This window comes from Onychostoma macrolepis, chromosome 08 (genome assembly GCF_012432095.1).
Source record: "Onychostoma macrolepis isolate SWU-2019 chromosome 08, ASM1243209v1, whole genome shotgun sequence".
Lineage (NCBI taxonomy): Eukaryota > Metazoa > Chordata > Actinopteri > Cypriniformes > Cyprinidae > Onychostoma > Onychostoma macrolepis.
This window is the reverse complement of record NC_081162.1, coordinates 24,824,270-24,967,032: the sequence shown is the minus strand read 5'-3', so window position 1 is coordinate 24,967,032 and position 142,763 is coordinate 24,824,270. Positions and strand designations below refer to the sequence as shown.

General features: G+C 35.5%; 7 protein-coding genes across 19 annotated transcripts; 4 read left to right on the top strand and 3 right to left on the bottom strand.

Annotated features, from left to right (window-relative positions):
- The first annotated feature begins 1,294 nt into the window (after window positions 1–1,294).
- Window positions 1,295–9,357, top strand: gpd1a (glycerol-3-phosphate dehydrogenase 1a). Its single transcript, XM_058785564.1, has 8 exons — window positions 1,295–1,441; window positions 2,588–2,765; window positions 3,600–3,740; window positions 3,897–4,035; window positions 4,128–4,240; window positions 6,031–6,267; window positions 8,596–8,702; window positions 8,802–9,357. Exons 1-8 carry the CDS (start codon window positions 1,398–1,400, stop codon window positions 8,896–8,898), a joined length of 1,056 nt encoding a protein of 351 aa, XP_058641547.1. The 5' UTR covers window positions 1,295–1,397; the 3' UTR covers window positions 8,899–9,357.
- Window positions 9,358–9,732: 375 nt separating this feature from the next.
- On the bottom strand, window positions 9,733–20,575 carry si:ch73-233m11.2 (NACHT, LRR and PYD domains-containing protein 12). Of its 3 annotated transcripts, none has more exons than XM_058785563.1 (8): window positions 20,462–20,569; window positions 19,134–19,233; window positions 15,424–15,588; window positions 15,155–15,322; window positions 11,536–11,709; window positions 10,549–10,722; window positions 10,263–10,430; window positions 9,733–9,901 (listed from the first exon to the last, which is right to left on the bottom strand). In XM_058785563.1, the coding sequence occupies exons 3-8, from the start codon at window positions 15,537–15,539 to the stop codon at window positions 9,787–9,789; spliced, it is 915 nt and encodes a 304-aa protein (XP_058641546.1). In that variant the 5' UTR covers window positions 15,540–15,588; window positions 19,134–19,233; window positions 20,462–20,569; the 3' UTR covers window positions 9,733–9,786. The 3 variants fall into 3 exon arrangements, with proteins under 3 accessions (XP_058641546.1, XP_058641543.1, XP_058641545.1); XM_058785560.1 differs by having other exon boundaries at window positions 19,134–19,386; window positions 20,462–20,567; XM_058785562.1 differs by lacking the exon at window positions 19,134–19,233 and having other exon boundaries at window positions 20,462–20,575.
- A 2,581-nt stretch (window positions 20,576–23,156) lies between these two features.
- si:dkey-222n6.2 (keratin, type II cytoskeletal 8) lies at window positions 23,157–29,104 on the bottom strand. Its single transcript, XM_058785559.1, has 8 exons — window positions 28,781–29,104; window positions 27,982–28,190; window positions 26,896–26,956; window positions 26,695–26,790; window positions 26,445–26,609; window positions 26,072–26,197; window positions 25,660–25,880; window positions 23,157–23,307 (listed from the first exon to the last, which is right to left on the bottom strand). Exons 1-8 carry the CDS (start codon window positions 29,042–29,044, stop codon window positions 23,295–23,297), a joined length of 1,155 nt encoding a protein of 384 aa, XP_058641542.1. The 5' UTR covers window positions 29,045–29,104; the 3' UTR covers window positions 23,157–23,294.
- Window positions 29,105–31,084: 1,980 nt separating this feature from the next.
- abtb1 (ankyrin repeat and BTB (POZ) domain containing 1) lies at window positions 31,085–41,891 on the top strand. The gene is made up of 12 exons (XM_058785905.1): window positions 31,085–31,345; window positions 32,744–32,806; window positions 32,903–32,958; window positions 33,907–34,051; window positions 34,131–34,290; window positions 35,376–35,421; window positions 35,511–35,627; window positions 37,090–37,202; window positions 38,074–38,172; window positions 38,397–38,564; window positions 39,612–39,812; window positions 40,736–41,891. The coding sequence occupies exons 1-12, from the start codon at window positions 31,290–31,292 to the stop codon at window positions 40,940–40,942; spliced, it is 1,431 nt and encodes a 476-aa protein (XP_058641888.1). The 5' UTR covers window positions 31,085–31,289; the 3' UTR covers window positions 40,943–41,891.
- Window positions 41,892–51,625: 9,734 nt separating this feature from the next.
- slc6a6a (solute carrier family 6 member 6a) lies at window positions 51,626–72,005 on the top strand. Its single transcript, XM_058783822.1, has 14 exons — window positions 51,626–51,779; window positions 56,327–56,556; window positions 57,133–57,267; window positions 60,758–61,001; window positions 61,088–61,220; window positions 62,532–62,666; window positions 62,769–62,872; window positions 62,959–63,083; window positions 63,781–63,893; window positions 66,242–66,379; window positions 66,464–66,566; window positions 67,843–67,943; window positions 68,030–68,200; window positions 69,170–72,005. The coding sequence occupies exons 2-14, from the start codon at window positions 56,328–56,330 to the stop codon at window positions 69,323–69,325; spliced, it is 1,887 nt and encodes a 628-aa protein (XP_058639805.1). The 5' UTR covers window positions 51,626–51,779; window position 56,327; the 3' UTR covers window positions 69,326–72,005.
- A 1,699-nt stretch (window positions 72,006–73,704) lies between these two features.
- On the bottom strand, window positions 73,705–115,070 carry grip2a (glutamate receptor interacting protein 2a). 10 transcript variants are annotated; one of them, XM_058783812.1, is made up of 26 exons: window positions 114,955–115,070; window positions 113,836–114,128; window positions 106,013–106,090; window positions 103,925–104,060; window positions 96,375–96,520; window positions 95,554–95,640; window positions 94,851–94,926; window positions 94,699–94,767; window positions 92,925–93,070; window positions 91,792–91,939; window positions 89,053–89,207; window positions 85,617–85,739; window positions 84,640–84,810; window positions 83,999–84,185; window positions 82,593–82,738; window positions 82,402–82,482; window positions 82,126–82,189; window positions 81,881–82,026; window positions 81,034–81,178; window positions 80,692–80,831; window positions 80,358–80,549; window positions 78,182–78,332; window positions 76,520–76,640; window positions 75,616–75,783; window positions 75,383–75,529; window positions 73,705–74,741 (listed from the first exon to the last, which is right to left on the bottom strand). In XM_058783812.1, the coding sequence occupies exons 2-26, from the start codon at window positions 113,996–113,998 to the stop codon at window positions 74,550–74,552; spliced, it is 3,378 nt and encodes a 1,125-aa protein (XP_058639795.1). In that variant the 5' UTR covers window positions 113,999–114,128; window positions 114,955–115,070; the 3' UTR covers window positions 73,705–74,549. The 10 variants fall into 10 exon arrangements, with proteins under 10 accessions (XP_058639795.1, XP_058639796.1, XP_058639794.1 ...); XM_058783813.1 differs by lacking the exon at window positions 114,955–115,070 and having other exon boundaries at window positions 106,013–106,087; window positions 113,836–114,626; XM_058783811.1 differs by lacking the exon at window positions 114,955–115,070 and having other exon boundaries at window positions 113,836–114,625.
- A 41-nt stretch (window positions 115,071–115,111) lies between these two features.
- On the top strand, window positions 115,112–125,753 carry ssuh2rs1 (ssu-2 homolog, related sequence 1). 2 transcript variants are annotated; one of them, XM_058783823.1, is made up of 13 exons: window positions 115,112–115,467; window positions 115,561–115,616; window positions 117,380–117,484; window positions 118,218–118,293; window positions 119,229–119,358; window positions 121,073–121,133; window positions 121,260–121,381; window positions 122,652–122,714; window positions 122,940–123,022; window positions 123,324–123,416; window positions 123,692–123,797; window positions 123,886–123,993; window positions 124,209–125,752. In XM_058783823.1, the coding sequence occupies exons 1-13, from the start codon at window positions 115,448–115,450 to the stop codon at window positions 124,347–124,349; spliced, it is 1,164 nt and encodes a 387-aa protein (XP_058639806.1). In that variant the 5' UTR covers window positions 115,112–115,447; the 3' UTR covers window positions 124,350–125,752. The 2 variants fall into 2 exon arrangements, with proteins under 2 accessions (XP_058639806.1, XP_058639807.1); XM_058783824.1 differs by lacking the exons at window positions 115,112–115,467; window positions 115,561–115,616 and adding an exon at window positions 116,595–117,087 and having other exon boundaries at window positions 124,209–125,753.
- Window positions 125,754–142,763: the final 17,010 nt, after the last annotated feature.

The window sequence follows — 142,763 nt, the reverse complement described above, 5'->3', positions numbered from 1 at the left end:
CATGCATTCAGTTTTCAGTATTTCCTACAAAATCAGGATTGTCAAATATCAGCAGTATTAATATGTAAATCAAACTTTTTCAACTGATACATTTCTGTATTATTTTGATGTTTATCATGTGACTGTAATAAAATATGATTTTTTTTTAAATGAATAATCATGCATAAAATGATCTCTTGCTTAACTGCCTGCCTGGAATATTTCTGTGTGCGTGTCTGTACAACTTAAGATGTCATTTTGGGACAAATTGTTGCCTTGGCAACTGAAATAAGTTTAAGTATTAAAATAACTAAAACTGAAACAAATTCAAGCTAATCAACAAAAATTTCAACAAAATTTCTAAAACGTGAACTAAAATTGAAATTAAATATAAAACATATAAAATAAAAGTTAATTCATATTTTGAATTGTTTTGTAAAAACAATTAAAAATATGAATTCATACTAAATCAATAATTCTGAAATAACACAAAGGTTTTAACTCTCCAAAAAATCCATAAGCTCATTTTGAATTGAGGAATTCTTGTCGTTTCTCCCATGGAACTTTGACCTTTGGCCCCTGAGAACTGTTCTGGCATTCAATTTATTCCTTAACAGGGGATTCTATTGTTCAAAGGGCGTTTTGCCATCTTAAGCCACTCAGTTCCTTTGTTAAATTCCTATTCTGATGAATCAGTTGATATTTTACTTCCATGTGTGGCTTAATCTCACAAAAATGTCTCACATTTCAATCAAAAGATAAAGAAAAGAAGAAATTATAGTCTGCATGAAGCATATTTGTAGGACCATTACAATGTATCACAATTCCCGTTCGTGACAGGTTTGCGTGTGTGCTTTATACTTCCCATCTCACTTTATAACTTATTGATTGCTCGTGCTAAAAATAGATTTTAAGCTTTACAATCAGTCCTTAAGCTAGCAGACAAATCCAGTATTGTACTCTAACACTGTGTTGTTTTTGCTGAGTGTCAGGTTGCAGCTTGGCTTTGAGTGTGTGTCATTATGTCCGACTGAGACTAAAGTTTGTGTCAGTGCATAAAACATGATAATGAAAACTGGTCATGTACATACTGTATTACTGATACAACTTATTACTAAAATAATACTATTTTACTATTACTGTAAAATGGTAATATTATATATTTATAATGGTGAAACCTTAGTATTGAATGGAGTTACTCACCCCTGCTCTTTTTAACATAAAAAGTGAATCACATGCTTTTGAGAATCCGTAATCACACCCACCAGTTGATAATAGGCCATCTGAGTGGCCAATCGTGCCCGGGGGCGTGGCTTCACGGACAAAACACTCAAGTGTGCGTTCACTGCGCGGCGCTTTGATTGACAGATCTGAGTGACTGTAATTCTGCGAAGGATCCGGTGAAGAGTCTCAGCGCAATGTCAAGTCCAAAAAGAGTTTGCATCGTCGGCTCTGGGAACTGGTAAAATTATTCGTCTTTTAGAAATGACTGTTTGAGCTGTAGGGATTTAGGATCATATGACAGCATAAGACTACTAGTTCAAACCGTTCAATGAATCACATACTATTAACAAGTTTAAGGTTATGACATTTGAAAGGGCATTACTAGCAGACGTATTAATAGAGATTATACTGATATATAACATTGTAGTTTTTGTTGCACAATGTGAGATCCACTTCAGAAGTTCTGTTCAACTGCCGTGAATGAAGACTATTTATCACTGTTTACATGAGGCATTTGTTACATTGCTGCAATGCAAGACAAGTAGGACACATGTTCCAGTCAGTCACACTGGTTAGGTTCAGTATTTATGTTCCATAAGTTTCAACTAACCAAGGTACAGCCGTCTGGCCACATCTGTGGTTCAGTATTATGTCCATTTCTAATTTTTTTAATCTGACAGCTGCAGAAATGTGTATAATATTACAATGCATGAAAAAGATTCACTGTAGGTTTGTCTAAGACTCTTCCTTAAACTTTTAAGGATTTTAATAATGTACACATTGATAGACATTTATTAAGGTAAATATGATCTGCTGATCATTTTGAGACTTTCACAAGCTTGAAATCTTTGAAATGGGCTACTGTTCCTTTAAAACCACCTATTTATGGTCACACTAAACAAGAAAAGTAGTTATGCAACAACAATACAAGTTTATGTTTATACATCCAGTTAAGAGTCATATTGAATTTTTTATAAACTCTGAACTCTAGAAATGTTTATAGATAAATCTAAATTCAGTGTTTACACACATTACCAACCCAAAATAATTCATTTCCCCAAACAAAAGGGATATTTCTGGGTATTTTGCAGTCACTTCAGTGATCCTTGTTTGGGATCAAACTGACCTAAACTAAAACTGAGACTAGTTAACCCCCACTTTTACTAGAGTAGACTGACCGTCTGATCTCACACAACAGGCTTTGATCACTATATCATCCCTGTCCCTTGGAATGCAAACGTGCCTTTTGGTGCGAGATCCCAGAGGTTGTAATGAGAGTAAAGTCCTTGGTTGCATTTCACCCCACAGTGTTCACTCAAAGTATTCTAATATTGCATGCAACCTTTCACATAATTAACTTTCTCTCTTTCGCTCCTGTCCACAGGGGTTCTGCTATTGCTAAGATAGTTGGCACAAATGCAAGGAATAATTCAAAGTTTGACTCCACGGTTAATATGTGGGTGTTTGAAGAGACGGTGAACGGACGTAAACTCACAGAGGTCATAAACACAGACCACGAGAACGTCAAGTATTTGCCTGGACACAAGCTTCCGGAGAATGTTGTAAGAAACTTACATCTTACACTTGATCATATAATTTATTTTATATAAATAATAAAATGTGTACATTTAATAAATAATGTCTAATAAAATAAAGTAATATATTCTATTATAAAAATAAAACAATAGTTTTACTTATATAATAAAATACTAAATGCATACATATATATGTATATATGAAGTTGTTGTATATAACATATATTATATATTATTTTAATATGATAAAAATCTATAAATAATAATAATAAATAGCTGTTGTAAGAAACTGTTTTAAGTTTCAACCACACAAACAGATATTTCATGTTTTGCCTGGAAAATTGTCATAACAGCAAATAGTTGCTCTTCTATAGAGGAAGTTACGCACAACACAGAAGTCTGGAGAAGAGTGCTGAGCCACTAGATTCTCCCCCAAAACAAAGGAACCCATCCATTTGCACTCAAGCAACTAATAAGAAGCTGACGAAGCTGCATGTGGTTTCTCCATCATTATGACCTGTAGTCCAAATGGTTGAGAGTCAGCCAAATGCTTCGGCCTTACTAGGTTCACTAGAGGACTGGGCTAGAGGCCTAGAAAACCATTGGCAGATGCAACAGAGACACGGTACAGTAACCAAAAGGATTTGTCTGTGAACAAGGTGGTTTTGGCTTGGTGTGGACCCAAACTCAAACTCAGCCAACATGTCAGTCACACAAAACAGAGCACCGTACTGTAGGTGTGACCAATCATATAGTGAATATATCGAGTGCATGCATGTTTCTCCAGGTTTCATCATTCAGTATCAAACAGATCCTTCTCTCTATTCTCCTCTCGTTCTCTCCTCTCTCTCTCGCTCACAGGTGGCGGTGCCAGATCTGCTCGACGCTGCCAAGAGCGCTGATATACTGCTCTTTGTGATTCCACATCAGTTCATCGGCCGTGTCTGTGACACCATGAAGGGCAAAATCAAACCGGACGCGCTGGGAATGTCACTCATCAAGGTCCCGTACACTCGTCAATATATGCACTGTGTGCCGTTTTCTCTCTTACTCATCAGTCTTTCATAGGGGAAATAGAGGAAAGTTGCTTTCTAAGATCACAAGACTGTCAGATTAGACACAGATAGCAAACGATGACTGTGCATGTGGTCGGTTTAGGGGGTGGACGAAGGCCCGGATGGACTGAAGCTGATCTCAGAGGTTATTCGTGAGAAGCTGGGCATCAAGATGAGCGTGTTGATGGGAGCAAATATCGCCAATGAAGTGGCGGATGAGAAATTCTGTGAAACCACCATTGGTGAGGCTGATGAAAAGCTGTGTGAATGTATCAGATTAGTCCGTTTTTGTGTTTCGGGTGATATATGTATTTGTGTGTTTTATGTTTTTAAGGCTGTAGGGATCAAGCTCAAGGGGCATTGCTTAAAGAGCTCATGCAGACGCATCACTTCCGGGTCACGGTCGTACAGGAAGCAGATGTGGTTGAGATCTGTGGTGCTCTGAAGGTTTTGAGCATTCACACTTCTTCATTTTACCCCTCACAAAATAGTCAAAGCTGTGGATATGTAAACAGTTCACATGGGTGATATTCGGTTAAATCTGTTTTTAGCTTGACATTACATGCAGTGTTGCAGTTGTTTTATCAACCGCAGTAATAATACTGGTCTGTCTTAATTTGGCAAGTGCGAGTTGTCAGTTTTACAGTCTATTAACGTTCTCTTTTGCTGTAAATACAGCAGGTGATTGTTTGAAGCATGATGTATAAACACAAAACAATCAAACTGAAAGGTCCAAATTCTTTGACCATTAAATTAGCAGTATTGTTATTATTAACTAAAACTAAAATAAATGGTTGAAATGATATATATGTATATATGGAAATATTGTATTTTTATATTATAAGCATATATAGGTAAGTATATTTATATATATATTAGTAAAAACTAAACCAAATAAAGCTAAATAGAAATATTAAAAAACTAAACAAATTAAAAGCTAATTCAAAATATAAATAAATAACATCATAATATATAAATAATACAAGTAATACTGCCACTAACAAAGTTATGCTTTCAAATGTTGCTTGAAAAGTGTGCTTGTGCCATCTTTCTTTGAATATATTCAATTTAGATTTAGATTTTATTTATAGATTTTCTGTTTTTACTTTAATTTTAGTTTAAATTTGAACAATTTCATTTCATTTTTATTTTTTAAAATGTCTATATATTATTTATTAATTTCTATTATGTATAGTTTTATTTATTTTTTGTTAAGTATTGCAACTTTTATATTGCAATATAAAAATAAGTTTATATTTTAATTTATTTCAGCTGACATTTATTATTTATTTATATTTAACATTTATTTTCGTATTGTTTTAATATTAGATAACAATAATAACTGTTTCAGTTGTTAAAGCTTAAGTGTCCAAATATTTTATTGGGTTTGTTTTTAATGATACTAAATATTAATTATATATATTCTTTTTTCTCTTTTTTCTAAATTATTATTTTGTATTTAAGTGTCATATTTTGCCTTTTAGGGAATTTTTGGTAAATATAAATACATATACATTTATGCATATGAGGTACCAAATCCCTCTCACGGACCTTTTCCTGGACTGTGCCCAGCTGGTGGAATGACCTCCCAATCACAATTCGAACAGCTGAATCTTTATCCATTTTCAAGAAACATCTAAAGACGCATCTTTTTCGCCAGCACCTGACCAACTAATACTAACACTTACCTATTCTATCTATTTAAAAAAAAAACCTAGCTACGTGTACTGTGCTGGGCTAACTGAAACTTGTCATGGCACTTGTATACTGCTGCACTCTCGATGGTCTCATTGCTTCTATTGTTCTCATATTGTACGTCACTGGATAAAAGCGTCTGCTAAATGATTAAATGTAAACTGTAAATGCATTTGGCAGACATTTTGTCCACAGCAACTTGCATTGCATTCAGTGTAGACATTTTTACCAGTTTATGCATTCCCTGGAAATCAGACCCATGACTTTGGTGTCATGCTTGGTTTGCCATGCTCTGCTGTTTGAGCTACAGGAGAAAACACAGCTTCTGAAGTTTGTTTGGTTGCAGAGTTACATGAACAGATTGTTTGTTCATTAATGAATTCTGTCATCATTTACTGACCCTAATGTCAAGCTTCATAGTGCTCTGAAAGAACACAAGCACCATAAAAATATAGTATCATGGGACCTTTCCAAACATCACATTTTGTCGTAATCCAGCTCTGAACATATCAGACATTTAGACCCTCTGTGTCTTCCTACAGAACATAGTGGCAGTGGGAGCAGGTTTCTGTGACGGGTTGGGTTTCGGTGACAATACGAAGGCTGCGGTGATCAGACTGGGTCTCATGGAGATGATCAGCTTTGCTCGGTTGTTCTGCACCGCTGGCTCGGTCTCCCCTGCAACTTTCTTGGAGAGCTGTGGCGTCGCTGATCTCATTACTACATGCTACGGAGGACGAAACCGGAAAGTTGCAGAGGCTTTTGCCAAGACTGGCAAGGTGAGACACCAAAACATAAAGACGATTCACACAGAAATTAAAAATTGTACTTTATGTAATTGCATAAGGATATGTGCAACATATATGACTCAAACTCTGTATTTCAAGTCTTATACAATAGCTTTGTGTCAGACAGTATTTTTAAAGTGGAAATTAGTGTTGTCACGGTACCAAAATTTCAGTATTCGGTACCGATACCAGTGAAAAACAACGGTTCTCGGTACCAATTTCGGTACCACATGCTAATTAAAAAACACTATTTTTAATAAAGTCAAACAAAAATAAAATGTACAAAAATCAATGCCATTCTTTATACTTATTTAAATAGTTTCAAGTTTTTCCACAAGTAATAAAAGTATGAAAAACAGTAAACAGTAAAGTTTCACCCAAATAAGTGAAATTTAAACATTTTTATTTATTTTTTGGTAAATAAAGGGGATTTAATATTAAAATTAAAATATGGAAGAAATATTGTGTGATTATTTCTTTAAAAATAAATATTAATTTTTTTCAACAGTAGTAATAGTATCACATACATTCTACTAAATAATAGTAATATATTTCTGGCACAATGTCTTTAAGATAAACTTTTATTTTGACGGGTTGCCGTGAATACCTTTAAATTTCTGTGTGTAGCTATATGATATGACACTGGTTTTACTCAAATGAAACGGTAAAATGCTCGTGAAGTGACTTTCAGAGCAGTTCTGTAGATGTTTATGTTTTTATGTCCTCATTGAGACGGCAGATGCTGAAATCACCGCAAGCGTCACGCACACTTCAGTGTGTGTAGTAAAAAAAAGACGCGCGTCTCTGCCATTCATTCATTCACACAGAGACCCGCAGAACATGCGGGATTCATATCTGAATCGACTTTTGCAGCTTAATATTTACAGATACTAGTCGATTTGAAATCGACTAGCGATTTGATTTAAGTGTAATGACCTACTTTTGATTAATTCATCCAAACTTTGACAAATTCCGTGGCATTCCTTGTTAAACTGTTATTTGAAATAAAGTAAATGTGAAATTAAATGAAATATTTAAAATATATATATTTTAGCTAGTTGCCAAGACAGCATTTTAATTTAGCTGATGTACTAAAATACCAAGTAAAACTACGAAAAAAAAAAAAGTTTACTAAAAAAAAAAAAGCACAAAAAAAAAAAAAATTACTAAACCTTCAACTAAAATGATTATAAATATTTCAGAATATGAATAAACATTCAATATATTGATAAACTATAATAGAATCTCAATGATATAAAATAACTGTCATAATCATACTTTGACAATTTGACTTTTTTTTTTTTTTCAAATTTTTATTTTGGGGAAAATCAGCAGAATAGATGGATATAATAAAATATTATATAATATATTTAAATATAAAATGAGTCAAACAGAGTTGAGATTACTGTATGCGGAACCATATTCAAATCAGCCTGGTCCAAAAAATTAAAATAAAAAAAGATGCAATGCGTATTGCCAAGTATTGAATATATGAGACCAGCAAATATGTAAAACATTTTATCTTCGCCCAAAAATTTCTTTAAATTCCATTTTCAGTTTAGCAAAAAGGGTACATTTGCACTGCCAAAACAATATGTAGTTCAGTGCATAATGTACGGTGGCCGAGAGAGCTCAACGCGCTGCAAGTAGAAAAAACACCTGCAAATTAAGAAAGAAACTTCCTCAACTTTACAACGCATGCGCTGCAAATGCTCACAACACAACCAAATAAAGAAACGCACTGCAGGCGTTTTTTTTTTTTATATATATATTTGCAAATTAAGAAAACAACTTCGTCAATTTGACAACACACGCACTGCAAATGCTCCCAACACAAACAAAGAAACGCGCTGCACATAAAATTCTTTATTTGGTTGTGTTGTGGGCATTTGCAGCACCTGCTATCAAACTGATGAAGATGTTTTCTTGATTTGCTGGTGCTTTTTCTATTTGCATGTGTTTTCTGAAGTTGCAGCGGGTTGAGCTCTCTCGGCCACCGTAATAATGAGAATAGTGCAAAACAGGTCAAATAACATGCATCGTAACATACAAAACAACAATAGAGCAAATAAAGTAAACCATTTTTCCAGTATATATACACTGTAGTCCAGGCATCCTCAAATCTGGCCCACTCCTGCAGAGTTTAGCTCTAACCCTAATCAAACACACCTGAGCATGCTAATCAGAGTCTTCAAGATCATTAGAAAATCACAGGTAGGTGAGTTTGATCAGGGTTGGAGCTAAACTCTGCAGCAGATTGGCCCTCCAGGGAAAGATTTGAGGAACCCTGCTGTAGTCCTCCAATTCTCTGTGTTTCAGTCTCTTGAAGAGCTTGAAAAGGAAATGTTGAACGGTCAGAAACTACAGGGTCCAGCCACGGCCGCTGAAGTTCACACCATACTTCAAAACAAAGGTGTACTGGACAGGTAAGACTCAAACTTTCATTACAGATCCAAACCTCTCGTGCCCAAGACCAAACATATTAAAAACAATTCAACACATCGGAACGTTTTCTCTTCCCACAGATTTCCTCTTTTTAATGGCGTGTATGGAATCTGTTACGAGGGTCGGCCTGTTACTGAGTTCATCCACTGCCTGCAGAATCATCCAGAACATCAGTGAAAGAAGAACAGAGCTGCAGTACTGAGTATGTGTGAGTGTTTGTGTGTGGTATCGTATGTATGTGAGCCCTGCTGAACAGAACAGCATTGCTCTTGTTATCTAGATCTTAACTAGATAACACTTTCTTAACCAACTTTGTCAAACAGAAGCAGCATACAAATCTACGGTGATTCAGTCTGTGGTGTGAGTGTGTGTTACATTAAGAGTGACCAAAGTCACACGAGGACACTCTCTCAGGTTTTGTCATAGCTGGCTGCTGCTCATTTTTAATGAATCCGTCCTGCAGCTGTGTACTTTCAGCCACTTTATTCTGCAGAAAAGCCTCAAATGTCAGACTAAGCGCTCCTCTTTAAGTGCCACTAAATCTGTTACCATCCATTCAGAGGGAAACAGTTCTCAGTCACACTGAAATGAATGTTCTCAATATGTAATGTGAAATAAAATCACTGTTATCTGTGAGCTCTAGCGGTCTAGTTCTTTCAGACAATCTTTTTGTGAAATAAATAGCATGTTGAGGGCTGTACAGTATGCGTAAGACATGACCGTCTGAATGATTTACAGTGGCCCCAAAAAGTATTTGAACACTTGAGACGCAATTAAAAATGAATGAATGAAATATGAATCTTAAGTAACTGATTTATGCTTCTTGTGGTTTTTTTGTTTTGTTTTTTTTAGAATATGCATTTCCTATATAAATACTACTTTTTATTATACTTGGTTACAGATGCAAAGACATTCATTCTTGTTGGGGCCACTGTATAAAACCGTAAAAAAGCCACTAAAGGAAGTCACTTTGTCTTTTGGTCTAAGGAATTAAATGGAATAGAATACGCATTAATAAAAGCATTTTTATACTTGAAGCATGCATCTATTTTAAAAACAATATTTTTATGCAGATAAATATGCAGGTGATCCAAGTGATGCAGGTGAGATGTGTTTGTCTAATAAACAATATTTGTCCATCAACTCAAAAACATCTTCACTGAAGTCATTATACTTCAGACTGGAAAAAATAAGAGAAAAATAATGTTATCACATGAAGTACATCATGTTGAGATGTGACAAAATCATAAGGTATATTCGGCCAAAATATATGTAGAAAATGTTTTACAGCATAAATTATTTTTTAAAATGTACTTTTTATATTTATTTTTTAATATAAGTATACATTTAGTATGTATATTGGCCATTTTATACATTTTAAAATATATTTAAAAACTTAATTTTATTAAATAGTTTAAAAATACATTTAAACATACTTTATACTGCAAAAAATACATTTATAAATGCATTTAAAAACTACAATATCTGAAAATATATTTTATTTCTGTGTGGGAATGTGTACATTTATGGACTGAACTTACTTTAGCTCGGTCGTTAGCGGACAGTCCTGCATTAATTTGACCAGTCGCGGTACGGAGGAGTCAGTCATGCCATTGTTCTTTAGGATGAGAGTTGATGAGGTGCTACAGGAAGCAACAGATTCACATAACTCCTCGACGCAAGCGTCTGTGAGCGACACCATCTCCAGACTGAAGAAACAAGACGAGACGGGGACAATTCAATCATCAAGTGTGATTTAATGCGTTTCAGTCAATCTCTAATTGTGTTAGTTGCTACTGAGGGCATGAGTATGATGATTTTACTCACTCCAGGTGCTGTAGTTTGCAGTGTTTGTGTCTCAGCGCCTCCCAAATGTGTTTGACTCCAGCATCGCCCACATCGTTCACTGCTACCGAGAGACTGACGAGCTTTGACATGGCAGACACCAAAATACTCCCCAGCGCTCCAAACACCTCCTCGGTCAACTCACATCTGTTCATTCTACACCAAAACACACTCGCTGCTTAGATTTCACATAATCAAGCCCCCAGGAACTTCAACATGGCACTGAAATTTATTTCTTCATAAATGTAATTGTCCCTAGTCTTACTGTGCATGATTCATCACTGCATCTCATTTTAAAGTAGTTTAAATGATTGTTTCCATAACCTTTTATTAAAATGCATTAATGTTCTTGAATCAGAAACAATATTTTCTCTGCAAAACAAATGTTTGCGGTCATCAAGATGTTTTAATGTTTTTGAAAAGTATTATGCTCACCAAGTCTGCATTTATTTGATTATAAATACAGTTGAATATTGTGAAATATTATTACAATTTTAAACAACTGTTTTCTATTTTAATATATTTTTAAATGTAATTTATTCCTGTGATGGTAAAGCTGAATTTTCAGCATCATTACTCCAGTCTTTAGTGTAACACGGTCAGAGCCAACATTTTGATTTGCTGATCAAGAAACATTTCATATTATTTATGCCGAAAACTGTGTGCAAATTTTTTGATGAACAAAGTTAGAAAATAGGGCATTTATTTGAAATAGAAATATTTTGTAACATTCTTTACTGCCATTTTCAAACAAAATAATGCATCCTTACTGAGTAAAATAATGATTTCTTTCAACAACAAAAAAACAACTTAGTTATCCCCAACTTTTAGTGTATTTTCTACTGATCCAACAAGGAAAAATATTAACCATTAATATCATAACCTAACATGCCTCAACTCTCTGCACTTCCCACATGATCAAATCGATCAACAACAATGTGGTTAAAAACAGCTCATTTGCATACATACTCCAGTTTTTCCCGTGTGCATGTAGGAGCCTTAAGTGCTTCACATATCTGCATCGCTCCTGATTGGCCGAGATCATTTATGGACAGATCCAGCTCAGTCAGACAGCAGGTTTCTGATTGGAGGGCAGCTGCCAGAGAAGAGCAGCAGGAGCCAGTCAACTCACAGCTAGACATACTGCGATTAAAAAAAAAACAAATCAGTCATACAAGATTCCATATCCAATACTGTACACAAAATTTTGTAGTTAATTTTGCAACCATATTGTTTTATATATATTATATATATAAATAACGCACATATACATATTACACACACACTACCTGTCAAAAGTTTTAGAACAGTAAGAATTTTAATGTTTTTTTTTTTTTTTAAGTCTCGTCTACTCATCAAGTCTGCATTTATTTGATCCGAAGTACAGCAAAAAAAAAAAATTAAACCATTTAAAATAACTGTTTTCTATTTGAATATATTTTCAAATGTAATTTATTCCTGTGATTTCAAAACTGAATTTTTAGCATCATTACTCCAGTCACATAATCCTTCGGAAATCATTCTAATCCCATGTTTATGTTAAATGTTAAAAGCCCAGTTTCCTCTATTATAGAGGCCTCTGGACCCTCATTGCACACAGAGGAGTTGACTCTTGTTTTTAATTCTATATGTCTGGAAATTATTAATGATGTTGCTCCAATCAGACTAAAAAAGTCTAAGTCCTTGTCTCAGCCATGGTTTAATAATGAAACACGAGCTCTCAGACAAGCATGCAGAAAAGCAGAACGTAGATGGAAGAGAGACAAATTACAAATTTCCTTTGCAATATTACAGGAATCTCTTAATAAATATCAGTATGCAGTTAAAACTGCTAGAACAAAATACTTTTCTGATTTAATTAGTAGAACTGCTCACTGTCCTAGAGCTTTGTTTAGCACAATAAACACTGTGCTAAACCCAGTTATAGGATCCCCTATTGACTCAATTTCACATACCTGTGAGGATTTTTTGCACTTTTTTATAAGAAAGATTGAGTCAATCAGAGAAGATATTGTATCCTCTCAGTGTTCTAGCAGCCTCTATGCCAAGTTCTTGTATATTTGATTGCTTTGATCTTGTCTCTCTTCCAGCTCTGGAGGGCATTGTTAAACATATGAAACTGTCACATACTCCTTTAGATCCCATTCCTCCTCACTTTTTAAAGGATCTGTTCGAAATTATGGGTCCTTGTATATTATCTATTGTGAATAGCTCTTTAATTAATGGTGTTGTTCCACCCTGTCTTAAGCAAGCAGTGGTCTCTCCCTTACTTAAAAAAATCAGGTCTTGACCCTACAGAGCTGAATAATTTCCGCCCAATTTCTAAATTACCATGTTTATCTAAAGTTTTAGAAAAGGTTGTTCTCTCTCAAATTACACCTTTTTTAACTGAAAATGATATTCTGGATAAATTCCAATCTGGATTTAGAGCTGGTCATAGTACAGAGACCGCTTTGGTAAAAGTTGTGAACGATTTACTGATGGCAGTTGACTCTGGGTTGGGGGTTGTTTTAATTATGCTGGATCTCAGTGCAGCATTCGACACTGTTGATCACTCGATCCTTTTAAAACGTTCGGAGTGTGATGTAGGCATCAAAGGAACAGCTTTAAAATGGTTTCACTCATATTTGCATGATAGAACATTTTTTGTTATCTTCGCAAATACTTCATCTTCTGTGGCTCCTTTAAAATATGGTCTTCCTCAAGGTTCTATTCTGGGCCCTACATTATTTTCATTGTACATGTGCCCACTTGGATCTATATGTCATCGCCACGACATTTCATATCATATGTATGCCGATGACACTCAGATATATTTACCACTTAAAGTCGGGAACGAGCACTCGCTACAGTCCCTGATACTCTGTCTGGAAGAGGTCAAAATTTGGTTGTCTAAAAATTTTCTTCAGCTAAATGAAAAGAAATCAGAGATAATTATTTTTGGTCAACCAAAATTTAAAGAGATGATTTCTAGTACTATTGCTCCTTTAGAAATAATTGTAAAAAACAGTGTAAGAAACCTGGGTGTCATAAATCGACTCAACTCTTAGCTTTGACAATCAGATAAAATCGGTAGTAAAAGTAGTTTTACCAACTTAGAATGATTTCAGGTTAAAACCCATTCTTAGTTTTAAAGATTTAGAGACCGTAGTCCATGCATTTATTACCTCGAGATTGGACTATTGCAATTCTCTTTATGTTGGGATCTGTCAGCGACAACTATCTCGTCTGCAAATTGTACAGAATGCTGCAGCCAGACTTTTGACAGGCACGAAGAAAAGAGATCATATCACTCCAATATTATCCTCTCTCCATTGGCTACCAGTTCAGTACAGGATCGATTTTAAGATTTTATTGATGGTTTTTAAAGCACTTCATAACATGTCCCCAAGTTATATCACTAATCTTTTAGAGTACCACACATCAGCTAGGACACTGAGATCAGCAGATAAACTGTTACTGTCGGTTCCTCGTTCTAAAAAAAAAAAAAAAGTCTAAAGGTGATAGAGCATTTATGGTTGTGGCTCCCAAATTGTGGAATAGTCTTCCACTTCATATTCGCCAGGCTCCATCCTTAGAAGTTTTTAAGTCTCAGTTGAAAACTCATCTTTTTACATTAGCTTTCGTAGAGAAAAGACCTTCGTAGAGTTCTTTCATAGAGGAACAACACCCGATAAAGGGTATTTGTCACATGTGGGTTGGTTCATCAAGTGGTTTATTCTTACTAATTATGTCAGATGTCATTGTTTTAATCTTTGTATATGCTTTCTTTTAAATTGTGAAGCACTTTGGGCAATAAAATTGCGTTAAAATGTGCTATACAAATAAATAAAAGTTTAAGTTGAAAGTTGAAGTAATCTGCTGATTTGCTGTTCAAGAAACATTTATTATGATTATTATTATTATCATCAATATTTATTAACATTAATTTTTATTATTTTTTTATTTTTTCAGGATTCTTTGATACAGAAAGATCCAAAGATCAGCATTTATCTGAAATAAAAAGCTTTTGTAAGATTATTCAAAAGCTTGGAGTCAGAATCATTTATTTTTTTTGGTAAAGAAATTATAGAAATTAATACTTTTATTTAGCAAGGATGCTTTAAATTGATCAAAAGTGATGATAAAGACATTTATAATGTCACAAAATATTTCTATTTCAGATAAATGCTGTTCTTCTGAACTTTCTATTCATCAAAGAAACCTGAAAAAAAGATTCTACTCAGCTGTTTTCAGCATAATAGTAAAAAATGTTTTTTGAGCAGCAAATCAGAATATTAGAATGATTTCCGAAGGATCATGTGACTGGAGTAATGATGCTAAAAAATAAACAAAACAAAAAAAAAAAAACACGAATAAATTACATTTTATAATATATTCATATAGAAAACAGTCATTTTAAAATAGTAAAAATATTTCAAAATTGTAGTGTTTTTTCTGTACTTCGGATCAAATAAATGCAGGCTTGGTGAGCAGAAGAGACTTCTTCAAAAAACAAATCTTACTTTTTTAAAACTTTTGACCGGTAGTTTTTTAGAGGTGTGTAGAGGTGATTTTTTTAGGCTTGTGTGTTGGTCATGCGTGTTACTTCAATGTGTTGAGGCAGCCTTTCTTTAAAACTTGTGAGATCAGCTCTATCCCATCATCCATCACTGTGTTCCGGCTCAGGTTTAGCTTCCTCAGCTCTGAAAAACCGCTGCGCAGAGCCGAAGAGAGCGCAGGCATGGATGCCATCGTCAGTGAACACGAGGACAGACTGCAGAACACATGCACACACAAACAACTGTTAACATACCGTAAGGATTTCATTGCTATATTCCCAAAATACTGACTGTAATTTGAATAGTGCAAGTGTACTCAATTTCAAGTAGTCTGCAGTTCTCCAGTGCACTGCTGAGATGAATAAGGCCTTGATCCTCCATATAAGTCCCACTCAGATTGAGCACTCGCAGTGGAGAGCCTCCAGAGAGCATCTGAGCCAGAGCTTCACAATCAGCTGCAGTCAATGAGCATCTACACAAGCTGAACAAGACAATGACACTTCAGCAAGTGTTCGAGCAAGAGCCAGCACCAAGAATGATTAGGGTGACCACATGTGCTCTTTTGACCAATAGCATTCAGGTACATGAGAGGCGGGATCTACAGAGAACAGTCAAAGCAATGCAAATATGCATCCATATAATGTAGGACTGCAGAGAGCTTGTCAATAGGAAAACAAAGACAAAATTCAGACATTTTAGGCAAATTTAGAAATCCCAGCCGGGCAAGCCCGTCAGCTATGAGGTCACCGAGGTCCGGACCTCTGTAAACGAGTCTTGAGAGAATTGTGAGTGCGGGCACAGCATCCATGTTGCCAGATCCATATTATATTATAATATGTATTCTAATCTTTTTTTGGACTTTTCTTTTTCACTTACACTGAACAAAATTATGAACGCAACACTTTTGTTTTTGCCCCCATTTTTCATGAGCTGAACTTAAAGATCTAAGACTTTTTCTATGTACGCGAAAGGCCCATTTCTCTCAAATATTGTTCACAAATCTGTCTAAATCTGTGTTAGTGAGCACTTCTCCTTTGCCGAGATACTCCATCCACCTCACAGGTGTGGCATAACAAGATGCTGATTAGACAGCATGATTATTGCATAGGTGTGCCTTAGGCTGGCCACAATAAAAGGCCACTCTAAAATGTGCAGTTTTATCACACAGCACAATGCCACACCTGTGAGGTGGATGGAGTATCTCGGCAAAGGAGAAGTGCTCACTAACACAGATTTAGACAGATTTGTGAACAATATTTGAGAGAAATAGGCCTTGTGTGTACATAGAAAAAGTCTTAGATCTTTGAGTTCAGTTCAAAAATGGGGGCAAAAAAACAAAAGTGTTGCGTTTATAATTTTGTTCAGTGTAATTTGACACTTTAGAAAGTTAATAAAGTGGGAAGTTGCAGTTTAGGGACAGCAATATCTTTATATTATTTGCAAAAGATTTGAAAATTTCAGTTATTTTGAATATCTGGCAACACTGCATTGCCTGCACTTAAACTGACAATAATCAAAAAAGCCCATGGACAGGTTATTGCTGACAGGATAGCACATTCGGTAAGGGAAACAAAAAATATCACGATATTATCTGTCAGAAACGTTATCAATGCTGCCAAAACACTACACAGATCTGTAGAACAAGTAGGTTACAGAACGAAATGAAATGCCTATGCAAACACGAACCATGAAGAAGTCTATGCTGCGTCATTCAGTATAGTATTTACATTTTCACAAATCATGCTAATAACATTCATAAGAGCACTAGACAAAGTTATCATCTATATAGCAATGATTATTAAAGAAAAATAAAATAAAATGTAATACAGTGCTGTGAAAAAGTTTTTGCCCCCCTTCTTGTTTTTTTGCATATTTGTCACACTTAAAAGATTCAGATCAAACTAGTTTTAATTTTACACAAAGATAATGCAAGTAAATACAAAAATTAATTGACCCCTCCTGTTAAATCACGAAAGAACTGTGATTAACCACATAATTTTAGAAAGCTGAGTTAAATTTCACGAACCACACCCAGGCCTGATCACTGTCAGACCTGCTGAATCAAGAAATCACTTTTCACTCAATTTTTTTTTTTTTAGATTATGTCTCTCACAGTGGACATGCACCTACGATGACAATTTCAGACCCCTCCATGATTTCTAAGTGGGAGAACTTGCAAAATAGCAGGGTGTTCAAATACTTATTTTCCTCACTGTATATATACACACACACGTGCTCTAATCATCAAAATTAAAAGAAATAAACATTTGAAATATATCAGTCTGTGTGTAATGAATTAATATAATATACAAGTTTCACTTTTTGAATGGAATTAGTGAAATAAATCAACTTTTTGATGATATTCTAATTATATGACCATCACCTGTATGTATGCATGTATGTATATATTCATTCTCCATAGGCAAAGGTTAATCCAACTACAGTTAGTGTAATCCGATAACACGCACCATAAACCTGTCTTTTTAAACAAGTAGATAATGAGCGTCACGTCATAAAATATTTTTAATATGACCAAATTTGTATTTAACGTGATCACAAAAAACATTGTAATTTATGTCTGTTTTGGGTTTGGTTTCATGTTCATGTTCTCATGTCTTTTATTTTGAAGTTTAGTCACGGTTCCTGTTTGTTTCATGCTTCCCTTGCCCTCATGTCTTCATGCTATTGGTTCCCTTGTTCTTTGAGTCACGTTCTGATTGGTTGTTTCTTGTCATGTGTTCAGTCTTGTTTGCTATAAGTAGTCATGTCATTGCCTTTGTTCCTGGTCGTGTATTGATTGTTGTAACCTGCTGTCAGTGAGTCTAGTTTGTTCATGTCAAGCCCGTTCATGCCATGCCAAGTCAAATCTTCGTCTGTCTGGATTGTTTGTATTTTGGATCACTTTGTAAATGAACTGCACTTGGGTTCTCACTACGCTCGCCTTCAGTGGACTGTTAGTTGTAACAATTACATTTCCATGGTTATTCAAACAATGAATAAATTTATATAAAAAAAAAAAAAAAGCAAAGTACATTTTAAAAAAAATAGGTAGTTGATATTTTTAATAAAATAGACAACTGTACATATTCAGTCCCATTTGTTCCCATTTATTTTTTTGATAGTGCCGTCAAACGATTAATCCCATCCAAAATAAAAGTTTGGTTACATAATGAGTGTTTGTTTATGTACATACATATATACACACACGCATCTAAGAAAAATCTTATATATAATAAGCTTTAGGAATATAAATGGAAATATTTTCAAAATATATACTGTATGTGTGTATTTATATATGCATAATAAATATACAGTACACACATTATGTAAACAAAAACTCTTATTTTGGATGCGATTAACCGTTTAGCACAACTAACAAAGGGCTCCACTACTCAACATCCATTTGGGCTTTTATTCCAAAAGTGTGCACATTGGATAATTATTGCTATTCACATGTTTACTTCATGGTATTTCGACAGAAGCATCATTTCTATTAATTTCCATTAATTGTGCAATCTGACAAGAATGAACTTCAAACACCGTCTGCCTTGCCCTTTTATAGGACTAATGACTCGTAGACAGATAATTTCCTCAGAATTGTGTGACCATAATTCCCACTTTAACAGAGATTAAAGATTAAGTTAATAAATATACGATTACAATAGTAAATGGTTTGTGTGTGTTCCATGCAATTTAGGGTATTTTTAAAAGAATAAATTAGAAATGCTTATGCGTGTTTATCTGAAAAAAGCTACACAAAATACATTTGCGACATATTACAAAATCTACATTAGGTCGGAATATAAAGTTATTACAAACATTCAAAACTCGTTCAGAACTTTTGAGTTGAAACACTGAAGAATTTTGTTGAATTTCTTTGAAATGTAATGTAAATTCATGCCATTCCTATAATTAAAAATGAGCCAACATTACAGTACAATTTCATTAGAATTTGAACTCATAAACTAAAACTCATGCTGAACAACAAAAAGTTGAGGTTTCAAACTCAAAGCAGTGTTTGCTCACCATATGAAATCTCGCTGTGCATGGCTGCAGATCCCGATATCATGAGAAATCCTGCAGTTAACAGATGGCCTGTGTAGGCTACTGCTGTGTTTCTGACATGCTGGACGGGACGGGACGGTCGGTGCCATTTAATCAGGGGAACGAGGAAGCGAGTTATGCCTATCATGCTCATGACTCATCCCAATGCGGAAAGTTCCAGTGTTGCCAATTTAGCAACTTTTCAGACTAACCTAGCAACTTTTCCAAAAAGCACCTAGCAACAAATTGAGCTATTTTTAAAATGTATTTGGCAACTTTTGAAAATGGACTCAAATAACGAAAAAAAGCATACACTTTTCCTCTTAACCAAGCAGTTACTAAGCAGTGCCTAGCAGTACACACATCAAATGTGAAGCTAGTTGCACTCGTTAAAAAAATAATTGTTCATTTATGAAACACCTTAGTTGTTAGTTTGTTCCTATAATTGTTAATCAGTTATGAACACAGTTGATCTTATATCAAAATCTGCTTATCTATCTAAATGCATTGTCATTTAAAATATGCTGGTAAAAAATTAAAACAAAATTCCTTCATATTAACATATGAAGAACACTGTGCCCTATTTTATGAACTTTCCTTAGAGCAGGGTTCCTCAGATCTTTCCCTGGAGAGCCAATCTGCTGCAGAGTTTAGCTCCAACCCTGATCAAACTCACCTACCTGTGATTTTCTAATGATCTTGAAGACATTGATTAGCATGCTCAGGTGTGTTTGATTAGGGTTAGAGCTGAACTCTGCAGGAAAGTGGATCTCGAGGGCCAGATTTGAGCATCCCTGCCTTAGTGTGTAGCATTTAACTTACTAGCAATTCACTGCTTAAAACTGTAATTGTTAATCATGTGTAGTTTTAGGCTACTAATTATTTGGAGAACAAATAAAGTGCAATTGATCAAAAATGTAACGTTTCAAGAATCCAATGTTTTATTTAAAAAATAAAATAATAAAAATTTTCATTTTGCTTTTACAAATAATATATTAAATGTTTATTTTTACAAAAATCTAAATGAACATATTTCAAATAATATTCTTTGCTGAGATTTGAGTAATTTCAAATGTGTATTCTATGCAGTTTTGCGTCATGATTACATAATGACATAATCATCCAATGATGTCACAAGGTCATTTAGCAACGTTTAGCAACAAATCGACCTGCATTTAGCAACTTTTCCTGAAAATTAGTTGGCAACACTGTGGAACCAAAGAGAAGTTAAACAGTGCCACCTAGGGCCAACTTACATCATAATATTTCTTTCACGTTTTTATGTTAAACTTATGCATTTGGCAACTTACATTGCGCTCAAGGTATACCAACGGTGTACTAGGGACATGACTCCCTACCAATATCCAGCAACTACTAAATTATTGTGTTCATCTGCTTCTCCCATTTGCTGTTTTTACGTTGACTATCATATAGACTATAATCAGATGCAACAATTTTAGAACCTGTTTAGCTCTAACCCTAATCAAACACACCTGAGCATGCTAACCAGTGTCTTCAGGATCATTAGAAAATCACAGGTGGGTGAGATTTGTCGAAGTTGGAGCTAAACTCTGCAGGAAAGTGAGTTTAATGAGCCAGATTTGAAGATCCCTAATATAGGCCGATTTGCTTTTCAGAGGCTGTTTGAAAATGCCCCTTTCAGCCAAGTCCTCCTGATTCTGAAGTTAAGAGTGAGTTAAAGGTGTGGTTGCAGAATTCAAGAGATCAAGCGGGTGGATGAAAGCAGCGCTACCACCGTCTGCTGACTAGTCGAGAGACCTCAGGGGAATGAATACTTTAGCACATCAAATCATATTTTCAGCAGGTCAAAGTAATAATTTGGTATTTTTGCTAATTTGTAGTATTTTTATATTTGTATAGATCAGGAATCCTCAAATCTGGCCCACTCCTGCAGAGTTTAGCTCTAACCCTAATCAAACACACCTGAGCATGCTAATCAGAGTCTTCAAGATCATTAGAAAATCACAGGTAGGTGAGTTTGATCAGGGTTGGAGCTAAACTCTGCAGCAGATTGGCCCTCCAGGGAAAGATCTGAGGAACCCTGGTATAGATGATATGTAGTCTCTTTCAGAGTGTTAAATTAGCTGTATTAACCTGAATTGTATTTAATAAATCCATTGATTTGAAATCCCTTTGACTACTATACATTTTTGACAATACAGACATTAGTTATGTGGTGACTGCATCCATTTCAGATATATAATTTAATAGTTTTTCCCAGAGACTTAAGTTATAGTAGCTAAAAAGTATTTATAGTGAAAACAAGGGCCCTAGCCTAAGGTAAAGGGCCACTGCAGGCTTGCAGGGATGATTTTAAAAAGCACATGTTGTGATGGGTGAAATGGAGTTTTTTGAAACTCTGAATCAGTTAAACCATTGCGTCGCAAAATGATTCACATTTGAAACGCTCTAATCGTATCGCGAATAATTTGATTCAGACCGGGACTTTGAGTGAGTTCGCAAATCATTTGATTTAGATCAGAACTTCATGTCCCAGAAGGCACACAGACAGGTCGATTGATCTGGAAAGCATCTGCTGTGTACAAACATCTGAGAGATGTAAGATGTCGGTTTTACCTATATTCTATATCATTAACATCTTAAAGACATCTAATAAACGTCTTTTTGACATCTGAAAGGAAGCGTCCTATAGACGTAAAAAATACATCTTCCAGATGTAAATGCAGACGTCAAATTGACATCTCCATGATGTACATGTAGTAGCTACTATCAGGGGTATCGCGAAACTGATTCAGATTGGGAGTACGGAGAGCATAATGCAGAGCATTTGCTAGATCGGAATTTCAGAGCAGGGATCACGAATCATTTGATTCAGATCGGGACACGGTAGGTATCGCGAATCATTTGCTTTAGATTGAAACTTTGGAGCGCGGATCGCTAATCATTTGATTCAGATTGGGACTTCGATGCGGGGTCATGAATCATTCAGATCGGGTCTTCGTAGCGGGTTCAGGAATCATTGATTTTAGATCGGAACTTCGGAGTGGGTTTGTGATTCAGATCAGAACTTTGGAGCGCCGATTGCGAATCATTTGGTCTTACTACAAATACCATGGTTAAACTATGGGTAGTGTAACAGTGGTTAATTTGTGTATACTACAACCATGGTGTCAGGATTATGGACCTGTCTGTGTGTGTGTGTGTGTGTGTGTGTGTGTGTGTCTGTCTGTCTGTCAAGGGCAAAGGATTTAGTAGGGATGCTATGACATGTCCCTATAAATATTTGACTATCACGTTTCAATTAGTGGAGTTAGTTGCTTAGCTGTTTATTTTGCCCTGTGTTTTTGTTGGCTTGAATAGGAGTCGTCAGTCAGTCACATGAGAAAAAGGCAAAATTTGTTATCATTCATCATGGTTGTGTGTTTGTAAAGGAATCTTATCAGGCCTGTTTCTCTCTTTGAAGACAAAATGACACACTTCACCCCTGTATTAGTTTTCGACCATGACCTGGGCAAAGCTGTCTGGCCTCTAATCACAGCTCTTCTCAGATGATGACAAGATGCTTCAGATTCTTCAGATGACACTGTGCCACATACATTTTTGTAATTTGAAGCTGTCTTATGTAATACACGTAAAGGTGGAATATATTAATACCCATTTTAGAATTTACCGCATTAAACAAAGGAAATAATCCCTACGTTTTTTATACATTTACTTTTACATTATTAATTACATTTTTACAATTTAAAATTTACTTTTAAAATTATTTGTAATAGTTTCAGATTACAAGTCTGAGTCTGGGACAAGGGTAAATCAATCAAGTCTATACATAAAGGGCATTTAAAAAAAACAGCAAAAATAATTAATGAAGGTACTAATAATTTGACCACCATATAACAAAAAGAAAACAGTTCAGGTAATTATAATAAAACATTGAGAACACAAAAAAACCCAAACTATTTGATGTATGAGCAGGCTGTGAAAGCAAAAAACAGAATATAACTTTTTTTTTTATATGTAAATATTTATTTTCTTTATTTTTTTCAGTTGCTCACTACTAATCTTTATTCAGCATTGGCAAGCAGGGATGAGATGACGTGCAGACAATCAGATACTTGCTGTTCTTTAGCGTTTATGGGCTGGATGGATGTTTACAGTGGACTATCGTCCAAGCCTGATGGGAAAGAGATCAGATTTACTGAGTTATTATCTTCTTACCTTTCACTTTTACCTACTTTTGACCACTTATTTCAGTTAATTCATAATTTATATAATGATATATATATATATATATATATATATGAAGAGTTCAGATGCAAAAGCCTCTAAATGCCATCTGAAATTTTCTTCTAAAATGAGCATTTTCTCAAGCTCCTATATTTATATTCAGTTATTTCATTTTAATTGCATAGAAAAGGACCTATATATTGCCATTAGAGTAAAAGAACTGAACCTAAACATAGCAGCCTGATACAAATGCTAATTTTAGATGAAAATTTTAGATGGCACTTAGAGGCTTTTGCATCTGAACTATATATATATATATATATACATACAGTGAGGAAAATAAGTATTTGAACACCCTGCTATTTTGCAAGTTCTCCCACTTAGAAATCATGGAGGGTCTGAAATTGTCATCGTAGGTGCATGTCCACTGTGAGAGACATAATCTAAAAAAAATCCAGAAATCACAATGTATGATTTTTAACTATTTATTTGTATGATACAGCTGCAAATAAGTATTTGAACACCTGTCTATCAGCTAGAATTCTGACCCTCAAAGACCTGTTAGTCTGCCTTTAAAATGTCCACCTCCACTCCATTTATTATCCTAAATTAGATGCACCTGTTTGAGGTCGTTAGCTGCATAAAGACACCTGTCCACCCCATATAATCAGTAAGAATCCAACTACTAACATGGCCAAGACCAAAGAGCTGTCCAAAGACACTAGAGACAAAATTGTACACCTCCACAAGGCTGGAAAGGGCTACGGGAAATTGCCAAGCAGCTTGGTGAAAAAGGTCCACTGTTGGAGCAATCATTAGAAAATGGAAGAAGCTAAACATGACTGTCAATCTCCCTCGGACTGGGGCTCCATGCAAGATCTCACCTCGTGGGGTCTCAATGATCCTAAGAAAGGTGAGAAATCAGCCCAGAACTACACGGGAGGAGCTGGTCAATGACCTGAAAAAAGCTGGGACCACCGTTTCCAAGGTTACTGTTGGTAATACACTAAGACGTCATGGTTTGAAATCATGCATGGCACGGAAGGTTCCCCTGCTTAAACCAGCACATGTCCAGGCCCAACTTAAGTTTGCCAATGACCATTTGGATGATCCAGAGGAGTCATGGGAGAAAGTCATGTGGTCAGATGAGACCAAAATAGAACTTTTTGGTCATAATTTCCTGTCTTTCCTGTAGCTCAAATAGTAGAGCATGGCGCTAGCAACGCCAAGATCATGGGTTCGATTCCCAGGGAAAGCAAGAGCTGATAAAATGTAAAAACTGTAACTTGAATGCAATGTAAGTCGCTTTGGATAAAAGCGTCTGCTAAATGCATAAATGTAAATGTAAATAATTCCACTAAACGTGTTTGGAGGAAGAAGAATGATGAGTACCATCCCAAGAACACCATCCCTACTGTGAAGCATGGGGGTGGTAGCATCATGCTTTGGGGGTGTTTTTCTGCACATGGGACAGGGCGACTGCACCGTATTAAGGAGAGGATGACCGGGGCCATGTATTGCAAGATTTTGGGGAACAACCTCCTTCCCTCAGTTAGAGCATTGAAGATGGGTCGAGGCTGGGTCTTCCAACATGACAATGACCCGAAGCACACAGCCAGGATAACCAAGGAGTGGCTCTGTAAGAAGCATATCAAGGTTCTGGCGTGGCCTAGCCAGTCTCCAGACCTAAACCCAATAGAGAATCTTTGGAGGGAGCTCAAACTCCGTGTTTCTCAGCGACAGGCCAGAAACCTGACTGATCTAGAGAAGATCTGTGTGGAGGAGTGGGCCAAAATCCCTCCTGCAGTGTGTGCAAACCTGGTGAAAAACTACAGGAAACGCTTTGACCTCTGTAATTGCAAACAAAGGCTACTGTACCAAATATTAACATTGATTTTCTCAGGTGTTCAAATACTTATTTGCAGCTGTATCATACAAATAAATAGTTAAAAATCATACATTGTGATTTCTGGATTTTTTTTAGATTATGTCTCTCACAGTGGACATGCACCTACGATGACAATTTCAGACCCCTCCATGATTTCTAAGTGGGAGAACTTGCAAAATAGCAGGGTGTTCAAATACTTATTTTCCTCACTGTATATATATAACAAAACATTTAAAATAAAACGATTAATATATTGCAATAAAAAATTAAATATTGAAATGAGATATAATAAATTATTTACTAAAATAATATGAATATAATGCAAATATTAAAATAAATAATACTAAAAATAATCATAAGTAAAATACTTTATTTTAAACTCTGTTAATTGCTGAAGCCCTACAGTTTCACCTGTTCTCTTCTCCTTCCAGTAGTTTCTTGTAGGTGGCAATCTCAATATCCAGAGCCAGTTTGACATTCATCAGCTCCTGGTAGTCTCGAATATGTCTGGTCATTTCGCGTTTGGCTTTCTGCAGTGCGTCCTCCAGCGCTTTGATTTGTTCTTTCGCATCAAGCACCGCCTCCTCACCACAACGCTCCACTTCTTTGATTTGGTCCTCCACGCTCTCACGCTGTAATGACGTCATTACAGAATTAACAGCTGCAAAGTGTCACTGTACAAGCTGTTTACATCCATTTGCACATCTACGATAGTACAGAAAGTTATCAGTGCATTTACTGCGGATGCTCATGTTTGCCCAGGTGTTCAACAGCAGACACCAATGCTTGCTCCAATGAACAGATGTAGAGTATTATCTCATACCTGTGATTTAGCTGAGGCTATCTCATTTTGCAGTCGCTTTATCAGCCTTTTCAAATCAGCTATTGCACCTTTATTATCTTTTAGCTCAGTGTTACACTGGTCAGCCTGTGATGACATCAAGTCAAACTGTGGAGGAAAACACGGGTATATGCACAATTATGACATTATGAATATATTTTATGCACAAATAAAATATATTAATAATACAATCTTAGTCATTAGTTTAAAACATGAACCTGCAGGAAATAATAAGTATAGGTTGCTTAAGGCTCCAACAGCTACTAGATTTTTCTCTTGAGAAAAGGCCTCGGTAATCTCATGTTTCAGAAGAGATCTCAACATTGTCTCAAAAAGTCAGAGGTGTGGTCTTCACCTTGTTCTTATACCAGGCCTCAGCTTCCTTTCGGCTGCATGCTGAAATCTCCTCATACTGGCTCTTCACATCAGCGAGGATCTTCTCCATGTTCAGCTGCCTGCTGTTGTCCATCTGCACCACAACGGACGTGTCCTTCAAGTCAGCCTGCAGCTCACGCAGCTCCTACAGAGAAAGAGAGGTGAAGTCAAGTTCTCAGATTAATCTCAGGATGTTCAGCTGTTCATTCATGCATCCGAGTTTGCATTACCTGTTCATAGAAGCACTTGAAAAAGTTCAGGTCTTCCAGGATTGTTGCTATTTTATCTTCCAATGCATTTTTATACAAGTATGTTGTATCCACGTCCTGTCAGGACATGTACAGTGCACTTGTTAGCTTGGCAGATCCTTGGCATATTATCATTATTTGTCATCTAATGCTATTCATCTTCTGCAACTAGATTTGTCTTACCTTCTTCAGAAGAACAAACTCATTTTCAGCTGTGTTTCTGTTGTTAATCTCATCTTCATACCTGTTGAAGGAAACTGAATTTTGTCATACAAATCTCGTTACTTCACTCAGCATTGTTATTGATTAAATATATTCAAAATAGCTTTAATTTATTGAGCTTAAAAAAAAATCTTTAAAAATTACATAGAAATCTTAAAAGTAACAACAATGGATAAAAAAGTAAAAGCACATAAAATTAGCTACTAAAATAAATATAAAACTGAAAATATATCAAACTTATTCAAAATGTTATCATTTATATTCATGAAAAATATGAATATATTGATAATTATATTAATTGCATTAAATTGTATTAATATATTTTAATGGTGGCTATAACTATGGGTAAAAAATCTCAGTTACTATAGTTGTTTAACCGTTAGTATTACTATATTAACAATAGAGTTGTATTAATAATATATGGTATAGGATCTTCAAGCCATGTACAAATGTTTTAGAATCTTTCTGTTGTTTTATTTTATTTTTATTTTTTGATGACAGTGATGGATACTGCAGTAAGAACACTGTAAAAAGTGATAAGTTGACTTAACTTTAAAAAATTGAGGAAACCCGTTGCCTTAAAATTATTAAGTACATAATATATATTTTTTAAAGTTAAGTGAACTTGACAATTCAATTATCATTTACTTAAAAATTTTAAGGCAACTGGTTTCCTCAATTTTTTTAAGTTAAGTCAACTTATCATTTTTTACGGTGAATAGATTAAATTTACACATGTCAAATTCTTAACATATTATAATGTATTTCTTGGCATAGTAGTGTGACGTGAACTACTAGCTACATGAACACATATTTTGGCTGAAACTGTGGTTATCAAATGATTGTGAGGAATGTTGTTGTTGTTGTTGTTTACGTGATTTTACATTTAAATCTGAAATAATATTGAATATTGACAGTGACTTGGAGAATGCTGAGACAAATATTACAAAAAGACTTTGCTCTGTGCTAATTATAGCATGAAACTGAACACTAATGTCTGGTTTCGAGTCGGGCTCAAGACTGAAGATGAAGTGTGTGATTACAGACCTTTGTTTTTGTTCCTCAACCTGTGCGTGGACATTCCTGAGCTCCGTGTCCAGGTGTTCTTTGTCTTTGTTCACCCGCTCCAGCTGTGCGCGCAGGGAAGTGATGTAGGACTTCAGCATGGGCTCCAGCTTAGACTCGGGTTCGGACTCCTTCTGTAGCAGCTGCCATTTAGTCTCCAAAAGCTTGTTCTCCTGCTCTAATTTACGGACCTGTAAAAAACAAAACACATTTTAATGCTCAAATGTTGCTCTTGCAACATAACTGAGAGTTATGTTTCAGTTAAGCATCAACTTTGATGTTTCTTAGGAGTAATAAAATACACACACAACAGACAATAGCTGTCATACAGTAAGAATAAAACTGTAAAATAAATGTGGATAGCAGCTCCGATCATTTGATCTTATGAGAACGGAATGAGTTCATGTTGAAATCTCAGATTCCTGATAGCTTCGGCCAATCTGAGCACAGTTTAAGACATAGTTGAGATCTCTGCTGGGAAGACGCACGTGAGATTGTTTTTCTTGGTCTTTTTCTAAGAAAACGTATTCTGTTCGCTCTCATTTTTTTTCTCATTTATCTCATTGCCATTAAGGAGAAACAATTGAGTTCTCATTTGTGACTTTTCTGTCCTTATATGGGTTAACAGGTCTGGCGGCTGAGTAAAATCAGTACAAATAGATAGATAGATAGATAGATAGATAGATAGATAGATAGATAGATAGATAGATAGATAGATAGATAGATAGATCTCTGTAATGTACTGTATTATGAGTGATAAGAAATAAGAAGTCTCTCTCACCTTGTCGATGAAGGAGGCAAAGCGATTGTTGAGAGTTTTGATCTCTTCTTTCTCCTGGATCCTCACAGCCTGCAGGTCAGGGTCCAGCTGAAGATCCACGGGAGTTAGGAGGCTTGTGTTAACAGACACAGGCCTGATGGGGACCGCAGCCGGTGACACGTTCCCAAACCCGAAATAGGAGTTCCCCTGCCGGTGTATTTGTGCTCCAGTGCGGGGGTGCGAGCCCACTGAGCGGCTGCTGAAGCTGTCACTGGAGGAGCTCATGACGGACAGACAGACAGAGAGAGATGTGTTACAGAGGGATGGCAGGAAGACAGGTGGTGCTTCCTGAGAACTCGGCTACTTATACACTGACAGGTGGGTGTGTTTTTGTGTATAAACGAGAATATACTAGCATTCCTCACTCTGAAAAACCTGTTCAGCCCACCAGTTGTCCAGAGTAAACACTCCGCATTCATGCACGCTCACGCAACTCAAACGATGAGCAGAACGACCATTCACAGATACGTCAAGAGATCTACCTTTGATTACGAGAATATTTCCTGTTCCTGATTGTCTGAAATATGTGATGAATGCAAGGGCTGCAATAGCTGAATGTGCTATTTTGAATTGCTTTTGCTTGTATTGCTTAATTTTGTATGGTTTTTGGTGGCATATTGTTCATGCACAAAATAAAATAAAATAATAATAATTTGATTCAATGAAATAATTACTATATTGTTTCAATGCAGCTGATTCAATTCAGTATTGAATAATTTTTGCGTTTATCTCTTCTGAACAGAGTGCATTGATTTTTCTCAAATCTTCACATAAATCTGTTACATTTGCAGTGTACAAATAAAAACATAATGGCCTGGTTTCTTAGACAGGGCTTAGCCTAAACCAGGATTAGTCCATAGTTTAATTAAGACATTTAAGTAATTTTTTATAAACATGCCTTAGAAAAAAGCATTACTGGTGTGCATCTTAAGACAAAACGAAGGCACTGATATATTTTAAGATCAGTCAGTGCAAGTTTCTTTCAGTTGAAACAGCTCAGATTTACATTTTAGTCTAGGACTAAACCAGGGGGAAATTTGCTTTAAAATAATATATTTGCAGTAGTGTAGTTTTTTTTTCTTTTTAATGATGGAAGGCCATTTATGTACACACAATTTAACAGCAAATATGTTTACCTGTTGTTATGTACACGAGAAACCATTTTAAATTATTGATTTATGCTGCCTGAGAATATAAGATGATGATTTTTTTTTTTTTTGTCTGCACCATTTAATGTTCAGGTTAATGAGAAATTAGTTCTCACCACAATAATTTTACAATAAATAATAAAAAAAAGTAAAGATTTGTTTAAAAATTAACTTTAATTCTTAATATATTTAATTCTTTAATCTTTAGTTAAGAAAATGTGAATATATTAATTAAAATTAATTAATTTATAATGTATTATGTATAATACATTATAAAAGTAGTTTTAATGTAATGTAATGCTTGTAATGCACCTTATGCATTGTACAGTCTCATGAATAATTGTAACCACAGTTAAAACAATTAATTCATTCTTACACTGTGCTTTTTAAATTCTGTTATAATTATTTACAACAAGATACAATGTATTACAACATTAAAAAATGCTTTTTTTAAACACAAATGCTGGGTGTAGCCTGTTGGGCCATTTTATTGGGTTGTTTTTAATATTTTTTTACCCAGGCACTGAGAACCCTTCATAATACATTATACGTAAAGTCTTTAAGTAAAGTGTTACCATATATTATTATCTTTGCAAAATTAAAATGACCAATCAAATGAAATAAACATTAACTGAAATAAAATATAGGAAACTTCTTCTTTTTTTTCCAGCTAGTTGCCAAGGCAACATTTCTTACTTTTGTTTAGCACTTAAGTACTTTTTTGTTTGAGTACTTAAGTTGAAGTATTCAAATAGCTAAAACTAAATAAACTAAACCTAAAAACTAAAACCATATAGACATATTTAAAAACGAATTAAAAAAACTTGAACTAAAAATTAATATATAAAATATTAACAAAAACTATATTAGTATATATTAATTATAGCCTACTAAAATAATAGCCTACTGCAAATAATAAATCAAATTGTAAAAATGCCTGCATTAATGATCAATCAAATGCCCAAATCCAATTTCATTTTATCATTTGGGGTAGCACAGAGTATAACAATGTTTGATAAAAGGATGTTGTAGTTCACACGAGGACGCTGGAGTCGCGCTGTTTATATTCCAGCACGGTCCTTCAGAGGGCGCTGTTGAGACGCACGTAAAGCTCAACTGTACGTACACAAATCTGCTTCCTGTTTACGTTTGTTGAGCACTTTCTCAGTGCGAGAAGAAACAGCAGACATCGCAAACTGCACCTGGAAACAGGCTCCGCGTTAGTTTTGTCCAGAGCCGTCGCTGTCCGTGTGCCTGCAGCCGATCCTGTCAGTTAGACAGGCCGTTTCAATGCATTTCAGAGAAGCTTTACCGCCGCGCAGATGGACGCTGTTGATCTGTTTTCAAGCTGCAGAAAGGGCGACATTGCCAGAGTGAGGTCAGACAGCTGATGGCTTGTTGTTGTTTTGGTTGGAAGTTTCACATGTGGACAAACGTGCATGGCCCGTTTATTCTGAAGATATTTTATATGCAGATATGCATATGGAAATTAATTTGCACAGCCTACGTAATCTCTAGACTCTGATTTATATGCAAGGAAGTATACACTGACCTAAAATTTCTGTGGATCATATTTAATCATAACTGAACAAATATGCATCACTTTACAATCTTCAGATAAATGTGCACATGTAAACAAAAGTTCATGACCATTGGTCACTATAATCATACTGTTTATGCGCATGGGCTACATATATGCTTTATATAAACAAATGCATTTCGTATTTGTATTAAATGATCTAGACATAACTAAAACAATACCTAAGTAGTTTTAATATGTTTATTCATATAAAAATCTGTGTTTAGATACTGTATGTACTCATGTAAACAAATGTGCTATATTTTTGCTACATGTACATATATGTGCATATCTAAGCAAAGCTTTATTAGTCTATATAGTTTGTGGCTATTGCATATCCGAACACATGTACTTGACCTGTATTATCTTTTATTGTCTATATAGATGCAGAATATGAATATAGAAGCAAATATGCACAGCCTACCAAATCTCTTAATTAGATGATAACTAAAATAGTCTTCATTTATATTTAATCAAATGTGCATTTCCTATGTAATCTCATGAGACTGCATATGTGTAGATATATAAACCAATTTGCACGGTGTATGTATAGTGTTTGGAGACTGTATATACAAATGTGAAGTGTGCATAAACTATATAACTTTTAAATCATGTGTATGGGTACTTATCAATGTGTCCTATGGTGTGACGGAAAAATGTAAAAAAAATAAATAAAAAAAAAACTCATGCTATTTGTAACTCTAAGAATGAAGATACATTTTTCTCATGTTATTTGTATGTTAAGTTTTTTTTTTTTTTTCTACATTTGTCAACTACCCATATGCATGTCTAAGCAGTTGTGCATGGCATATGTATTATGTAAATACTGTATGTACATTCAGTAGTCAAGATGCCATTACATTACAGTATAGAATTACGCCTTTCAAACACCTTTGGTTGATGGATATGCTTGTAACACTGTAAGATATCAGGGTTTTTTGTTTTTGGTTTGTTTGGCAGTAATGTTGTGAAATAGTCAGACACCCTATATGGCCTCAGAATTAGAAGGAAAAGCATGTGAGTCTGACAGATAATATGTTGTCATGTATTGGCCCACATACTGGGATTACTGTACTCGGTCTGCTGATTTCTTGTGTAATGCTCTGTGTTCAGTTCTGAATGATGTTTTGTTATTATGTTGGTTGTAATGTATCTGGTCTCTGCTTTATCTTTTGGCATTTTTTCCATCTTCTCCAGATACCTGGTTGAACAGAGGGATGTAGAACTGAACATCAGAGATAAGTGGGACAGCACACCTCTGTAAGACTGCTCACTTAGGCTTATTTCCTTTCATTGTCTGCAGTGTCTGTCGTAATGAAGCCTCTGCCTGATATCTCTCTCTGTCTTTGTCTTCAGGTATTATGCATGTCTCTGTGGACATGAAGAGCTGGTGCAGTACCTGCTTGCCAACGGTAAATACTATAATGATAATTCATACCTAACCAGGGCATTATAATCTGTACTGTATAGACGGATTTGCACAATTATGGTACAAAATAAAGCATGAAACACTTAAACATAAAAAAATAAAATAATAATAATAAAGTAATTCTATAAATCTTTCATTTAAAAAAAAAAAAGTTTTTTTAAAAATAAATAGTAAACGCAGGTGTGCAACCTATAGAAAACTTTCAGTTGGTGAAACAAACTCTTTCACTTTTAAAATCTATCTATCATTTATTTATTCAGAATTTTAGCATGTCAAAACACAACTTTTTTGGGACTAAATCTTGGCTTGCAGTTATTAATGAATCTATATTTCCCGTTGAAAACAAAATATGTCTGCACTGCTTGTTTTTTCATAATAATGTTGTGTGCAAGTGTGGTACAGAGCTAACATAATTAATTTAATTTTAGTTCAATAGATTATGTAAGTTATGTCTGAGACCTGAAGACATTTGTTTGTCAAAAAAAATCTTAATTTTTTTCTTTAATTTTCTAAGTTTTATCTTTTAATATTCCATGAAAGCAGGCATGTAACCTTCAGAAAACATTCAGGTGGTAAAATTAAATTCATGAGCTTTTTTTTTTTTTTTTTTTTATTAATTTTTTTTGTAACCCTATTACCAAAATTTGAGCATAGCTAAGCAGTCCACGATTTGTGATATTATTCGACAGATTATGTAATTTATGTTCTTACATTACAATTTGATTTGTATTTAAGACCTAAAGATGTTTGATTAACTTTTCATGCTACGTTAAATTTTATTTTAGATAATAGTTTATCCATAATATATAATAGGTCTCACTAGAAATCAAATAGATTTTTTTGTCCTCAGTGATGTTTTTTTTTTTTTTTTTTTTGTGTCTGTATTACTAGTATATGTGAGTGCACTACAGGCTTGTGTTTTCTGTTTCAGGAGCAAAGTGTGAGGCGAACACATTTGACGGCGAGCGCTGTCTGTACGGAGCGTTGAGCGACCCCATTCGCCGCCTGCTCAAAGAGTACAAGCGCATCACGGCGAAGGCTATGCAGAGAGACTATTACGACCAGTTCCTGCAGACGTGAGGACCACGAACACATACAAACACAAACCATGGTCGCTTTCACAAACTCACTGATAGGTGCTTTTCCCCCTTGCAGGCTTTTGGAGCAGGGAAACTACAGCGACGTGACATTTATGGTGCACGGTGAGATGTTTAAGGCCCACCGCTGTATCTTGAGTGCCCGATCAGAATACTTCGCCCACATGCTGGAGACCAAGTGGAAGGGGAAGAGTGACATTACCCTCAAACATCCACTGGTAGGCGCTGTTTCACTACACGCAAATCACTTTCACTGTGCTGATTCCCCGTCTGCATACTGTCCATTCTGTGCCACATGTATGGAAGCCCGTTTATGGCACAAAAAAAAAAGAAAAACAACAAGGTGTGTTTTTCACAATTTTGGCTTTCTTTTGACTTTTTTCTTAGAATTGTGAGATGTGACTTTTCTTGCAATTGCAAATTTACATCTCACAAGTTCATGTTTTGCAGTTCACACTTTTTTTTTTCCTCAAAATTGAGTTTACATCTCAAAATTCTGTTTTGATTTGTTTTTGTTTGTTTTTTTGATTACACTACAGAATGAAACATAAATTTAATTGTGACTTTTTCCTCAGAATTTGTAGTTCACATCTTGCAATTCTGACTTCACAGGAAAAAAAATGTAATTGTGACTTATCTGACAATTCTGACTTTTTTCTCACAATTGCAAGTTTACAGTTCTGCACGGTTCTGAATTTATATGCATATGAAACAAATTCTGAGATATTTAGAATTGTATTTTTGTTTTTTTATTATTCTGTGGAATAAACAGGTTCCCATACAAATGATATTATGTCAAAGGAGCCAAGATGGCATATTATTTGCGATGCATACTTTCATAGAAATAAGAAAATGTCACCTTTTTTTTCCCCGAATAGTAAGTTATGCAACCTTTTTTATAATTTAGGATTGAACATGAAATCATATGTTACATTTACATTTATTAATTTAGCAGATGCTTTTATCTAAAGTGACTTAGAGTACAAATGAGGAATACAATAAGCAATTCATTATAAAGGGGAAAATAAACACTAGAAGTGCTTAAAATACAACATTTCAGACATAATTTAGAAGAGGGAGGATTCAAGAAAAAGTGAAAGCATAGAATTTTTTTAATGTTCATCATGTTTTCTTCAGAGGGTGTTAATGCTGCTGTTCAGATCTTCTTGAGGTGCTTTAATTATCTTTTCCCCAGGGTTGTGTTAAATTAAGAAGAACAGACTTTTCTCTCTTATAACATTTTACTTCAGCATGCTTCAAACTCATATGATCCTAATGTGTCAATTTTAATTTCCTTTTCCAGGTCAACCCTGCTGCATTTGGTGCAATCATGCAGTATTTCTACACTGGTGAGCATCAGAGTATGACCAAGGGTTTGTAGGTGGTGTTAGTGCTCTGGTGGCAGTGTTATTCCTCACCATGTGCTGTCTTTTTCCAGGCCGTTTGGATATAGATGTGAATTACGTGGAGGACTGCAAGCGTTTGGCGAAACAGTGCAAGATCAGCGAGCTGATTGAGGAGCTGGAAGTGAAGTGCAAACAGGTTTATGAGTTTGGTGAGGAGCCGGTCTAATTTATACACAGTGTTGCGAAGCTAATTTGAAACTCATAATGATTCATGTTAATGTACACCTTGAAGAATAATTAGCTTCACTGCAAGGTGTTAACAAAAAGTAGAAAACTGCATTAAAATGATTCTACTGTTTTTTTTGTTGTTTTTTACTGTTTTTAAAAGAAGTCTCTTCTGCTCACCAAAGCTGTATTTATTTGATCAAAATACAGTAAAAATAAAGAAAATATTGGCAAATATTATTACCATTTAAAATAATGGTTTTCTATTTAAATATATTTTAAAAGGAAATGTATTCCTGTGATTCAAAACAGTCTTCAGTGTCACATGATCCTTTAGAAATCATTCTAATGATATGCTGCTCAAGAAACATTTCTTATTATTATCAGTGTTGAAAACAGTTAATATATTTGTGCAAACCTTAATCCTTTTTTAGGATTCTTTGATGGCTAGAAAGTTCAAAAGAACAGCATTTATTTGAAATAGAAATCTTTTGTAACATAACTGTCTTTACTGTCACTTTTGATCAGTTTAATCAATTAAATGCATCTTTGATGAATCAAAGTAATAATTTCCTTATGTCCTTAAAATTTTCTATCACTTTTGAACAGTAGTGTATTTATGAGAGGTAAACCTTTTCTGATTTTGCTGCTGTGCATCTATGATTTATTCCAGAAATTAGATTAGTATTTGTCTTGCACAAAATATGGTTTAATAATATTTAATGAAACCTTATCCATTAAGGAATATATTGATGTTATGTTAATATGTTGAATCACATTTGTGACCCTGGTCTTAAGTGTCAATTTTTCGAAATTGAGATTTATACATCATGTGAAAGCTGAATAAATAAGCTTTCCATTGATGGAATGGTTTATTAGGATCTGACAATATTTGGCCAAGATACAACTATTTGAAAATCTGGAATCTGAGGGTGCAAAAAAATCACCTTTAAAGTTGTCCAAATGAAGTTCTTTGCAATGCATATTACTAGTAATTATATCAAAAATTAAGTGTTAATATATTTACAGTAAGAAATTTACAAAATATCTTCATGGAACATGATCTTTACTTAATATCCTAATGATTTTTGGCATAAAATAAAAATGGATTATTTTGACCCATACAGTGTATTTTTGGCTATTGCTACAAATATACCCCAGCGACTTAAGACTGGTTTTGTGGTCCAGGGTCACCTTTAAAATTAATAAATAAAAAACAGTGTGATGATAGCAGTAATTAAAAAAATCACTACAGAAAATCCTCAGCAGTATTTATTTTTTTTTTTTTTTTTTCTCTACAAAAAAAATCAGTAATTTCAGGATTTTGGGTGAATGACTTAGTGATGAGTTGGTGAATCAGTTATTTTGCTGCAGTGAATCATCTAAACAAACTGATTCGTTAAAACAAATCTTGACTTCTCTGCTGTCTTGTTCTCTGTCTGGCAGTGTCTAATAAGCCCGGGACGTGTGTGAAGGTGTTGACTCTGGATCCTCATGACTTTCAGCTGCAGGATGGAATGGCTCTGCTGGCTGACAGCGCACTTCCAGCTGAGCTGCGGGTGAGAGGAAGCACCCAGTCCAACTGTAACCTTATCACAAGGGAGAAAATTGTCTGTGGCTGCTTGCATTTTTTTTATATATATATATATATAATTATGGGATGTGCGGTTGCTTAGCAATTTGTGGTTTAATTCATAATATTTAAATGCCAGTTCCTGCTGCCCTGTTGGAGCTGGAGGCTTTTCACATGAGGCTCCCTCTCCTCACGGAGAACAAATTTGCCTTAAGGCCCTATAAATACTGTCATTAAAATTGTATTTAGTATTTGACATTTGTGGTAAAAAAAAAAAAAAAAAACTTTACATTTTTCTCATGAACTGCACATCCAGTGAAGATGAGTTTCTGGACGTAGTTTTTAAAACCTTACAAAAAATGTAATTGTATTTGATTTTGTGGATTTAGAAATTAAAATGTAAGACATCCATACACTCTCCATACACTAATGTTCAAACATTTGGGGTCAGGATGATTTATTTTTTTTGGAAAGAAATGAATACTTTTATTCAGCAAGGACACATTAAATTGATTAAAAGTGACAGTAGAGACATTTACTAAAGATCTTTTAAAGTTCTTTCTATTTATCAATGAATCTTGAAAACAAGGTTTTCACAAATATATTAAGCAGCACAATTGTTTTTAACATTGATGATAATCATAAATGTTTCTTGAGCAGCAAATCAGTGTATTAGAACGATTTCTGAAGGATCATGTGACACTGAAAACTGGAGTAATCATGCTGAAAATTCAGCTTTGCATCAAAGGAATAAATTGCATTTAAAAACATATTCAAATAGAAAACGGTTATTTTAATCGTATTAATAGTTAACAATATTACTGTACTGATTAAAACTCTTGCTGTTTGATCTTTAGGTTGGATACGGCCAGCTTCCTTTTGATCTAACTGATAGTTTTCCAAGTTACCCTGACATCTGCTTCCGGGTGGAGGGCTATGACTTCCTGTGTCATAAGGTCAGTGTTTAACGCTGATCATCATGATCCCTGAGTGTTGTAGGTAGGATGATTTTAGTGGCATCCCACATGCAAATAAAGGTATCAATCTAATATCTCTTGGCTATATTTTTAATTGCTCAGAATGAATTATTAGAATGATGGTTGTGCTTTAATAATATATTTGTGGTTTGATTAAAAAGGGCATTTGTGCAGACGAAATGTGTTTGTGTTTATGTGCGCAGGCGTTTTTCTGTGGTCGTAGTGATTATTTTAAGGCGCTGTTGGAGGATCATTTCAGCGAGGGTGAAACTCTGCAGACTCTTCCCAGCATTCCTGTCATCACCCTTCACGATGTGTCTCATGATTTGTTTACAAGAATCCTTTACTACATCTACAGTGATAACACTCAGGTACACACAAACATGCTAACATGTTCAATAAACACTAAAACTCATCAATCAAGACACTTCCCATCAGTGGAGGATTGGAAGACAAGAAAGATATTAAACGAAGTTTTCTGCAAACAAAACGCTTCCAAATAAAAGTTTTAGTGTAGTTCTGGCATAAAACAACCCGATATCTATCATTGTTATTGTTAACTAAAATGAAAACTGTTATTCTTTTGCCTTTATTTAACCAGGAGAGAACCTCACTGAGATTAAAAATCTCTTTTCCAGGAGTGTCCTGGCCAAGATAGGCGGCCCAGTTATACAAATACATGTACAACAAAAAACAATCCATCACAACAATAAAATATTACAGCATTAGAAGTTATAAGTTCAGTAATTGAAATACAGCAGAAGTAGAATACAATAAAATAAAAAATACTAAAAGTGTTAAGTGCCAAGTAGAAATATAAAAACTAATAAAATTGCAAAAGCACATAATAAAATTACTGAAATTCGAAAACAAACTGAAAATCTAAAAAGTCAAAATATGAAAAAATTAAATGAAGTGAAGCTGAAATAAAATAAAAATACTAAAATAACTAAAGAAATAAAAATAAAGGTAAAGAGATTTTTTTTTATATAAAAATCAATAGAAATACAAATATTTCTAAAATATACAAATAAAAACAAAGTAAAAATGTGTATAAATGACATTTAAAATATGAATATATAAAAAGTTCAATATGAATATTTAAAAAAAATTTGTACCTATATTTACTTAAAAAAAAAAAAATTGTCTTTTTTTAGATATGATTTTTATATGATTAGAGCACACTTTATAAGGGCATATTCTTGTACTTTTTTCTTCCTGAAAACTGTCCAAGTTGACAAATGTCAGTCCAGGTTTCTTTCACCTTAAATAGGCGTAATATAGTTTTACAGGACAGTTTTCCACTCTCTCTTTAAAGTCCCTTTAAGGCGAGTCATCTTGTTTCATCATGTTCATTATCTTGATAAATGCAGCGATCCGTCAGATGTGCTAATGAAGCCTCTGTGACTGTTTTCCAGCTCTCTCATGAGAATGTGTATGAGGTTCTGTGTGTGGCTGACATGTACCTGTTACCGGGTCTGAAGCGTCTGTGTGGCAGGACTCTGGCTGTGCTGCTCAACGAGGAGAACGTGCTGCACATGTGGAAGACGGCCAAACTGTTCCGGCTTTCGCGGCTGGAGGACCAGTGCACCGAATTCATGGCCAAGATCATCGAGCGGGTGTGTGTTCATTCACAAATAGGCTGCTTATGATCAAAATTCACCTTATTTACATTCATAATTTATGCACCTGGTGTTATTGTGGAGCACTCATCCAATAAATGTAATATTATTATAAAAAATATCTTGAATTTTAATTCTAAAAAGTAAATGATTTAATATATAACTATATAAATATTCATTTAAATTAAAAAATATTGTTTAGACATATAAAAAAGATTTGTTTAATTCTATAAATTTATTTATATTTATATCATATCTTTTTAAATATTATTTAAATATAAAATTAATTTAATATTTATGGTATATAAATATAAATTTTGTAATATTATAAACATTTTAAAAGATACATTATATAAAAATATAAATTTAAATGTCATTTCTTTAGTCATTAAATTTTTTATATATATATTCAATTTATTTATATTTTGTATATAAATATATAAAATAATATTTAATTTTATATTAAATATATAAATACTTTATTTTATATATTTTTATAAATTATATTATAAATATTCATTCTAAATAAAAATAAATGAATAATTTTAATGTAATGAAAAAATTAAATAGAAATTATTTAATTAAACATTATATGTTTAATTTTATATAAATTATATTTCTGTAATATTAATGTATAAAAATTGTTTGTAATATGAAAAGAAATTATTTAATGCATATGTGTGTGTGTGTGTGTGTGTGTGTGTATGCATGCATGTTATGCATGTATGTAATTAAAAAACAAGCAATCAAACTAGCTCAGGAGTGTAACAGTCTCCATCTGATGGATGAAATGACCTCCTGCCCTATTTTCCTCTGACTGCTCAATTTCACTGGAAAATATGTCACATTACAGAAGTTTTGAATGCCAAACTATATTTTCAACATGGATTAAGGAGATAATGAAGTGATGTTTGTTACAGCTGGTGGAAAGGCCAGAGTTTGCTGATATGATCAGAGAGGATGCTGGGAATGTGGCCGCCAGGCAGGAAACTGATTCCATCCCTCTGGTAGACGAGATCCGTTTCCACATCGCCAGTAATGTTCAGACGTACAGCGCCATCGAGGAGGCCAACCAGAAACTCAGCGCCCTGGAGCTCCTGCTGGCCAGCATCGGGCTGGAGTGCTGAGAAACACAACTTACCAAATGCTTTACATGCACAATCCGTAGCAATCTAGCACCACGTTAGCAGTAACAAACTAATATGGTCGATTCTAACCAAAAACATTCATATATGGAGTCAGTGTGAGTCATATTGCAGTGGCCTGTTGTGATGCAGTGAAGCTTCCTGTCTTTAGTTGTTTCTGTTGTTTATTTTTATGAACAAAAAGAGATGAAAGCTTGACATTTTGACATTTCACCAGTAGTGAGGCTTATATATCAGAACAAGTTCTGATACATCACCGAATATGATTTGAGCCAATGATTAATTTGATCAATTTAAGAAAAGGAGTGCATTTAAAAGTAATCTCTTTTGAGATGTTCAAAATGTAGGTGTTCATGATAGAACTGATATTTCTAAAATCGTCCAATTTTGATCCAAAATTGTGTGATATTTTGCCATTTGTTCAAGCGAATAGATGATTATTTATGCCTCAATGTGTGTTCACTTACAAATGTATCTTCCAGCACTGATAAAGAAGTTTTCCAGCTTTGCATCCACAGACTTCTGGTAATATGCATGCAATATTTGCATAGAATTACTCAATGATATAATCAGGATACATGCTCCTAAAGTGCTTAACATTTCTCCACCTAAACATTTTTGCTTTGCTTTTTTTCCTGCATTGCTTTGATTTTATTTCATAGCCTTTTATTATTGTATTTTATGCCGGTCTTAAAGCATATCCTGCGCTCATTTGCTCAGCAGCACTTGGTGAGTTTGTGTATGTTTGTTTCTGAACGTTGTGCTCAGGAGAAAATGCCACACATGAGACTTGTGGATGAACTTTCATGAAGTGTCGGTTTACTAGCTGATGCGTTGGCATTGCAGTTTCCTTTCCTATGATTTATTGTGGGATGCTCGGACTGAATGAGATGTACATATGTGAGCAAAAATAAATAATATTTAATGTACATATTACTCGTGGGTCTGTTTAATTTACCGTCTGAGAAGAGAACACTGGGGAAAAAAATTCCATTCTGCATTTTTAAATGTTATACAAATGTCTGTTATAATTTTGACATTTCTGAGTATATTAGTAGGTTGTTTTTGCTTTAATAAAAGCAACACTCAAGCCAAATTTGTTTAATACAAATTTTTTCAATAAAGTATTTTTTATAAATGTCTTTTATTTAATACATATTTATTACAAATGTTATGATCAGTATATTTTGAGTGATGTTGAAAATATATTGAGTAAAAAATAGCATATTAGTATGTCTTTTCTTTTTACAAATGTATTATTACAAACTGTATTGAGCATATTTTAAGTAAAAAGTTTAAAATATTTTGAGTAGAAAAATTACAATTCAGAATACATCAAAGCCAGATTTATTTACATTTTGACCTTTTTTTTTTTTTTTTTACATTTGAAATTACAAATTTTATCAGTATATTTTGAGTGAAAAGTTAAAAATATAATATTTCATAGTATGTTAGTATTTTTCTTGTGCTTTAATGACAGCAACACAAAATTTGGTTTACAAAATAATTTTCCTTTAATTTAATGCAAAATTATTACAAATGTTATTATCAGTATATTTTTAGTGAAAAAACCCATAATATTCAGAGTATATTAGTATGTTTTTTTTATTATTTTGCTATAATGACATCAAAACAACCCAATTTGATTACATGCATATTAATTACATATTAATTATTAATACAAATCTTATTATCAGTCAATTTTGAGTATAAAGTTGAAAATATATTAAGTTAAAAATAATTTTCACAGTATATTAATGTTTTTTTCTTTCTTTTATTCTTTAATGACAACAATAAAGCCAAATTTGTTTACATTTAGACCTATAAATAGTTTTTAATTTAATACAAATGTATTATTATAAATTGCATTGTCAGCATATTGAGTAAAAAGTGGAAGTTCATCATTTTATGTCACATTATTGATTGATTTTTAGTTAGTTTATTTTTATTTATTTATTTATTATTGTTTTTTTTTTTTTTTTAATCCTCATCATTTCTTTATTCACAAATTTGAATTAAGAGCCCAAATGTTCAGTGTGGTCACAGAGGTTTTGATTTCTCAGTATTTGGAAATACAGGTGCATCTCAATAAATTAGAACGTCGTGGAAAAGTTCATTTATTTCAGTAATTCAACTCAAATTGTGAAGCTCGTGTATTAAATAATTCAGTGCACACAGACTGAAGTAGTTCTTTTAATTGTGATGATTTTGGCTCACATTTAACAAAAACCCACCAATTCACCATCTCAACAAATTAGAATACTTCATAAGACCAATTTACTGTATATGTACTCAATACTTGGTAGGGGCTCCTTTTGCTTTAATTACTGCCTCAATTCGGCGTGGCATGGAGGTGATCAGTTTGTGGCACTGCTGAGGTGGAATGGAAGCCCAGGTTTCTTTGACAGTGGTCTTCAGCTCATCTGCATTTTTTGGTCTCTTGTTTCTCATTTTCCTCTTGACAATACCCCATAGATTCTCTATGGGGTTCAGGTCTGGTGAGTTTGCTGGCCAGTCAAGCACACCAACACCATGGTCATTTAACCAACTCTTGGTGCTTTTGGCAGTGTGGGCAGGTGCCAAATCCTGCTGGAAAATGAAATCAAATTCATTTCAAAAATGAAAAATTTAAAAAGCTGGTCAGCAGAAGGAAGCATGAAGTGCTCCAAAATTTCTTGGTAAACGGGTGCAGTGACTTTGGTTTTCAAAAAACACAATGGACCAACACCAGCAGATGACATTGCATCCCAAATCATCACAGACTGTGGAAACTTAACACTGGACTTCAAGCAACTTGGGCTATGAGCTTCTCCACCCTTCCTCCAGACTCTAGGACCTTGGTTTCCAAATGAAATACAAAACTTGCTCTCATCTGAAAAGAGGACTTTGGACCACTGGGCAACAGTCCAGTTCTTCTTCTCCTTAGCCCAGGTAAGACGCCTCTGACGTTGTCTGTGGTTCAGGAGTGGCTTAACAAGAGGAATATGACAACTGTAGCCAAATTCCTTGACATGTCTGTGTGTGGTGGCTCTTGATGCCTTGACCCCAGCCTCAGTCCATTCCTTGTGAAGTTCACTCAAATTCTTGAATCGATTTTGCTTGACAATCCTCATAAAGCTGCGGTTCTGGTTGGTTTTTCCTTCCACACTTTTTCCTTCCGCTCAACTTTCTGTTAACATGCTTGGATACAGCACTCTGTGAACAGCCAGCTTCTTTGGCAATGAATGTTTGTGGCTTACCCTCCTTGTGAAGGGTGTCAATGATTGTCTTCTGGACAACTGTCAGATCAGCAGTCTTCCCCATGATTGTGTAGCCTAGTGAACCAAACTGAGACACCATTTTGAAGGCTCAGGAAACCTTTGCAGGTGTTTTGAGTTGATTAGCTGATTGGCATGTCACCATATTCTAATTTGTTGAGATAGTGAATTTGTGGGTTTTTGTTAAATGTGAGCCAAAATCATCACAATTAAAAGAACCAAAGACTTAAACTACTTCAGTCTGTGTGCATTGAATTTATTTAATACACGAGCTTCACAATTTGAGTTGAATTACTGAAATAAATGAACTTTTCCACGACATTCTAATTTATTGAGATGCACCTGTAACTGACTTATCTTTGATTTATGAGCTGCTTTAATAATTTAGTCCTGCAGGAGGCGCTGTGTATTAGTCCAACTCAAACTTCACAATGGCACTGAAGGACAAATCTTCATATGACTACTTAGATCTTTTCCATATTTATCGCGTTTTCAGAAGTTCATTTTAAAATTATTACCCCTGCAACAAATATTTAAATAAATTCATACAAAATATTTCTCCAATCTGCTCTTTTTTGCCAAGAAGAGGAAAAATCTCACTCACATTTATTCTATTTCTGTCCTTATACTAAACAATTCTGGCTTCAAATTTCAGCATCTTTACTTCTTGTATTCTTTCGTCTATGTAAGATTTCTGCAGTTAAAGTTCTCTTTCATTTTTGTGGTTTCTGACTTTATTTGTACGATGGGAAAATTCCACATTCACAAAGCCAGATGCCTTAACTTTAAACCTAATTGTAAAATATTCACTACTGATTTACTTTTACTTTACTCATCACTTCAAAGAATCTCCTCCAATAAAAAAGCCTTAAAAACATCCAATCTTATAAAAAAAATTCATAAGTTGTAACTTTTATTGTTTATAAAATTGGTCCTTGATTCTGATTGGTTGAGCCGTGTTCGAAGCGTTGTAAAATACACTACAACCCTACACCTATGTTTACTTTGTGTGTTGCATTCCAACCACAACTGTTTCTGAGGAACTACATTGTTTGGTGGAAGAATACTGTTTTTATTAATATCATTACACTTATTTGCCATGTTTTATTTTATGAAACCTTACTACGTATATGGAATAACCGTTTTATAAAAGCAATAAGCCTCACGAAGCCATGGTTTACAGTGAACCACGGCTTCTTGGGGCTTATTGCTTTAATAACTGTATGACTGTATACAATTTATTTATTGAAATTTTATTTAACTTATTTAATTGCCTTTTAATGTTTACTGTATCCCTATATGTTGTAATATTTATCTGTTTTTTTTCTGATATTGTTACAAAAAAAAGAAAAGAATACATATATATTTATCGCGTTTTCGTCACACATTTATGTTATAAAGTGTCATATCAGTTGTAAATGTTACATAACTGAACGTCCCAAAAGTTTGCTCATATCAGTAATGTGGCAGGATTTCCATTGTTTTTAATCAGCGCATAGAGATAAGAACATATGACATATGAACAATTAACACATTTGATTTGGTGCGTTTAAAACTACCAGGGATTGTCCGAAATGTGGAGCATGAGTAGCGATTTCCTCCTAAAACGAACACAGAAATTTCTTAAATCAGCAAATATGTCCCTCCTCGGTTCTAATAGCTTTTAAACCTGTGAAAACTATCTAAAATACTCGTTTGCTGGAGTTTCGTAACTTGTCAAAGCTTCAGTCTGGGTTTTCATGTTTCTCCAGGCAACAGGAGGCAGAATTACCATGACAACCGACTCAAGTGAGGGATGAAGGCCTGTCAGAGCAGCATCACGTTATTCTGACATCTATCCTGAGAGACGTGTATGTTTGCGATCCCTGAGTCACCGGCACGCCGTGAATCCCTAATAACCTGGCAGCTCTGGATCTTTACCCTGAAGATAACTAGATCCGCGGTGATCAAACCTACACCCACAGACCTCAGATCAGAACCGCTTCACAACACGCGCTGAGCTCAGGCCACATCTGCTGTCATCTCACATCAAGAGGAATAATAAACCTCCACAAACACATTTAGATGATTAAGACGAGGTAATATGTGCTACTACTAATATGTGAATATGTTGTAGCCTACATACAGCTGAAGATCATTACATTGTCTATAAATGAGTTTAGGGGTATATGTAAATACACTAGTAAAATTAATTAAGTCTGGTTTGGAATAATTAGGATTTATAATGTCTTTGAATGAAGTCTCTTTTGCTCACCAAGGCTGCATTTATTTGATCAAAATAGAATATTATTAAAATCTAAAATAAGCAGTATATTATAGGCCTAATGATTTCTGAAGGTTTCATGTGACACTGAACACTAATGATGCTGAAAATTATGTACATTTTACATAAAAAATTTTTTAAAACATTGTTACTTCAAATAAAATAAATTGCTAAAGCAACATTTCTGGTTTTCATTTAGTTTAGCTTGATGTGCTAAAATAACAAAAAGTAACACTGAAATAAAATGAATAAAATCTAATGTAAAAAACATCTCTAAAATTTTTAAATGAAAATGATAACAGAAAAAACAAAAATAAAAACAATATATATATATATATATATATATATATATATATAATAGATTTGCTTTTTTTTTATTTATTTTAAATAAAATAATATATTAATATATACATTACAGTGGACACCAATTTTAATTGTAATATTATTTTATATTATTAATTAAATATTAATTTTAAGATTTTTATATATAAATGATTTAATTATTTAATATTAAATAATATTTAATTTTTCTAAATACATGTATATTTATATAATATATATAAATTCTTATAATATTTTATATTTAAAATATTTTTATTCATTATTTTATATAAACATAATATTTATTTTTTATTTTATATTGATATATAATATAAATGTATAAAATATAAGAATATAAAAATTAAATACAAACATTTTTATTTATTTATTTATTTAAGTTTCAAATATTTTTGGAGGCCATTAGATTCATATAAGTGAGGTCAGAGAATTTTGTTGTTTATTTAACTCTGCTAAAGTATGTATGTTTCCTTTACACAGAATTACCATTGTAGCCATGTTTACTGGGAAAATGAAAGGAGAATGACAGGTCGAAGTCTGACAAGTAGGCAAATATCATTAACGCTTAAATACTAATCAAATGTTAAACAAATATCCAAAATGTGAAATGGAAGTCCTCCTGCAGCTTACAGAAGTACCGAGTGTCCTTGAGAAGAAAACGGAGGATCCAGAGCATATTTCCCAACATTTCGTGTCTTCAGTACGGCTGAAGTACCCCAACATCAAAACTAAACCTTTTTAATCCGTTCCCATATCAAAATGATTATGTATATTAAGTCATTTAATAAAATACATGGGAGAAAAACAGACCAAATAGACACAGAATTACATATTTGTGACCCTGGACGACAAAACCAGTCTTAAGTGTCAATTTTTCGAAATTGAGATTTATACATCACATGAAAGCTTCCATTGATGGATGGTTTGTTAGGATCGGACAAAATTTGGCTGAGATACAACTATTTGAAAATCTGGAATCTGAGGGTGCAAAAAAATCTAAATATTGAGAAAAGTTGTCCAAATGAAGTTCTTAGCGATGCATATTACTAATCAAAAATTAAGTTTCGATACATCTACGGTAAGAAATTTACTAAATATCTTCATGGAACATGATCTTTATTTAACATCCTAATGATTTTTGGGATAAAAGAAAAATGGATAATTTTGACCCATACAATGTATTTTTGGCTGTTGCTACAAATATACCCCAGCGACTTAAGACTGGTTTTGTGCTCCAGGGTCACATTTGGGCTTTTATGCCTTTAAAAGAAACTGAAGAAAGCATGATATTAATTCAGACCACTTATTTTAATCTGCTAATTTTCTGTTTTATAGGTTTAATCACACATTCTTTCCAAGCAGCCGCCGGGGTTCATGAACCCCTGGTCGAGAATCACTTTCCATGAATGTATTTCCTGCTGCGATCAAAGCATTGTTGGGAGGTCGAAGTGTCGTAGTTCTCCTGCATTGTTCTAACAGTTTAAATCGAGCACAGCATGTGTCAGTCTATGTGTATAACACAGTCTCATGGCAGTTTAATGAGCATTTTATGTTTTGGCGAATCGTTGGCTTGTGTGTGTCAGCGTGTGAATGAAATCTTTCAGTATTCCCCAGCTGCCCTGTGACACAAACAGAGCGCATGTGAGGGTGAAAGAGGCTTACTGTGGCGGCACATGACTCTTCCCACAGTCCACCTGCTTCACATGTCCGTAAAATACAGCTCCAAAATCTCTATCAAAACTACTACCACAAATCCAACCACATGACACCAGGAATCTAATGACAGCACCAATGATTAACAAGTAACAATGAGCTCGTTGCATACCGCTGCTTAGAATTCAATTAAATGCAGGGAAAGAGATCTCATTACATGCAAATGTCAGTGTTACACAAGCCAAATACAGCTGGACTCAGCACTCTGGAGCTGAGCTGATTTACTGCTATTATTTTGGCATGGATAAAAAACAACCTGTTCCATTGCCTCGCTCTTTAATCTCCTCCTGGGTGACCAGCGGCTCCAGAGACCGGCGAGGAAACCTGGCAACCCCGTTCACCGTCACACTAAACACTTACATACTCTTGCTGGGAACTATTAGAATTCTTGTTGACTTCAACATTGTCTTAATGGCGCACAACACTGTCCTAATGCTGGTCATTCAAAGTGCCTCATACAGGCATAAAGAAGAGAAACAGAGACATAAAAGTCTAAAATCATATACAAAACTGAAATGAGATTAAAAGAAAAGGGATTTTAGAGACTGTGCAAAAAACACATTCATATTTGCTGTGAAAATGGAGATTGGCATTATGGATTTCTGAACTAAAAATGTTGTTTGGTCATTTTCTAGAAGTACGCTTTAAACATTTTAGTCATTTTAGAAAAAGACTAAAAATACAGCAGTGAAACTTGTAAACCGATTAACTGTAAGTTACCTTATCATGCACAGAGAATTTTTATATTTAAAAAGACAAAACAATAAATCATTTTAGGTTGGATATATTAATATTATACCATAAACATATTACAGTTTTACAGCAGATAACCACAGTGTAAATACAGTGAAAAAGGCAATGCATGTCATTTTAAGCTGGATGATATATTCATATTATATCAATATAAAATGTACAATTATGAGATATATTATCACAGTGTATTCTGACCATTCAGTTGGTTGATCTGTTAATATAGTGTTATTTAAATATTAAATATACAGTTATAAGCTGTATAATATGAGGTGTATAATATATAGGCTGATAACAAGTATTTCAGATTTAATTTTAATTGATTTTTTTAATTGATTAATTAAGAAAGGCAATGCATGTCCTTTTAAGCTGGTTAATTGTGTTTTTAAAGAGGCAATGTCATTTCAAATTGCTTCATTTAAAAGTGAAATATACAATTATGAGCCATAAAATATATAATCAAAGTGTATTCTGACTGTTCAACAAGTATTTTAGATGCTATAGTTAAAATGTATGTCATGCCAATTTAAGATGATTAATATATTAATATTTGTTTAAATTCGAAATATACAATTATGAGCTGTATAATATACACAGTGTATTCGGACCAATTAACAAGGTTTTTAGATAATAAATTGTATTTGAACGGGCAATGCATGTCATTTTAAGTTGGCTGATATGTAATTTACATGAAATATAAAATTATGAGTGATATAATACATAATCAAATTGTCCGTTCAATAAGTATTTTAGATTCTACAATGCAAATTAGTTTTTTTAAGAAGCATGTCATTTTAAGTTGGTTTATAGGCTATATTAATATTACATCACAGTGTATTCTGACCATTCAACAAGCATTTTTGATACTAAATTATCACAACAATATATTGTTTCCTAAAGTATTTAACACATTTGTGCATTGACAGATTGGATATTGTCACATGTATGTGGCATGTACATCTACATGCACAGCATGTACAGTATGTGGGAAAAATAATAGAAACGAAGCGGTGAGAGGCTGTCGTCCCGTAGCGTAATGACCGCAGCTCTCTGCCTTTGAGTGATCAGCACAGTGTGGACACATGGACAGGCCATCTGTCTGCAGACAATCTCACACATGCGTATGTCATGCATTTGGTGACCAAACTCTTTATTATACACTATACAAGAGCAGAAATGTACTGCAATAGCGCCAGAACTTAACAGACCTTGGTATCCATGACCTTGGATTGTGATCATGCAATCATAGGATTTTATTAAAGCAGATAAGAAAAGGAGAGACGAGGACATGTGAAGGCATTGTGGCACCACTAGCTTTATGGAAAAACACCACCAAGGATCACAATCCTTTGGCTTTGCTGTGATTGGCAGACACGATTAGCTCAGCATTGTTGCCATACAATCAGACTTTGGACATATACGCCCTTTTTCTTTCTTTTCTTCTTACTCTTTCTCTAAGTTGATCCAGACGTTTTGAGTCTAGGTAGATTATCCCCTCACAAGGCCACTGACCCCTTCATGTGATCTCACAAAGCATCTGGAGATTTTGCTTTGGCGTACAGACTGGAACTTAAAAACACACTTAAAAATGGAACTTAAAAATGTATGGTTTGTCAGTCATCGAGGACTTATGATGGAATGGCATGTGAGAATGACGCTTTGCTGCCAGTATAATGACGCAAACAGCGGTCTCCGTCCTGATGCACAATGCGCATGCGCAACATCAAAATCGCGAATGAGGTGTAGAAACAGAATAAACGCGGAGAAGGGCAATCTACACGAGAGCGGATTCCTGAATGGGCGGGGTTTGCTCAGTAAACGCGTGCATGTGATTGGCCTGTTTGGACGCGTCTGAATATGTAATGTTATTTTTAACTCTTAACTCGGTGCTCTTTGATTAAACGGATAAGAATGTTTTCAGCACCATCGTTCAGATGTAAATTACCGTCCAGAGAGCAGCTTGGAAGCACGCCGTTATCACGTGATAACTGTTACTTTTCTCAGCGCCGCTAAGCGCAGACTAATCACAGTCGTTTGCGATTTACTGAACGAGGATTTTCGAGAAATCCTTTTAGAGAAATTGGTTTAGTATGCCAGGTGCTAATCTCTGAAAACTAAGCCGGCTTTAAATATACATTAAGCGTGACAAAACATACAACAAAACATTGTGATATATATATGAATGAATAAGACTCGATGGTGGATGCAGCTTTCTGTGCCCCCTGCTGGTGTCATATCATATTTAAACTCATTACCAAGCAACAGTGGCGCGACGCGAGCGACGCGATGCGAAGCGAGCGTGTGCTTGTCTCTTTAAGAAACACTCCTGTTGCATGAGAGCCTGGTGTTTTTCCACTCTCTCCGTTATTACACGCGCTCGCATATAAGACAGAAGTCGGGGGGAGAGGGCGTAAAGATTATTTCCCTCGCTTTGTAGCCTCACCACAAGAAGACAAAAGAACAAGAGACGGACTTGAGCAATAAATTGCATTGTCAGGTGAGTGACACCTTGCAGGTCAGTGGAGGCTGAACTGTATCTTTAAGAGCATCTTTATGTAGCCTACATTTCAAGCACTCGTTTATTTTGGTCGGATATACGGTCATTTTTTTAAATTCAAATATATGTTACATTAAAATTCACCCTGATTTCCATCTTTGAGAAGCGCACCTTTGTTAGACTTTTTTTTTTTTTTTAAATTTCACATTTTTTAATTAACTCGTTTATTTTTGTCAAAGAACGATATATGGTCTCTGCTTTGAATCGGAAACGACTTTAAACTGTTTTGCCATTCAACAGTTCTAATTAGAATATAATACAGAAACATTGTTCCTAAAATCTAATGTTTCTGGTATTGTATTGGAAGCTGTGTGTCTTAGTTGTTGTGCACAAATGTGCTCACAGGCTTTTGGAAGCTTAGTGTCATTAAATATTAACTGCAATCATTTTATTTTAGATGCACCGTAATTAAAGATGAATTGTAAGTACTGGTTAACACTGTACCAGTCTAATACAGCCAGCGAAAGGCTTGTGACAGCACCCTCAGGACCATCACAGAGCATCGTTCTCATAGCCCATGCTTTAACAGCTCAATAAAAATGTAGGTTAATGTGAATTTATTGTGCTCTGCTCCTGCATGTAAACACTGACACCGCTGGAGACAGATCTGTCTCAAACATGTCATGTGGGTTCATGTAACACCGCACAGACACAATGTAGGTTATTGGGGCACAGCCAAGAATTTAACTTCTTATCTTGTCCATTATTGGTCTAGTGTGGTCAATGCAAAACCCTCGCTGATGGATATGCATTAGAGATGTAATTGGTTCACAAATGAGTGAGAGCTCGAGGCGTGTCCGCACGCGCAGCCTTTTATTGTGGCTCGTGCAATGTCTGTGTTTGTCATGCGAACTTGCAATATCCTAAAAACTTGTTTAGGGGTTTTATAATTTATTCCGTAGCTGGGGTTTCCAAATTAAACACGCATAAAAATTTAATTTAATCAGGAGCGCGCGCCAGAGATTTAGGGCACCTGCGACGCTCGAGCGAGCGGAATATTTTTCAGGTTTTAATTTTGAGAGCAGACAGATTTAGTTTTGTAATGCATGACATGAGATGACCTTGCAGAAACAGTGCTTTGCACTTTCTCCTCAATACAAATTAGAAAAGTATTGGCTGCACCATACACTTGATTCCCAGCTATAAAAACTATGTTCGAAGAAACATTAAGCTATGAAAACGATATTTTTGCATGTTTTTTTTTTAAAACGTTCGTAACGTCCAGTTTGTTAATGTATTAAAAATGGTTTAATGTCATGTGAACATTAGAAGAACATTCCATTGTATCATTTTGAAAATGTTATGAGAACGTTACATTTGAATATTCGATCAATGATTAAAAAAGCCATTTTAGAAACTGCTATGAAAACGTCCAAAACATCCATTTCTATTTATCCATTTATTAAGAACGTTGTGCGAACATTTTATTATTTTGAAAACATGAAAATTGTATTTTTCGATTTATTTTTATTTATTTATTTTTTACCTATTTTCTAATTATCCCTTTTTTTTTTAAATTAAGAACGTTACTTCTTGGTTATGTGAACTTTAGGAGAAAGTTCTATTCTATCATTTTGAAAACATTATGGGAACGTTATACATTTAAACACTCTCTTAATGTTTAAAACACCCATTTTTTTTATTTTTCAGAATATTTCCTCTCAACATCACGATAAAGTACATAAAATATTAATAAAGTTATAAGAACGTTCCATAAACATTATTGTAAGATTTATTCCTAACATTTAAAAAAAAAAAAAAAACGTTAGTGAAAGTTATTATGGGAATGTTACCTGTTATTTATGACTGCCATATTCATGTACTTCAGAGACCTTGGTATTGCAACAATATGTGGTAAAATACCACAAAAAATATGGTAATATCATTGCACAGTGTTCTAAACTGATTTTGTATTGTGCAAAGTTGGCATAGTTTTCTTCTGTTGTTTTTAAACATCATAGTTTGAATGACTAGACAACAATGAACTAACATTAGAGTATCTGACCTTCCATTATAGATAATGGCTTTAGATTAAATGTTTTCATTTCAGTTTATAATATTCCATTTGCTTTATGAGTTTTCCTTTGTCGGCTTTTGAGTATAATTGGAGCATTAGACAATCTTTTTATCCCCTTTCCACATGCTTTGAGTATTTTAATACATCCAGTTTGTGTTTCAGAGTTGATAGAGTGTAATTTGTAACCTTCACAGCTGAATATCCAGACAGCTGTCTGTTGTTGTGGCCTTCTGATACATTGTCTCTGCTCTTTCTTCATTGGTGGATGAAACATGCATTTACAGCTGTTGTTGATATTGAGCTATCCATGGTTATCTATATGAAGGCTAATGAGAGATCCGGGCATGTTTAGAAGGTCATTATTGGGGTCAAGGAAGGTTGAAAGAGGCTGATGGTGACCGAGATAAGCTGAGCTGTGACCCTGCAATATTTCTTTCCTCATGGCCAAAGCTACACTGACACAAGGGCATTTGACTCGTATGAGTCTAGCTCTCCGAGTCTAGCTTTTCCGACACTCAGGTGACCCTGACGAACCAGTCACATTCCACTTATTGGTGTGGAGTTCTTATCAGTTTTATTTCACAATAAATTGACACATTGCTTGTTCTGCAGATGAGATAAGATGGACTTTTTGAGATTTAATGGCTCGTTGGAATCTGATGTTGAAAGAGCTCAAGATTCAAAATCTAATGGACCCTTTTCACAAGACTGTGATCACAAGACAACAGCATCATAAATCCTCGAATTTTTTTTATATTTATATTTCTGATTAGAATGTTTTTTTTTTTGAAGGATACAAACATTAACACTTAAACATTCTAACATTATTTGCACCCAAAATATAGCGTTATTTGAATGTTTGTTTTTAATATTCTAAGAAAATTAAAATGCAATTAGAACATTATTTAAAGGTTATAATAACGTTTTTAGAACGTTCAAATACAAATAAAATCACAAGGATATTCCGAGAATGTTAATCTCAGAATGTTTTCTTTCAATGTTATGAGAACATATAACAAATATTAATTAGGTTATAAGAATGTTCCATAAACAGTGCTTTAAGAACATTATATAACTTTGAAAAAACGTTAGCCAAAGTTGTGTGAACATTTCCTGGTAGCTGGGGAATAATTCATATTTCAAAGCTTAATGTGCTCTTGGGATCATCTGAAATCATGCCGGAGAACATGATCATCACATTTTATTCATGTAGCATAAAGAAGAGTGACCAAGAAAATACTAGACATTCTCAAATTCATGCATTTTCAACTCAACTTTGCATTTTTGTGCTGGAAGAAAAAAAAAAAGCAAAATGGAAACATCTGAGGATTTACAGGAGCAATACAACTGCCGTATCTGTCCAGGCTTCATCAGAAAGCTTATCCTTAGATAAATAGGAACAGAAAAGAGGATGTTAATAAGTCATGTGCTGCTGATAAAAATATAGATACAAAAATGGTATCAAACCCCAAAACATACAGAGAAAAGGGCTCTGGCCAAGGACACGTGTAATGGATTGAGCTGCTTTATCAGTGTCGGTGCTCGAGCTGTGAGTGAGTTTCAAACAGGATATCAGACCCTTCTCAGCTTCCTGCTCGGCCTGAATCTCATTTCAAGAGCTCATGTCTTACTCTTAGCTGGAGCACAACGGCAAGCATGTAAACATTTTCTGTATGTATCATTCACACTTTACATAGGTGTGTATATGTTAGTTCTTGAGGCTTCTGTGTTATTCAAATGATTCCTATGTTTTGCATGAGCTTTGAGCAGTCATCAGCACTGAGATTTGCTGTTTTTTTTTAGCTTTTGCTTCTAGATCTGTCTTATGTAACAGTACATGCATTGCACAGTCTCAGTGAATGTGATTTCATAGCTCAGATTTTCTGTTTATTTATCTGTTATGAGATTTATTCTATCCTCGCGGGTCTTCGTGAAGGTTTTCCAGCTCAGTCACACGTATAAATAGATATTTATGATACACCACTGTTTAGACGTTTGGGGTCTGTAAAAATGTTTAATGTTTTTGAAAGAAGCCGCCATGGCTCCATTTATTTGATGAGAAATACAGTAAAAACAGTAAAATTGTGAAATAATTTTACAATTTAAAATAACTGTTTTCCATGTTTATATATGTTTAAATGTAATGTATTTCTGTGAAGCAATGCTGAATTTTCAGCATCATTACTCCAGTGTCACATGATCCTTCAGAAATCATTCTGATATCTAAGAAACATTTCTACTACTTATTAATGTTGAAAACAGTTTAATTTGCTTAAATATTTTTTTCAGGATTCTTTGATGAATATTAAGTTCAAAAAACAGCATTTATTAAATAGAAATATTTTGTAACATTATAAATGTCTTTGCTGTCACTTTATTCATTTAGTGCATCTTTGCTGAATAAAAGTATTCATTTCTTTTGATCGGTAGCGTAAATCATTCTCAACCCCTTCTCCTCTCTGGTTCTCAGTATGGCACAGAAGGAAAAATTGCAGTGTCTCAAAGATTTCCATAAGGACACGTTGAAGCCGTCTCCCGGTAAGAGTCCCGGCACGCGTCCTGAAGACGAGGCGGAGGGCAAAGCGCCACAGCGGGAGAAATGGGCCAGCAAGCTGGATTTCGTGCTCTCTGTGGCCGGAGGTTTCGTTGGTTTAGGCAACGTTTGGCGATTCCCGTACCTCTGCTACAAGAATGGCGGAGGTGAGGTTGTTTACGTGTTTCATATGTCAACAAAATATGTTTGAGGTAACACTTTTCAGGCTTTGTGTATTGTAAATAGTGGCTAATGTCACATGCAAACATAGTCTTGTGACATTAAAGGGATAGTTCACCCAAAAATAAAAAGTCTCTCATTGCTCACTCTCAAGTTCTATCAGAAGAGTTTCTTTCTTCTGTTGAGCACAAAAGAAGATATTTTGAAGAAATTTGGTGAATGACTTCCATGACTTTTATTTTTGGGTGAGCTATCGCTTTAAAACCTTTGAGCTCATTGCAGAAACATTTGTATGCAAATCTGTTCCTATTCTAAAAAGGTAGAACAGTGTTTATAATACATTTTGACCTTCTGCATGATTTACAAGTTCAAATATTAATATTAAATATTTAATAATACAAAAATGTGTATTATTTAAGCAGTACAGTAATATAAATTGTAATTTAGTGGTACTTTTCAGAGATGTCCATTGTAATACAAACATAAATGTTGTGTTTCTGGTAATTTCGCTTCCTGTAATGAGTCTGTGTAATGCCTGCCTTATCTTGTGTTGGTGTTTCCAGGTGCATTTCTCATCCCCTACTTCATATTTCTGTTTGGTGGAGGTTTGCCCGTCTTCTTTCTGGAGGTTGCGCTCGGCCAGTTCACCTCTGAGGGAGGAATCACCTGCTGGGGGAAACTCTGCCCCATTTTCACCGGTGAGACAAACGGACGGATCGAGAGCGAGCGAGTGAGAGAGAGAGGACGAGACAGTCTGACTTTGATGATATTTAATGACTCATTGGGCTCAAGCACATTTTAATCAGCATAAATCATATTTCATAATGCTCCCATCCCCCTGCCGGCTAGTTGCGGTCCCTCGCAGCAGCGGCGACCAATCGGCACGGCCGTTACTGTGATGCGTTTTAAGTCTGATTGGCTGCTGAAGTGGCTCGTTAAAGCATCTTCACTCTGACCTGCTTTCAGCATCTGATGCGGTTGCTAGGCAACACTAGAAGATGCTGTGTTCTTTTGAAACGCATCGTCATGTTCTTATCTGTGTGTGAGCGGGATGCGGGTCAATCATACAAACACAAACTCTCACACACACACACACACACACACACACACACTACATGTGCGTTTAATTCCCCGTGATTTGTTTGCTTTGAGCCGTTCTGTGCTTCAGAGCGCTGTGACTAACACCCCGCTCCGCGTTTGGACATGTATTCTGATCTCCATGGCAACAGCAGTGAGAGGTGACTGAGATGCTTGCGATGGGATCTCCTCTCAGCTCAGGAGCCAAAATCTTGGTTGTGTTAGGAGCAGAAACGAGTGAAGCAACAGGACAGGAAGGTTTTCAATCTTTTAGATTTCACAGACTGACAAATATCATCACCCTCATGCGAGAGACCAACACTCTAAAATATATTTTCATATATAAAGACCTGATTAATGTTATTATATATTTTAATGGAATTTATTTTAATCAAATTAATTTATTTAGTTATCTTAGAAGTTAGTCTTATTTGAATTAATTTGTAATTGGTTTTACATTTTATTTAAATCAAATTTTATTTCATTTTATTATTTTAATCAAATTTATTTTTATTTTTACATTAATATTTTACATTTATATATTTATTAAATGTATTATTTATTTAGTTAGTATTACTGGTTAGTTAGATCAATTGTATTTATTTTTACATTTTTACAATGCCATTTATTAAATTAATTTTATTAAAATACATGAATTTTGTTTATTCTTTTATTTTAATCAAATTATTTGATTTATTCTGTTATTTAAATCAAATTGTAATTATTTATTTTAATCAATTAATTTTAATCAAATGTAAAATTGATTTAATTTATTTACATTTAATTTATTTATTTTTAACTTTTACTTTATTTAAATAAAACTGTATATTTTAATCCAATTTATTTAGTTAGTTAATCTGATTAGTTTAATCTTATTTTTATTTATTTTTACACTGCTTTTCTTATTTTTATTTAAATCATATTTAATTTACTTTAATCATGATTACATTTATTTATTTATATATTTATTTATAATCCAATTATTTAGTTTATTTATTTATTTATACATTTAAAACACATTTTATTTATTTTAATCAAATGTATCATTCTAATATTTATTTTTAAAAATTCACATTTAATTGTTTCAAATCCAATTCATTTAATAGTTTTTATTTTAATTAATTAATTTAAATAAAATATATTAATAAATGATTATTTATTTAAATCAAATCATTAATTCAGTTTACCTATTATTTGTTTATTTAGTTATTTATGTATTTACACTGCTTTTCTTTCAACTTTTCCATGGACCCACAGCAATCCCTTGTGGACCCCTGGGAGTCCCTGGGCCCCATTTGCAAAAGTCCTGTCTTGGGAGATATTTTTATTACTTTAGTGCCTGACCTCTATATACACACTTGCACGGGCACGTCGCTCACGTGGCTGGGTTTTATTTAGCACATACAGCGCAAATGAGTGATATTTCCTGCCACCGTGAGCCCATTGTCCCCTTTCACCCAATGATAAGTCTCAGCGGCAGCTGACTGTTCTCTCTTGAACACTCACGTGCATCTACGGTGAAGTCCTGCTCCTGCATACTCAAACGCACGTTTGGCATTGCATTGTCAGCTGTCACAGCGGCTCCTGGCACCGCGGAGTGAGCTTGTGGCACTTAGTATTAATTATAGCATAAAACTGGCATTCAGCCCTTTGACTGCCCTCAGCCCTAGAAAACTAACACTAAAAATATGATTTCAGACGCAGTGTCAGAGCCAACAGGTGAAGCTTCATTGCTCTGAGAATAGAGCTGTGTTTGACTCATTAGTTGGCCCTCAGAGAGAACAGAGGCTCTCCGTCTCATAAAGTCTCACGTTGTGCTCCGTTCTGCTTAGATGTGGCACATCTCGTCAACAGACCGCATAATGTGAGGTATCATTCATATCGCTAATGCAAAGAGCGACCGGTTACATGCAGTGCAAGCAGTGATGCTTGTCTTCTCATTTCTGAGCAGCTCTAGTGCTGGCAGTCTAATGGTTTGATGAGCCATTGTTGGTTTGTGTTGGTCTGGTTAGTCCATCGGGACTGTTAGTTCCAGGACAGCACGACAGATTGCTTAGAGAACAAGCATCTGCTGACAAGATAGATAGTCCAATTAACTCTTCATTTCCTCTTTATAAACCTGGAATGGTATTTTACTTTCATAATGTGACATTTCTGAGGGAAATAGGATGCAGGGAGAGACTTGATTTTATTCATCAGGGTATGGTTGCACCAAGTTAGTTGATTCGCTACTAAATGCTTGAGTGCTGATCCATTAAACCCTACTTATAAACTAAATATTTAAAGAAGCAGGAGTAACGGCTGGAATAAAATGGCAGATCGACTGAATTAGATCAATGAGCTCATGTTTTACTATGATTTACAATCATTTACATTTTATAAGAGGGAACATATCAATAATGCTTACTTAATGGCTCTCAAGCATGAAAATTGATAAAAATTTAACGCTTAAATTAAAATAAAACAATATAGATAAATATATAAACAAAAATAAATACATACATAAATACGTAAAATTAAAGCAAATAAATGTCAAATTTTCCAGTTTGTGTACTTATTTATTTCTCCTGGCTAATATTACATACAGTTCCTAAATATATTTAATATTTAAATATACTATAATGTAGTTTATACAAACTACTGTTCAAATGTTTCTTGAGTACAAATCAGCATATTAGAGTAATTTCTGAAGGATCATGTGACACTGAAGACTGGAGTAATGAAGCTGAAACTTCAGCTTTGCATCACAGGAATAAATTACATTTTAAAATATTTTCAAATAGAAAACTTGTAATTTAGTTTTTTAGAATATTTCTGTTTTTACTGTATTTTTGATGCAGCCTTGTTGAGCATAAATACACTTTAAAACTTTTTATTTTTATTTTTATCTTACCAACCCCAAACTTTTGAACAATAGTGCAAATAAATTTATATATAATTTAATTTATGTATATTTAGATACAAAAAAAAAACTATATATACATTTAGATGTAATTTATGTATAATTCTGACTAATTCAAGTAAGTAATTTAGAGTAAACACTGATGAATTGTGAAAGCAAACAGGGTGAGTTTTGCTTTCCTATTGACTTGTGTTCTGTATGTGCATCAGGAATCGGCTACGCTTCGGTCGTGATCGTGTCTCTGCTGAACATCTACTACATCGTGATCCTGGCGTGGGGTCTGTACTACCTGCTGCAGTGTTTCCAGCACGAGCTGCCCTGGGCCCGCTGCAGACACAGCTGGAACACCGCGAACTGTGTGGAGGACACCATCCGCAAGAACAAAAGCCTCTGGCTCTCCGCCAACATCACCAATCTCACCAACCTTACCTCGCCGGTCACCGAATTCTGGGAGTGAGTATCCAGGAGTGTCGTCCTGAGGCTGTGTGTACGGGACGGACGCTCTGCGCCCATTCTCATCACTCTCATGTCGCCTGCAGGCGGAACGTCCTCAGCATCTCTTCGGGGATCGATGAGGTCGGCGGTCTGAAGTGGGAGCTGGCGCTTTGCCTGCTGGCCGTCTGGATCATCTGCTTCTTCTGCATCTGGAAAGGAGTCAAATCTACCGGCAAGGTGAGGGAAAGGACGAGAAAAGTCCACCACAACATCACTTTTAGAAATGCCTAAGGTTGTTCCCCCACATTTTAAGAAATGGTCATTATGTTTTAAGAGTGAAAATTGTAGCCAACCACATAAAATGACCAAGTAGAAGCCAAATGAGTGTTTCAATAAATCAGAAATAATTAATATGAATATTCATAAGTCAAGATGGCTCCCCCAATTTTCAATAAGTCCTAATTCCTTGGTTCATTTGAAATCTTCGCACGTGTTTAATTACAGAAGTAGCAAAGAACCGCAAAATCAGATTCTTTGATTCCTGTTAACATGCTAACTATGTTGAATACTTAGAAACCCAATTTCAATGCAGTTTTCTTTCCTGTTGTTCCTCTATTGCCCATTGTAACAGGAAGTAAGCATTTTTAAATGTTTTTTGGCTCACCAAGGCTGCATTTATTTGGTCAAAAATACTGTAAAAACAGAAATATTTTGAAATATTATTACAATTCAAAATAACTGTTTTCTATTTAAATATAATATAAAATGTAATTTATTCCTGTGACACAAAGCTGAATTTTCAGCATCATTACTCCAGTCTTCAGTGTCACATGATTCTTCAGAAATCATTCTAATATACAGATTTGCTGCTCAAGAAACAATTATTATTAATCTTGAGAACAGTTGTGCCGCTTAATATTTTTATTGAATAAAAAGTTCAAAGGAACAGCATTTGAAATATCTTGTGAAACATCCGTCTTTACTGCTTGTTATACATTTCTTTTTAAGAAAAAAAACTCCACAAAAAAGGTTTTACAGGGTCTTTAAGAAACCTTTAAAAGGCTTTCTAATTAAAAATACAACCACATCATGTGAAAAGTCACAGCTGACATCCCAAGATAACCAAGGCTTTACACAATCAGCTAAAATGAACTAGACAGACAGGTTTTGGTGGTGCACATGTAAATGTCTCTAGATTGGTGAGGGTTTTTCTGTCTAGAAACAGTGTGTGGGATTATAATCGCAGACACACACTGAGCCTCATTCATGAAACACGAGCAGAACCGATTTCTGTGTAAATCATTTGTAAAAGCATTCAATTCAGTGCAGCGCTTTGCGGAAAAAATGATTTTATGAACGAATTACACAGAAATCCATTCTGATCGTGTTTCGTGAATAAGACCCAATTAATGTGCACTTTCACTAGCCTTCCTTTCAGAGTTTGTAGCTCTATGTGGGTTTCATTTGCACCTTATGTAGGTGTATAATTATTTTATATTCATTATGGAAATCCACGAACCCTCTGGCCTCCTCTCGGTCTGTCTGTAGGTGGTCTATTTCACAGCGACGTTTCCTTTCCTCATGCTGATTGTGCTGCTGGTTCGTGGTGTGACTCTGCCTGGTGCCTCCGAGGGCATCAAGTTTTACCTTTACCCCGATCTGACCCGCCTAAAAGACCCTGAGGTACTGAAACGCACAGAAAGAAATCTTTGTGCAGTGTTGTTTTTCATTTAAAGGAAATGTGATGAAGCAAACTGCAATCTCTGTCTCTGTGGACCGGTGTAGGTGTGGATTGATGCAGGCACTCAGATCTTTTTCTCATATGCTATTTGTCTTGGTGCGATGACATCACTGGGAAGCTACAACAAGTACAAGTATAACTGTTACAGGTGAGGACTCGTATGTTTTAAATGCATGTTTATAGCTATATGCTGTCTATTTATTGTACAAATATTGTGTGTGTGTGTGTGTTCAGGGACTGCATGCTGCTCGGATGCCTGAACAGCGGTACCAGTTTCGTGTCAGGCTTTGCCATCTTCTCCGTCCTGGGGTTCATGGCACAGGAGCAGGGCGTGGCCATCGCCGATGTGGCAGAGTCAGGTAATGCTCAGGGTCAAAGGTCACCAACCTGCTCACACAGAATTCTTGGAATGAGGAGGAGAAAGTTCATTTATGATTGTCATTGATCTTATGTGCTACACGTTATATGAAGCTCTTTCAACAGCATTTGGGGCACCGTGTCAGTTAGCACATAAATGTAAATTATTCTCTCAGAAAAAAAAAAAGACAAACAATGTGCATATCATGTGAAAATCATATTTAATGCATTTCATGAAATTGTTCAAAGTGCACAGACAAGGGTAGTAAGTTATAAATATAATTTAGAAATGTGTATTATACACATTAAAAATCTCAAATAAATATAACATGAAATAAAAATAAAATATGAATTACATGTATATTCACTACTAATACATGATAAAATAAATACACAAATGCAAATTTATGAAATGAATCTAAAATATAATTAAATTATATAAATAAAATAATATATACCATTATATAATATATAAATATAAATTATATATTAATATTAAATATAAATATATATATATTTATCTTATCATTTTTTATCTATAATATAAATTTATGTTTTTACAGTATACCGTATATAATATTATATATATTTATACAATATTTGTATAAGAAGTTTTCTTCCCTTTCTTTGTGAGAGTCTGCTAGTATGTCATGTGATAGGCTTTTCTTTACCACATGCCTTTCTTTTTGCGTTTCTCAGGTCCTGGTCTGGCCTTCATCGCGTATCCAAAGGCCGTCACCATGATGCCACTGCCGACGGTCTGGGCCATACTTTTCTTCATAATGCTTCTGCTGCTGGGCCTAGACAGTCAGGTTAGATCGACACACACACCTACACTTCCCGCTGCAATTAAGTTAAAGCCATAGTTCACCCAAAAATTAACATTCTGTCATTTACTCCCACTAAATGACTTAATTTCTTCTGCCGAACACAAAAGAAGATAGAAGTCATTTTTGGGTGAACTTACCACTGAAACATAATTGGAAACTCCGTTAAGTCTCTGAGTAATAAAAATGTCCTCTGGGTGGTGTGACATATGAGTGTCCTGGTGTTGGAATGAAAGACTGCAAACATTGAGATGGTTAAGCCAGCAGATCATAACTTTACAGCATAGCGTTGAGTCCTGATGTGAAACATCATCTCTCTGCGGCTGTGTGCCAGCGTCGAGGAATTATGCCGCTATATTTTGGGCTGCCTCCCACAAACACACCCTCACACTCACATATCACGAGACGCTGAAGGTATTCCAGTCTCATATGACTTGCTGAAAAGCCAGGGTGCGGTGGATCACATTTCCTTTTGCGTATGTGTGTGTGAAATTACACTTACATCACACACACACACAAGCAAAGACACTGAGAGCAACAACAATGTGGACATAAATAAGGGTGCCATTATTATGAATGTCATTCACTCTGCAGAAGGCAAAGAAAAGATGTCAAAAAAGATGTATTATCCGTTAGGCTGTGTGCTGAAGCACACATGTTTTGATTTTCCACGGTTCAGGGTCAAATGTCACCATTGTTTGTTCATTAGGACACTTTACCTCAGATGACTTCAAGAGGCTTGTCCCATTAAAGCAGTGGTTTTTTGTTTAATCATGGATAATCATCATCAAGGTTTTTTTTTTTTCAATTTCGTTTCTTAAGTTAAGTTATACATCATTTAAAAGATCATAATAAGTGTCACTTCGACACTAAATTTAAGCTATACTAATAGATAAAAAAACAAAGGAACAGTTCAGCCAAATATGAAAATTTGCTGAAAATTGACTCGCCCTCAGGCCATCCAAAATGTAGATGAGTTTGTTTCTTCATGGGAAAAGTTTTGGAGAAATCCTCTGCAGTGAATGGGTGCCGTCAGAATGAGAGTTGATAAAAACATCACAATAATCCACACCACTCCGGTCAATCAATTAACATCGCGTTAAGCCAAAAGCTGCATGTTTGGAAGCAACAAATCCATCCAGTCTCTAAGCGTGATGAAATGACAACACAGTCAGAGCTCACGTTTGAGCATGGCTGGGTTTAACATTTTTTGTTTAATGTTCATGCTTTTTTAAAGTTTGTGCTGTTACCGTTTGACATTTTTGTCATTTACTATCAAATACAATGTTATTTTTGTCGACTAAAATTATATGCCATTTCAGTCAGAGTACTGAACTGACTGAAATGGATGAATATGACATTTAAACTGTAAAAACTAACAATGCTGTACTGATGGTCACTAGTGGGCATCTGTACTGGTCTGCAGTATCCAGTGCATCACATGACCTCTGCTTCACAAACATTGGTATTGTCCAAATCACATCACTTCTCATTTACATAAAGTTAAATGGTCGCATTGTTCTCTAAATCACTCCGTGTGAATGCGTCTTTATAATTGTATCGTCACGCCAGACCTTAACCAGGCACAACATGATATAGCAATATATAACAAAAGCTCCCTATTCCATGCTCATTTGTTTTTCATAGAATATATAGAATAGATTTTTAAATGAGGTTTTATTGTCTCCAAACAAACACAACAAGTGACCAGTGACAGGTCATTACAGCTGCTTATATATTTTTCAGTAAGCATTTTAAATTTCAGTGTCACGCTGGTTTGTACACAGTTTAAGTCACTAGTGTTTATCACTCACTGCAATTTAGTCATTTTCATTCATTGACTTGAAATGAAACAAAACAGAATAAATATTAGATGAAAAACAAAAATTTGAAATAAATAAAATGACTAAAAATGAAATATAAACACATTTCAGCTAAATAGAAATATTGAAAAAGTAATAAAATTAACAAAAGGACACAACAAAATTACTAAAATTAAAATGACAATTGAAAATGTAAGAAATAAGTAAACTAACTGAAATTACTAAAAATTACAAATGCACTAAAACTAAAATGAAAACTGTAGTCAGTACGTTTAAGTACTAAAATGACAAAAACTGAAATATAAATAAAGGCTTAAAAAAAATAAAAATAAATAAAAAGTAATAAAAACTACCAAAACCCTTCAACTAAAATTAAAATGTTAAAACTGAAAATATAAAAATGATAGAAAATATTGATGAATACTACAATAGTACATAAATAATTCTCAGATAACACTGGTACTTCTTGAATCAGTTCCATCACCGTGTGTGTGTGCTTTCTCCCATCAGTTTGTAGAAGTGGAGGGTCAGATCACCTCTCTGGTGGACCTGTACCCATCCCTCCTAAGGAAGGGATACCGGAGAGAAATCTTCATCGCTGTAATCTGCGTCATCAGTTACCTGCTGGGACTCACCATGGTCACTAAAGTAAGAGAGAGCGGACGGAGACGGAGGAGTGTGTTGCATTGATCTGCGGTGTTTGAATGCTGAATGTGCGTCTGTGTCTCTCAGGGTGGCATGTACGTCTTCCAGCTGTTTGACTACTACGCCGCCAGCGGTGTGTGCCTTCTCTGGGTTGCATTCTTTGAATGTGTTGCAGTAGCCTGGGTTTACGGTAAGCACGCACTAGTGCTCGACTAGATGGGGTTTCACTATAAGCTTTTGATTTTAATTTAATTTTGTTTTATTTTGCACTTTTTCTTAAATTTTCACTTTTTTTTTTTTAAGGAAAAGGCTACTTTAGAATTTTCAACTTTACCTATAAAATCAGGGAAGTTCAATTTTTTTTCAAGAAAAGAAATCTATCAATCGTATTTTAGTTAATTTGATATCATATAAATACCTATTTTATAGAAAAAGAGTCAAAGGATATTTTATAATAACTAAAGGCTTTTTATTTGAATTTAATCTAATTTTTATTTCTTTTTTTATTTTAATTTTATTTAACTTTTTCTTAAATTTTCTCTTAATTATCTAAGATAAAAAGTTAATTCTGACTACAATATATTTTATAACTCATGTATTTAAAAAACTGTAATTTCTACTTTTTTAAGGGGAGAAACATTTAAATCATATTGTAATTCATTAGTTTGGGGACAATAAGATTTTTTTTTAAAGAAATAAATCATTTTATTCAGCAAGGATGCTATAAATAGATTTTTTTTTTAAATGACAGTAAAGAGATTCATAATATTACAAAAGATTTCTTTTTTTTCAAATAAATGGTCTTAGTGGTTGCTAGGAGGAATGAATTCCTAATTTGAAAATATATTAAAAGAGATTTTTTTTTTTTTTAATTGTAATATTTTTTTTAATTGTAATATTTCACAATATTGCTGTTTTTTAACTGTATGTTTGATCAAATAATGCAGTTTTGATGAGTGTAAGTGACTTTCAAAAATGACCCCAAATGTTGAATGCTGCTGTATTAATGTAAATTTTTACCTAAAATCATCATGTTGATACATAAAGGAGCTTATGGCTGTTATGCATCAGATACCCAGATACACGAATCATCATAAAAATCACCAAGGTTTCAAGGTATTTGTGGCCTTAAAGAGTCATGTAATAAAACACTGTAAACAATCATAAACACACACTATTATTAAACAGGTGTCTCTTCAAAAACAGATGCTGCGGTCACTTGTGTTTACAGCATTAATCCCGAGCTCATTTGTAGGGTCACGCCTCTTATGATCTTTGCATTAAGCTCATTAATGTTGCTCAATCAGCAGTCTAACAATGTTTGTTGAGATTAATCTTATATAATCTTATTTAGTTTTATATAATCACATCAGTCCTCTGGGCTTATTTCACATCTCTATTTTCCATCCATGACTGGTATAATAAAGATCACAGCACTAATCTTGACTGCATGTGTGTGTTTGCAGGGGCTGATAATTTCTACGATGCTATAGAGGACATGATCGGCTACAGACCCAACGGCTGGATGAAATGGAGCTGGATGCTGATCACTCCTGTCCTTTGTGTGGTAAGTGTGAGAAGGAATGCAATTTTTGCTTGAGAAATATGGCCAGCAGCAATGTTTTTTGATTATTCTTATTTTTTCCATTTCAGGGTTGTTTTGTCTTTTCACTGGTGAAGTACAAGCCGCTCACCTATAACAAGTTTTATGAGTATCCTGATTGGTCCATTGGATTGGGTTGGGCTCTTGCGCTGGCTTCTATGATTTGCATCCCGATGATGGTCGTCATCAAAATCATCCAATCAGACGGCTCCCTGATAGAGGTGAGAAAATCATGAGTTGCATATAAAACACGTCAAACATACACATCTATTGGCATTTTCTTCATATTTTTATTAGAAAATTACAATATATCTGTGACGTTAGGGCAAAACCTTTGTGTCTCCTAGGATGATTTAAAAAAAAAAAAAAGGTATATATAATATTTTATATATAAAAGGTATATGTAAAAATGTAATTTACAGACAAATTCTACATTTCACGTATATTATAATAGCTTAAGGGTTTTATTTAAATGTTATTTTTTATTTTAATTCATTTTTTCTTCAAGAAAAAAGTTAATTCTGACTATTGTATTGTTCACGGAGAAAGAACCATTCTAGTTTTAAAGGATATATTAAGCAATTCTATATTTATATATAATATTTATGTTACATTATATTATTAAATGTATATTATATTTAACTTTTTCTTTAAATTTCTCTTAATTTTTAAGAGACTTAACCGACTTACTTCACCTATATAATAAACGTATAAAGAAATTTAAATCAGGGAATTTCTGCTTTTTTTTTTTTTTCAAGAAAATAAATCTATTTTTAATCATATTTTAATTACTTTGGTATAATAATAAATAGATCATTTCTAGAGTCATTCTAGTTTAAAATGGTCTGTTATAATAACTTATGGATTTTTATTTTAATTTATTTTATTTTAATTGTATTCAACTTTTTATGAAATTTTCAAAATTCTTAAGAAAAAATACATGTAATTCAGATTATAAATAAACAGTTAAATCTGTGAATATATTTTTAATTAAGTTTGTATTGTAAACATAGATACTGGTTTTCCAAACAAACAAAAAAAAACGTTTTTAGATTCAATTTGAATGCTGTTCAGTTCTGGGCCATAACGTTAGCAACTATCAGCTCTCATCTAAAAGTCTGTCACTGCATTTATCATTTTTAATAATAGTCTTGAAAATGTCCTCAAATCAAATAATGCGTTGTGTTCAGCGGATCAAAGCCGTGGCGGCGCCTGTTAAAGGAGGTGCGAGCTCTCGCCCGAAGGAGTACTGTGTGAAGAACAGTGAGCTGCTTCACCCGCTGGACCCCAACGGCATCCACACCTTCACCAAACACAGCCATACCATCGTAGAAACTACTATGTGAGGCTCTCTAAGAGAGATTCCCATATTCTCCCACTCCTGTCCTCTCCTATGGGAGATCCCGTTTATCTGTTGTCCCGCTCCTTTCCCCACCATTCCTCTCTCTCGCTCTGCACTAGTGTGTTTTTATGAAATGATCTTATATCGATATATCTTTTTTGCCATGTAGGATTTGTATTCTGATTGTAATCAATGGTATTAGCATTAATGCTGATATTGTAATAACCTGATGTGAGCTTTAGCCGTCTGGGGTGGTTTGTTTAATCTGTAGTGCACTGTTTCACATTAAACCACGTCCTAACCAGGAGCGACACAGGATTTACTGCTCATTGCATTACGATTTCTTAAACCGCCACAATGAGACATTTTGCTTTCTATTTTGGTCCTGTCACTCTGAATAGCCCCGCCCACAGTAATATTTTTTATTTCATTTTTATTATTTGAATCACTTTAAATGTTAATTAAATGTAATTTTAATTAAATTTTTATTTTATTTGAATTAAGTGAATTCAGACTTTTCTACTTCCCTTCAATAATACATTTATTTTAAAAAGACTTAAAATCAGGAAATTTCTACTTTCTTTAAAAAAGATATCATTTAATTAATTCAGATTTTAATTAATTTGATATGATATACATAGATACCCTTTTTGTAAAAAATAATAATAATAATAATTTTATAGTTTTAGTTTAATTGTGAATGCTGTTCACACTAAATCTAAAACAACATTTTAAAATAGGTTTATAATAGCATCAATAATTTCAGTTCTGGGCTATACCAAAAATAAATATGGAACCATCATAATAAATTCTATATCACTGCTTTATTTTTATAATATTCTTGAATACCACTTTACTCACTCAAATAAATGAATGCAATGTCACAGCAAAATCTGATTGGTCCAAAATCCTGCTCCGCATAGATTTACATACATAAATCTTTGATTATATTCTGATTTTATCGCTTTGCATGGCCTTTTACTTTCTGTGAGGACTTTTATTGTGTCGCACCTGGTTAGGACTCAGTTCATCAGCAGAGAGAGCGAGTTTTAGCTTGATTTTTAGAAAAAGACTTACTGTAAAACAGCAACAAACTAAATGTGACATAAGCTACATTATGACGTCCGTCAGTGGTTGTGGCAGTAACTCTCGTTTCGATGAGGTTTTTAAATGTTCTTTGTCTTGAAGAAAAATGAATGTACCTCCGCTTTGAGCGGACGCTGTGCACAGACATGCACAAACACGTAAGACATAAGCAAACCTTAACGCTCTGTCCTTTCGTCTCTCCTTTGAACCATAGTGATCACTGCCATCACACATCGAGCCACCGAGTTCCTCTAACACTGTAGGCAGCTGTTCACACTAATATAAGTATCATTTGATGCACTATTATAAGTGTCATTTACTGTAAGATGATCCGAGAGCTGATGATTATCAACAACATGCAGAGCTTTTTGGCAGCACTTTATTAGCTGTTCATGTACAGCGGGGTCTGAAAGGTCTGAGAATGCTTATATATAACGGTTAAAGTTCTGCTTTTTTCAAGAAAATAAATTTATCAGTCATATTTGAATTCATTTGGTATTGTATACATTTTTAAAAAGACTACTATATATATATATTATATATAATAGTCTTTTAAAAATGCATATATATTGTGTGTGTGTATATTCATTTTTTGGATTGTTTTCATTATGGATTATACTATCACCATAAGAATTTGAGGAGAAAGCTGACATGAACAAAACCTGACGAGCAACTCGTGCTTCGATGGACCGTCTGTACAAAGAGCCATATGATCAATGCCACTAATTCAGTTTAATTAGTGACCTAGAAATAGTGCAGAATTTAGTTTTGTTTGTTTCTCGAAGTTTTGATTCCCAGGCATTTCAGACGTTTGGAGGCCGCTGTATATCACATGATTCAGCACAGCCAAACTCGCTCACAATCATCAAACCATCAGCTTTCAGTACGAACGCAGGAAACCTGGGCTTTATGTCCTTGCACAGAGACACTGCCATTCCCCTCTCTGGCCTAAGAATGAGATTGTGCAATTGTCTCTTGAGCCTTAAAACCTCCAAATATTCAAGCTAATCACCAACAGCAAAGAACTGCCCCTCCTAATACCTCTGTGTCCTTTCCCTTCGACCACCCACCCTCCAGATACCATCCCCTCTGACCCCAGCGTCTTTGTACACATCAGCTCATCCGACCTGTCCTATGACCCCTGAACCCTCTCACCTATTTCCACCAATCTTGAGCTAACTGTTCACGAAGCAAGTGTTTGCTCATTTGTAGTATTTTCATTTATCTACAATTTGACTTTTTGTATTTAACCATTTTATACTGTACCTGATGTGATTGGTCATTTGCCTATATTTTTTCTGAATGTATTCAGAAATTTATATTTAAACGTTGATTAGTCGTCAGCCTAAATGCAACTTGCAGTGTGCAATATTTGTAACCAACTGGCTTTGTCCATTTTTTATTCTAAGTTCAGCTGGAAAGTACTGTATTATGATGAAAACACGAAATTCAAGATACAATTTTTCATTCACATTTTTGCTGTACTGTAAGGTAACTTGATTAAACAAAAATTCTTGTAAAACCAAAGTAGTTTTGTGACAGAGACCATTCTAGATGCATATTGCATCTTTCAAACAAAATAAAAATGTCCAATCTTGGTATGTGTTGTGTCGAGTCTGTTCAAAAATGTCTATATCTGCTTTTTGATGTTGTGTACCAGAACGGACCAGGACCAGGATGAGGCTGATGTTCAGTGAACTCCGAAGAAAACACTTCTTTTTCACATCTGTCAAAGAATAACTTGCGATATCAGTTGAAGTGTTTGATAATTCAAGTGTGTGGAAACAAGTGACATCAACAGCAAACTATGACAATTAAAAATGCTTGTAATACAGCTGATTTAGCATTTATAACCTACACATGACATAGTTGCAACTACCTAAATTCGTAATAACTCAATCAGTCAGATTCCTCACACGTTTGAGATCTCATAATTTGATTGGTTCCAATCGGATCGCTGAATCAGCGAGTTCTACAGTAGGCCGAGAAATGCAGCACGAATGATTTCTTCAGTGAATCATTTGTGAATCAAATCAAGCAGCTCATTGAAAAGAATCATCTCGGCTCATTCGGCCAATCCTGCGAGTTTCAAGATTCGTTTCGACCGGATAATTGAATTAGCGAGTTCGAGCTTGTGAAATGATGTATAGTGCAGTTAAACGCCTGTTGTCTGCCGTTATGTCCCCACCAATGCCAAAATCAAACCTACACCCTTGCAAATAATTATTTAAAATGATGTAATTTACCTGCAGCTAGTAGGCCCCTGGGCTCCAGTCCATTGAAGCCCATGCTTTAATGTGCCCCTGCCCACCGGATCACTGATTCAGTGAGCTGTAGCTTGAGAAATGTTCCAATCAGATCAGTCCAATTGTGACCCTGGAGCACAAAACCAGTCTTAAGTCGCTGGGGTATATTTGTAGCAATAGCCAAAAATACATTGTATGGGTCAAAATTATCCATTTTTCTTTTATGCCCAAAATCATTAGGATATTAAGTAAAGATCATGTTCCATGAAGATATTTTGTAAATTTTTTACCGTAAATGTATCAAAACTTAATTTTTGATTAGTAATATGCATCATTACTACATTTGGACAACTTCAACTTTAATATTTTCTCAATATTTTGATTTTTTTGCACCCTCAGATTCCAGATTTTCAAATAGTTGTATCTCAGCCAAATATTGTCCGATCCTAACAAACCATACATCAATGGAAAGCTTATTTATTCAGCTTTCACATGATGTATAAATCTTGACATTTGGTTTTGTTGTCCAGGGTCACAATTCACAAATGAATCATTTGAAAGATCAATCCGTGTAATTCGTGAACAAGTTCAACAGGTTCATTAAAAAGAATCAACTCTTTAAAAGAATCTGATCTTAGTTAACTCTACCCACTTTAAATGGCAAAATTAAACCAATGCACGTTAATTATTTGTCTTTGTTTGAAGTAAATATCAAAAGACACTGCCCTTATTCCACATCAGAATGAAGCAATTGTCCCTCCATCAGTCCACAATCTAATCGACACTACACATTTAATATTAAATTCCCAGCACATGCATTAGGCTTCACGTTTCCTCGAATCAGAATCCGCCCTTGGACTAAAATAGGAGTTGTGTCAAACGGCTTTGGCTTCCAGTATCTGACAGTGCGGTGAGGTGTGGGACAGCTCATCTCCGCCTCGTGCCAACACTGTCTACGATATCAAACCCCTGAACGGTGTCCTGACAGGAAACACGAGCTGGAACCACAGTGAGACATCCAAACATGCACCTGTATTCTTACCAGACAGGGTTACATTCACTCTGGTTTTTATCCTTTATTTTCTTTAAAAAAGGAAATAATCATTTCTAACCCAAGAATATTAAATGTACACCTTATTCATCGCATTCTACATATTTAACATCCAGGAAAAGGGGTTTATACACAGAATAGAGGATATACAGAGAAGGATCTGCGTTTAAAAGTTACACTTAAAACAAGCTCCTTTGAAGGACTTCACTTAAAATCTGAATTTATTCCTGGTGTGCATCAGGACGTAAAGCCATAAAATCCTCATAAAATTCCTTATGGTACACAAATGACATCACCGAACTGCATCACATGCACCTGAAACATTCACATCAAGACAAAAAAAATTACCTTTTCATCAGAAAATTTCAAAAATATCGATTGTCAAACTGTCACGGTTTTGATCTCAGAGAAAGATTTTCACTGCCTGAACAGACAAAAGATGGCTTGAAGTTTTGTCTTTGTGCTTTGTAAAAACCTGCAGATCTGCATCAGCATCAAAGCGTTATTGTTGACAGCAGAATCTAAATGAGTGTCATTTATTTATATTAGAAACAAAAGTGGCATGTATGAAGATGAACTTGACATGTTTTGTGTAACTAAAAGTGTACAAATAAAACTCACGTGCCTGTGTGAGTGGTCAAATAAACTTTGAAGATGTGGCTTGTTTGGTGCGGTATCATTTGAAAAAACATGAAAAAAACAGTAGTGGGTCCTAACTTGACAAAAAAAAGTTTGAAAATGATAATTAACAAAAATAGTGCTAATGTGTTCATTGTGCAGTTGAGAGAGAGAACCATGTGTGTGAAACAACTGAAACTGTGCTCTGTGTTGCTCATTTTTGGGAATCAGAGGTCAACTCTTCTTGGATTTGGTGCAGAAACCACAGACAGTCCAGAGTCCTGACAGTTTTTAGGTGGCCAAACGTGTGCCTGAGAAAGAGGGTTTCTGCTAATGACCAGCTGCAGATGCTCTCCGGCCTCTGTGATCAACGGCACAGCAAGACAACAGTCAAAATCACGCGTTCGTGCATGATTGACCTGTTAGTCAGAAACAAAAACAGCAGGTTTAAACTCAGTTTAGGAGCTGTTTTTTCAGAGTATACAGAGTAGTTTTTTATTTTTTAAGTCTCTTATTCTTCCCAAAGCTGCATTTATTTGATTAAAAATACAATAAAAACAGTAATATTGTAAAATATTATTGTAATTTAAAATAACCGTTTTTTATTTGAATATATTTTAAAATGTAACTTATTCTAAGTCTTCAGTGTCGCATGATCCTTCAGAAATAATTCTAATACGCTGATTTGCTGCTCAAGAAACATTTCTTATTGTTATCAATGCTGAAAACAGTTGTGGTGCTTAATATTTTTGTAGAAACTGTGATACTGTTTTTCAGGATTATTTGAATAGAATGTTATAAATAACAGCATTTACAGTATTTGAAATATAAATCTTTTCCAACATTATAAATGTCTTTACTGTCACTTCTGACAAGTTTTATGCATCCTTGCTGAATAAAAATCGTACTGACCCCCATAAGAAAAATGTCAGGTTAAAGGAATGGTTCAACCTTCTAGAATACAGGTGACGCGTATCTGGGTAAATAGTGACATTTTCCATTTTTAGGTGAACTCTCCCTTTAAGAAAAGGTCACAAGGTCAGCTGGTACAATACATCACCTGTAGAATACGGTCATATGGGCGTAACCCAGCTTGGTCCGCAGGCCCATCCGGACGGATCATGTTCACGTAGACACCCTTTTCCAGCAGACCGTCAGACACGCTGAACCCAAAATCCCTGCTGTCAACATCCTTCTGTATACAGATCTGAGCCAGAGGGAGAGAATGAAGATCTGTCGGTCATTCTGTAGTGATGTCAACATGATTTCAACTGCTGGGAAAGTGAACATTACTTTATGAAGCTCTAATGGCATGAATGGGCTGGTGTCCTTCATGTCCTCCGGTATAGCTGAGTTCTCTGAGGTCATCTCTGGGCTCAGTGCGAGAGCTTTGGTCCGGCTTTCATTCTGCTTCTCGCTGTCTTCTCCTAAACTCAGCGTGCTGCCTGACATTATGGTAGCCTAGAAAGGAAATAAAACACTCCGATACAAACTGCACCACATTTGATTTGGAAAGATATATCCCTTTTTTTCGAATTGCCTGAAAAACCACCTCATGCAGTGTAAAAACTTTTTTTGCGATATATGGGATTTTTTGCGAAATTGACGTTCATTCAGCGCATTTTCAATTCACGCAATTTGAAGGGTAATGGAAACGCGGCTAGAGTCACATGATCCTTCAGAAATCACTTAAATATGCTGATTACTTGCAGTAAAGACTTTGCTTAAAAATGATTTATCTTGGTAAAGATTTTGGTCAATAATGACTTCTATCATAGAGGTTTTGGTGTAAAAAAATCCTTATATCTTGGATGAAAATTACTTACGGTACATGATTTTGGTTAAAAAATCCTTACATCTTGGTAAAGATTTTGGTTGAGAATTACTTGTATTGTGGTAAAGACTTAAACAAAAAAATATTTTTATCTTGATAAAGATTTGGGTTTAAAATCACTTATTTTGGGAAAGATTTTGGTTAAAAAAAATCCTTATGGCAGATGATTTTTGGGTTAAAAAAAAAAAATCTAATCTTGGAAAAGGTTTTGGTTGAGAATTACTTCTATAATGGTATAGATTTTGGTCACATTGCCCATTTCTACGTAATATAAATTGAGAGCAGCAAGAAAGCCAAAACACATTGATTTAACAATCAAAATGCACAGACTGTAGATAAAGTGTTGATGAAGAGTAGATTTACCTCAAGTTCCCGCAGGATTTCCGATTGGCCGCAGGTCTCCAGGTCCTGAAGAGCTTGTGACCAATAGTTCTCCTGAGCGTCTGAATTGTTGTGGTTGTGACAGCGTGCGGGACTGACAGATCTGTGTCAATGCAAAGCAACCTGGGTAATGTAAGGCCAGGTGTACTATTGGAAACGGAGATCTCTCTCTCTATATATAACTGTACGGCATGATTGAAACAGTCACTGTACAAGATCCTTCTTAGCTATTAGAAAACCAGCGGTTAAAGAAAGAGAAACACACACAGATGTGTCTGAAGAGGCCATGAACTAGTTCCAGCGATAAAAGAATAAAATGATAAAAATGAGCGATAAAAAAAGAAGCAGACAAGGGCAGATGACAGCGAGCGGCCCACGGATGATTAGTAAGGCAGGCGAGAGACAGAAAACCTGAGAAAAAATAGAAAAGAGAAGGGTAGGAACATACAGAGACTGTGGAAGCAAACAGGCTAATGGTTTCAATGCTAGACTGAGCATCTTTAACAAGCGTTTCGCAACACAAACCAAAACTGCAACAGAAATAGTGTACACCAAAAACAATATACAAAGAAAGGCCACTGACTTTCCACTGGGATCAACAAAATTACATTAAATCAATATGGGTGACTCTCCTACTGGAAAACGCTTACATCTTTACATTTGAATTCCCAATTAATTGCATTTTTTACTACTTGCTCTTGTTTTTGTCACTTTTAGTTACTTTAGTTTTGTAATGTTTAACTTAATTAAAAACATTTATATACACATGAATACACACTACCATTCAAAAATTTGAGGTCATTAATTTGTTTTGTTTTTTTTAATTATTACACAAGCACACATGAAATTGATCATTTATAATGTTACAACTAAACGCTGTTCTTTTGAACTTTCTATTCACCAAAGAATCCTGATTTCTGAAAAATGTGCAGCAGCACAGCTGTTTTCAACATTGATAATAAAAAGAAATGTTTCTTAAGCAGCAAATCAGCATATTAGAATGATTTCTGAAGGGTCATGTGACACTGAAGACCAGGGTAATGGTGCTGAAAATTCAGCTTTTATCTGAGGAATAATTTACATTTTAAAATATATTCAAATACACTTGATCATAACATTAGAAAACCCCAAACTTTTGAATGGTAGTGTACACAATTTGTTAGGACGAAAAATAACCAAAAATTATGTAAATATGACAACATGCCCAGGTCACAGTTCACAACAAATCAATAAATATATTTTACATATAATAAAATAAGTTTTTAATACAATTTTTTTTTTTCAAATCAGCCTAAACTGTATAATACAACAAATAATGTATGAATGTCTTCAAATAATATATCTTTGAAATATGACCTGGGTATGTTTTTCACAGGATTCATGAGATTCACCTGCATGCTTCCTTTCTAAGTGCGCATACATGGGAAACAATAGCTGACCAAGAGAAAGAACAGCCACATGTTTGTGTTAGTAAGCAAAACTATAAAAGCTGAAATGTTCTTATGCACAAGTGTCCTTCTCATATAAAAATCAGCTGTTATGCTTCTTTAACCTTCTAGTTCCTGTTTAGTATCTCCGAGATAAAAAGAGATGAAGTACTGTACCAACAGAATCAACAAGCTGTGTCCCTAAGCGAACTCTCACCCAGAGTATGTCCAGTCCTCCTCGCCCAGCCTCCCATCATACATTGCAGGACGGTGGGCATGTCTTCTGGAGTTCAGCGGGCTTCTGTGATTGGTCTGTCTCCAGTCATTGGGATGCAGAGTGAAATCAGATGCCCTATGAATATAGACACCTGAAAATAAAGGTTTAGGTTTGATTATGCTCAAACATGGAGTTAGATTAGAGCCCTGCACGGGCCTCAGATATAGGCCCAAGCCCGGCCCGTGTCCGACAGCCAATCAGAATTACCGGCCCGAGTCTGACCCGAGCCGTCTTTTTTCCCCTTCTCCCAAAACAGCTTATACTACCGTTTCAGCTATTAAAATAGTTCAGTTGTGTATGCAATGGCAAAGAGATTATATTTTGTTTTTTTTTTATTAAGTTAATTCAGAAAAATGTTTTTTAAAGTAACGACCTAGCGGCCAGTGGCAGACAGGGAGCTGATCATAGCCTATGTTCGATCAATTTAGCCTTCTCAAATCATCACGACCTAAAATAAAATCTATAGATATAAAACAGTTCAAGCATATAACAATGTTTAAACATTAAACCTAGATAAATGTGCGCTGTTAGACGCATATCCAATAGTTTGTGGGGAGAGTGGAAGATAAAGCACTCTTTGCAGAACATGGAGGCGCCAGTGCAATCACTTGCATTTTTTTCAGTGGATACGCCGTTATTTTTGCTCATAAAAGGTAAGAGTAATACATAATTCGGAACTGTAAAGGGTCTACTTTTATTTGTGTACACTCACAATATCAATAAAAGGTTGTGCTTCTATAAAATAAAGAAAACAAACTTGTCTTGAACAGGAGCGCTTCACAAAAATGAACCGAAACTCAGCGAATACATGCCTCACAGACGTACTAAATATATCTATAGAACGCTTTAAATTACTACTTAATGAAATAAAACAAATCGAAAACAAAGACTCTTTCATTATAATCATAATCCTTAAAGATGCACTTCTCTCTAAAGGCGTGTCTAATGAGGAGATGGTGAGTCAGGATCGGCAACTTCATCCTTGCGACACGGACTCAGAAAACACTAGTTTATTAGTAAATAATTCAAATATCTTTTTAAACACAGAACTCTTCAGCTGCGCTGACGTACACTAAACACCGTCCGAGCCGCTCTTGACAGTTGCGTGTTGTTTCCACCAGCGCTGCATTTTTTTTCATCACTAATTGATGGATGTCTAAAATATAAAAATAAGGAGAAGCCTAAAACAGGCCCGAGGCTCGGCCCGCGTCTGAACTATGACGTGAAAATTGGCCTGAAGCCTGGCCCTAGAAGCGTAAAAAATTCGGGGCCCGTCAGGCCCAGGCTGAAATGCAGGGCTCTACGTTAGATTTGAAAGCTATGATGAAAGGGAAGATTTTCTAGAAATAATCACTATAAGAAATATAGTGTTTGGTATTAATGGATCTTTTTAGCCCTTTTGGAACTTGATAGCTTCTAGTCACTGTATAGAAAAGTTGCTTGTTATATTGCTTGTTGTATTGTTATATTACATAGGTATGAATAAACTACACTTAAATGTTGGCTATCTCCAGTGTTGCCAGGGTCACATTTTTCCCTTCAGAATTAGACTATTTTAAAAAATGCCATCACAGGAAAAGTTACACAACTGTGGGATGCAAGTTTTTGGATACTTTTATAATGTACCGTGGCTGACAAACTGTATATTTATCAGCAAAGAAAGATAAAAATGGATCCTTTAATTAAAGTTTATTGATTCTTGGAATAAATACCTGGCAACCAAAGATTTTAAAGAAATTGAGGAAGTATAAGCATTTAAGAATAAATAATAATTAAATTAATTATTTTACTCATGAGAATTATTATTAGGTAAACTGTGACTGGACGTGGGGGGGGAAATGAGCTAGTTTTTATTTTTTTGGGGATGGTTTGGTTCAGTTTTTGGTTTAAAATTTTCTGGGACCTGGCAACCCTAACTATGTCTTTAATTTTCTGAGGCTCCTTCACTGACCTCAATAAAAGAAAACTCTTTGGACAAATCCCAATCCAGGCACGGTCACCTTATCTGAGCCCTCTCGCCCACTTAATTAATGTCCAAATGAGTTCTTTAACCCTCGCTGACCTTATGTTTCTGCCCTTGTTAACATTCAATTACGTTTGTCATCATCTTCCGCACCTTGACTTCCATAGCCAGCATCTAGGGCCGAACTATCCCATGAGTCCATGGCTGAATCCAGACTGGGCGGTGTGGTCAGGCGATGAAGTTCAGAGTATTTCCCTCTCCTGAGAGAATCAGAGCGATCGTCTTCCATGTCGCTCATGCATGAAGCCGTCCTGGATGGGCTGCCCCTGTCCGACTCCAAAAGTGCTGGAAAAGACAGATGTGGGTCAGGAGGACAAGCACTGATGCATTATTCACGAAGATGCTTTTTCTAGTGGATTGCATGTCGGAAATGTTTGCATGCACTTCCCCAGAACACACAGACACAGGTCTTGATTCTGACACTTACGTTCGGATCGCTTTTTGATCTTGAGTGTAACCGTGTCTCCGGCGGTCTGCAGAAGGTGGATGGCCTCGCTCAGAGGTTTTCCCTTGAGACTCATGTTATTGATGGCCAAAACACGGTCACCAATATGAAGAGCACCAGTCCTTTACACATAAAATCTCATGTGAAAATCAGGTAACACTAACTGCATTGCAGTTCCCACACTGCCCACCAGATATCACATGTGAGCCTGCTGCTCAAGATCTCAGATGACGTGTGTTATTATGAAACATGTGGGTTTGAGTGTGTATTGTTCATGTACTGCTGCATGAAACACTAGATGAGATGTTGAGTGTTTGTGTGCACCTGTGCGCAAGGCCGTTGCGGGTCAGGCTGGAGATCAGGATGGGATTGAAGGGCTCTTCAGTGCCTGAAATGGTGATTCCAAGAGGACCTCCATGTCTCTTGAGCTCTACTGTGAATATGACCGAACCAGACGACTCTAATTCATCTGCAATAAACAATACACAAACATACACAGGTTAAATTGAGGTAAAATAAACAAAGGGCTTTTTAACTGATTTTTTTAATGTTTATTAACAGCGTTATTTTATATTATATTATTTTAATAATTAGAATTAGAGTTTATTTATTAGATTTTAATTTTATATTTTCAGTTTTCATTTTTTCATTTAGCTTTATTTTATTTAAGTTTTAGTTTTAGTAGTAGTACTTCAACTTAAAATTTGAAATGTTGCCTTGGCAATGAACTGAAAATAAGTTTAAGTTAAAGTTTTCCATATTTATATATATTTATTTTGTGTTTCAGATTCATTTGAATTTACAAAAAAAATTAAAAAAATAGATAAGAATAACAACACTATTGTATTAATGCATATTGTTTTTATACGATGAGACCCCCACACACACACAACATAATTTAATTATAAATGCATGTGCATTTTTAGAAATTAGTTTTTAATTCAACTGAAACAATTTTGTAATGTATATTGATTATTTCTATCTATCTATCCATCTATGTTACATTTAATTAAAACAAAAATGTAAAATGCAACTTTAATTTTCCGGAACTTGATTACTCATTTAGGTCTTTGAATACTTGACTACAAAATTACTCAAATACTAAATTATCCCCAGTACAAATGAGAATCTGAAATTTCTTAAAGACTACACACACAAAAAACACACTCACCCAGGTTGTCTTCGTCTTTCTGAATCCGCAGTTTGACCATCCCCTCGGCCTGCTGGAGGACCATCATGGCCTCTTCCATCCCACAGTTATCCAGCCGAACATTATCAATGGCCAGCAGACGATCACCTGGCTCCAGGGTTCCTATTCTATTACAAAAGGCCATTTCACATCAATATCTATCAGTTTTTCTTGTCAAAGAAGGTTTATCAAATGCATTGGTTCCATGTGCTGTATTGATGGTTTACCTGTGTGCAATACTACCTCTCTGTATCTCAGAGATGATCAAAGGTTTTCCTGGCTTCTTGCTTGCTGCAAATCAGAATTTATTTGTAGTAAATTCATTTTTAACTTTGCATTATTGCAACCCAATTTAATGCAATTACCACCTCAAATTTGATATCATATAGAGTTTGTTAAACACTGGGTGCATTCAATTAAATAAAATATAGATCATATTTATAGCTACATTTGATCTGTAAACTATTCTAGGTCAACAGCGCCCCCCTTTGGTCATCACTCACCACTGATTGTAATGCCGAGCTCCACTCCACGTCTCTTGGGCAATTTAACCTGAAATGTGCCACTGCTGGGGATGACTGATTCTGTGAGATACACACATGGAAATATACATTAAAAATGTGTGATTGTGTGTTCAGATCACATTTAAAATCAACTTGAATCACTGAGCTTTGACTGAAATGACATTTTGTACCTGCTACATCAAACTCCACCTCCAGTGTGACCTTATTGGCCAGCGCTGCATCTCGGAGCAGCTGATTGGCCTCTTCCAGTGTTCCGTCCTCAGTGGGAATTCCATTAATAGAAAGAATTCTGTCTCCAACTTGTAACACCCCACACCTGGAACACAAATATACATGGCACACATTCAAATAAACAGACACATTCACACGCACGTACAGTAACAATACAAGACCACAGAAGACAAAGAATATATTTTTACTGATTGTTACATGCACTATGGTTTAAAAGGTTCATTTTGATGAAAGCTTATTTTCACCACTTGACAAAATAATAAAAAGTAAGGGTGACTTTTTTCTCACAATTCTGACTTTAATCTCGTAATTCTTCTCGTAAGGGTCTTTTGTCAATGTTGCAGAATTGAAAAAATAGGTCATTTGCAAACTTTTTCCTCACAATTCAGACTTTTTCTAGCAATTCTAACCTTTTTTAAAGATCTAAACTCAGAACTGCAATTTGTGTTTCCGCCATAGAATAGAAAGTTAAGGTAATTGCGAGAAAAAGTCAGAATTGTGAGTTAAAAAGTTGCAAATTACCTTTATTTTTTTCAATTCTGTAAAACAATGATAAGACACTATTCAATTATTAAAATATTTGATAATAATAATAATAATAATGATAATATATAAAGATGACGATAACAGAATGACAGAATAATAGATAATCATCATCATTATAATCATGATCATGATACATTTTAAAAGAAAATGTATTCTGTGGAGGAAAAAAAATAATTATGCTCAACAAGTCTGCATTTATTTGATCAAAACACAGTAAAAACAGTAATATTGTGACATATGATTAAAATTTAAAGCAACATTTATATTTTAATACACTTTAAAATATAATTTATTCCTGTGATACAAAACTGAGTTTTCAGCAGCCACTGTACTATTTCTACTATTATCAGTGTTGAAAACCGTTGTGCTGCTTCATATTTTTGTGAAAACCATGATTTCTTTTTTTTTGGATTCTTTGATGAACAGAAAGTTCAAAAGAACAGCGTTTATTTAAAATCTAAACACCCATTGCTTGATACTGCATTAAACAGATTCAAAATATATCTGGTTGTTGGTTTGCATTTTGATAAATGCTTCAGGTTTGCAAACCTGGGACTGAGACGGAGTCAACAGAATAATAGCAACTGCGCAGTTACGTCTACAATCCTGAAGCAAACTGTCACGGGTGATCTTTGTACTGGGTCAGATCAGCATCTCAGCTTTCTCTCATGCTGTAAGGCTCGTGTGTGTGTACGTACATGTTCATACATCTTTCCACAGGCTCTAAATGTACAAGACAATGGCTTCAGCATGCATCACGTCTACAGTTTGACAGCTCGGAGCAGCGGCGTCCTCTCACCTTTCAGCAGGTGTGTCAGGCTCTATAAAGCGAACACAGGCAGGCGCTGACAGCGGTTCAGTAGCAAACACTCCCCCCTGTAACTGCAGGCCGAATCCAGTAAGATGATCGCCCCTCAGAACCACCTCACTGGTCTCAATATGCACCACCTGACCTCCGGCGCCCACCGTACTCGAGGCCAGAGACACTGACAGAGGGAAAATAAATAAATAGAAATTGACATACAGTAATGCAAACTGAACCTTAAAACTCTTAATTGTTGTTTTTTAAGTTCTGCAACAACACTATTCAATCATTAAAATATTCAATAAATAAATGATGATAATCAAAAGATGGTAGATAAATAGATTAATAAATAAGCAACTCTTCCAAGTAATATAGTTTGGGGTGTTAATATATAAAGTCTATTGGTTATTTTGCTGATTTTATTATATTGGATATCATTGAGCATTTTTAACTATATTACAAATTATTATTTTTCTTTTTACATTCTACTATTATTTTTAAATTCTACTACTATTATTTGATTGATTAATTGATTAATTAAAAAAATAAATAAACGATTCTTCTCCCCCAAGTAATATACTTCAATAGCAGTGTTACGATGAGAGACAAATCTACATGCGTGTAAATGCGCTCACAGGAGCTCTTGTGGTCTCTTCTTCTTTGTCTCCTCTTGGTGACGGTGCAGCGAGGGCTGGACGGGTAGGAGGGCAGGGTGCTGCTGGGATAGGTGTTGGGGTACGCCGACTGGGTGCCACAGTTGTAACTGTGAAAGCCTGATGTGTTTGCAGAGATGCCAGACGTCACAGCTGGAGGAGAGAGAAGATTTGAGATTGACAATGCTGAAATCACCATATGTAATTGATGTGTGACTATACTGGAATGGAATACTAGCATACCGTTAGGTTGCAATATGAGTGACAGCCAGTTTATTTAGCAATATTTATTTTTAATCCTTTTGTAAATGACTGTAAAACTGCTTTGAAACAACATGGATTGTAAAAAGTGGAATACAAATAAATGTTGCTTGACTTTTTTTTGGGAAAATGTAAATAGAAGAAGAAATAAAATGAAAAATAAAAGTAAAGAAAGAAAGAAAGAATAACAGACAAAAACTAAATTAAGATCTAAATAAAGCAAATAAAATACATCAAATAAATAAAAAGACAAATTAAAAAGGAATATAAGTAAATAAGTTAATTAAGTTAAAAATATAAAAATAAGTAAAAAATAAATGCAAATGAAAATGAAAATAAAACAAAAATAAATAATTATAAATAAATAAAAAAGTTAATATATAAAATGAAAAACAAAAATACTAAAATTAAAGAAAGAAATATAAATGCATTAAAAAAAATGAATGAATGAAGCTTCCAGGTTATCTGCCACACATTGCATTGTGGGCAAATATAATACAGTAAATTATCCAGGTATTCCATTCATACAGAAAACTTGCATAATATTGTATATTTAATAATAATATAAGTATGAGTAGTATATTAGTGTGCCTTTATGAACGTACAAAAAAAAAAAAGTCGGCCTCTCCTTTAAAAATAGTTTACATTTAAAAATCTGGTTTATAATTGAATGTACAGGACATTATGAAGACACTCACATCGGTGTGAGGGTGTAGGGGTGGTGTGACTCCAGGCCGAGGGTGTTTTTTGGAAAGGTGGAGGAGCGCAGGTGTAGTTCTCACTAGAGTCCCACTGACGCTGACTACTCCTCTGGACACGTACTGTAGGGAAAACACACAAAATGGGCGGTAAATGGGTTATTTCTGCTGAAAACAAGCTTATGTTACTGCACTCAGGCTGATATACGCCTGCAGAAAGATCTGACTGGACTGATCCACACTGCTTCACTGATCATTGACATTCATCAGAGACGCTGCTCATAGGCATGCGTTCCACACAGCACATTTATTCCCTCCATTCCCTTTGCTTTCTCTTACATTTCCGGGCCTGCTCTAGTAAGGCTGAAAGCAGTGGAAGAACCATCTTAAAACTCTCTCTTCGCTCACGATTAGAAACAAATGCTCTGCAAGACAGATAGAGGACATTGTTTTGGATTCTGACAGAAACGGATCCTTCTGACACTAAGCAGCTGTGTCACTAATGATGCTTAATTAGGCATGCATCGTGTCACGCTCGTTAGGAATTGCCACGCCCATCAGACCAGCTGTTTAGACGGAGAGAAATCTGCACTTCAAAGAGATCCTCTTCTTTGCTTTTCTTTGTATTACTCTGCTGTCGTATATGCAGTTATTTCAATTATTTTTCTTCTCAATGCTAAATACTAAGCTGACAAAAAAGATGGCAAACAGAAAAAAAGTCATTTTTTAAGAGGCACTGGAAAAACATTTTAACCAGCCAAACCTAACCTGTTTGTTTGGCTGAACATTGCACATTTTGGCAAATATAGTGAATCATACAGGTATTCATACAGTTTTTAATTCTGCAAGTGATGTCCAGATAATAAAATAAAATACAATAAATTAATGTGTAAAAATGTCTTAACTCTTGGAAGTCTGATGAATCATAAAATAGTTGTTAAATCAGTTCATATTAATATTACATATTAGGTCATATAGGATTCAGAAAATTAGAAAATGCATAAAAACATACCCAAAATATGTTAATTAAAACTATTCAAAATCATTTTGTTAATTGAAATACATTTATTTTTAAATAAATATTCAATTAAATACTTAAGAGCTTGAAAAATGTAGCCTAGAAATATTGTATTTGTAACTGAAATGAAAATGACTAAATTTACTAAAAATAAAGTAACACTAAATAGAAATATTTAAAATATAACTAGTAATAACTAAAATGACAAAAGCACATAAAATGACTGAAATTAAAAGGAGAACTGAAAATATAAACATAAGATCATTCAAAATATTATGAAATACTAAACTAGCATTCAAATAATACTAAAACAACAGGCCAGAGTAACAGCACACTACCATAATACACATACTATATCTGCAGTATGCCGCATGCATACTGAATTTTCTGTATGCTTGGACTATGTAGATGATGTACTGTATGTGTCAAAATGTGCTTTGTAAAACAGTGCACACTAAGAAGAAAAATGCATCCCATGTTGCAACTTAACCTTTGTGAATAAACCAGAAGAAATCTTTTTCCTGACTCATTATTAGATCAGATGCCCAGGAGATCAGATATTTTATATTTAAAATATTAAAAATCCAAAAATCCACCTGCTGATTTAAACATGCAAAACAGTGAAGGGTCATGTGACACTGAAGACTAAAATATAACGGCTGCTGAAAATTCATCTTTGCATCACAGGAATGAATCACATTTTAAAATATATTCAAATGGGAAATGGTTACTTTAAATTATAAAAATATTTCACTGTTTCTACTGTATTTTTAGTCAAATAAATGCAGCCTTGGTGAGCATAACAGACTTCTTTCTGTCCATTCCTTAGTTTTCAGTTCTGCAGTGTATAATCTGTGTGCACGAAAAATGACTCCACATATGAGATTATTCTCTGACAGATGAGCTGCCCGGTGAGCTCAAGCTTGAGCTAAAGAGGATGCAGGTGTTCAAATCACTTTATAACTTCTGTGCGCCTGTTCATATCGCATTTCTAGAAAATCCAATGATACAGTCAGAATGCGGTTTTCTAGTAACATAGTAAAGCCAGAGTGAAGGCTCTGAGCTCATGGTTGGTGTGTGTGTGTGTGTGTGTGTGTGTGTGTGTGTGTGTGTGTGTGGACTCATGTCTGTAGGGTAGGGGAAGTCTTGCCTGCAGTGCTCTGCATATTAAGAATGACTCATGATACTTGTAAGAAAGTGGCCCAAAGCTGGACGCCGACAACCACTACAAACCGTCACTGGCATGAATAAAGGTCAAAGAGAGACAGAAAGAGAGAAGAGAAGGAGAGAGGAAGATGGGACAAGGAAATAATCCAGTAAGGATACAAGTGTAAAGCAGCAGCTGTGAATTGAATTCATATAGTAAATATGGAGCATAAACACAAATAGCATATGAATTAAAAATAGAGCTTTGATGCTTTTTGTACTAATGCTGGTGGATGGGAAATCAGCCTGGATAAATGCATTAGCGCACTGCTTACTGCGCAGTATACAATGAATACAGCCTACTGCTTTTACAGTTTAAAAATAGTATACAAAACCAAACATTTCTAACTGTATGCTACTTTTTTCTCCACATGAACTCACTATGATGAGTTTAGCAATATAAATACATTAATAACATGAAATAGTATGACAAAAAAAAAAAAAAACTGTAGTATGCTACATTTTTAATTCAGAAAGTGGTGTCCAGACAAATATATAAATAAAATGTGGGGGAATCAAACTGTAGTATGCTATGTTTTTTAATTGAGCAACAGGAGCCCAGATTGATTGATTAATTGACTAAATAAATAAATACATTTTAAATAGTACAGAAAAAACAACCCTGAAACTATAGTATGCTACATGTTTACATATTCAGAAAGTGTTGTCCCAATTTTAATAAATAAATAAATAGTAGCCTATATGTGAAATGGCATAGCAAAAAACCAACAAAAAAACCCCACACTGTTGTATGGTCCTTTTTTAATTCAATAAGTGGTCTCCAGATATAATAATTAACTAAATAAAAATCTAAAAAGTTATTTTGCATTTTTATTATTTTGCAAAGTTAATATTAACTAAAAAATTAATAGTTCCACTTCATTTTTCACCTGGAAATTGTCAAGCCATGCATATTGCGTTGTGCGATACAGTATTCCATGCAGTAAGCGCTTGTATATTGCACATTTTGGCAAAATGTAGTATCTACAATGTAGTCATCTGGATATTTAAACAGAAAATGTGTGTATTATTAATTTTCATAGTATGTCTAGTCTGCACAGAAACAGTATGTTAAGAGTAGGGTAGTACGCTATTGCAAACATAGTCAAAGAAAGTTGCTTGTGAATAAAATCTACAAGACATGTCTAGATTATCTAAACAAGTGAATATCAGTCACTATGAGTCTATTATGAGCTGTATGTATCTGCTGACCTGTGTCATGTGAGCAGTGTTGAGAGGGCAGGATCTCTAGATTGGTGAGCTCTGAGGAGCTGGACAGGAGCTGCTGAGCCTCCATCAGAGAGCAGTGCTCTGTGCTCATGCCATCTATGGCCAAGAGAATATCTCCCACATGCAAAGCACCACATCTGAGGAAAAGAAGGAAAGACAGCAAGAGAGTGACAGAGAATGGTGGTAGCAAGGTAAGAAAGTCAAGAAACGGAGTGAAAACAGTCACAACAGATGGGAAAGTGTAAGGTAAAAAAGAGACGGCGAGAGAAGAGGATTGCTAAATATGTTTATTTAAAAAGAATTATGTGAGAATACTTACTGTTTCATGCTAATTACATAAAATAGTTTTTATTGCGTGTGGATCTAACACTAACTGTGAGGAGCATAATCTGCGAACACAAGGTGATGTAAACAAAAATAAAATAAAGTTTTGTCATGCCTAGAGAGCAGGGGAATGATGGGAGGTATGATGCATATATCATTTTTTTACCCTTTGTTTATTTAATAGGAACATTAATGAACATTATAAAATCGGGATAAAATAAAAAGCATGAAATACAAATTTGTGCAATATCCAGTAAATATAAAAATTTATATAATTTAATGTTAGCTCATTTATTTAGTATTTATTTAAAATGACAAAAATTCTAAAAATAATTCAAAATTCAAAACAATAATTAAAAAAATATTTGGCAATAAGATGTGCATTATCGATTTATGTAGCTGACAGTGTATTTTGAAACCAACAAGCTGCTGATAATCGTTCAAATATCAACCAACTGTCCAAATACTGACAGAATAATCTGCTTGGTTGATAAATCGAACTATCACTCTTGTAAAATGAATGTGTTGGATCAGGTAAATAATTATTTAGAATTAAATGAATGCCTATGCTTTTGTAATTGATTATGTCAGGGTTCTGTCACTTCGGGCTAGTGTTATTCATGGTTTTGTGACAGAGCCCTGACACTCCCGTCTTGTCCTGTTTTATGTAGGCGTGCGCTCTCTTCTGTTTCGTGTTGGAGCGTGGTGTTTGGATACCGGCACTCATGTCTTGAGTTTCGGTTTTGTGTCGGGGTTCGGACACTCACACTCCATGTTCTGTCTCGTTGTGTGTTTGTCCGTGTATGTTGTGTTTTGTGTTGCACGCAGTTCGTGTTTTTATCGGCTGCGTGCATTCATGTTATGTCTTGTGCTGTGTGGCACGCAGCTTGTGTTTTTCATTGGCTGCGTGCTTTCATGTTGTCATGTCTTGTGTGAACGCGCGGCTTATGAGTATTCTCATTAGCTGCGTGTTTGTGTCCTGTTTAGCACATGGCTGGTGATTTGTGTTGCTGGCCATGTGCTTGTGTTTTTGTTTTGTGTGAGCACATGGCTTTTGTCTTACGCCGGTTTCACACCGCAAGCGTGAGCAGCGCGTGAGCAGCGCGTATTTTTTTCGGCGCCCATGTTAACAAATGAGTGCATTCACACCGGGAGCAGGAGCAGCGCGTGAGCGTCGAGCAGGAGCGTCGCGTGAGCGGCGCTGCAGCGATGGTTTCGGCGCCGAGTCTATTTTTGCTGCGCCGCTCACGCTCAATTAAAGTGACAGCACACTTTTGATGGACAAAATAAATATTTCACACAAAACGTGCTAAAATGCACAGAATAAGCATGTCTAGTGTGTTTTAAGACGAATTGGAGTATGTCAGGAAAGAAAATGAACAATTAAAAATATGTGTAGAATATTTACCCATTTTAACTTGTTTTTCATTTTTAATTGCCATAAGCAAATTATAACTTAAAGCATTTTATCAAACTCACAACGAACAATTCATCTTGCTCAGGATCTTAAGTTACAATGGAGTATATACAGTAGGCCTACATAATAAATTCATTATTCATTCATTATTGACAGCTTCTATAAGAAATGGAGATATGGGTAAAAGTATATATTATTAAAAAATAATAATAATAAAAAAATAAAAAAAACAGTATAAACAGCACTTTCTATATTTGAGTATGACTGAAACAACATGATAGGAGATGTTTTTGTTGTTGACCATTTACACGCTAATCCCCAAGACTTCAAAACTTTCAAGTTTATAACTGACCAACTTCTAAAAACAAATTTATAGTTGTCTTTGTAAAGAAATATCGTGTTTTATCGGCTGCGTGCATTCATGTTATGTCTTGTGCTGTGTGGCACGCAGCTTGTGTTTTCATTGGCTGCGTGCTTTCATGTTGTCATGTCTGAACGCGCGGCTTATGAGTATTCTCATTAGCTGCGTGTTTGTGTCCTGTTTAGCACATGGCTGGTGATTTGTGTTGCTGGCCATGTGCTTGTGTTTTTGTTTTGTGTGAGCACATGGCTTTTGTCTTAGTTTTATGTGTGCCATGTGCTCTCATGTCAATTGTCTTGACCCCACCCATCTTGTTTCCTGATTATTGGTAATTTGCCCCACCTGTTTTCCTCGTTACCCTCCTAATTTGCTCCCTTTATAATCTCCTTGTGTTTGCAGTCCTGTGCCAGTTCATCATCTATATCCCTGTGGATGTGTCCTTGTGTTTGCCTTGCCTTGCCTTGTTTATTTTTCATTATTCAATAAAAGCCCATTCTCCTGCACCACTGAGTCCTTGCCTCATCCCTTCACCCCAACCGTGACCGATTAATGTATTTGTGCATGTGATTCTTTTCATGTCTGTTTGGCTCTAGATTTGTGCGTATGACTGAGTGCTCACCTGTCTGCAACACTAGCAGGCTTGATTTTCTGGATTGTAATGACCTGTTTGTTCCTGTAGAGAGAGGTGGTGAGACTGAGTCCCAGTACTGAACCTGCGGAGCGAGCGATGTCCACCTGCAGCGGCCCAGACGATTTCTGGACTGAATCTGACATAAAACCAAACAGGAACCAGAGAGAAACAGAAAGATGAGGGGATTTTTTTAAATTTAGATATGTACAAAACAAGACTTTAGGAGGAATGGAAATCCAGAGAAAATGTCCCGTAACAACTTCCAGTTTCAATAGCACAAATTTCCATTCGAAAGTCTGGTGTCTGTAAAGCTTTTTTGATGTTTTTGAAAATAATCTTTTATGCTCACCAAGGCTTCATTTATTTGTTCAGAAATGCACTAAAACAGTAATACTGTCAAACATTACTACAATTTAAAATAACTGTTAAATTAGCAAAATTTTCATTACTCCAGTCTTCAGTGTCACATGATCCTTTAGAAATCTTTCAAATATGCAAATTGGCTGCTCATGAAACTTTTCTTATCTTATTATCAGTGTTGAAAACAGTTGTGCTGCTTCATATTTTTTATGTAAAACGTGATACATGTCATTTCTGGATTTTTTGATGAACAGAACAGCAATGATCTGAAATAGAATTTTTGTAACATTATAAAAGTCTTTAATACTGTTACTTTTGATCAATTTAATGAATCCTTTTTGAATAAAATTATTAATTTCTTTCAAAACAAACAAAAAAAATGCTTATGAACAGTAGAATAGAAAAACATTTGATAGGGTCTCCTATAATCCGAGCTTTAAATGTAATGTGCACAGCAGCTCCAATTATTTGCTCTTTGAAAAAAGATTGCGTTGATATTAAGATCCAGCCCAGTTTGAGGTGTTGAGATCTCTTCTACAAAAAAATCACATTGGGTCTCTTTGAGAAGCAGGAAGCTTTAATCTCATTGCCGTGCAGGAGAAAAGAGAGCGATCTCATTGGTGCTTGTCTTTCCTATGGGAATCTAGAGGGAAGTGGAATATGTTTCTACTCTAATTAAGGCCACATGAGAGTATCTGTGCATACAAGCAAACTCGAGCGTGTGTGTCTGCGTGCACGTGCGCATCTGTGTGCCTGCTCACCCATGACCACGATGTCGTACTCGATGAGGAAGAAAGCCTCCTGGCTGCTCTGCATGATCAGGGTCAGAGCGTCAGCATGTTTCTGTCTGTTCACAGCAACACCGTTCACGCTCAACACACGGTCGCCCGCTCGCAGGGTTCCCTCTCTGACAGACAGAGAAACACGGAGAGACGTACGGAAACATAAAAAGACAGCAGTTGAGATGAGAGGTGAATGCAGATGTGAATGCTAAAATAAAACAGCCCCTACAGGATTTCAGGATTTTTTATGATCAAAATGACTGATTTTCTGGAGGTAATTTCCGGCATTTCTTGGAAACTGATTTATTTTTATAATTAGGATACCACATTTACCATGTGTATGAAACTAAAAAGCTTATCAAATTCTGACAATCTTTAAACAAGTTTGACAATCTTTTGTCATTAAAAATAAGAAAAAAAGAAGCAAATTACAAACAACAGAACAAAGATGAATGAACGAAAAAGTGCTTTAAATTGTCTGTGTAGGTTGAATATTCTGGTACAGAACACTCACCCTCAGGCCATCCAAGATGAAGATGTTGTTTGTTTCTTCATGGGAACAGATTTGGAGAAATTTAGCATTACATCACTTGCTCACCAGTAGATCCTCTGCAGTGAATGGGTGCCGTCAGAATGAGAGTCCAAACAGCTGATAAAAACATCACAATAATCCACACTGCTCCAGTCCATCAATTAACATCTAGTGAAGTGAAATTCTGTGTATTTGTAACAAATACACCATTACATACAATAAACAAATAATAACCAACAAATACATCATTAAGACATTTAAACCATCTTGCACACTAGGTTAACTGTCCATAATAATTCTTCCTCCAAGTTAATCTCCTGTGTCTCACATCAAATTCCAACAACATATTTGTTTAGAACTGCTTTGGACTGTAAATAGTGCTTGATCTGTGCATATTTTGCTGGAGAAAGCAATGGATAGAAGACTCGTATTTTAGTTGATGTTAAAATGTCTTAATCATGGACTTGATTATTACAGACACTTCACAGGACATTAATTGATGGATTGGAGTGGTGTGGATTACTTGTGGATTATTGTGATGTTTTTATCAGCTGTTTGGACTCTCATTCTGACGGCACCCATTCACTGCAGAGGATCCATTGGTGAGCAAGTGATACAATGCCACATTTCTCCAAAACTCATCTACATCTTGGATGGCCTGAGGAAGCTAATCAGCTAATTTTCCTTTTTGCGTGACCTATTCCTTAATAACTCTCTTTAACATCAAGCATGTCACACTTTTTATTTTCTCATTCATGGACATTTCTTTATTAGACTAACGTGTCGATAACTTTTAGAACCACACAATTATTTTAAATAGTGAATTATGCAGTAAAACAAACATGTGACATTTTGCTGAATTATGAAAAACTGGAGGCACTGATATAAGTGTTGTTTTGCATAAACAGTACACATTGTGGAAGCGTAGATACTATGCTAATCTAATTCACATTAAAGCAAGAAGTTGGAACCGTTCATATGCATGTGTGTGTGTGTGTGTGTGTGCACGCACTTCAGGCTGCGTTCTACCCTTCTCACTCATTTTAATGTCATCAGCCTATGCTTCAGTTAACATGTATGCCTCCAGAACCAGCTTGCAGGGTTCAACGATCACACACACAACATACAGAATGTTCTCATAATCTACACCAAATACATAACATCTCATACACAGATACAAAAAAAACCTCTATTACGGCAATATAAACTCAAATTACCTACCGAATGCATGCAGACGGCACTGATGTGACACACACACACAGGCAAAAGCGTCTCGATGATTCAGACATTCTGCTAATTAATAAACAGAGATGTTCTAAAGGGCCTCATGTCTCACACATGCACACCAATGATTTGAGTCATCGTGGTCTCACCTGTCTGCGGGTCCGCCGGGCCTGACGTAGGTCACTACTAGAGGTCGAGCCTTATGCCAGTCCTCATGAAAGCCCCCTGAAAGCATGTGAAACACACACCTGACATGCCAACTCGATTGCCTTTAGTCATAAAATGCAGCTGAACACACGAACACATGCACACCTGCTGACCTTGTGAGTAACATCACACAAATGCTTTAAAATACGTTTCCCCCTCAGTTTGTAGAATATGCACAGTGCTGAAGTTGTATTGAAAGTATTCCCAAACTGGATCATTTTAAATCTAAAATATTTTCTTTAAGAAACCCATGAGATTTTTATATTTCAATATTTCAATAATTTTACAACACAACATGCTCACAGGTTTTCTGATGACATGCAGGTAAATAAATAAAAAATTTAATTTCTTTAATAAGTTAGATGTTTTTATGTGAAAATTATTTATTTTACTTTGACATTTTTATGATTCAATTAATTATTAGCACAACCACCATGCGGTTCCCTCACAAGCCTGGTTTGGGAAACACTGTTGTAATGAACCTAGAATATTCTTTGTGATATCATTTTATAAACAGCTAGTTTGATTTCAAACCATTATTGATGTATTTTTCCTCAGTTTTAGGGTCCTAACCTCATTTCAAGTTAAAAACACATGCGATATTCATGTAAAGACATTTTAAAGTGTCTGATGGTGGTTTGGTACCTCTCAGAACGAAGCCAAAGCTGTTCCCTTCTTTTTCCAAGCACACTTCGATAGTTTTAGAGATGACGCTGCAGGGATTGCTGGGAGCTAAACACGCAGAGAACAGCTTGTGTTAATGTCACAGGAGGATGAGATACAGAGCTACAGACTTTAATAAAAACACTGATGCCATGTATTTGTCACATATTACCTGAGAACTCTGATGAAAAGACTTACATCTTAAATTCTGTTGCAATACTATTGTACCGTGATCAGCATTCAGGTACTTTGATATACACTGTGGTACCGAATGATTTTTAGGGTCAGTAAGATTAAAAAAAAGAAAAAAAGAAAAAAAAAGAATACTAATAATTAATAATAATAATATTAATTATTATTCAATTATAATATTAATAATAATTAAAAATTAAGAATATTCAGCAAGGACACATTAAAATGATCAGAAGGGTCAATAAAGACATTTCTAATGTTACAAAATATTTTCTTAACAGTCTTCAACATTTATAATAATAAATTCTTCGTGACCAGAAAGTCAGCATATTAGAATGATTTCTGAAGGATCATGTGACACTGGAGTAATGATGCTGAAAATTCAGCTCTGATCACAGGAATAAATTACATTTTAACATATATTCAAATAGAAAATAGCTATTTAAAATTGTAATAACATTTTGCATTTTAACTGTTTTTACTGTATTTTTGATCAAATAAATGCATCTTCAGTGAGAATAAGAGACTTCTTTTAAAAACAAAATTTTCCCAAACATTTATTCCGCAGGAGACTGGAGTGAATGTGAGCGTGAATGTATTTGTGTGCGTACCGAATGGCGGCAGCTCGTACTCCACCTCCAGCACCACACGCTCACCGATGTTCTTCAGCATGCTGATGATCTCATCATGTCTGAGTTTGGACAAGTTTATCCCGTTCACTGATTTTATGTAGTCCCCCACATTGAGCTGGTCACTCCTGCCACACAGATGCATATGGAAAATGAAACAATGCAGTGATACATTTTGGTAACATGCATAGTGGATTCTTAAGGTCCTGATTAATATGTTTGGTCAACAAGTGTACAGAAAGAGGTGTTTTATGAATGTGTGAAAAACATATTTTTCTTTTAAATAACAAGAAATCTTCAGTAACAGTAGAGCATGGCACTAGAAATGCCAAGGCCATGGGTTCAGTTCCCAGGGAATGCAAGAGCTAAAAAAAAAAAATCATACCTTAAATACAATAGAAGTTGCTTTGGATAAAGCATCTGCTAATTATATAAATGTAAAAATAGATATGATTCATACAGGCCCCTTTTTACCTTTTACAAGTAAATTAAACAGGCCACGTTTACAGCATGCAACCTACATTTATTCCCTTTAATTCTATGTCAAATGAATGCTTTTGAAAGTTCTTTTGAACTCTATTCATTGAAGAATCCTGCAAAAATGTATCATGGTTTGCAAGTAAATATCAAGCACCACAACTGTTTTCAACATTAATAATAATAAGAAATGTTTTCTAAGCAGAAAATCAGCATATTAGAATGATTTCTGACACTGAAGACTGGAGTAATGATACTGAAAATTCAGCTTTGTATCACAGGAATAAATGACATTTTAAAACATATTCAAATAGAAAACAGTTATTTAAAATTGTAATAATATTTCACAGTATTACTGTTTTTACTGTATTTTTGAACAAATAAATGAATACATCTTTCAAAAACTTTTTTTTTTTTTTTTTAAATCTTACCAACCACAAAACTGAACTGTAGTGTATGAAAATCTATGATTGGTAATGACCTAAATCCTAAGAACAAGATCACTTCCATATAATATGGCCAGTGTTGGGGGTAACGCATTACAAGTAACACGAGTTACGTAATCAGATTACTTTTTTCAAGTAACTAGTAAAGTAACGCATTATTTTTTAATTTACAAGAAAATTTACTTTTTAAAAAAATTAATGCCAGTTACTTTGTTTTTCCATTTATTGACTGACAAGTCTCCTATCCCCATATTGGGAGAGATCGGAAGCACAGAGGCGTTGTATGTGAACATGATGTTACTGTAGTTCTAGACTAAATGTGAACGTGCATTAATTCATCTCAATGGCAAAAAAACTGATTCAGTATTCATCAAAATGAATTAAAACAGTGAAATGCAAACTCAGAATATGACCTGCAATAATTAAATGTTAAATAACACAAATATACCTAATCTCATTTTATTAACCAATGTCTTTGCTGCTGACCTTTGATGATCCAGTTCAAACCTAATAAGCAAAAATGACTTCAGATAAACTAACAATTGTGCTTCATTGTTTTTTAGTGTTGAAGAGTGTTGAACCTTCTTCTCCTGCGTTTTACAGTACAGACGTTAATTTACTTAATTTACATTTGCTATAAATAGAACTTTTTATATTAAAAACAAACAATCAAGCCCTGCTCATTTTTAAAAATTAACGCGAAAGTAACACATTACTTTCCATAAAAAGTAACTAAGTAACGTAATTAGTTACTTTTTTAGGGATTAACGCAATATTGTAATGCATTACTTTTAAAAGTAACTTCCCCCAACACTGAATATGGCTACACTGATATGAAGACTGCACAATCATCAACATACTGCATCTGCTGCAGAAAGGTGCGTGTTTGTGTTGTGCAGTAGGTACATGCGGTGTGTGAGTGTATATATGTGTGATGTTAGCAGAGCTGACTCCTCATGTACTGTTGTAGAAGCTAATTTAAGCCGCTGCTGTCACCCAGCGCTAGGATTTTGCCTGCAAGCATCGCATTAACTTAGACAACGGCACACGCTTGGAACCGACACAATGACAACACACAAAAGTAGTTAATTTACACATGAGCACACAACCAAAGGCAAAACGAAACACCCAAACACATCATTTTGTGATTCTGCATAATTATGCTGTGGAGTTAAACAGCATTAACACGCATAATAATTACAAACTAGCACATCTGCACTAGAGCTTCGGAAACTGAAAAAAACATTAGCTGTGAACTTAAATGCAAGGTCATAAGTTTAAATCACCTGGCTGCAAAACAAACGTTTGCAACTCTGCCTTCAGTAACATGCACATCAATCCTGCGGCTGCCTACAGGTCAGTGCAACCATTCAACTAAAATCTTCCTCGTGTGTGTGTGACAGAGAGAGAGAGAGGTCACGTTAGGCCTGCGTCAGCCTGTCACACTAGAGGCTGATGTGATGGAGCAGCCCACATCCTGAGGTCACACACACACACACACACACACACAGGAGCAGCCCAGATCCTGAGGTTAAAGAGCTGTGTGAGTAAACATGGTGCACCGCACACACTACTTCAGTGCTATTTTAGCATCACTGAAATACTATTATAGTTTTTCATTTTAGTTTAAGTTTTTGTCATTTTGTTACCATTTTTATTACCATATTTTCTGGAAAATAAGTCAAACACTGTGTTATTTTAGTATCACTGACATACTATAACAGATTTTATTAATATTTTGAATGAGTTTTTATTTCTCAATTTTCATTAAAATTTTAGTACATTTGTCATTTTATTAAAATAAGTTACACTAGTGTTATTTTAGTACTGATGAAATACTATTGGAGTTTTTATGAATATTTTTTATGTTTTTATAGTTTTATATTTTTCATTAAAATTTTAGTTATTTCATTTTTGTCAGTCCATCAGTTTCATTTTGTCATTTTTATTAGCAATTTGTCTGAAAACCCCCACCAGGTCAGAATTGCATTGTTGAGAGAAACACTTCGGTGTATGATTACAATATACTATTATATTCAGAAATAAGGTAAAATACAGTAAAAGGAACGCTTATACATTATATACGTTACATTAAACACTATAAACATGTATTTTAAGTTCCTCTCATTCCATAACAAATCCTTTAAATTTACAGATTTTCAGAACAAAACAGGTATAAAAAAATATAAGCATAAAACAGACATACTGTAAATTATATTGGCATTCGTTAGAAATAACACTCATCATAAATGACACTCATACACAAATTGTTTTAAAGTGAAACCATTAGCATGTGGCACAAAAACAAATATGGGCTTTTTTGTATTTTATTTTAAAATACATTTATTTTAACATATGAAGTTTTAAGTTAAGTAACAATTTTTAATTAATTAAAAAATAAGAGGTTTTGATGATATCAGTGGAAAAGGAAAGTCCAGAGGTTGATTAGAGGTTATTTTATATAAGAGAAACATGTTTACCTTACGTTTTCTGCTTCTCAAGATTTTCCTTCAGGGAAAATTAATCTAATAATGTCTCAGAAATCTCTCTCAACAATGTCTCAAACTGTGTTCAGATTTACCAAAGTCTGCTCTATACTAGTTGTAGTTTTTAATTTATTTATAAAGCACCAATTAAAACAGCAAAAACTGACCAAAGCATTCACTGTAAACAATTTTTGTAATTTGACCAATATTTTACTGTAAATGCAAAGGATTATGGGAAACATACGGCCACTACTGTATTTCTAAATCCATTTACAATATAATTACGCTCATAACGTCTGCAGCTGCGCGCCGCCGTTGTGGAGAGAGTATCACGACGCATGCGCTTGCTTCCACTTGATGTAAACAAGGCATGTGCATGTTGCTGCTTTACATTAAACACATGCGTGAGCATGCGCATCCGCTGCAGACAGTATTAGGAGGAGAAGAATTGTTGTAAAGTTGTTGTTTTTTTCTTTACACACAAAAAGTATTCTTGTGGCTTCATATCAGTACGGTTGAACCACTGTGTCACATGGACTATTTTGCCAATGTCCTTGCTACGTTTCTGGGCCTGGGAACATTTCAGTTGTGTTGTTGTCTATTCAGGGCCAGAAAGATCTCGGATTTCATCAAAAATATCTTAATTTGTGTTCCAAAGATGAACTAATGAGTGAGTAATTAATGACAGAATTTAATTTTTTGGTGAACTAACCCCTTTAAACAGGAAAATTCAGCTGCTTCAGGTATCTTAAATTTACTGTAGCCTATAAATTCATAATACCGATCTCACCATCTGTCAAAATGAGATTATTGTTTCTGTATAGCAACAAATATAGATTTTTTTTTATCATGGTAGGCCTATTATTTGAGCAGACTTTCTAAGACACACATAAGCATTTAGAGCGATTATATGAACAGATTGGTTAGCATTTAGCATGGTCTCTGGCAAACTTTACTTAGTGTCAGGGCAACAAAATTCAATAAACAAGAATTTAATATTAAGTGATTTAAATCGTAGAGAAAATATTTTCTTTTTGCTCTATTCCATGAAAACTGTTCTAAACAAAGCCATGTTGTGCATCTCTGCACTCAGCAGTGTTTCATTACTGAATGAATTTACCTTTTTGAACACCTTGAATCAGCGATTCACTGACCCATTGATAAAAACATGAATGAATGAATAAGCAGTTTTGAACGAATTGACTGAATAAATGAAGACTCAGTCATTCACATAATTACTACTGGAAATTTTAGTATCATTTTTTTGATTAAAACATTAATTTCATAATATTATTTATGAAATTTGTAAGTGCAAATTATAATTAATTATACTTGTCTCTTAAAGAAAAAAAATTAAGCCACTTAGCCAATGAAATTTTTCAGCATAGCCTATTTTATTTGAAGAGTATCCTGTGTATCTCTGGGCTAAACCCCAGATATCCACTCACTCTAGCACTGTCCCTGGAATCAAACCCATTAGTTTGGTAGTCTAGCACTTTGCTCTACTGATTGAGAATACATTGTAAAAAAAAATGGAGCTTTAATAATTTGAATGTGATTTCCTTGTAGGTGCGTTCAGATGTAGTATGTAACATTTTTATTAACGTCAAAGTGCATACAGCACCAAGTTTTACAGTTGAGGCAAATTCTGTAAACACTGCTTTGAAAAAAAATGCTTTTTTATATTTCTTGTGCTTGCAGATTCACACAATCAACCTTTGTGGCACCAAATGCGCTGAAAGTCACAGATCAGATGGAATTCTGGAAAGAGGGTGCAAAGAAAAAAACATCAGCCTGAATCCCCTCGTGCTGTTTCTCATCGGAGTTCTTTTCAACTTTGACTGGCAAAGTTACTGAAATTTAACACAACAACACAAACTAATTTTTACTGTATTATTTTATTTTATTTACTTTATTTGTATTTTTTTGTAAGGCCTGTTGTGCTTTTCAGTATGTGTATGTTTTGCCCAGGGGACTGTGCCCTTTTCTCAGCTAGTGCATTCTAGAGGTCAAGATTTGTAATTTGTACTTTTAAAAAGAAATCGTTCAACAATTAAAGAATATTATCAGAACTAATTCTCATGAGTTATTGTGATTTTTATGGGGTTGGGGTGGTAAAAATCATGGATTACAGTGCTGTAAGGCAATTGAATTATTTTTTTACAGGTATAAAATGTTTAAACTAAATGAAAATAAACTCTACAGTACTGATACTGTAAATGACAATACGGTAAAATACTGTAACTATTTTTATAGTAACTTTCTGGCATCCAGCTGCCAGTACAGGTGCATCTCAATAAATTAGAATGTCGTGGAAAAGTTCATTTATTTCAGTAATTCAACTCAAATTGTGAAACTCATGTATTAAATAAATTCAATGCACACAGACTGAAGTAGTTTAAGTCTTTGGTTCTTTTAATTGTGATGATTTTGACTCACATTTAACAAAAACCCACCAATTCACTATCTCAACAAATTAGAATATGGTGACATGCCAATCAGCTAATCAACTCAAAACACCTGCAAAGGTTTCCTGAGCCTTCAAAATGGTCTCTCAGTTTGGTTCACTAGGCTACACAATCATGGGGAAGACTGCTGATCTGACAGTTGTCCAGAAGACAATCATTGACACCCTTCACAAGGAGGGTAAGCCACAAACATTCATTGCCAAAGAAGCTGGCTGTTCACAGAGTGCTGTATCCAAGCATGTTAACAGAAAGTTGAGTGGAAGGAAAAAGTGTGGAATAAAAAGATGCACAACCAACCGAGAGAACCGCAGCCTTATGAGGATTGTCAAGCAAAATCGGTTTAAGAATTTGGGTGAACTTCACAAGGAATGGACTGAGGCTGGGGTCAAGGCATCAAGAGCCACCGCACACAGACGTGTCAAGGAATTTGGCTACAGTTGTCATATTCCTCTTGGTAAGCCACTCCTGAACCACAGACAACGTCAGAGGCGTCTTACCTGGGCTAAGGAGAAGAAGAACTGGACTGTTGCCCAGTGGTCCAAAGTCCTCTTTCCAGATGAAACCAAGGTCCTAGAGTCTGGAGGAAGGGTGGAGAAGCTCATAGCCCAAGTTGCTTGAAGTCCAGTGTTAAGTTTCCACAGTCTGTGATGATTTGGGATGCAATGTCATCTGCTGGTGTTGGTCCATTGTGCTTTTTGAAAACCAAAGTCACTGCACCCGTTTACCAAGAAATTTTGGAGCACTTCATGCTTCCTTCTACTGACCAGCTTTTTGAAGATGCTGATTTCATTTTCCAGCAGGATTTGGCACCTGTCCACACTGCCAAAAGCACCAAGAGTTGGTTAAATGACCATGGTGTTGGTGTGCGTGACTGGCCAGCAAACTCACCAGACCTGAACCCCATAGAGAATCTGTGGGGTATTGTCAAGAGGAAAATGAGAAACAAGAGACCAAAAAATGCAGAAGAGCTGAAGGCCACTGTCAAAGAAATCTGGGCTTCCATACCACCTCAGCAGTGCCACAAACTGATCACCTCCATGCCACGCCGAATTGAGGCAGTAATTAAAGCAAAAGGAGCCCCTACCAAGTATTGAGTACATATACAGTAAATGAACATACTTTCCAGAAGGCCAACAATTCACTAAAAATGTTTTTTTTTATTGGTCTTATGAAGTATTCTAATTTGTTGAGATTGTGAATTGGTGGGTTTTGGTTAGATGTGAGCCAAAATCATCACAATTAAAAGAACCAAAGACTTAAACTACTTCAGTCTGTGTTCATTGAATTTATTTAATACACGAGTTTCACAATTTGAGTTGAATTACTGAAATAAATGAACTTTTCCACAGCATTCTAATTTATTGAGATGCACCTGTAAGTTACAGCAATCTCTTTACAGTGTTGTACACTACGAAACAAGATAATACATAAAACCCCCACATACAAAATATAACATCTAAGATTACCACATTAAATCAATTATAAGCTATTTGATTTTTTGGAGAACCAAGACAAAGCTGATACCCCAATGAAGTATAACTGAGAATTCCATAAAGTCTTTTAAGCTGTAAAAAGATCAACCTATGAGCAATGAAATATACTACTGGCAGTTGAGTCACTGATCAGCATGCGTGTGTGTCTCGTCTGTTTCTCACCGGATCGCGAGACCTCCTGGTCTCAGGTTTGACACTCTTGGCTTGCCGTCCTTGTCACAACCTCCGGAGATCGTGAGGCCGAGACTGGTGCCCTCTTTTTTAATCAGTTCCACCGTCGTCACACCTCTCTGCTCATCTGTGCGTAAGCAAACACACACAATAACCACACAAGCTCCAGCACACGGACCTTCACAGCAGGTAACTCACCCGCCGGTCCCCGGGGAGCTTGTGTAGCTATGCATTGTGACATAGAAGTCAGATTCATTTCATGAAGGACAGATGGTAGTACTGCAGTCTGGTTGAAGGCAGACATGTGTAGTATATTTATACATTATGGAAACAAACAAGTCATGTCCAAGTAATTTAAAAAAACGAAAACAAACTTTTAAAAAATATTTTTAAAAGTAATCTCTTCTGTTCACCAAGGCAGCATTTATTGATCAAAAATTCAGTAAAAATAGAAATATTGTGGAATATTATTATACGTTTCATCATCATTACTCCAGTCTTCAGTGTCACACGATCCTTCATAAATCATTCTAATACGCTGATTTGCTGCTCAAAAAACATTTCTTATTATCATCAATGTTGAAAACAGTTGTGCTGCTTAATATTTTTGTGGAAACCATGATACATTTTTACAGGATTCTTCAATGACTAGAAAGTTCAAAAGAACAGCATTCATTTAAAACTTTTTTTTTTGTGATTTTTCAAAGAAACCTTCAAAGTTCTCTACTGTCACCTTTGATCAATTTAACATCCTTGCTGAATAAAATTTGTCTTTATTTATTTATTTATTTTTAAAAAGCAAACTTACTGTCCCCATAATTTTGAATGACAGTGTGTTGCTTTATTGATAAAAATGTATCATTACTTCATAAACATATAAATGGTTGACATTTATTTATTTGTCACAAACAACACAATACATCATACACACTTTTTAAAATGACCACAAATACTGTACATATTTATATAAAAATATTTTGTATTCCATAAATTTCATATAGCGTTGTTGCGCTTCGGGTGTCCCAAGTTCGAGTCCCGGCTTGCAGACTTTTCCTGATCCCATCCGCCTCTCTATCCTAATAAAGGCAAAAAAAAAAAGCCCCCCAAAAAATTCCACTCATGACGTTTATGAGGACCCCATTAACAAGAAGATATTTTGGATGTAGAATCTAATTGCTCAAATTGCAATTACAATTTCTCTCTTTGGCATGTATTATTTGTTAAATTTTATTTTTATTATAAAATAAAATGCACTATTTTATTTAGATTTATTTTTATTTAAAACTTATGAGGACACCATTAAGGAGAATATTCTTTTCAGTATGATCAAATGAAGACAAATTATGTGATACGCTTTTCTGATGCAGCAATTGCAATCTAAAGTATGTGCTCATTACTGCTGTTAAAGCTCTACAGCATCTGATGGTGAGTGTCAGTGTGGTAAATCACTAGAGACAAATGAACTGACATGATTCTTCACAAGCCCAACGGATAAAAAGAAAGGAACAGAGAGAGCGACTGAGGGTTTATAGCAGCGGTCCGAAGAAATCAAATATCAGCATCATCACAGACGAACAGTCTCTTTACCTTAAGGTACAAGACACTGTATGTGTGCTGAGACTGGCAGAACTCCTTATAAAGAGACTCAGTATAGAGCAAAACACATCTGATGCAGCACAGCGGTGTCATGTGGAGCATTAAAGAAATCATTCACCCAAAAATCAAAACTTGTTACAAATTTCTCAGGCCATTCAGGAGTTTGTTTCTTCATTAGAACAGATTTGGAGAATTTATGCATTACACCACTTGCTCACCAATGAATGCTCTGCTGTGAATGGGTGCCGTCAGAATGAGAGTCCAAACAGCTGATAAAAAAATCACAATAATCCACACCACTCTGCAGAGGATCCATTGGTGAGCAAGTAATGCAACATTTTTCCAAATCTGTTTCTATTCAGAAGCAAACTCATCTACATCCTGGATGGCCTGAGGGTGAGTAAATGTTCAGAAATTGTTCATTTTTGGGTGAACGGCAGTTATCTGCAGGTTTCAGTTCTGTTGCATTACATGTCCACTTACCAGCTATGCTGCTCCTCTTGTTGAGGCCGCTGCTGTCACTTGCAGCATCTTTGCTTCCCTTTGTGTATGGGACATCTTCTGAAACATGAAACGACAAAATAAATTATGCTAATACGTTACAAAGGCAGTTTACAGGCTTGTACTGATTGCTTTTGATAACATTTAAAATTGAATTCAACCTCAAGTCAACAAGAAACAGCGTTCACAAGCCCTTTACTTTAATAATGACTTATTTGCGAGTGATCCAGGGTATTCAACAAGAAAAAATTATATGTAAACATATGTAATTCTGGCATGCAACACACACTTTTTATGATACAACAGTAAAACATAACATAAACAAGTTAATACATTTAATGTGATCAGTCATACATAAACTAAACAGTTAGGAAACAGGTAAGACTTCTGTAATGGTACTATTAAACAAATGTTTTAAATAGACAATAACTAGATTAATATATTTATCATAAATAAATCCAATTGGTTTCAATCTCATACATTTTAGCTTATTAAATATCGGAACAACCACGACTAGCCATATTTTACCCAGGTTTTAAGTAAATACATTTAATGTTAATTAAAATGAACAGATTCATGCTGATTCTAAGGAATTTGAATAAATGCATTTTGAAAATATGATTATTTAAATAAAGTCCAAAAATGCAAATAGGTAATAATAAATTATGCCATGATTTTTCTGAGTGCATAATCCTCCCCATTTCATTTATGTATGACTGACAAATGCATCACATTAAGTTTATTAGTTTATGGTAAAATAGTGTAATCCAAATGGATGGAAATGTTATATGCAATTTAAATACATAAATCTTAATTTTATACTACAGGAATTTATTCACTCAAAAAAAATAAAAAAAAATAAAATAAAATAAAATTAGGCCTTAATTTAAGTGCTATCCTATTGTTGTTATTGAATATCCAGTATAATTTGGAAAGACACTTTATGGAAGTATATGTTACAAATACTGTTTCACTTTAAGCAACTTTCCGATATTACAACAGTCCCAATGGAGCAACGTAAGAATGATGTTGAAAGCTCAAGGCTTGTCACTTGATGGTTTTGAACTTAACATCCTTTCAGTTTCCCATCCAGATCTTTAACCAGTAAGGTACACAACCTGCATGTCTGATAATATATGCCTCAGTTGTTCTCTTCATTGTTTGTTAACCCTAGACATTTTAACTATTCATTCCATTCAAAGGTTTGGGGTTGGTAAGACTTTTTAATATTTTGAAAGAAATCTGAATTCATTAAAAATACCATAAAACAGAAATACTGTAAAATATTATTACAATTTAACTGTTTGAATAATCTCTTTGAATATATTTTAGAATGTAATTTATTCCTGTAATGAAAAGCTGAATTTTCAGCATCATTACTCCAGTCTTCAGAGTCACGTGATCCTTCAGATATACAGTGGGGAAAAAAATTATTGTACATTTTGTACATTTGCCCACTGACAAAGAAATGATCAGTCTATAATTTTAATGGTAGGTTTATTTGAACAGTGAGAGACAGAATAAGGACAAAAAAATCCAGAAAAACACATTTCAAAAAAGTTATAAATTGATTTGCATTTTAATGAGTGAAATAAGTATTTGACCCCTTCGCAAAACATGACTTAGTATTTGGTGGCAAAACCCTTGTTGGCAATCACAGAGGTCAGATGTTTCTTGTAGTTGGCCACCAGGTTTGCACACATCTCAGGAGGGATTTTGTCCCACTCCTCTTTGCAGATCCTCTCCGAGTCATTAAGGTTTCGAGGCTGACATTTGGCAACTCGAACCTTCAGCTCCCTCCACAGATTTTCTATGAGATTAAGGTCTGGAGACTGGTTAGGCCACTCCAGGACCTTAATGTGCTTCTTCTTGAGCCACTCCTTTGTTGCCTTGGCCGTGTGTTTTGGGTCATTGTCATGCTGGAATACCCATCCACGACCCATTTTCAATGCTCTGGCTGGCTTCAATGCCCTGACCCTGACGGTACATGGCCCCGTCCATCGTCCCTTTGATGCGGTGCAGTTGTCCTGTCCCCTTAGCAGAAAAACACCCCCAAAGCATAATGTTTCCACCTCCATGTTTGACGGTGGGGATGGTGTTCTTGGGGTCATAGGCAGCATTCCTCCTCCTCCAAACACGGTGAGTTGAGTTGATGCCAAAGAGCTGGATTTTGGTTTCATCTGACCACAACACTTTCACCCAGTTCTCCTCTGAATCATTGGCAAACTTCAGACGGGTCTGTACATGTGCTTTCTTGAGCAGGGGGACCTTGCGGGCACTGCAGGATTTCAGTCCTTCACGGCGTAGTGTGTTACCAATTGTTTTCTTGGTGACTATGGTCCCAGCTGTCTTGAGATCATTGACAAGATCCTCCCGTGTAGTTCTGGGCTGATTCCTCACCGTTCTCATGATCACTGAAACTCCACGAGGTGAGATCTTGCATGGAGCCCCAGTCCGAGGAAGATTGACAGTTATTTTGTGTTTCTTCCATTTGCGAATAATCGCACCAACTGTTGTCACCTTCTCTCCAAGCTGCTTGACGATGGTCTTGTAGCCCATTCCTTGGACAGCTCTTTGGTCTTGGCCATGGTGGAGAGTTTGGAATCTGATTGATTGATTGATTGATTGATTGATTGATAGCTTCTGTGGACAGGTGTCTTTTATACAGTAATGAGGTGAGATTACTCCCTTTAAGAGAGTGTTCCTAATCTCAGCTCTTACCTGTATAAAAGACACCTGGGAGCCAGAAATCTTGCTGATGGATAACTTATTTTACTCATTAAAATGCAAATCAATTTATAACTTTTTTGAAATGTTGTTTGTTGTTATTCTGTCTTTCACTGTTCAAATAAACCTACCATTAAAATTATAGACTGATCATTTCTTTGTCAGTGGGCAAACAAAATCAGCGGGGGATCAAATAATTTTTTTCCCACTGTACATCTGATATGCTGATTTGCTGCTCAGGAAACATTTGAGTGCATCAGTGTTGAAAACAGATGCGCTTCTTTATATTTTTGTGGATTTTTGTATATTTTTTGTATATATATTGTATATTTTTGTATATTTTCAGGATTTTCTGATGAATAGAAAATTCAAAAGAACAGCCATTTATTAAAAATAGAAATCTTTTGTAACATTATAAAAGTCTTTACTGTCACTCATCCGTGCTGAATATCACTGACCTCAAGCAGTGTTGAAATTGAAAATAAGAACATGATGTAGAGGCAATTTGTGTGCTGCTAATTACTAAATAAAGGTCAACCAATCCCAATGTGCTAGTCCTTCCTGAGCATTAACAAACCATACATTTCCTTTTGGTCAGTAAAGATGGTTCAGCTGCCCTTTAGGCCAAAAGGCTAAACATCAAACAAACCAACATCACCCAGACTGTTGTTTAAGAGGTCAAAGGCTCAAAACATCACACCACTGCTTTAACAGTCAACAAACAGCACATCTATGAGTAGTGAGCAAGTGTTATATAACACACTCGTGTGAGCAGCGCCTCTGAAAGTCACAGCAGAGTATAACTGTCATTATGGGTCATGATAACTCATTTTCCAAGTCTATTAAAACTCTGAAACTAATTTGGAGCAAAGCACTCCGACAGCCCTGGTTGTGTTGACACCAATCCTGATTTAGGTTAAACGGATGATGTTCTAACAATGCAAATGGAAGCTCAGGGTCTATTTTCAGAGCTGGGCTTTTATTTATAGAGGCCACAGTTGCCCCAGTTGTCACCCCTTGCTCAGCTCTCAACAGGCTTTTCCATTTACCAGCAGGGCTAGAGCTAAAAACCACACGGCCCAGGACAAATGTTATGGGTGGGCTTTCTTTACCCTGTCCAAATAGGTAGACAGTTTCATAAAGGAACACAGTGGACCCTATTTGTCACAGGGCCAGGGACGTCAACCTTTATGGCAACACATTCTCTGGCATATGTTTTAAAGAAAAAGTATGACAAATAGAATTTATTTTTTGCTGTATTTGAAGAAGAACCCTAACTGTAAGGATTTGATTAACTTGAACTGTACAAGACAAAACATTTTGAACCTAAGAGTACGCAAACATAAAAGTACCAAACACAATATTGTTTTGGACATGTACCAGTACCATGCTACTGTCTGAAGTATGTTGGAATATAGCTAATATAAATAGCATATGATAATCAATCGGATATCAAAGTACCATCAAAAATACCAACTGATAACATACTGTACCATAGTACCACCAACAATAGTTTTTGAAAGGGTAATTTAGATACCAAAAATGGGCAAACTAGATATGAAAACAATTCTATAGACAGACAGACAGACAGACTGACTGTCATTTAAAAGTTTGGGGTCAGTAAGATTTTTTTTTTTTTTTAAATTAACATTAGAAATGAGTAAAAGTAAATTAATACTTGAATTCAAAAATAATTCATTATATCGACCAAAGGTGACAGTAAAGATGTTTAAAATGCTACAAAAATTTCTATTTCAAATAAATGCTATTCTTTTGAACTTTATAATAATCAAAGAATCCTGAGAAGAAGAAGAAAACATGTACCACAGTTTCCACAAAAGTATTAAATAGTACAACTGTTTTCAACACTGATAATAATAAGAATTGTTTCTTGAGCAACAAATTTTTTTAATCTTAAAAAAAATCTTAAGGAAAAAGATTTCTTAAGGACCATGTGACACTGAAGACTAAAGTAATGATGCTGAAAATGCAGCTTTAATCATAAATGTTTCTTGAGCAGAAAATCAGCATATTAAAATGATTTCTGAAGGATCATGTGACACTGAAGGCTGGAGTAATGATGCTGAAAATTCAGGTTTTCAAATGCAAATAAATGCCTTGGTAAGCCAAACATTTGTTTTTTTTTAAATCTAACCAACCCCAACATATTGTGTATGACAAAAGAAGTGAAAAAGAAAGGACTGAATGTGGAAAAATGATCAACATGACTCACCACTGTTGTTGCGACTCTCTCTCCTCAAACCACACAGCATCATGAGAATATCACGATTCCATTCTGCCACACATCATTTTAGGATCTTACTAAATTGACCAAACCGTTTGATAAAGCGCACACCTGGAAATTACCATCTTAACCTATCCAATTAAGCCACATGTGTAACTTCAGTTAGGATTCCTTAGAGAATCAATCTTCTTTGAAAAGCAATGAAATGATTGTCCTGAAGAAGACAAGCAGACTAGATGAATCCATTCAGCGACCTCAGATAGTTTTATTTATAGCTTATCCTGTTGCACATATGATGTCCAATCCATACAGGCAAATCATATAGAATTCCAGCTTTTCCATAAACGTGCAGATTAAATATATCTCTACTGCAGGTCCACGTGAGCGACTGTAAGAGTGTAATGCATGAATGAGCGACTGAAAAAGTGTTGCATAGCTGCAACTGGATTATTCCTGAGACATTCCAGTGTCACTCCAGTTTGCTCTTTCCAAACAGCATAACGTGGTCTCCTCCGCCTGCCAATCCGCACATGCAACTAGTCTCCATTCAGTCATCCGTAAAACACATGTGATCCACTCGCACAGATTCAGTTCTGTGTTTGCAGCATGAGCCGAAACAGATGGTTTATCCAGAGATGACAGCGCTGCAGTATGGGAATGTTTCCGAACGCTCCAGTGCTTCACAGGGATCAGACCCGGACAGAACTCGCTCGCTCCTTCTCTCCTCTCCTCCCTCCTTTCTGCCACTCCTCCCTCACTTCTTCAGCTTTTCGCTGTTCACATGTGCTCTTCCTTCCTGCACTGGCCTATTAATCATGTTCGTTCACACACACACACACAGTCCTGCACTTTGTGCCCGATAGAATCTTCCTACCGGCAAGCTAATGTAGACACAAATATTAAACACACACACACACACACACACAGAGCCAAACCCCTCACTCCTCTCTCTGCCCCCACGTGCCTCACGCACAAACACTTCCTCCTCTCTGTCTGTCTCCCTCTCACGTGCCCCGTTTCTCTCCATTTGGCAGCTAAGCATCTAGCGTGAAACGGCCTTTGCAACATTATACCACGGTATTTAATGAACCCTGAAAAAAAGTATCACAGATTCCACAAAAATATTAAGTAGCACAACTGTTTCCAACACTGATAATAAACTGAAATGTTTCTTGAGCAGTTAATCAGCAAATTAGAATGATTTCTGAGCATCAGGGTGAAAAAGCCCTTTCAACATATTACCACAGTAAATGTAGTTTACAGTTTAGACAACTGTGGTCAAATCACAGGCATCAAAAATGAAAACAAAATGATGCACCAGATGCTAATAGCATGGTATTGATCTATAAGATATAATACAGTATATAGAACATAGATGCATAGAATATTAATATATGACATATTAATGTACAGTATAGTACTTATATGGAATTCTGTGGTATTTTAACTAATACTATGGTAACACCATGATACAAATCAAACATCATGGTATTGCTATCATACACGTTTAAAATATTTCAGTAGCACCATCACTGTAATTTGGTGCCACCGCTATACTTTTCTTCTAATAGTATCAATACCATGGTACATGAATCTGAGACCATCACAAAACCAGGGTATTATTACAGTACTATTACAGTACATAGCCATTCTCTCTTTCTTCTTACATAATATAATAATTCATAATATGTCATAAACATTTTCAATGTTGCAACTACAAAATTAAGGATAAAAGATCCTGTTTCCCCTTGTCAGATTTGATTTAGTGATAATGACAGAACATTGTGACTTGCATAAACAGCTTTTTTGCATTTTAGAATCAAATATGCATCCCATGTTGTTATGTTGTTAAAACTGGGCTTTATATTATGCACAGAATAAAGTCATATACTTTCCTTGCCATTAAAGGGATAAACCAACTGAAAGTCTATGCCAATCTGCTCTCAAATTTCATTTTTGGGGGTTGGTGGGAGTATTTCACCCACTAGTAGACTTTTGTCTTGACAGCTGCACGTATCCGAGACAAACACCTGTCTCACCCATCAACACATTGATCTAATACATATTCTTCTCTATGCTGTAACACTGGGGGGAAAAAACCTTCTCCTCAACAACACGTACAATACAGTCAATACACCACATTGATAGTTTAATAACTGCAAAGCTGAATTTTCTGCATCATTACTCCAGTCTTCAGTGTCACATGATCCTTCAGAAATCATTTTAATATGCTGGTTTGCTATAAATATAAAACTGTCTTTTTAAATTATAATAAATCACAATATTAGGCCTACTGTTTTACTGTTTTACTTTTTGATTAAATAAATGCAGCCTTGGTGAGCAAAAGACTAAAGACATTTTTTTTTTAAACTATTAATTATTAAAAGATTTTGGCAGGTAGTTTATGTATGATGTATTTATTAAAAAAAAACAGCAAGCCTTCAAGCTAAATTGTTTACAAAAAGAAGTTCATAAGGTGTGAAATGATTAAGAAAAATTCTAAATAACTGATGATTTGTAATCTAATGTGGTGAAATGGTCCAAATACTTTGGGTTTACTGTAAAAGACTGCAGATTACTAAAAGTAATTTTGAACGATACAGCCCCCATGTGGCAGGACACTGTTTTGCAGGTCACATCAGCTGATATAGGACAACAGATCTTGCATTCATTTCTCAGACCCACACAGGCAAGAAATCACAACATTTTTTTTAAATTACACACATAATAACTTCAGCAGACTGTTCATGAAGTACACAGCACCTGCAATTCACCCTTTACCTGTACAAACATCGCCACACTCCCACCTTATGCACATTCTCTCATGTCTTACCTTTAACCCTTCCTCTGATAACTCCAATCCGACATCGCAAAGAAAACGAGAACATCTTCCTCTTCCCTTTGACTCCTCCAGCCAGTCCTTTCTTCATGGTCGTCCGTGCAGGGACCCCATCCGGGAGCACTTTAGGGTTTAAAGAACAACTAACGTGCCACATGGCTCCTCTTTCCTTCTCCTCTCTCCAGCACCACACAGATCTTCAGCCTACTCTTGCTTCAGGTCTATTGCTCTCTTATCTTCCTCCTCTACCCTCTCTCTTCATCCTGGAAGAGCTCTTTGTTCATTCTCTGTGGGAAATCCTGCAACTTAACTCAGATATGAGGGTTTTGGAGAAACACGGCTGATCTCATTTCACCCTCCTCAATATAACGTCATGAAAATCTGGGTATGACTTAATAATACATCCAGTTAAATATAGTGGGTAGGGCTAATAACACCGTTGGAGTGCAAGTGTGTGCATTGGCTGCTCACAGATGAAACAGATGGACTGAAGCGGCCTGCTACTGAGATACAGGCTGCCTGAACCACAGGAGAGACACCACACCAACAATAAAGTACCATAACTACTGACAAAACCATATTTTGATTTGGATGTTTAAATACCATGGTACTTTTAGTATGGCAATCGTACAATATTATGGAGGGGAGACTGGGGCCAGTTGTCACAATGTATTACTGTATATCTCAGTCAAATGTCCAATGAATAAATTATTTTCATTATGTTTTAAATAAAATGTCAAATATTGTATATAACATAAAGGTGTTACTTAATGCATTAACTAACATTAACTAATGGGACCTTATTCGTCACCTATTATATTTGTTGCCATTTCATGAATTATTGTTTCATAATAAATTTATTGTTTAAATGTAGGCAAAAGCTGATAAACAGGTTCACATTGTGACATATGCCTTAATGAGAAATAATCCAAAGAAGGCAAATATATCCAAAACGTCCACCTGTTTACCTTCATTTCTATTCAAGGATAAACACGTGAACTTCTGAATACCAAAAATCACTTTTCACTGATGAACCCGTCTGATGAATGAACAAGTGTGAACGGTGTGACAACTAGCCCCGGTTAGTATTTAGAGTGCCCTGGATTAATTTACCATTTGATATCGTTGTATCATGGTGCCACCACGACTCCTCACCTATAAATTAGTAAATTTTTGATGCCTCATTTTCACCAGCGTCAGAAACTACGGAGGCCCAAAAGGGCTTTTTGTGTTCCCCAGAAAAGCGTTGCGTTCGCTCAAGTTTTGCGAAGTTTGCATAGTTTCTCTGGGGAACGCAAACAGGTTTTCCCTCATAGTTCATATATATTGTTTTTTAATCAACATGTCACTCTAGCCGCGGCTCCGTATGAAACCCACACAAACATATTGAACTAAACTGAAACTGGACTTTGCTCCTGTGACGTACGCTATGTCTACGAATATAACGAGGTTTATCACTTTTTTATTTACAATGAACGCCTGTGTATACTGAGCAATGGCCTATTGTTGTCCTCCTTCGCATTTATGAGGGAAATAACTTAACGAAACACAATCACATGATGAGTACAGCATAAGGAAGCTGCTGAACATTTCAGGAACTGGAGAAATGGAGAGACCGATTGCGAGGTAAGATTTAAAAAAAAAAAAAAGTCTTAATAATCGATATTTGTTTGCGTTTCCAAAAGTGCACAACCTGACTTCATTAAACTTCTTTTGAAGTGACTATGGACCTTACTACGGCACCGTTAACCCTGTGTATGGATTACCAGCACCAGGTCAGTGCATGTTGTGAAATTTACACATCTCAGATTTCCACAGGACGACACCCATGACTACTTTTTCAACTCGATATTAGAAATATTAGCATGGTAGTTTCAGCTTAACTGTATTCAAAACAACGCTTTTTTTACGTAAATGTATTGCTTTGTGCTAGTATGCGGTATTATTATTAATATTACAATTCATATAGTAAGAAGTGTATGGTACAAAAAATGTGTGGTAATGCAATGATCCGCAAAAAATACCATAAGTACAGTTATCGTTACTATACAGTAAGATTTTTTACAAAAAATATGGTAGGCTAGTCCGAAATATACAGTAGGCTACAGTGGTACTCTGGTACTTCCTACTGTGCCAAAAGTCCGAAAAACGTAGTAGTTTTTATAATCAAAATACTGTAGCCATACCATGACTGCAACTGTTAAATCAGAATTCACTGATTTAGTTACTTATACCAAGTTACCACAGTTCTTATCTCTCTCTCATCATCTGAAACAAGGACATATACATATTGTATTCAGTTTAACTGCTGTACAGGTTGTACCTGTGGGCCCTGTTTGAAATAGTTTAATATGTTTGTTCTATATATATTTATTTGTGCTATTTACAGTGTTTACATTTTTCAAGTTTGTAAGTGCAGGTACAGAAACTGAATAATCAAATATAAAATAGCATTCATAGTCTTCACTGTATAAATTAAATCTAGATTAATTCTTGTTAAACTACAAAGTAGTTCGGTAAAGAGCTGTGTGTGTTTTTTTTTTTTTCTGACTTAATTTCTTGGATTAACATTAAGAACTCAACAGCAGCTAGTAAATTAGGCGCGATCACTTTAAGAGACAATAAATCCAATATGATACACATCCGATTTTTTTCTCACCTGTTTACGTTCAATTAAGTTTATGTTTGCTCTGTATGTGCGCACCGAACACGGCGTGCGAGTAGGCCTACTCATTTGAGTTTTTCCGTGTCCTGTGTTTGAATGCTTATAAACTCTTTTGAATGTTTAGACGGGCAAGGCATAAAAACGCGTGCAAATGACAGCAGTGATGCATTTTTAGGATGGTCTCAGCCAGTCAGTTGAAATGAAAGAGTTGCACAATGCGCTTCGATTGCAACACAGACGGGGTGAATTTATGAATGAATCTGTGAAAGTTCTGTCACAAAGACGTTGTTACGTATCCTCGTGCTTTTTTAAGCGGTATAAGGAAATCCTTGACCTTTGATAGTGGGTATACGCCGTATACCTGCGTATCACGGAGACTATACCACTGGTTTTATTGTAGAAACAACTCCACCCAACTCCTTCATTCAGCAGTGTCCAATAGCAGCAGCTCTTAGACTATACTGTAGGCTATACATTCCTAAACCATAAATACAGTAGACTTAAGTCCATAGGCATTAGAGCGCACACTGCTCACCACTGTCTAACCAACAACAAGAATCGGTTCTTCAAGATCTAAAAAAGTAAGTCCCAAACTAATGCTTGGTGCATAACATATTCAATAGCTTGTTTGGCTAAGCAGATGAAGACTAATAATAACTGGCTATTTATAGGCTGCATGGATTTTTCACAAATGTATTTTAACACAGGCCACTGTGACTGACCAATCATGATCACAATCAGTATTTCAGAAGCTGTGCAATAAATATATAAAAATGTTTGAATGTATAGTGACATTTTTGTGATACTGTATGTCTTTCTGGGAGCACAACTAGTGGAAAACTTACCTAACCGGTTTGTTTGAATCCCATTCAGCCATGGCGGCCGCGCCTGCAACAAGCATCCATGGACCTTCTGCTCCCCCTGCAAACATGTTCGATACAGTCCCTGGATATGAAGGAACAATAGCTGGCGGAGGCGGTAAGGAGCATGCAAGTGATGTCAAACATAAAAAAAAAATTAAACACTTCAGCATGAGAAAATGTGTTCAGGTTCATATGGTGCATTCAAATTGCGTCAGAAAGATCATATTTACGAGTTGAAAGCATATAAACGCATTAACTATATCATGAAATATCTTGATTCTCAATCTCACCGTTATAGATTATGTTGATCTATGGTGTGCAATGGTCAAAGTATCCTAATAATGTAATCTATTAACCATGCATAAAAACCATGTCTGTTTACTTACTTAACAGATATGAGTGTCATGCCATAACCTATTTTTAATACGACAGACTTATATTTCATTTGAATTTAACATTGAAAAGTTAGGCTACTGATCATAACACTTTCATTGTACAGAAAGAGAGCAAAGAGCATTTTCATTGATTGTCTAGAGCTCAAACACTCTCAAAAACTCCCATTAAAATCACTGAAGCTGTTTACGCTATGAAATGAATATCTTACAGATTCGTACACACATTTGCACTTTGTTGTTTCTGATGAGAGAATTCGCCAGAAAGAGGCATTCAATCAGCAAGCGAGTGATTTTAGCGATGACTCATCTGACGTCGTAAGTATGACTTTCCAGCTTGTAAATATGAACTTTCCAGAAGGACTTGAATGCACCAATAGAACTTACAGAGTTCAGAGCACAGAAACGCATGAATTGACCCCTAGTTTTGTTGTTGACATGTCTCTAATTTCACAGGTGGGTATCTTCCACCTCCACCTCCATCTGTACCGATGCCTGTGCCTGAACAGGCCCCCAGCTCACCAAACTGGCAGTAAGAGCTTTTTCTCTATACAAAAAGCACACAATGCACGCACTGAATCTTAATCGCATGCCTATGATATGCAATCATCATACAAAGATGGGCATTCTTCATTTCTCACAGTTTGGATGGGTGGATGGGTGGATGGGTGGGGGGTCAAACCGTGGTTCTCAAACTAGGGCAGCACGATTAATCAAAACAATCCTGAATGTTTATTATTTTAGTAATAATATTTCTTATTTTCTTTATTTTAGTAATTGTAATAAAAACATTTATTAAAATATTTCATATTTAAATTAAATTATTATTAATTATTATTATTACTTTTTACAGTCATACTGACATATAATCACAAAATTTGGGGCCAAATCGCACAGCTCTAGATGCAAACACAGCATACCTGGATTTTTTTTAAAAATCCAAAACATTTTAAATTGCAATCATAATCATAATTCAAGTTTCCCCCCCAAATCGTGCATCCCTACTTCAAACTAAAAAAAAATTGCTCTTGAACGTTATTTACTATACAAATAAATTAGAATTCAGTTGATTTTTTTTTTAATAATATTGCATTAAGAAATCATTTTAATAGTATTATATTTTTAATAATTAGCTTTGACTTAAGTACAGTAACAATAAAAATACAGTTTAACTTAGCAAACAAATGTTGTCTTTATAATTTTCTAACACAATATAAATAGGTATGTATAGTAGCTGCTTTTATATTCACCTTGCAGGCGATCATCATTTTGGGAGTTTTGGCATCAGAAAGTTTGAAAGCTTTATCTAAAAAGTATTCTGCTGATTCACCTTTTTAGCTCATTAGTCTGCACTATGACCTGAATAGGGTATGTGAGCTTAGTAAAAGACCTAAAAAGTGTCACACAACACCCTGTTAGACATGTGTAAAGGTCACTTACGTATTGATCTTTTCTCTTTGATTTCAGTATACCCTCCATCTCAGAGGACCAAGCACGTGAATCTTTCGCAACGTACGTCTCCAGCAAGTGCTGCTATAGTTCAGCCCCCGTCAAAGAGGGAGTCATAACCAATATGGAGTCCTTTAATACCTACAGGGTGAGACCTACAGTAAATCATCTTCATTATGACCATGTTTTTTTTCCCCGGTATGTGGAGTAGAAAAGTAGGTACTAGAGGTTTTTAGACATAGTGACAAGACATATCATTTTTAAGGCCTGGATTTACCAACATGGTATCCTGCCGAGGATTCCATGGCCCCTTTTAGCCTGCGAGCAAGGCAAGGAAGAAGGATAGGAACGACCTGGGGAGGCAGCTGAAGTTTCTAGAACAGGGTTCCCACGCTTCTTGAAAGTACTTGAATTTCGGACAAATGCATTCAAGGTCTGGAAAGTACTTGAAAACAAACATAGGTCCTTGAAAGTGACTTGCTTGGTGACAAAGAGATTGGTCAGCGAAATGCTCATTGGGTCAGCGGGGTCAGAAAAAAAACAGGTGGAGAAGAAAAGACACATGCTAAATGCAAAAGAATTAATGTGAAGAATTAGGTGCAAAACCATCAGGAACCATTTAGTCTCCAGCGTCACCATTTTCCAGAACTGCAACCTACCTGGGGTCTCCAGAATTACAAGGTGACAGAGACTTTGCTTGGATAAAAAATGACCCTCGTTTAATAAGAATAACATGCTGAAGTGTTGTGAAATTTGCACATGTACAAGGTTTAAAATGTTCATTAAATATTTTCAAAAAATCTTGATGTTTTGAGCAGCTGCATGTTTGAGCACCTGCATTCTTCAAGGTCAAAGATGATAAAATGGGATTTACTATAAAAAAGTGATTTACAAAATAATTTTGACTTATTTATTAATTAGTAACGGCTCTATTGAGAGAATGTGCAGATTTTTAATGTTAACAGGTTTTACTGTGTTATTACAACATTTAACCACTTTTTATCAATTAAAAAATTTAGAAAAACCAGTTTGATGCATATTTTATCAATATTTTAGAAATTGTATTTGAATTACGAGTACACGACTTCAATGGATTTCATTAAATTCCTTTGAACACGACTGCTCAAAACGGTCTAAATTTATGAAACCTACACCTTCAAAACATTATTATTCTGAAATTGTTCATGTAAATGTTAAGTGTAATTGAAATGTCAAGTACTGTAAGGTCTTTCAGGACACTACATATGCTGGGGTGTGAATGTGATAGGTGCTTGATATAAAATAAATGGTGCTTTAAAAGTGTGGGAACCCTGCTAGAAAGTGTTGGCATAGCATCGCTGAGGCCAGACAAGTTGCTGATCTCAGAAGCTTCCAAGCAGATAGAACTCGCAGTACCCTGGGAGGATTGTATTGAGGAGGCCAGTGAGAGGAAAAGATTTAAGTACACAGAGCTGGTAGAAGAGTGCTGAAGAAATGACTGACGAGTAAAGTGTGAGAGCCCATTGAGGGGGGATGTAGAGGGTTTGTGGTCAAGTTTCTCTGCTGGGTCTACAACATGCTGGCCAGTAGACAAAGGGGCATTAAGTTGGCCACGGAGGCAGCAGAGGTTGCTTCAAGGTGGCTGTGGATCAGAAGAGGAGAGCCGTTGGTAGGGTAGTGCTACCTGGACACAAGTTGGGGCTTGATCAACCCCAGCTGGGTTGCCTGGGCGAGGGTGTCTGATTCTTGAAAGACACAAAGACTCTTGGAAACATCACTGATGATGTGTCCAGAAGCATCATATGGTGAGGCTGATGTGATTTGTGGTTGATAGAACCAAATGTTGCTTTTGATATATCTCCTTATTCTCTTGCTGTTCTCAGTATCGTTTGGAGACGTTCACAGAGTCCAGATCTACTGAATGGAGTCAGGAGCCTTACACAGGTACCCAGAAGTCAGATAGGGCATGTTTACACTATATTCAAATCTTCTATGATGATCCAAATGCCAGGGAGGGAAATATTGCTGTGTTTAATGTGGCTCATAATCAATAAAACCATACAATTTCAGGGCAGCCGGTGGACGCTGGTGTTCAGCCTGCTCCAGGTCCATGGCAGATTGCAGCTCAACCTCCGGCCTTTTTTCAAGAGCACAAGCAGACCATTAAAGTGCCCTATACTTCTTCAGTCAAGGTTTGACCTTTAACCACATGATTCACAAAAACTAAAAGAGCAGGTCCCATTTGGCACACTTTAGCAACTTTTCCAACATTGGGCAGAATGGTTCTAAGAAAGTTGAGCAATTTCCACTTGGTTTGGTACAGCACGATTATAAACCGTTCTCAGCCTGAAATTCTCAGCACAGTTGGCTGATAGAGTGTCTGTAGTGACGTTGCCATTCAGAATTGGTCACTTGATCGTTGTCTGGCTACTAGTTTCTCTCTGTAGCTGACCAAGCGCACCATTTGACGGATGTAATAGCATGGTTGCTATTTACATCTCATACCGTATATAAACACAAGCGTTATCAAGGCAATGACTGATGCATTTGTATTGGGGTTATTTTATCAGCCGCACAGTGGAAAATGAAACCATATCTGTATCGTCTGGGCCAGATTGGCATGGAATGAAACAATGAAGCCTGAGAACGGTTTGGCCTGATGGTGGAAAAGTGGCTATTATATTATAGCATTTCTGCATGAAACCAACATGTCTAAATTTTTTGGCAGCATTTTATTTAATCTTTCAAAAGATCACAAGAACTTTCATTTTAATTGTTTTGTTTGTAGCGATATTATAAAGATCATCAGTTGAGTTCCAGAAGCAAAAGTTCCATTCATTTTCTCAATATAGTAATGAATTTAACTTCATGACTGTAATGAATGTAACTTAAAAAAGATAGATGCTTTATAATTTTTTTTAATCGACGCTTTATGCTGTTGTTGAAGCCATTAGCCTGCATTATTTTTATTAAACTTCTTTAACAAACTTATTTTTTAAATAATAATGTTTAAATCCAGAATTCATGTTGAAGAACTAAATTACTCATGATTCTGCAAAGAAATCTCCACCAATCAGAGAATCGTGACAAGCAAATTATACAAAAAAACACCCACTCAGCTGAAGCTCAGTGAATTATGTTATAGTCTCTCTGTGCTTTCAAAATACTTAAATATTTTTGCTTCAAATCAAAGTTTGTAATGCTGTGATTTTTACTCAGTAGTTGGTCGATTTGGTTTCATGGCTTATACCTCTTTAACAATGACTTAAAAATCCTTAAGGGAAAAATGAATGGGACAAAGAAATATGACTGGAACCGAGGCTGCTGCAAAAAGTATTTAACTTTCATTGTACTAAAGTACAAATGTTTTTTGGCTTCCTGCTGCAGATGAACATGCCAGTAATGGTTATATTCAATAAGTCAGATCATATTTTAGAGCATTATATTCTGTTTGTACACTAGAACTGTCACTTGTGTCTGGGAATGGGAAGAAACCCCTGTACCACCTGTGCTGGATCTGGAAATGTAAGTAAATTTTGACCAGCCCAGACTGAACCAGCTGTATACTGGGCATTTCTCAAAGCTTTTTTCACAGAGGAAAATATGGCAGTTGTATTAAGTAAAAGTATCTCTTTGTGTGGTGCCTGGAGAAGAATTCAAGCCACAAGAATGTTTTTCTTTCAGTTCATCATATGACTTAAAATACCCTAACATATGAACTGTTTGTCCTCTATTGTTGTCCATGTGCAGAAAGTCTGTTGGGTGTGTAATGGTTCTGGTTACCGTCAATCTAATGACCGCTGCACACACTGCAATGGGCGCGGACGTGAAAAGTAAGTCCTTCGTAGTTATATACAATGAGACATTTCTTTAAAATAGGTTTCTCTCTCTCTCCCAAAAAAAAAAAAGTTCCTACTTATTTTACTTGAATTATGTTGATTTTACTTATTTAATTTTTGTTTTATGTAATTTTACTTAAATGATTTTTAATTTGATTTTATTGTATTTTACCATTTTTACATTTTATTTTTATTCTATTTAAATTTTTATTCTATTTTGAATTCTGATTAAATCCTGTAGGGGGCTTCAGTGGTTTGGTATTTTCTGAGTTTTGATTTGTCTGGCGTCTTTCAGCTGTAGTTCGTGTAGCGGCAACGGCTCTCGCCAATGTGACACCTGCCGTGGAAAGAGACAGCTGCTCGCCTTCATCAACCTCATTGTTAAATGGTATGATCTACAGGATATAGATTCACGTTAAGGCAGGCATGGCTATTACCTCAGCATTACCTCCTCAGTCACTGTTTGTGCTACAGACATGAATCCTGCAGTTTGTTGAGGAGAAGTGTGCTGTTATGACTTACATTGTCATTCTTTGCACAAGAAAGTACCATTTATAGTTTATTTGAAATAATATAAATTAAGTCAATATTATTCATTATTTTATGATATTCAGAAGTCTTTCAAACTGAGCTCTTATTCTAAAATGTTTTGGACCACTTCAGGAGCACTGAGAAGGATGAATTCATAGCGCAAGATTTAAGTGGTCTGAGAATGGAAAATCTGGAGAAGGTTTCAGGGAAGGAGCTCTTCAAAGACGCCCAATATATGGTAAGAACAGACGGTATATATAGTGAGAGGTAAAAAGAAACTTGATGAAATTTGTAAGTTCATCAGATGGTTTGTATGTTTACTGTAGGTCTATCCAGTGAGGGGCTTTCCAGATGTTTCTGTTGCACAAGCATCTGAGCGCTTAGTAAGAGACCATCAGGTGAAATACACCCAAACATCCCTCATATTACAACAGGTACTGCTGTCTTTGTGTGCTTCCAGGCCTTTTTATATTGTAATTTTTTATCACTTGATTATTGTCATGCATAATTCCAGATTACAATTTGTATGTTTTAAAACAAAACAATGTAATGCACAACCTTTGCTCTATCATTACCAGGCTGTCTATAACTAGAGACAATCATCATGCTGAATCTTAAATCTGTCATTCTGTAATTCAATCTGTTTCAGAGGCAGACGATCGAGCTCATTCCCATCACCAAAGTGAAGTACATGTGGAAAGGAAAGCCTTATGTTTACTATGTGTATGGAAATGAGTTTAAAGTGAACGCCGACGACTATCCCGCAACCTGCTGCTGTTCTGTGATGTAACATCAAATTCATAATAATCAAATTCAACATAAATGCTGTATATCCGATAAGATGAACAAATGTAATCTCATTTGCCTATACATCCCAGAATCATGATATAGATATGTCCTTTTAAGGTAAAAAAAAAAAAACTTGGTAACCACAAATTAACCATGGTTTTGCTACACTCTAACCATAGTTTAACCATGGTATTTGTAATAAAACTGTGGATTTACAAAAAAACTTTACTTCGGTTTTACTATAGTAAAACCACTGTTATTTTTTTCTTAAGGGATTTGTATTTGTGTATACTTTCTTTTTTCTGTTTTTTTCTTATATCTGTACTGCCTTAATAGTTTGATGTTTTGCACTGTTTAATAAAAAAGTGGGAAATCAGAAAAAAGATTCACAATACGAGCACCGAAGTCCCGATCTGAATCAAACGATTCACGAACCTGCTCCGAAGGTCCGATCTTAATCAAGTGATTCCCGATCCGCTCTCCGTAGTCCTGACCCTGAATAATGATTCGCAAAACATCATTTCAGATTGGAACTTTGGAGCACGTATCACGAATCTTTCAATTCGCGGAATGATTCATGATCTGCTCTGAAGTTCCAATCTAAATCAAAAGATTCACAAACCCACTCTGGAGTTACGATCTAAATCAAATGATTTTCAAAATGTGCTCCGAAGTTCCAATCTGAATCAAATTTTTCACGAATCTGCATCAAAGGCCCGATCTGAATCAAATGATTCATGATCTGAAGTTCCGTCCTGAATCAAATGATTCACTAACCTGCTCCAAAGTTCTGATCTAAATCAAATAATTCGCAATCCACTTCGGTAGTCCCGATAATGATTCGTGAGCCATCATTTGATTTGCGAACTCACTCCTCACACATTCCAAAAATGTTAGGACAGATGCATGTTGAACACTGTGTCACATCAACTTTCCTGTTAATTACAGTGTTTAATCGTTTGGGAATTGAGGATACTAATAGTTTTAGTTTTGTAAACAAAATTTTCGCCCTATCAGATGCTCAGCAGTCCGTGTTTGTCATTGCCTGATTCGCCTTTGATGGGCCATACATTTTCAGTAGGAGACCGATCTGGACTGATCTAGCACATTCACTCTGTGTCTATGAAACCATGCTGTTGTAGCATTGTCTTAATCTAATAATCATGGACCTAACTATTGAAGAATATGCAGTATAGCCTGCAGTAAATATATAAACAAAGACAATGTATTGAGATCAAGAAAGAGTCAAAATAAACTGGGAGTTTTGAGAAAGTTTTTGATATATATTTTTTTTAATATTCTAATCTTATCTAATCTTACTGGTTAATGATCAACTAATGAGCTTCCTTTGTTGCTCTGGAAAATGAAAATGAATAAAATGCTGTCATTATTCAATTCTCCACCAGATTTACTCTGCTGCACGCAAGATCAGGCTTACTCAAAAACTTGTGTACATGAGCTGAGACCTGACGTGAGATTTGACTTTAATATTTGACTCAATATTTATTTCTCAATCAAACCAGGATGCTTTTATTTTTATACAGGATGCTGTATCCATTTAAGGTATCTAACGTTGTCCCCTAGATGATGCAAGTATTTACTGCAAATCTTCTTAAAAGTGAATAACACTTCTTGTCTCACTCTCAGCTACACACATATTTCACACATTTCACTTCCTGTTGTTCTTTTAGCACATCAAAATAACTCAAGCATATACTGATGAACCATTTACACAGTTTAAAGAACACTTTAGTAAAGCAAATAATACCTATAATAATAACATTTCCCTCATATTTACATAAGCTCAAATTTAACCATATATCTTTATAAAATTCATAAACGTGCTTTTGCTTGAAAATGTTGCAATACAGTTTGACAGTCCAAAATTTTGTACAGATTTTTTTACTGTGTGAGCTTTCACAGTTTCACAAAACAAGTAGGCTAACAGTAAAAAAAGTGTTAGAATATGATTGAACCAAACTCAGACTAGTGATACATGATTTATTAGATAAATTAGCAGATATTTTCGATCTGGTTTCAGAAACATTTGTGCAGCGATTGTTTTTATGTGGCACTGTTTAATGGAAAATGCTGTGTTTAAAATGGTCAGTGGTCAGCCTGAGGTTATGTGGTCACAAAAGCCCCCTTGTGAGTTTCCATATAAAATTATCACAAACTAAAGCTGATATACTGAAGTTTTAGCTCAAAATACCATTTTTTTGTTTTCAAAAAAAGTGAACACTCCACTTTTTTTGAAAATAGGCTCATTTTCCAGCTCCCCAAGAGTTAAACAGTTATATCAGTTATGATATTACGCAGCACATGAAAGTAGTCCCCAGCTAGGTAACTAGTTATGATATAGCTGGGGACTACTTTCATGCGCTGCGTAATATCATTGCGCCTGCTGCATTCATGGTACGGCAGCAAAGTTCCTTGATTATTACGCCAGAATGAGAGTATAGTGCCAGATCGGCGTAGAAAATCGCAACTTTTCATTTTCCGTCAGTCTTAGTACACGATGAAACTACAGAAGACTCAAGTTTTAAATAGGAAAAATATCCTAATCAGATTCAATGATCTATGCTAAGCTATGCTAAAAGTGCTACCGCCAGACCCGAAGATCGGCTGAATGGATTTGAAAACGGTAAAACAGTTTAACTCATGGGGAGTTGGAAAATGAGCCTATTTTAAAAAAAAGTGGAGTGTTCCTTTAAAGGGGTCATATGACACTTTGGAGTGTTATACAAGCTGTTTGTGCATAGATGAGATCCTGAACTTGCAAAGACAAAAGTCTCAAAACCAAAGAGATAATCTTTATAAAAGTTAAGACTAGACCACGCCCCTAAACGGCTCATTCAAACACGCCCCACATGTCTACGTCACGGTGTGGGAGATTTGCAAAACACCGCCCAAATACGCAAAGAAAGAAAGACTGTTTCTATAAAAAGGGGCAATTCCAACTTTGCAAGGACCTGGGCTTCTATACCACCTCAGCAGTGCCACAAACTGACCACCTCCATGCCACGCCGAATTGAGGCAGTAATTAAGGCAAAAGGAGCCCCTACCAAGTATTGAGTACATATACAGTAAATGAACATACTTTCCAGAAGGCCAACAATTCACTAAAAATGTTTTTTTTATTGGTCTTATGAAGTATTCTAATTTGTTGAGATAGTGAATTGGTGGGTTTTTGTTAAATGTGAGTCAAAATCATCACAATTAAAAGAACCAAAGACTTAAACTACTTCAGTCTGTGTGCACTGAATTTATTTAATACGAGTTTCACAATTTGAGTTGAATTACTGAAATAAATGAACTTTTCCACGACATTCTAATTTATTGAGTCACTTTGACACACCTACTCTGCATTTTTCTTGTTAACACAGGAAGTCTATACGTTTGCTATACATGATAGAGAAATGTCACAGTGTCTAATAACGTCTCAACTGTGAGCTTGTGGTTCTGTTAAGTCTGTGAAGTATTAAGACTCAGTCGCTGTTACCTGTGTTTCTCAGAAAGCTGTAGTCTCTAATCTATGACAGCATGAACCAGCTTTATATCCTTTTATTGGCCCTTTGGTCAGCTTTCAGTAAGTGGATTACATTGACTCACATTTTGTGTCTATATAAAATACCATCAGTATAATATTTTCTGTGTTTTTGTACAGATGCATCTGATGCGTGGTACCCAGATAACTATACAACTATATATATTTATTTCTCAATCAAACCAGGATGCTTTTATTTTTATACAGGATGCTGTATCCATTTAAGGTATCTAACGTTGTCCCCTAGATGATGCAAGTATTTACTGCAAATCTTCTTAAAAGTGAATAACACTTCTTGTCTCACTCTCAGCTACACACATATTTCACACATTTCACTTCCTGTTGTTCTTTTAGCACATCAAAATAACTCAAGCATATACTGATGAACCATTTACACAGTTTAAAGAACACTTTAGTAAAGCAAATAATACCTATAATAATAACATTTCCCTCATATTTACATAAGCTCAAATTTAACCATATATCTTTATAAAATTCATGAACGTGCTTTTGCTTGAAAATGTTGCAATACAGTTTGACAGTCCAAAATTTTGTACAGATTTTTTTACTGTGTGAGCTTTCACAGTTTCACAAAACAAGTAGGCTAACAGTAAAAAAAGTGTTAGAATATGATTGAACCAAACTCAGACTAGTGATACATGATTTATTAGATAAATTAGCAGATATTTTCGATCTGGTTTCAGAAACATTTGTGCAGCGATTGTTTTTATGTGGCACTGTTTAATGGAAAATGCTGTGTTTAAAATGGTCAGTGGTCAGCCTGAGGTTATGTGGTCACAAAAGCCCCCTTGTGAGTTTCCATATAAAATTATCACAAACTAAAGCTGATATACTGAAGTTTTAGCTCAAAATACCATTTTTTTGTTTTCAAAAAAAGTGAACACTCCACTTTTTTTGAAAATAGGCTCATTTTCCAGCTCCCCAAGAGTTAAACAGTTATATCAGTTATGATATTACGCAGCACATGAAAGTAGTCCCCAGCTAGGTAACTAGTTATGATATAGCTGGGGACTACTTTCATGCGCGCGTAATATCATTGCGCCTGCTGCATTCATGGTACGGCAGCAAAGTTCCTTGATTATTACGCCGGAATGAGAGTATAGTGCCAGATCGGCGTAGAAAATCGCAACTTTTCATTTTCCGTCAGTCTTAGTACACGATGAAACTACAGAAGACTCAAGTTTTAAATAGGAAAAATATCCTAATCAGATTCAATGATCTATGCTAAGCTATGCTAAAAGTGCTACCGCCAGAAGATCGGCTGAATGGATTTGAAAACGGTAAAACAGTTTAACTCATGGGGAGTTGGAAAATGAGCCTATTTTAAAAAAAAGTGGAGTGTTCCTTTAAAGGGGTCATATGACACTTTGGAGTGTTATACAAGCTGTTTGTGCATAGATGAGATCCTGAACTTGCAAAGACAAAAGTCTCAAAACCAAAGAGATAATCTTTATAAAAGTTAAGACTAGACCACGCCCCCCTAAAACGGCTCATTCAAACACGTCCCCACATGTCTACGTCACGGTGTGGGGAGATTTGCAAAACACCGCCCAAATACGCAAAGAAAGAAAGACTGTTTCTATAAAAAGGGGCAATTCCAACTTTGCAAGGACAGTCTGGCGCTTCTGACTCACAGCCTGTAAGTATGTTTTCTTATTTAAAGAATTTGCCACTGACTATTCAAACTCGAGTTTTGAGCTGTGTAGAGTAGTGCTTGTTGTTTGTCACTTCTCCGATCACAAATGCAGACATGGTAATGTTTACGCGGCGTGATGCAACGCGACACGTAGAAAGACAGTACAGTAAAGTCAGTAATTATGTCCCCACTGGATGCAACAAATGCCTGGTTTGTAATGGGTTTTATTGTTTTTGTGTTGTCACACCAGGACACGGCATCACAATACGCTAAGGGGCGTAACATTTCGGTCTCACTCTTGAGGTATTCGGCCAATCACAACGCACTGGATAGCTGGCCAATGAGAGCACGCCTCGCTTCTCACAACGATGAGCTTTGTAAAAATCAGCACGTTTCAGAAAGGCGGGGGATAGAGGAGCAACAATAATGTACAGTATGTAGAAAATAATGTGTTTTTTTAACCTTAAACCCCATAAACACATTGCATTACACCAAATACACAAAATAATGTCCTTTTTACCAACGTCATATGACCCCTTTAAATGCAAATGAGCTGGTGTTCCCTTTTCAGAAGAGGGCAGAGCTTCAAGAGCTCATGCTCCAGCATACCGGCAACAACAAAACAGGAAAATCTCAGGCAGAGACAATGGTAGCTTTAGCATCATTTGCCTTAAAGAGTGCCAAGAAGCTCTTTCAGAAAGGCAATTTGGAAAACAAAATATGACGTGTGATACCTAATTTGTCTGGAGCTGACGTTCGCGCACAAAGCGTTGGTATTGATCCCTCTTTCAGAATCAACCTTTGTGAAAATCCAGCATTGAACTGACGCTCATTTGTGAGACAGTCCTGTGTAAAATGATTGCCACAAACATACTGTAGGACTTTTGGTGCATTGTATATTTCCTGCAGCTACAGCAAGAAAACAGTAATGGTGGATTGCTGCTTCTCACTCAGGGTTGTGTTTATGCTAATTGTGCGGAGATCGTCACAAATGGGCAGGATTTCTCCCTACAATGACATCAACGTAGGGACAAATCTGGAATTGCATGTTCAGAGAGACTGTTTATGATTTATTTGGATTATAAAAAATGAGTGTGTGGATGTTAACCATTATAGGCTGGTTGTTTTCACACACTGTTTATTGTCTCTATAAAGATTTGTACGTTTATATATGTTTATGAATGCTGTTACAGAATTTGTCTTAGTGACTCTCCAGTCAGTGCGAGTTGGTCGGTGTCTGTTGGTGCAGTGTGAACATGACCGTTATTTTTCATAAGATTCTAAATCAAACGGCCAACTTGAGCCAACTTGTTTGTTGGAGTTTGTTGGCGTTTGTCTGTGCAGTGTGAATTGGCCTTTAAAACATGAAACATGTTTTACAGCAGCGCTCGTCTCCTCTGACGCTGATCATTCGGCTTCAGCGTCTGATCTAACGTGCGCGCTCCCGTGAGAACATTTGCTGAACAGCGACCCCTGGTCACAGTTTTCGATAGGTCACCGATTTCGGCACAACACCTGTTCGGAACACACATTTTCAAAGGAGAATAACTAACTGCAGCATTGTTTTTCAGATAAACAAGTATGTTAACTTAGCATGTTTCTTAAAGGGTCATGAAACCCCCTGTTTCAGCATTTCTCACCACAGTTCTGGTGAGAAAATGCTAAAAGGGTGGGCGTGGTGCTCTGCGGAGCAGAGTGGGAAGAGAGACACAGCTTCGGGTTCAGACAGTTTCATTTCGCTCCCATCGAGTTAAAAACACAAATAAATGCACAGCCATTTGCACTCTACATCGAAAACATATATATGAACGCGCTGTTGCACCTCTGATAACCTTTTATCGCAAAAAACCTTAAAACCAGAACCAGAGACAACGTCATGTTGCTTGAAGTCCAGTGTGAAGTTTCTACAGTCTGTGATGATTTGGGCTGCCATGTCATCTGCTGGTGTTTGTCCACTGTGTTTTCTGAAGTCCACAGTCAACGCAGCCATCTACCAGGAAATTTTAGAGCATGCATCCTTCTGCTGACGAGCTTTATGGAGATGCGGATTTCATTTTCCAGCAGGACTTGGCACCTGCACACACTGCCAAAGGTACCAAAAGCTGGTTCAATGACCATAGTGTTACTGTGCTTGATTGGCCAGCAAACTCGCCTGACCTGAACCCCATAGAGAATCTATGGGATATTGTCAAGAGGAAGATGAGAGACACCAGACCCAACAATGCAGATGAGCTGAAGGCCACTATCAGAGCAACCTGGGCTTCTATACCACCTCAGCAGTGCCACAAACTGATCACTTCCATGCCACGCCGAATTGAGGCAGTAATTAAGGCAAAAGGAGCCCCTACCAAGTATTGAGTATATATACAGTGAATGAACATACTTTCCAGAAGGCCAACAATTCACTAAAAATGTTTTTTTTATTGGTCTTATGAAGTATTCTAATTTGTTGAGATAGTGAATTGGTGGGTTTTTGTTAAATGTGAGTCAAAATCATCACAATTAAAAGAACCAAAGACTTAAACTACTTCAGTCTGTGTTCATTGAATTTATTTAATACGAGTTTCACAATTTGAGTTGAATTACTGAAATAAATGAACTTTTCCACGACATTCTAATTTATTGAGTCACTTTGACACACCTACTCTGCATTTTTCTTGTTAACACAGGAAGTCTGTCACGGGTTGGGAGGAACGAAGACTCAAGTGCTGGCAAAAGGAATCTTCTTTATTAACAAATTATAAAATAAACAAAAACACAACTGAAACCACCCCGAAGGGGAAAAAGCCAGAGCAAACACAAGTACTGAAAACAAGACATACACGAGGCACAGGGCAGACGTAAATAACAGGCATACCTGGCACAAAAGTGAGACGAACGAGAGCAGAACAGAAAACACAGGGAGCTTAAGAAGGGACAGCAATCAGGAACACAGCTGGGGCAAATTAAACAATAATGAGGTGAGTGGAGTTTGGGGAATTGAATCCGGGAGACAGTGACCTCTGGTGGTGAGAGGGAGCGTCGTGGACCCGGATTCATGACAAAGTCTATACGTTTGCTATACATGATAGAGAAATGTCACAGTGTCTAATAACGTCTCAACTGTGAGCTTGTGGTTCTGTTAAGTCTGTGAAGTATTAAGACTCAGTCGCTGTTACCTGTGTTTCTCAGAAAGCTGTAGTCTCTAATCTATGACAGCATGAACCAGCTTTATATCCTTTTATTGGCCCTTTGGTCAGCTTTCAGTAAGTGGATTACATTGACTCACATTTTGTGTCTATATAAAATACCATCAGTATAATATTTTCTGTGTTTTTGTACAGATGCATCTGATGCGTGGTACCCAGATAACTATACAACGACAGGTGAATCATCAGTAGTAGATAAGGCATGGCTTGTGACAAAAATGATTTATGACCCTTGATTTATGGCCTTTTTGACCTTTGTGACCTTTCCCCCTCCCCCACATAGCGACCACCCACATAGCGACCCCCCACGTCATGTTGACCCCTTGACCCCGTTAATGAGTTCCAGATGTGTGGAAATCAGAAAAGCGTGAAATTCCTATGTCATCCTGGGATGAGATATGTTGTTTGTACAAGTGTAAAACCATAAATGAGTTGTCAAGTATTGTTTTGAAGATTTTATGCTGAACCGGTGGGGGTTTGCCCATCTGTGGACCACGTGGTGGTTGCATTCCGATGAGCTCTTAGATAAATAGGGCAAGGTTTTTCTGGGGGAAATCAGAAAAGAGCTGTGAAACACATAGACATGAATGCCTCATACTCACCTAAAACTCCTGAGAAGGAATGGGATGAAGAGATGATGGAAAATCTGACTTTGGCACCGAGAAAGCCGTACAGCGTTAACTTGGGCTTGGCAAAGTTTCTCCACGAAAATTCTGAATGTGTGAGAGACAAATTTTTCCTGATCAGCGGGCGTATATTCGGCTACATATTCCACAAATCGGATCGAACGATTACGCTCTACACGTCTGACGAAACCGACGATTTTGTACAGGATCAAGACCCCTGCCTGATATTTCCTGAAAAAGATTGGCAATTATTTTTCAATCGTATCTGGAAAGATCTGAAGGACTGTGGAGAAGAGCCTTTGTACGTTGGGGAGTGGGATGGGGTAGCACCGAATATCCGGTACCGAGTGGTCGCCGACCATGCTCAAAAGAACCCAGAGGACTGCGTGTACATATTCGCCTGCGAAGACAAGACAAAGCTTAGTGACCTTTCGGAGGCTGGCAAGCATGAAGAATATCACGAAATGTTCAGCCTTAAGTTTTTGATCAAGTGGTGCGATCTGCATTTGCTGAGCGCTCTTTTTTCGGTCGTAAACAAAATGTTCAAGTGGTGCAGCATACATGACGGATACAGCAAAATTAAAACACAGCTGTTTCGCCCCGAGAGAAACCCCCGCGAGGGGGTGTTACCGTCCCCGCCCATCTACTACAGCCATTATAAAGAACAGTAAGTCGACACTCCAACACAGCATTTCCAACATGTCTCAAGAAGACTCTTTACAATGCGATTATGCTCCTTTCAATCTCAAAGCTTCTGATGATAACGCTGTCGATCATCTTTAGACAGACAACGCCGCTCACCCGACCTGCGCAAAGAATGCTTGGATAAATTCTGCACGGAGCTCGGATACCGCAACCTGAGTTACCTAAAGGACATGTGTACCACCTCCCCCCACACAGGGTTCGACACCACAGATGGCTGCTTCAACGGAAAAGGTTTCAGAATCATAAAAGCCACGATCGTACTGCTGCTGCAACACATCATCGACAACAAATTAAGGGACGAGTGCGAGGGTGCGAACGGACCATCCAAGCCAGCTGCAACATTCCTGTCTGTTTGAGCCTGACGCCTACTATTTCGACTCACGCTTTGACGAGCTGTGTCGCAAACTGTTCAAACCCGATCTTCAGACCATTATCGACTTCACTCTACGCCGCTACGGTTTAACGACCAACAACATTCTGAGGATTCAAGGAACTACCGGTGCTATCCTGCACGAATTAAGAGACGAACCATTCATCGTCGCAAAGCTGCAAGAAATCAGGGAAAAGCTGCTGGACGAGTCCAACAAGAAAGTCGTTTACGATGCCGTGGATCTCTGGCAAAGCAGCGTGACTGCCCCAGGAGTGTGACGACATGGGGGGTGTGTGTAGCGGAATCCATTTTTTCAGAGACATCTTGTTCACCCCCTATTATAAAGGACAGATGATCAAAATGATGCTTGCTGCCATCGATCGTACGTGTGATCCGGAGAACGATTACGAGGGGGAAACGACACGGCTAAAAAATCTCATGAAACAAATGCGTGTTATAAGAGGTCTGACCGACTCTTGGACAGAATTGAATTCTGAAAAAGTTGTCTGACGCCGACCAAAAGCTAATGGATCGTGACCGGAGTTCTGGCTATGCTGCGGATGAGCAACTGGACTGCGACTGCGGTACGGGGAAAACGTGTTTTGTAAAAGACGTCGTAGACCCCACGTTTAAACTACATTACAGAGGACAAATGATCGACCTGATGCGTAAGATCATCGCGGCGGAGTGCGATCCAAATCACGATTGTACGGAAGATACCAAACGCGAAACAACCCTCAAGAACGAAATGAAAATTGTAAGAAGGCTGAAATATCCATGGCCTGATTTGACTAGCATGTTTCTCACCGGCAGGGAGCCGGTCTGTCTAATTACCAGAAAAATTCTGGATGTTATGTGTGATGATGAGATGGACATTAACGAGGTTCTCTGTCTGTGTACGTGTGTAACAGATTTATGCATGTCGCTGGTCTCAAAAAATTATGAAACCATGACGTGTGAAATTGTTGAATCGCTGGTCGATTTCATATTACACAAAAACATGTTGGCCGTCAGAGATTTTCTTTGGTGGCTAGACTACTGTGTGTAGCGGTGATCATTTTCTTCACTACTTCAATGTATATTCAACAATAAACTTTAAAAAAAGTTAAAATGTGTATACGAAGCGACTTACAAATGAGCAATTTTCTAAAAAGAAAACGAGTAGCTGAATAGAATGTACGAGCGTAAACGGAAATAATTATAAAGAAATAGGTCTGGTAAACTGATATCTAAACTAGGACGATATTAATAATATAACGTAAATGTTTCGAATGAAGACGACGGGCGGGTTGAAGCCGTGTTTTATTAAATCAAGCAAATTCACATAACCTAAATATTGACGAATATGAACAAATCATAGAAAGATAAAAACCCACCGATTTTCATACTGCTACTACTAGGACTCAAGCTATTTTTTTGGTCTGGTTTGAGAGTCGGGCTACTACAGTGAAAAACTTTGTGATTTATACAGTACGTGTCTTCAAGCAATGAGGTGTTAAACCAGTGGTACAGTAACAAACAATATTCAACATAAACTAGAATCCAAAACTCTAATGTAACTGCGAGAATGTTTTACGTTCTGTAGATTATCTCAGTATGAAATCTCAGTTCACTTGCATTTTCAGGCTAACTAAACCTATTTTTCAGTCCTTTAGGTTTGGTGAAACATATGTTATAAAAATCAACGACAGGCATGACAACTTGGAAACACTTAACATCTAATATTTATTTAATCTAAATTTATGATATTTAGAAAGGGGAAAAAAAAGATATACTACAATATTTCAAGGGGGCTGTGCTGTTGAATACAGTAACTTCATGCCGCGTTGTTTTAATAAAAGTGGATCAGTTATGAAGACAATCATGACAACTCTCAGTTGGTGTTGTGCGTGTTTCCCCCAAGATCAAAACTTTTGGTCAGATGAATACCTAAATCATGTGTCTGTGTGTTGGTGCAGACCATCTAAAACGGACAATAACATGCACCTTTCAATGAATCAACTACATGACATTTGTGATTTACTTATTAAAGTCACGTTTAGAGACGCGTACAAAGAAAATATTGTTTTCACACCATCTTCAAATTGTAATGCGTAACCTTATGAGCTCTAAATGAAATAGATGTACATGTAACAGAGAAAACAGTAAGATCGAGGCCTTGTGTCGCATGGCCCCTTTGTAAACAGACCAGTAATATGCACACCACAATGTCCGTTTAAACACTCTCTTGACTTTCCTTTAATTATCGCTCGCTGCATGATTGACCAAACTCTGAGGATGGTCTTCAACTAAAAAACTGTACAAAACAATGAAAAAAGTATAGCGCGGTATCGGCTATTGGGGTAGGCCGTCAAATCAACACTAAAACTAAAAACATTAAATATATTTAAAAGAGAGTATTTCAGTATTAGGTATTTGTTATACCGATACATATTTCTGTTGTGCAAACATATTTCCTGAATAAAAAACTACGTCTATGACCTTTTCATAGGCATGTAGTTTAATGTTATGGTTCTTAATTGCGGTCACATTACAACAAGTCGACATAGTCCCCTCTACCAAATCTGCCAAAAGTGTACAAAACAGAAAAATTTTAGCAAGAGACAGATGCTTATGCTTATGAGGGTAGTATGCATAGGCCTAATATTTAATAGCAAACTGAAAACTTTGAAAGAAACGAATCGTTGGTATGACAAATAAAATGTGAATATCGTCATCAGCTATCTTGAACAAGAGGTCTAAATCTAGTGACGTAAGGAAAAGTATACACAAATGCCCACGAGCGTAATTGTCTGTATTCATACGGCGATTTTCTTAGAAACTGTGTCTCTTGAGATACATAGGGTTTTGTTCTTACAAAATTCCTCGATATTTTGTGTCTGTAACCTTTTCAAGAAGGCGACAACATCAACTTTACTGAATGTGTGGCTTTCAGAGCGATGGCTAGATATGCTTCAGTTGTATGTGTAAATCAACAAGACTTATCATCCTACGATATGGATATGGATAATTGTCCTAAAAGTAATAAGGACCTAGTCAAACGCTCTCAAGTCGAAATTTTCTTAATTTCATTTATTTCTACACTATAACACTGACTGCTCTTAGAGAGAGAAGGCCTCACCTACAGTCATTGTAATGACATATACAGTCCAGCAAAAAAAAATGTGAACAACGTCATCCATAATCCTGATCATCTGACTTCGTAAAATGACAGTCACAGGAGATCGAGAGGAGGTTTTTCATTATGACCCTTTTCTTATATGTACCTCTAGGAATTTACAACTGTGCCCCCATAGACCTTGTTGGGTTTGTAGGGGGAAAAGCATGGATGATAAGGTTTATTCTATATCTATGTGAGTAAAAAATAATAACCTAAATGGAAAGTTGAAACAAGCTCGGCTGATACACCTCTTTAATTTCATGTTGGATGGTGAAAAATTCTGGTGCATCTAAAGTATTAGAAAGACATGAAACCACGATACACGAGCAAAAATATTGAATGAAATATGTTGAATGAATGTGAAATACGATTTCTTTGTTCGGTTAAGAAGCTTCATCTAGACCCCTGTATTGGGAAATAAGAGCAGTTCCACTCGGATAATGAACAAAAATGTTTTGAAATGCAGGTTTGTCAAAAAGAAAGAAGAATCTTTTATCTGGTTTAGTTGCGTTTAAAAATAAATAAAATCGCTTTCTTACATCGCATCAAACTTAATTGGTAACCTGATTCTCATTTCATCGTGTATTCATCGCATATTTATCAGACTTATAAAAGTAGCGGGAACCTTTGTGCAGTAATAAAAGTAAATCTTATAAATCAAAGAGAATCGATTAATGACTTTGTTAGAACACAACGGATATGAAACTACAACTGGTAGCCTTTTATTCAAGCTTTAAAGGAAGTTGATGCTTTAAAACAGTAAGTCTTATACAAATGCACAATACTTGATTTTGGAAAAAGTTCTGATCTGAACTGCTGACCTTCCTGAATGGTGCCTCTGTATGTGTGTGTGTGTGTGTGTGTGTGTGATTGGGTGGGTGTGGGTGTGGTTGTGAGGATCTGTTTGGAGTTGGCATTCCCTATTTTTAAAAACATTTGTCAACCTGATTTCTTTTGTAATATCATGTTTTGACCTTATATTTACTAGGAATTGAAACCTTTGTAAAAAAATAAGAAAAGTAATAAATGAAAATGATATAGATTTATGAGACTTGTGAACTGTTAAAACTTAACATCAGTATTACCACTATTAATAAGCAGTCTTAACAACAAAGCATATTACATATTGTAGATACATACATTTAATACATATTGTATTTTCATACCGTCTGACATTCATTTAGCTTGTTTTGTGCTTTTTAAAGCGTAATTAAATATTCTCTGGGGGCCCCATTGCTCCGCATAAGGTGTTTCTCACATGTGCTGATTCATTCAAGAGTAGTTTACAACTCCAAAGAATGCGTGTCGTGGTCTGTAGTTGATTTAAATAAACATTTTAAATGAGCCGGAACGTTATGGGTAAAAGGATTGGTTCCTGCAAAAGTCGTAAAATATCTCTTCAAAACGGATACATCACATTTTGTATATTTCTACATATATTATTCAGTAGATAACCAATAGTATATTGATAGTATAGGCCTATGATATTTATCACGCTGATAAAGGTCGGTTCAAAAAAAGTATGAACATGTACAACTATATAAGCGCCGAACTAGATCACAGGCTCACCCTAGTAATAGTCTAAGATAGGGAAACATTTTATTTAGCCTTTTAAGCGGGAAAATGCTTTGAAATCAAATAAACTAAGTACAATTTTAAATGATAAACTAAAATTTGAACAGGTACTGTTGAATAAAAATCATAATTAAGGTTAAATTTGCAAACAGATAAGTAAAATATTTTATTTAAAAACCTGTAAGATTCCGTCTAAACAGTCTTTTAAGTTTGAAAGATCTTATTTACACTCTTAAGAGTATACCTAAATAATAATAATAATAATAAATTTTTTTAAGATGTCTTCGTTCACTCTGAAAAGGGGTAGCAGACTAACTTGACACATGAGCTGTTATGGACCGTAGAGACTCCTCCTGGTCTCTGAGTGGGCCTTGAAGCATTCAATCCGTTTCACTACGATGTTTAGCCCTGGGAGGATCTGTGAGTTTTCTTTATATTTAATAAAGTTTATAACTTAAATGTTTTTTTGTTTTATTTTTATATTTATCTATTTTGTTGGAAACATTTAATTCGTGGAATAGACGTCATTGCATAAAGATCCAGCCTACCTCTAAGCACTCTGAAAAATGTAAGGCGTTTTTATATTGTCATCTAAAACTATAGTAGATGTTTATTTTATACAGTGTGCTATATATAATCAGTTTTATTTGCTACCATCTTCTCTAAAAGAAGATAATGATGTGTTTTATAAGGTCAATAAACTTAAATAAATGCTAAATACATGTTTAAATGTATTATAAATGATTTGCTTCAGTAACATGTTACTATGGTGTCCTATACATTTTATTACCATATTATTTAAAATAGAGATAAGTCTCTCTTTAGCTTGAAATGATTGTGTATGTACGTGCTTGTTTATATGATTTATCAGAACTCAAATTTGTATAGTGTCATGGAAGCTACACTGATATAACAATGTAGATGTGATTTATAATGAAATTTCTTGAATCGTCATAATTCAGATTGCTTAAAACGATATTTAATAATAAAAAAGTAAAGCATATGCAGAACATTTTGTGATGTGTACAGTTTGTACAGTACAAAATCCCCCAGAAAACATAAAAACCAACATGAGCACGCTCGTTCGTGTGTGTGTGTGTGTGTGTGTGTGTGTGTGTGTGCGTGAGAAAGAGAGAGAGAGAGAGAGAGAGAAACAAAGAGGGTGAGGGTGAGAAAGGGGACAGAGGGGCTTTTCCTACTTCGGCCTCTCATTCGGACAATCATCATCGCTCCCAGAATAATGTAAAACTAAATGGTTATTTTTATACAGTATGTTATTTATAATCACATTATTTATTTATTTTTACCACCTTCTTTAAAAGAAGAGAATTATGTGTTTTATAAGTTCAGTGAACTTAATTAATTGTTGAATACTTCAAAATGTATGATAAATGATTTACTTCAGTAACGTTTGTTACTATGACATATATAATAATTTATTACCATATTCTTTAAAATAGAGATAAGTCTCTTTAGCTTGAAATGTTTAAGTACATGTTTGTTTATATGACTTATCATGATACAAAATTGTATAATGATATAGGTATTACACTGATATGACAATGGGGTTTATGATGAAACTTCTTGAGTCCTCATAATTCAGAACGCTTAAAAATATATATTTTATTAAAATGGTTGTATGCAGAATTTTGGTAGGTGTACAGTAAAAATTATTTTGTCTATGGAGTGTAGTAATAATCCAAATGATTGTACCCATAAGCACTTTTATAAATTAAATTAAAACATTTTAATAAATTAGCTTTTTTTTAAAAATGTTATTATTATTATTTTTTTTTTTATTAAATTATACTAAATGATGTTTATGAAAATGTAAAAAATAAGAAAGTTTACTGTGCTGGGTAGGTTTAGGGGATGATACACTATAAATATTAAAGGCTCTAAATATAATGTAGAAACTTAAATTTTATGTGATTTTACAAATACAAGTACAAATATACAAATAAATGTGAATAAAACACAGAAATTTGTCATGTCTGGGCGTGTCGGGTCCACAATGGCCCTTATCGTTTGGCCTGTTAAAATATATATATTGTTTTCCTTTTCTTATTTCGACGTCGCCCGTTCCTCATTACAAAATGTTTTGTTACCTAAAACTAGTGTAAATGTTTTATATTGCGTGTAATTGCATAATTTATTTATTTATTTTCATTTAATAGAAGAAAATAAGACTCGGGACGATTGAATGCGCACACGTGCGTGTGAGAGACGGAGAGTGAGAGAGAGAGAGAGAGAGAGAGAGAGGACTTTTCCAAGTTAAACTAAACACAATTTTTTCGTAAACCTCTCATTTGAAGAATGGGGTTCCTTGCGAGAGGAGGAAATATTTTTCTCTTGGAAAAATGTAAGAGGGTTTTAATTAATTCCCAATTCATTATTAGGAGTGTTATTTAATTACATTTTATACAGTCATCAGAATATATGTCTGTCTTAAAACTGACCTGTTAAAATTTAATCTGTTCATCCTTTTACATACATCTCCCATAGAGAGAGAAAGAGTCCATAACACACCAGGCCTCGGAATGCAACCAGATACCGCTGCCACGTGGTCCACAGATGGGCAAACCCCCACCGTAAAATCTTCAAAACAACACTTGACAGCTCATTTATGGTTTTACGCTTGTACAAACAACATATCTCATCGCCGGATGACGTAGGAATTTCACGCTTCTCTGATTTCCACACATCTGGAACGCATTAAAGGGGTCAAGGGGTCAACATGACGTGGGGGGGTCGCTATGTGGGGGAGGGGGAAAGGTCACAAAGGTCAAAAAGCCATAAATCATTTTTGTCACAAGCCATGCCTTATCTACTACTACTATCATCTAGTAACTTCAGTCGCTTTTCTGTCAGTGTTCATATTCTATTTTAAAGAACATGGATACAAGTTTATATAATTTCACTATGTTTTTGTACAGTTTCTCCTGATGCATGGCATAGTAATACTACTTCAGTGACAGGTGCGTCATCTAATGACTTTAATCTATACACGTTTCTGTCAGTTCTTTTTAAAGAAACATCTGAAAGTGTAAAAATGCAAGTTAATATAATTTCGCTGTGTTTATGTACAGATTCCCCCGGTGCATGGCATAATAATACTAGTAAAACTACTTCAGTGACAGTTGCATCATCTAATGACATTAATCTATATACATTTCTGTCAGTTTCTTTATTAAGAAATTTGAAAGTGCAAAAACACAAGTTAAAATAATGTTGCTGTGTTTTTGTCATACTACTACCTCAATGCCAGGTCCATTATCTAATGACTAATTTATACACTTTTCTGCCAGTTTTCATTTAAACATATTCAAAATATAAGTGCAAGTATAAGAGTCAATATAATTTTTGCTGTATTTTTGTACTCATTCTGGTCAACTGTACAACAGTTTTCCCTTTAACAGTCTACTGACTTTAATGAACAAAATTATAAATCAGCTGACTAAAAATAATGATGTCGAATAATTATCAGCGTCGACTATGTCGATAAATCGTGACAGTTCTAGAGTGAAGTATAAAGCCTGGTTTAGGCTACATAATGAATAATAGTTTAGCAACCAAGTGTTACAAAT

What these genes read in the sequence shown, in the direction of transcription:
- gpd1a (XM_058785564.1), top strand. Translation starts at nt 1,398, where the DNA reads ATGTCAAGTCCAAAAAGAGTTTGCATCGTCGGCTCTGGGAACTG. An exon ending in ACAAGCTTCCGGAGAATGTT is followed by an intron (nt 2,766 to 3,599) that starts GTAAGAAACTTA and finishes TCTCGCTCACAG; the next exon opens with GTGGCGGTGCCAGATCTGCT. An exon ending in ATTCTGTGAAACCACCATTG is followed by an intron (nt 4,036 to 4,127) that starts GTGAGGCTGATG and finishes TATGTTTTTAAG; the next exon opens with GCTGTAGGGATCAAGCTCAA.
- si:ch73-233m11.2 (XM_058785560.1), bottom strand. Translation starts at nt 19,261, where the DNA reads ATGGCACCGACCGTCCCGTCCCGTCCAGCATGTCAGAAACACAGCAGT. An exon ending in GGCTGCCTCAACACATTGAA is followed by an intron (nt 11,710 to 15,154) that starts GTAACACGCATG and finishes TTTTAATCGCAG; the next exon opens with TATGTCTAGCTGTGAGTTGA. An exon ending in TGCAAACTACAGCACCTGGA is followed by an intron (nt 10,431 to 10,548) that starts GTGAGTAAAATC and finishes TTGTTTCTTCAG; the next exon opens with TCTGGAGATGGTGTCGCTCA.
- si:dkey-222n6.2 (XM_058785559.1), bottom strand. Translation starts at nt 29,044, where the DNA reads ATGAGCTCCTCCAGTGACAGCTTCAGCAGCCGCTCAGTGGGCTCGCAC. An exon ending in GTTGAGGAACAAAAACAAAG is followed by an intron (nt 26,957 to 27,981) that starts GTCTGTAATCAC and finishes TTCCTTCAACAG; the next exon opens with GTATGAAGATGAGATTAACA. An exon ending in AGGCCTGGTATAAGAACAAG is followed by an intron (nt 26,198 to 26,444) that starts GTGAAGACCACA and finishes TTTCCTCCACAG; the next exon opens with TTTGACTTGATGTCATCACA.
- abtb1 (XM_058785905.1), top strand. Translation starts at nt 31,290, where the DNA reads ATGGACGCTGTTGATCTGTTTTCAAGCTGCAGAAAGGGCGACATTGCC. An exon ending in CATGCAGTATTTCTACACTG is followed by an intron (nt 35,422 to 35,510) that starts GTGAGCATCAGA and finishes GTCTTTTTCCAG; the next exon opens with GCCGTTTGGATATAGATGTG. An exon ending in ATGACTTCCTGTGTCATAAG is followed by an intron (nt 38,173 to 38,396) that starts GTCAGTGTTTAA and finishes TTATGTGCGCAG; the next exon opens with GCGTTTTTCTGTGGTCGTAG.
- slc6a6a (XM_058783822.1), top strand. Translation starts at nt 56,328, where the DNA reads ATGGCACAGAAGGAAAAATTGCAGTGTCTCAAAGATTTCCATAAGGAC. An exon ending in CGCCGATGTGGCAGAGTCAG is followed by an intron (nt 63,084 to 63,780) that starts GTAATGCTCAGG and finishes TGCGTTTCTCAG; the next exon opens with GTCCTGGTCTGGCCTTCATC. An exon ending in TGCAGTAGCCTGGGTTTACG is followed by an intron (nt 66,567 to 67,842) that starts GTAAGCACGCAC and finishes GTGTGTTTGCAG; the next exon opens with GGGCTGATAATTTCTACGAT.
- grip2a (XM_058783812.1), bottom strand. Translation starts at nt 113,998, where the DNA reads ATGTGGCACGTTAGTTGTTCTTTAAACCCTAAAGTGCTCCCGGATGGG. An exon ending in GTGCCGTCTGCATGCATTCG is followed by an intron (nt 93,071 to 94,698) that starts GTAGGTAATTTG and finishes TCTGTCTGTCAG; the next exon opens with AGAGGGAACCCTGCGAGCGG. An exon ending in AAGAGACCACAAGAGCTCCT is followed by an intron (nt 84,186 to 84,639) that starts GTGAGCGCATTT and finishes TCCCTCTGTCAG; the next exon opens with TGTCTCTGGCCTCGAGTACG.
- ssuh2rs1 (XM_058783823.1), top strand. Translation starts at nt 115,448, where the DNA reads ATGGAGAGACCGATTGCGAG. An exon ending in CCCAGCTCACCAAACTGGCA is followed by an intron (nt 118,294 to 119,228) that starts GTAAGAGCTTTT and finishes CTTTGATTTCAG; the next exon opens with TATACCCTCCATCTCAGAGG. An exon ending in ATCAACCTCATTGTTAAATG is followed by an intron (nt 123,417 to 123,691) that starts GTATGATCTACA and finishes GGACCACTTCAG; the next exon opens with GAGCACTGAGAAGGATGAAT.